Source organism: Python bivittatus, unplaced genomic scaffold, assembly GCF_059951505.1.
Source record: "Python bivittatus isolate LINGU-HERP-01145 unplaced genomic scaffold, Pbiv_v1 ctg000330_np1212, whole genome shotgun sequence".
NCBI lineage: Eukaryota > Metazoa > Chordata > Lepidosauria > Squamata > Pythonidae > Python > Python bivittatus.
Window position 1 is genome coordinate 5,636,637 of NW_028277058.1, and position 144,179 is coordinate 5,780,815.

Sequence of the window (144,179 nt, forward strand, 5' to 3'; positions counted from 1 at the left end):
CCGAGAAAAGCTCCTAAAACCAGGAATGGGCGGCTCTACACACCGAATTCAACGAATAACTAAACTTGCAGCTCGCAGGAGGCATCCCTGCCCCTGCAGAAACCCTCCCACGGAGAAGCTCCAACGCGTAAACGGACCAGCCTCCGCACCGACGGCCACAGCACATGCGCCTCGCTCTGCACCTCGGGAGTTGTAGTCGGCCGTCCTCTTCTCCGCCCTTTGCCGTGCCGGGGAGAGGAGCAGGAAGCAAGGCTGAACTACAGCTACCAGAATGCAGCGCGGCGCACTTCACCCCCCCCTCCACCTCCCCATATGAATGACTAATACAACGTGTTGTCAGACTGATCTGCCGCGAGTTCCTGGAGGACTCGTTTTCCCTTTGGGGATTTTTTCTTCTCTAAGTTTGGTCCCGGAACCTCTTTGAGTTTCAGCTGGTGGTTCCTACGCACAAGGCTTCTCCCTTGTCGGGGAGCGGCATAGCTTGGAAAGTAAGTAATGGGCGAGGTAGTTAGTATTTCCTGCTTAATTTTTGCTTGGAGTAGCCCGGAGTTGGCCGAGTCGCTCCTGGTATGTCCACTGCATGTCGTCGGTAAGGCTTTTGGCTGTGCAGTAGGGACCAAATCGGTTTAATTTTCAGGCACCCCCCCCCTCTCCCGTCCTTTCTCCAAAATGGCCAGATGCCAGATAGGGAGAAGAAAGAGTGGGAGCTGTGAAATTAACCTTTTTATTCTTTTTATCCGGGTGGGAGTTTCTGAGCAAACGGGCTTTGCTTTATTTTGCGTTATTTTTGATGATGGGATGTCTACTTTGTTCTACTTCTAAACTTTTTTTTTTTTTCCTTTCCAGCATCTCCCAACTTATCTAGGTAAAAGTCTCCGAAGGGGTTTTCCCACGAGGCAGCGTAATTGGAAAGTTGTGCAAAGGAATATGGCAGTGGCATATGGCGCTGGGAAGTCTAAATTGTAGAAAACTTTTCTGGGCCTCTTCCCCCCCCCCCCCCCAGGGAAGATAGAAAATGACAATATTACAGGATAAGCCTGACAATGTAAAGGGATCTTATCTGCCTATTCTTCTCTCTCCCTAAATATTTGTTATTTTGCAGAAACTGCGAAAGCAGTTTAGATTGCTTGCTGGAGATAGAGCGCAGCACACTTTTTCACTTTTCGTTGGTGGAACAATGTGTGTAATTCCCTTTGCCCTGTAGTAGTAGCATTTTTAGTGAAGAAAGTCACGATTCGGCCATATGTGTAAATTGTCAGTGACACAGCTTGTGGAAGGAGTTGAGCTGGAACTAAATTCAGATTGTAACACAACAATATGCATTTAATTTCATGTTACTACTGATGTCATGTTCTAAAAAAATATAAGGTCTCATCCCCTTACCACAATAATTTTTCCATTGTAATAACAGAGGCTTGTTTTGGAGTTATTGGGGTTATTAATGCAGCGGCATGAGAATATTAGGTAAATACTGTATCATGTTTTAACACTCTGGCATTTTATGTGTATGTATGTGTATATAATTTCAAATTGTCTATACATCCATGCTCTATTTCATAAATGTTATACTAAAAGTAATGTACAGTACCTTAAATACTTTTACAATTCAACACGGATAGAAGGTAGTCTCATGTGATCTAATTCCAGGGTTTGACTTTCCTATCCTTTGTTATGCCCAAAATTTATATATTGCAACCTTTGCTTTGTTTGTGGCTATATTAATGCAGTGCAGTGGTTCATGATACAGTGTCCAGTATATTGTCCAGTGTAAATTACTGAACATTAACAGGTCACCATGTAATTGACAATATGTAGAAAGGTTTGAAATGGTGAAACACATTTAACTGCTCAGTTAATCAGAAAATGTTGCTATGGGAAGGATATTTTATGGAAGTACTGGCTAAATATGTTCTAGATTGGTGAAAGTGGCTTTAATGAATTTATTTGTCCTGTCAGTATAAGTTGCTTCCTAAACAGTGTAAAAATTGTGCTTATCCCAAAACTCAATTATTCTTTTCATATCCTCATTGATAAGTATAATTTACTTTGTAGTGTTTCTGCATCAAGATGTTTTCAGATTCTGTGCCAGTTCCAGTAAACTGACCTAGCTATGGTCTGACTTACAAAACACTCTGAAAACACACTTATCCCCTCATTGTTTTAATTCCTGCAGGGATGCAGGTCAACTAAGTCTTGAATGAAAATGGGTCAACTGTAACCATTGGAAATTCACCTGGAAGTGGGTAGTCTGCAGGTTGGCCTGTTTAATCAAATAATATATGACATTTGGAAAAGGTTTCAGATTTATAGAAGAGGTACCAAACTTTTTGGATTAATAATTGGGAAAAAAGGTGTTTATTTTATCAGTCTGTTACCACCTCCTGGAAATCCATGTGTGTTATATATGGTATATTACAACCTGCTTTCTCCAATCTTGTGTTCTCCAGATGTGTGAGAACTACAACTCCTATCATTTCTGGCCAGTATGTACCTTGGCATTAATGGGACATGTAGTCCAACATGCCTGGGTAGTATCAGGTTGGGAGAAGACGGCTTTAACACATCAAAGAGATACACATGTGTGTTTCCTGCATTTAAGGATCCAGAGTTGACCCTTGTGACTAAATCAGCATTATCAAGATGAAGTATTTAGTTCCCTCTTGCACATTGTGAAGTACAACAAGGTCATCTGGTCAGCTTACTCTATCTGTACTTTATGAAGTAACATTTAGTTCTTTCCTTAAATACAATCTTAAGTTGAAGAATTGTAGTCTAACTGGTTTCACAGTGACTGGAAAGATGATTGCATCAAATCCTGGGAAGATGAGCTAGTTTGATAGGGTGCTAATTCTAGCATCCAATTATTTCTTGACTCCTGGAAGTGAACATTGGGCTCTTGACTACTCACTGTGTTGAATCCAGAATGAATGGTGCAGTGGTCAAGTCTTTTTTATGGCTTGGGATGACTTAATGCCTCAGAAAACTGATTTAAAAGCTGAATATTCCTGTCAATGAAGTGGGAAGTGCACTGAGATCTATCCATTGGCTCTACAGTAAAATAAGGGAAAATGGAAGAGGTTAGTATTTTTCAGCCTTTAATAACAAAAGGGTATATTACTACTGCTTTCCTTGACCAAAAAATACCGGCAGATGATCTGCTTCTGTTTTCTCTTATTTGATTTAGCTCAATCAATTCCGAGGTCACATGGGGAATTTTTTATACAAAAGCTGAAAATAGTAGATTGCAAAGTTTATTTTAAAAAATGATCTATTTGGGAGAGTATTTTACTTCTTTTGTTTTGAAAACCCTTGTAGTACAGTCATCTATTTCAGTGGTGGTAAGAGAGAGTGGGTAGAACCTCAAGTACCAAATTGATTTGGGAATATGAGATCTTTACAGAAATGTGTTAAGCTAGTTATTGTCACTGTTACTTATCATTTGTTTACTCATTCATTTATTAGGCATATATTTCATATTTCCTCTCGGAGCTCAAGGCAGTCTACAAAACACTGTCATCTCCATTTTACCCCACAATAACAAGTGAAAGAGTGTAACTGTCCCAAAATGAGTTTCAGTAACTGAGGGTGGACTTGAATTATGTTCCTAGACCAGTGCCTTTACCCCTACACTAGACTGCTTCTTGAAGCAATTATATTTTTAACATTTAAAAAATGATCCTTTTCTAGGTAAATCAGTGTGGTGACTTAGAAAAAATTAAATGTCATATCACCATGGTTCAAAAATTTTCAAACTCAACTGAATATGTTAAAACACATATTTAATTAATTTAATTAAGCTGTAATGGCCTAGGCCAGACTCTGACAAAGTAATAATAAAAGGAATCATTTGTTTAGATTGTCTTAAAATACAAAACAGAATCTGAATAAAGATCAGTTTAAGTAGGTTCAGATATTTCTCTGGAGACAAGGGAAAATTGGGATTTCATTATATGAATTTTCTCTGGTTTCATATATTCAGAAGAAATAGAAGGTGATTCAGAACTTGGTTAGACCCTAAAATTATAAATAAGTAAGATGAATGAGAACTATTCTGGAAATGTCAGTATCAAGTGAGAAACTTTCGTCTGCTGACAAAGAAATACTGGGAGATAATTAACAATTGGAAAGAATCCAGTTTCAAAAAGAGCAAACATATGGTAACTGTAGTGTGGATATTTTATACAAAGAGAATTGGCGCTAAAGCCAAACTTGTAGATTGGTGTTTCTCAACCTTGGCAACTTTAAGATGAGTGGACTTCAATTCCCAGAATCCCCCAGCCAGCCATGCTGGCTGGGGAATTCTGGGAGTTGAAGTCCACTCATCTTAAAGTTGATAAGGTTGAGAAACGCTGTTGTAGATAAACAATTAGATCATGTGAGATTATGGTGTTAAAATAGAAATAGCATATTGTATTAGAATGGCATATGTATAAATGATAGGATGAATTTATGGAAAACGTATCAAGTTTAACTGAATTTTGCAGTAGTTTCCTGCTTTTCAGTAATATGATTTAACGATTCATAAAGATTATCCTGTTATTGTATTTCTTTTTCTACTGAAGAGACATGAGTTTGTTAAGTTTGATTTTACGACAAAGTTTCTTAGGGACTATGTACGTTTAGGGAGTTAGAATATATTGTTTATAAATAAACAGAACAGCAGATTTCAAAGATGTCCAGGCTTAGGAAACCACCTGTGGATGGCCACATATTGACTGATTCTCTATAGTTGCAAAGGAGCACAGTTGAAGGTCACGGTGGAAGTGTGAATTATTTAGCTAAAATTATACTTCAACCTGTCAGACTTCCAAGCCACAGGACCTAACCTGATCCATCAAGTACTGACTAAATACTACTTTGGAGTTCCATAAAGGCCAGAAAGAAGAAAACAGTGGGTGTACCCAAACAGGAACAAAGTGAAATTCAGAGCGCTCAAATTTGTAGTGAAAATTGAGGCTTTTTTCCCTAGCAGGTGCGAAGTCACGCTTAGGTCCCACTGATGCAAATCATTGTTTGCAATTTCAGGATTATTGGGTTTCTTTATACAGATTTATCCAGTACATTCTGGGATATTAGAAATTAACTTAATCCTTAGAGCAGAGCAGATCTAAAAATAATATTATTCATAATGTTATGCCTTTCAGCACAGGGACATTCAGTAACATTTCTGATTTTAAGTATGAGTATGAATGTTAAGTCAGTATTTAAATGAGAAAATTACCATTTGTATCTGTAAAAAAAAAAAAAGCTGTGTCCATTTCTTCTATAATGTTAATTTCTACTGCATGGCGCATCATCTTACAAATGGGTTTGGACACTTGATGTGCTGTCAGTGATGCTGTTTAGACACATTGTATGCAATTAGTACTAGAGGTAAATTTGATAGTTTTTTTTTTTTTTTTAATCTTGGAAAAGGTTTCTTCCTGGTGCAACTTTCATACAGAATCTTTAAACGTATAATTATTCTTGAAGGAGACATTTCCCCTAGTGTTCTAAAATCCATTATATTGCAGCTGTTTGGGATTCAATCAGATTCAAACTTTTTGGCCCATGTGCCAAAAAGGCTAGAAGGAGTGTGTATAACTAGTGTTTGCTACACTACCTCTCCTCAACTCCTGGTGTATTGTTGTGTTAAATCACCTAAACAAAGGAACTGGAAGTAGCATTGCATTGCATACCGTGGGAGTTGGAATCGTGGATTTGCTGTCATAGTGATGCCCATTCTCTTTCTTCTGTACAGGAATGTCACTTTCCCCCCCATGTCATTTGCAGGATGGCTCCAAGCTATCTGGTCTCCTATGATATATTATTTGGTTTTAGAGGACTTGCTGAAATGAATACATAGTTAATTTCTCTGAGCACTTTGCGTGTTTTAAATAGAAATAGCCATGTTGGCTGGCAGCAGAAACAGCAAATATTTTTGCAGCATCTGAAGGCTAACACATTTAAGGTGACATAGGTTTTTGTAGACTACAGCCACTTCAGCAGATGCATTTTTGGTTTTGGTTTTGCACATTTTTGCAAGAAAATGCGCTTCTGTTTGGGGTAAGACTCTGTTGTTCCTATCCTGTGTTTTGAGAGTGTGATTTTGAGAAGAAGGCAGGTGTCAGCCCCACTAGCTAGGCCAGACCATGAAATCAACTTCACAGGAAGGCTAAAATGATAATGATAATACAGTAAGAGATTGGCCATAATAGCAGAATCTTCCAGATCTGATTGTGCTTACCTCCTCCCCTTCTTATACTTCAGTGAATTAGGGAGGTGTCTCTCCGAGCCCCTTCCAAACATTATCAGGCTGTTCTGGACTTTAAAAATGCTTCAATCCCTTTTGGTTAGGCAACAGCTTCTGCATATGTCCATCAAGATAATCTATCATACTCTCTGCAGTGGTGAGGGGAATAGTTGAAAACTGGTTTCTGTATACAGTATTTGATTAAGCTTAATATGTCTTCTAATTGTTGCTAGGTAAATGTTCAACTGCAGACTGCCTTTTTTTTTCCTTTCACATTTTGGATAAACTAATAAACATTATTATTTTGAGAGCCAGATTGGTGTAGTGGTTAAGGCATCAGGCTAGAAACCTGGAGACCGTGACTTCTAGTCTCATCTTAGGCACAAAGCCAGCTGGATGACTTTGAGCCAGTCACTCTCTCTCAGCCCAAGGAAGGAGGCAAGGACAAACCACTTCCAAAATCTTGCAGTCGCCAAGAATCAACACTAACTAGAAGGCACCAAAAAAACCCCAAAAAACAAATAGAAATAGAAATCAAGCCAGAGTCACAGGCCGTTTGTCATGGTTCTTAAATCCCTTTTGCAGCAGGATTTATATACTCTTGGTTTAAGCAGACATTTAAGAGTGAAGCTTCTTGGAACACACACACACAGCTCTGATCAGTGGCTTGAACTGATATTTTTTAATTACATATTTTAAACTTTGTCAGTACGGTGTCCTGAGAACTTCTCTTTTCTCTTCCCTTCTCTTTCATAGATCTTACTGGAGTGGTGAAACGTAAGGTACATTCCAGCGATGGAGGGGGAGCAACAGCAAGAGGTAAATCTGCAGATTACATTATGGTGTATAGCTGGGAGAAGTACTTCTGCTGGTATATTTAGCAGAGTGTTGTACACAGAAAATGGAAATACCCTAGCAGCATTCCCTAACCCAGCGTTTCTCAACCTTGGCAACTTTATGATAGGTGGACTTCAAGCTGTGCTGGCTGGGGAATTCTGGGAGTTGAAGTCCACCTAACCTGATAAGCTCCAAATGTGTTGAACTAAAGCTTTCATAAGACCCAGCAGGCAGGGTCAAAGTCACTAAGTTGAGGAAGGCTAAGTTAGAAAGATTGACTGTTCTAAAGATAAAGTTATCCATCTACCAGGCCTTGCAAATCAGGTATCAGAGGCTACACTCTTGTATATAGCTGCCCTGCCAGGAACTATAAATTACCAAATCACACATCGTGACAGTGAAATCCCCAAAGGCTCTTCCTTCCACCTTGAGAGCTGTAGCATTATATACTACCGCTCTGCGTTTGTTATTAAACCTTGAGGCATTCATCTGAATAAAAAGATGGTATAAATCTTAGCACTTTTTTAAATAGAACACACTGAATACGGTTACTTTATTTATCACCGACTTGCCTTAAGGAAATAGGATTGTACCCTTGCTTGTCATTTCACATGGAGAAGGCAGGGTGCACTTGATTTCCATCCCGCGAAACTTTAGGGGGCAAACAGCACAATACTGTATTTACATGGAAGGTTGAGAACCATCCATTTAAGGCCATTCACCTCTCAAAGGAAGAAAAAACTCACCTGCCTGCATTGCCATATTCTCGGTGAATTTACAGCTAAAATGTTAATTAAAATGTTATTGTTTCTTTTGGGTCAGCACAGTACACATTTGGAATTGTCTGTGTTCTTCCATTACAGCCTGTTTCCGAACTGTAAAATAATTGTGGTTGTAAGTTAACTTGTTTGGTAGCCTACAACCAATACTAATTGTGAATGAATTTGAGTGGTGTGAACAGAAGTGTAAAAATAATAATTAAAAAACTTTCTCCTTCTGCATTCTTTATTTTTATTCCATATAGATGGCTGCAGAACCAGCACGCTTGCCTAACGCAGAAGGCGATGGGCCAGAAGATGCTTCAGACATTGCACCAAATATTTGTATGTTTTATCCTATTGGAAAGCCAGTTTGCTTCATGAATAGGTCGCCCTTCAAAGCCATTAGCAGTTTTTGTTAGGGCTTCTTGAAGAAAGTTAAGTCTTGCTTACAACTGCTGTAGCATAAAGTGGCTGAGTTTGATGTGTTAGGAAGACTATCAGTTTGGATTAATATGCACATGTATCAGAATAGGAGGCGCATTAGAGAAGGTAGAATAAACCACATCATTTTGTTCTATGTAGAACTGTGATAGATGTGTTCTGAAAGTCTCTGTGTGCAGAACATACTGTCGATAAATTTTTATAACCTCCTTCACCTAAAAACAAACAACCTTATTGCAGGCTTGGCTGGGACCTTTGTTATATATTATTTACTTAAAATAATTTAAAGGTAGAGGCATTTAGAATAATTTTATGTTAGCAGAAAGCTGGTCGGAAGATAGGATTTGATGAGCAATAGCTCCCGTTAGTTTTGCTCTGTCTTTTGAGCTGTTGCCTTCAGTAATCTGGGTTTCGGACCTATTTTGATGGAATAGAATATTTTTATCTAAAAAAACCCAGATAAAATAATGACAGTTTCATCAGTTTAAGATTTCTCAAACTGGCTATAGATAGCTGCTATAAAGGATAATTCCAGAATTGTGGTACTGATGAAGCATTGCTGATTCTGGGCATTTAAGAGCTATGTAGCTCATAGGATGATGAGTCAGCCATCATTTGCAAAGTTTTTGCATTGTAGAGGAAAACGGATGTAAATAAGACTTTATAGTTATAATGTCCTCCTGAACAGAGACCGTGTATTACAGATAATTCTGGTATTCTGCATCTTGATTTAAAGGCTAGGACAGTAAAACAAGATAATTCCTATGGACAGGTAGCTTAGCTTGTTTGATGGTGCTTAAAATTGTAAGTGTTTTATGAAAAATTGCCTGTGCAAACAACAACTCTCCCCAATTTAGTGACTTGGAATAGAGAATGACAAATGTGATGAAGATACATCACCTTGTCTTTGATACTTTTTATTGTTGACACGCAACAAAATTGGGTTACATAGAACCATTTTACATCTGTGAACTGCCTGTGCCTTCAAATGATCAACTGGAATCCCCTTAACGCAAAATCCCAGCTTTTTTGGATGGCACTGAAGCTACAGGAGAGGATGATATGGCTTCTGCAAACTGATCCAAAATGGGGCGCAAAAAGAGTGAACGGATGGAAAGGTTTTAGGTATACGTTCTGGAGCCTTCCTTTTTTATGTCCCCAAAGTTGATGACCCCAAATGGAGCTTAGTCTAGTAAACGTTCTAGTCCAGTCACATCCATTGTATAGATGGAAGAATTGTGAAAGGTAGCCGTTGAATATTTGGAATGAATGTTACTGTTTTCATACACAAAGCTGATGCAGATGCATTAAAAATACTTCTGGAGATGAAGATGAAGAAGAGACAGAAGAAACCTAACCTTCCAAGCACCGTGACAGAATTTGTGACCGAAGATGGCTCCAAAGTTTATGTCGTTGGCACTGCCCACTTCAGCGATAGCAGCAAAAAAGATGTAGTAAAGGTAATTATTGATATTTGGAGAGGGGTTTTAATGGATGATCTTCTGTGAAATCTTGAATATTTGTGTAAAATGCAAAGGAAGGTATTTCTTCATGGCTGAAGAGAATGTAGCTTTGTTTCATGTTTCTATCAAACCACTTTACATAGAGTATATAATCTATGCTTATATCTTTGTGGCTTTAATAAAACTTTGAAGATTAAAAGGAAGAATAGAGTGTGGAAACCTTCTGAGGACAAAAGTTCTGATACAGAAAAAATAGAATTCCTTCCTTTATATAAAGAGAAGGGTTGTTTCCTCCCTCTTTTGAAGACTTCTATAAGAACTCCAGAAAAGCTAGGGAGAAAGTTTAAAAAGGGGGGGTTGTTTAAATTATTTAAATCATTTTAATAATTTAATTATGCTCAGATATTTTAAAATTGTAAGATGCCAATATTTATATTTTTATTGCATTTTTAAAGATGTCTCTGCTGAGGTTATTCGGCACTCTAGGTATAGAACGTTGCAGGTTGGTTCTTTTTAATTTTGTCTGTAGGTTTGAGACTGAATCCATGTCTTGCAGACAATACAAGAGGTGCAGCCTGATGTGGTCGTGGTCGAGCTGTGCCAATATAGAGTTTCTATGTTAAAAATGGATGAAAGGACTTTGCTAAAGGAAGCCAAAGAGATCAATCTGGAGAAGCTTCAGCAAGCTATAAAGCAGGTATGTGTTCCTCTGTGATCAAACCCACTTATTTTGGGTGTATGAGATAATTCATTACAAACAGATACAAATCATTTCTCTAGCTTTTATCATCTGCTGCATCTGAGGCTGGTGTCGACCGCACAGTGTGATACCGACTATAGAACTCCTTTTTTAGCTTTTTTGATAGGTGTCAAAAACGTAAGTAGGTTACGTTTTTGATAGGTGTTAAAAAAGTAAGTATACGTAGCATCAGAGCACAGCTATGAATACAAGCATAAACATCCAGTTTCTTCTGGAAAGGATTGGTTGAGGTCCCATCGCTTCCAGGACCTTTTTCACACCCCCAGTCAGAACTACTTCCTTTATCTAGGTGTTTCTAACCTTAAGTCTGGGGTCAACAGAAGAGCAGTTGTCTAGCAATCACTTCACTTCTTTTTCTGTTTTCATTGCTTTTCAGAGGGGGTATGGAGGTGAATTACAGTGTTGTGCGAACAGCTAATATGGTTTGGTCCCAGTTCATCTGCTCAGACATGCTTTGAACCTTGTGCCCGTTTTTATTGTTTAAAGTTGAAATGTAGGTTGGAAATGAAACAAGGAGCAGAGAGAAGAAAGACCTGTTTCTAGTGGTAGAGAAGGAAATAGTCTCCAGAGCATGCAGGGATATGAACAAGGCTCCTTTTCCCAGAATTGCATAGCAGTCATTTGATCCTGGGAGAAAAAATGCTGCTGTTTTAATGAGTTGCATGCAGAAGCTATGTTTGTACCCTCAAACTGCCTGAAACACCTCTTCCCTTTGACCCAAAAAGTTTACATAGCCCTAAAATATATAGCCTAAATAGTTTGGGGGACAGAGACCCAAATGCAGCTCAAGTAAATTTTAAAAATGCTAATTTCAATTGTGCCAACACATCCTTTTGGCAAGACAATCTAATAAATTGACACTTTGAATTGTGACTGTGTGGTGCAACTTCCAACAACAGACAGATACAGAACTAAGATATTTCTCACAACTTTGGTATAATAAATTTTATATAATATTCTTGACAGCCAAGATTTCCATATTCTAAACATTTCTTCTTGTTCCTGATTAAGTATGGACAGAGAGTGGGTGATAAGTAACTTGTGACTCAACCCTAAAGAAATAGTTTGTTTCCTGTTGCATATTATAAAACATTGCAACATTTAGAAGTTCTACAATGAATGCCTACAAAATGATGTGCCTAAAACAGGATGATTTTCTAGTCTACATTTGAAAACAGGAAATGTAATCCTTTTTTCTTTTCCTTTTTTTTCTTTTTTCTTTTTGGTGGGGTTCCTCTGTTAATAAAGAGCTCTGTTTGGTTAAAAAAACTGATTAAATATATAATAATGAAATGACTTTAGGGGAAGCTGTTTGAAGGGTTAGGATGGTCTGCTGATGCTGTTCTTTGAATATTTTAGTAATTTTCAAACTGGCAACACAGAACTTTGTTCAGTTTTTGCATATGTATGCTAACATGCATCAATGGCATTTAAAAATTCTGTCTTTAAGTACGAGTATGGTCTGATGACAAAGGAAATCAGCTGAAACCATAACATCACTAGCAAAGGAGCAACATGCTACATAGCTGTTGGAATGCTTTTTAAGTAGAAAATCAGAATTTTTAAAAAACAGATAAACCTCTTTTTGTCTTAAGTAGCAAGAAAATGAGCTGTGTGTTGTGTTTGATCTTTTAATTGCTGATTACTTTAGGAATTCTTCTTGCTGTTCTCTGACAGGGAGGTTGAAACAATAAACATTATTATGCCAGAGTGAGGCAGATAATTTTAGAACAATTTTCTTCCCTTTTGGTCCTCAAGGAAACAAATTAACAGATGACTAAAAGGCTTTTGGTAACTAATGGATTACATGTATATGTAAATGTATTATTATCATCAGCCTGAATCAAGCCACTGAAGGATGAAGGGCTCTTCACTGAATGTTATGATTCATAATCTGCCATTTTGGTCCCATGCTGGTTGGTACATAGATGGTTTTTGACTTCCTGGTCAATGGCTGAAAGAGAGTGACTGACTCAAGTCACCTAGCCAGCTGCTATGCCTAAGGGAGGACTAGACTCTGCCCCTGTGCTTCTAGTTCACCATCTTAACCACCACACTGGCTTTGTATGTTTGTGTGTATACACACACACTTTATATGTGTGTATGAAACTGTATTTCGCAGTAAGCCAGTTCCAAATGGTAGAATAGTTTTTTTCCCCCCTTTCCCGGCATAATGGATGTTTCACATGACTGTTAATGGAACTATATTTGTCTTTTCTACTATTCAATTCAAGATTAACTCATTCTTTTTTATTGGTGTCTCTTCCTCCCTCATGTTAGAATGGGCTCATGTCTGGATTGATGCAAATGCTGTTGCTGAAAGTCTCTGCACATATCACGGAACAACTAGGAATGGCTCCTGGAGGAGAATTCAGGGAAGCTTTCAAAGAGGTGCGTTTAAATAAAAATAACAATACTTTTCTCCCTGGGACAATATTGTGAATTGTGAAAGATGGGTAGCTAAAAAAAAAAAAAATGGAGATGCCAGTTTATTTCATCAGATTCTCCTGGGCCAGTTTCTAGTTTTTAAAAATGGAAAGAAATTCTGAAAAACAACAAGTGTTTTTTTAAAAAGTATCCCTCAACGTTTATGCTTCTCTTCTATAGCTTTCAATCCCAGCAGCTAGTGTCAGTGCTTCATAAGGATGATGGTTTGGTACATAGCCGAGGAATTTTACAGAGATTTCAAAATATTCTGGCATATATTATCATGTAACTGTGGCACTAAATCAGTGTTTCTCAATCTCAGCAACGTTAAGATGTATGGGCTTCAACTCCCAGGATTCTGGGAGTTGAAGTCCATATATCTTAACATTGCTGAGATTGAGAAACACTGTGCTAGATGATTACATTTAGATGGTTAGATTGCATCACAGTTGGGCCCAAACCTATCACCTTGTTTGCTCTGAAGACATGCTACTGTTCATGTTAACGTTACTTCTGTGTACTTGCTTTTAAGCCTTCCTGGAACATGAAAGCTTAGGGGAAATTGATGTAAAATGTTGGTGAAAATGGCACCCTTGAACCTATTCCAGTAATAACTGTCTAATGGATGATGACTAAAATGAGAGGCAAATGTAGGCAGCATTCAGTTTGTTTAGCCTGGACAGTGGTGTTCCCTTATAAAATTTTCAGGAATACTATTGGCATCTTGAATCCAAAGAACGTTCCAGATTCCCTGGGCTACCTGTGTCCTGATTTTGCCTCATCTTGGCAACTGAATATTGTAGTGAGATGAAGTGATCAATCCTCCCGGTGTTATTGATCCCAAATATTTAAGTTCCCAGTCTAGTAGCTTCTTCAGATCATGTAGTACAAAAACAAAATATATGTTATTTTTCTTTAGTTGCCTTCTGCTGTCTGAAATCTAAAACTTTTTGGCAATTTTGAAAGTCAGAAATTATTTTAATTGCAAAAAGGAGTTATTAATTGCAAAAAATCTCAGCTCACTTCAAGACACATTCAGTGTTTTCACTTTGCCCTGGGGCTTAAGCCCCCCCAAAATTATGTTAATTTTATATCGTATAAAATCTGGCTGTTATTTGGCTGTCAGGAAGCCACATTTACAAAAAGCTTTCTCTTGAACCTGGGTTGTGGTTGGCTTGGGTGTCCTGTAGAACCAAAAATACAAACTTTTTTTTAATTATTATTATCGAACCGTGACAGGATTTTCCAGTGAGCAGCTCGTCTTTACTATAATAGAAGATAAAAACGAACAAAGATATTCACGTCAGTATTATCATACCTCCTTGCTGTATGGAAACTTATGCAGTGGCTAATCTGACTACTCTGTTGTAGGCGAGTAAAGTGCCTTTCTGCAAGTTTCATCTTGGGGATAGACCAATCCCGGTCACGTTCAAGAGAGCCATTGCTGCACTTTCTCTCTGGCAAAAAGTAAAGCTTGCTTGGGGCCTCTGTTTCCTGTCTGACCCAATCAGGTAGGCATAAGTGTGGCGATTAGTGAACAGATTGCATAGTGCTCAAGAGATGCTTGTGCAAGCATTTCTGAACTTAGTGAAAGGTTGGCTGAAGATAGCACGTCTTTAGTGCCAGTTCGGTAGCAAAACAAGGGCAAGTGTTGAGGTAGGCAGGGAAAGGTTTGCAAAACAGCTCCTTTGTAGGAATATAAATCTATTGTTTAGAATACAATATTTTATAACAGCTGCCAGAAAAAAAAAATAATGGTCCAGAGGCAGGAACAGGCACTGCATGAAAAAGGGCATATACAAAATCTTTATTCCAGCAGGAAGAGCAAAGTTCACCCGGTAAGCAGAACTTTAGAATATAAATAAAGGATTGCTATGCTGGATGACAGTGTTGTTAAGAAATCAGCATGTGAGAGAACGTTACATTCAGAGAATTTTTTTTTTTTAGAAAGGCTGTCTGAGGATTAATGTTCTACCACAAGATTAAGGAAAATTGAAATAGTAGAATGCTGCTAGCGAGCCAAATAGAAGCTATGTCTGAATTATCTTTTAACAAATTGTGGAAACCGCTGCAGAGGTTAACAAGTTGCCCTTCTTGTTTTTACTTCTGGAAAAAGAGAGTCTGTATTTAAAAAGAATTTTAACTAAAAATTAACTTAAAGCAGTACAATGTAATTAAGCATTTAAAAATATTTTGCACTAAAAGGCACAAATGGCCACTTTGTGTGATCTAATTATGTAAAGTATATTTGATAAAGCCAGCAATTTCAGCCAAAATTTCAGATTAATAAAATTTAGTTTATGGATGAAAATACCTCTATATTTTTATGTGTGCATCTATTTAGTTGAATAGGACCTTGGGCTTGTATCAATCTGAATTATATCAATCCGTCTCAAGCATCAGAATGGCTGGAGTTTTGGACTGAGGCTGATGCCTTTTAACCAATAACGCTCTTACAATTGTTTTAATTATCTGTACAGTGGTGTCTCTCAACCTTGGCCACTTTAAGATGGGTGGACTTCAACTCCCAGAAGTCCTTGCTGGCTGGGAAATTCTGGGAGTTGAGGTCCACCCATCTTAAAGTGGCCAAGGTTGAGAAACACTGCTGTACAGTATCAGCTATGTTAAAAGGGAAGCGGTGTTAAATGATGGGGAAAAAAAATCTCTAAGCACTTGCAGGGTCACCATTCATGCTCACTGAGCAATGTTCAGTGTTCTAACCTGGACAGAGTTGAGGTGGGATTTGACACAATGCAGTATCTAAACTGCTTTGAGAGCAAAGGGGAAGTCTGGTGTTTGAGCAGCCTCCGCAGGAAACTCAAAAACGATGGCAGGGACACGCTGGGCCCTGATCTGAATTGCAGCCATACGTATTTGCATGCTGACATCTGATGCAGTATTTGCAGTATTTGTGTCCCAGTGCATCTTTTTTCAGCTGCTGCCCTGTGGATGCCTCTGGCTGTTATCAACCCAAAACTTCATCTCATTTCTTGCTGTGCTTGTGTAACTCTGAATCTGACAGTCGAGAAATTCTTCCGTCACAAGGAGCTTAAATAGCAAACCAGCCCCAGTGGAACCCTATCTTGGCTGTGTGCTGATATTGGAATAATTGTGAAATAAAGTCTAATTGCTAAGGAATTGTGGCTGGTGTGCCCCTTCTTGGCGTCCCAGCAGCGTCAAGTCTTCAGTTGTATCACGTGCGACACAAAACTAACAGCCGAGCAAGGCTAAATTTCTCTCCAAAGGAACGATATCTTATAATTAGAATGTGTTTTGTATCCTTTTACTTATCTACACCTCCCACTCGCTCTGTGAGCATAGTAAGATAACAGCCGCTTTATTATTTTTCGGTTGCCCGTTCTTGGCAATAGAGATGCCTCCCAAGTTTGTTTACAACTGTGGTTGCAGCCAGCAATTCTGGCCCAACTTGCTTCAGATTTGAGCCAGATTTCAACTGTATGCAAAGAATGCGCACAACATTTTTCATACAGTTTTTCAAAGGATTTTCTTTTTGTTTTTCTTGCAGGAAGATATTACATAAATTTAGGTTATATTACTACCACCATAGTTAAAGCATATTTTTCCACAGTTGTGATGTCCAGATTGTATTGCACACTATTGAAAGGGGAGGATTCTTGCAAGTTCAAGCATTCAGATGTGAATGGCAAAGCGTTCAATGTTTTCTTCGTAATCTCATCATTGCATTGCAGTTATTACTGCTCAATCTAATAGTGTTTCTCAACCTTGGCAACTTTAAGATAGGTGGACTCCAACTCCCAGAATTCCCCAGCCAGTGTGGCTGGCTGGGGAATTCTGAGAGTTGAAGTCCATCCATCTTAAAGTTGTCAAGGTTGAGAAACACTGATCTAATTGAACAGTTTCTTAAATAATTTGACATTTCTAAACCCTTTTTTTTAAAGTAATGCTCTTAAGAGGTAGCACCAGAAAAATAAACGACATAAATCCACAATTCCAGCATAAAGAGGACATTTAAAAGCAGACTATGTAGAAAACTACAGAAATGATAATTTATAGCAATTAGAATGGTATTTCTGTAGCATTGGTGGAAAGGGGGGGAAGCTTGGGTTATGCTTGATTTTGCTTGAGTTGAGTGTTATAGAAACCATTTGTTGCCTGTTTTACACCCTGTAGCAGATGATGAATGCTTTAATAAAGTGTACATCTGGAATATTTTCGGATTCAGGTTGATATTATACTAATTACAGTTAAAACACCAGACCTTTCCCTCAATATTTTATAAAACATTACTTTATAATTAATATTTTATAAGTCGGAAGTCTCAATCTGAACTTGTTTTTCAGGGAAATAAATAGCTCAGTTGCATCAGCGAGAAAACAGTTATTGGTGCAAAATGGTACCATTTTGGTACCATTTTAGGTAAAATTTAATATATATAAAGCATTGTAGACACCTCCTGGTCAAGCTCTTTAATATTTATACCTGAAATAATTTTAATGATTAATAAACAAAATATTATACTTTTGATCTGAAATAATATTAATCAGTAGTTTTTCATTCAATATAAGTTCCATCTTAAGCCATAGAATTTTTTTTTTCCTCAGAAATCTCTCTAAGTAACATCCAAAGCAGCTTACTCATTTCTTTTTGACATCAGTTATCCAGAATTTTTTACAAAACTACTTTGTAGTAAAAGGAAAACACTGTCATGTGTTCTACTCCAGGTAGTTAATTATTGCTTATTAAATGAATGTCTTCTGTTGTTTAAAGAAAGTGAATTAGCAATGCACTGGGCTGGATAATCTTTAAGAAGATAATGGCTACATCATCCCTACATGTTCTAATGTCTGTGATTAACTCTTAGATGCACACTTATCACCAGTTTCTAAATTAATTATCATTTCATTGTAACTGTTTTAGTCTCCAGTTTCCACTGTCTTTTTTTCCTGAGAACATAATGTAGACATTGAGACATTTTTGTTTCAGTAAAGATGACGTGGAGAAATGTAAACAAAAGGATTTACTAGAGCAAATGATGGCAGAGATGATTGGAGAGTTTCCAGATCTTCACCGAACAATAGTTTCCGAAAGAGATATTTACTTGACCTACATGCTGAAGCAAGCTGCAAAACGAATAGAACTACCTCGTGCTTCTGAAGGTATTCTGAAGTGTTTGAGCCCAAAATATATATTACAGTGAAAGTGGCTTTTCAACTCCGTTGTTTCTCAGAAATCTAAACCAATCTATAGAGATAACAGTTGAGTCCGCTTAAGCAAAGAGGTTAAATTTATGGAGTGCTTTAAAAATAACTTTCTTAGCTAGCAATTTTGCCTTTGTCTAGATTATCAAAGATGATCAAATCAAAATGTAACTTAAGTTTACACTCTTGATCTTAGTCAAAAAGGCCAAGAAGCAGTAAGTTTAAGTTTAAAATCAGCATTAATATGGTTACGCATGTATTTAATAACTTTGTCACATTAAGAATCATAATTAGTCAGATTTGGAGGAACACTGAGGGCATACCCATGTCTACATGTGACCAAGAACCCCAGGCTGCATCTCTCTCTTTTTGTGGATGTGACAATGAATGTTTTTGGGGATCATGCTAAACCATAATTTTCAAACCATATATTGTGGAATAAACCACATGTGCTAAGTCATGAGCCACAGTTTAGAATGGTTGGATTCACACATTGCACTTAGCAATTCACATTCTAGCTTAGCCCAGTGAATCAACCCAGTTACTATGGTTTACATACCATGTTTTAGCTTAGTGTTTTGTATATTTAGCTTATTTAAGAAGCCTTGAACAAACTATGACTTAGGACAATAGATTAACCCAGTGATCCAAATGTTTGCCACCCAGTTACTGTCATACTTTTTCAAGCAAGATCATAATAGGATAAATTAATTGGGTTTTTTTCCCCTTGTGATCAAGAAAGTTGGCAGCCATATTCCTCCATCTCCTCTTCCTCCTCCTTTTTTCCTCTTTTTACTTTGGAATGTTTATCCTGTGACATCTATCATAGACAGGGGAAAAGAGTGGAAGCTGAATGCTAGAGCTTGTGTTTTGGAGGCAGGTGACCTAAGCTTGAAACCTGGCATCAGGGAGAATTGCTTTCAGTTTCAGTAGATTAGGATTGGAGATCCTCTGGCTCTCCAGATGCTCAACTACAACTCCCAAGATCCTTCACTATTGGCCATGCTGACTTGGGCTAAATGATGCATTGGTTTGAATCCCCCCTGTTATTAATACAATAATGTAAATCATTTAACACTGATATTGCCATTGGTTGTTTTTTTTTGCTCTCCATCCTAGCTGAACCTAGAAGATGTGTCCCTTCTGTTGTAGTTGGGGTGGTCGGTATGGGTCATGTACCCGGGATTGAAAAGAACTGGAACACTGATTTGAATATCCAGGAAATAATGAGGTAATTCTCTCTCGGGTAGGTTTAGTCATTTTTCTTATAAGTTATAATGTCTGCAGTTACCTTGAGGCAAGAACAAACAAACAAAAAGCATAGGTGCAAATTATAATATTACAGATCACCCTAGTTGTGCTAAAATGGTTTTAGCTAGGTAGGAAATATATCTCAAAAATCAGTATTTGGCGGACTGCCTATTATACAATTTCTTACATGAAACAAATGGCTGCAAACAGCAATAGGAGTGAGACATCAACATCTAATCAGAAAAGCTTCTCATTGACAAAAAATATATGTTACCTATAAACACAGATATGTAAATACAAGTAGTCCTCGTTTAGCGACTGCCTCATTTAGTGACCGTTTGCAGTTATTACGGTGATGGAAAAGTAACTTTGTGATCAACCCTTACGTTTATGACCTTTGTAGGTTTGTAAAGCAAAGGAAAGCTGAAGTAAGATCATAAGCACAGTTGCGGTTTCACTTAGCAACCACTTCACCAGTCCCAGTTGTGGTTGCTAAATGAGGACTACCTGTAATGGATTAATCCCTGGTTAATTGGAGTGGAACCCATGGAAATTTAACTCAAGCCCTGCTGATTTTCATGGGTCTACATATAATATGACCAGATTAGGAGTCAATCCAGTGATTCAGTGAAGCAGTTTAACTGATGATGAATTAAGTTGAGGTCCCAGAATTCCTGATAAGGGATTCTCTGAATTTGTCAGAAGGATCCATCCTTTAGACCTGCAGCTCTATGTCAGTCTTGGCACTGTTATAGAATAATTCCTCCCCATTGCAATCAATGGGAGTGAAATTGGGGAAAAAACAAAGAGAACCAAATAATTGTTGCCCTTTCTTCTACTCTGAACTTCAGACAGCTCTGGTTTCCATTTTTTCTCTATCCACACTTGTAGGATTGCTGTGGTAGAGAAAGACAAAGTGGGGGGAAAATTCCTTAATAAAACTGGAAGAAATTATTGTTACTGCTCCTTTAAACTTGGAGAATCACTGTAAAAGTGAAAGTGGCATCAGAAATCAAATCATTGTAAATAAGCTACAGATATTGGACCATTTTTCTTATTTTTCCCTTATCACTGGGCATGTTGACTGGGGTTGATGTAAGTTGGAGTTCAGCAAATGTCTGTGTGGTTTCTTATCACTTATCTCTGGAGGGATAATGAATACTATTGTTGATAGCCTAATCTGTACAGGATGGTTTTCGTATGTAGTAACTAAGGCTGCAAATTATCTTAAGCTCAAGGGCACTTCTTAGTATACAGACATGGAAGAGTTTGAAGTTCATTTTATTTGCTGCTATCCAACATACGTTAATAGTGGGCAAAATAATCCTTTCTGCTATAATCTTATTAGCTGTTACCTGGGTAACTTTGAAATAATTGCACAGCTATTGATTGAATTAAAAAGGCAATATATAGAGGATTCAGTACATTGCCTGAGGTATGAAATTAATGGCAGCTATGATAATATTTGGTGTAAATGGTAATTGGTCACTTTTCTGATAACTTAATTTGGATGGTAAGTTTGTTTTCTCCCTTTCTCCTTGTTTCAGTGTGCCTCCTCCATCCACCTCCAGTAAAATCCTAAAGTTTGTTATAAAGGCTACAGTATTTGGACTGGTGGGCTACGGCTGCTATCGGATGGGACACAGGACAGTTCGGTTTATTCTTTCTGTGCCCATTGCACAGAACTATCTTCAGAAACTGATAGACGTAAAATCTCAGCATTGAGTTGGGAGACTCTGCATCTGGTTGGGACAAAATGGAATGCACGTAAAACTGGAAAACAAGGAGAGAGAGTTTTTGTCCCAAAGTCTGTTCCGATGCTGAGTTACCGCATAATCAGTGGATTGGCATTAAGTGCTACACCAGCTGTGATCTAAATAATTAAATGTTTTCCTATCAATCTAATAAAATGTGTGGCATAAACATATATGTCAATATAAGGTACCTAGAGTATGTACACATACATTATATTATTATGTGTATGTAGCATATTTATACAGTAATGACGAAATAATACAATATGCCCAATATTCTTCAACATGATCCACTGGTAACTCCCAGTAAGCACCCTTAAAACGAATGAAGCCTTGCAGCAACACAGTTCTTCTCATCGCTGAGGCTTGCACGGGAGAAATGCTGGGTTTGCTGTGACCCTTGATTTGTCTGTCAAAGGAACCGGAAAACAATACGTGAACTGTGTTCCAATTAGAAAGCACAGTGGCCCATACGGTGTGTGTGTTTTCATTATAAGTAATACTGAGTTATATTTCCTGGAGCCAAGCAACTCAACCTTTAGAAGGATCTCTTCTTACCAGAAACCTTTTATATGTAGTGGCTTTTTTAAAAGACAAAAAAACCTGAACAAACTTTTGGAATATCACAGATATGCTGGCTATTGTTGATAAAACCATTATCTTTTGAAAGCCTTACTCGCTTTAAAAGTTGCCTTTAGCATTACTAAGCGGGCATGATCCAGCCAAAATTAAGCACTTTAAAGTCCAATCCAGATAGGCAGAAGGCTTATACACTTCCCATACAGGAGTGCAGAACCTTGGCTGGGTCATGCTTTTGCTTTTAGGCCTCCACAAAACAATCTTTTTTTCTTTTTCCTTAAATGAAAAATTTAGCTGCAGTCTATCTGCCTTTTTTTCCCCTTTTTGAGTTTCTGTTAGAAAACCTAAGTTTACAGGACTCTCAGTTCCTTTTGGCATGAATGTCAGTGTTTCAAAATTGCTGAGAAAAATATACATTTATGCTGTAAACGTTTTCATTCCTTTCATTCCTCCTTTTTGGAAAAAAATAAATCTGGAACAGCTGTGTATGTTGAATTTATCCTTCATTTCTTGAATACTATGTGAGCTATTATCACAATTCCATGTGAATGTAATAAAATACCAATTAAAAGAATAAGTGGAATGTTATTTTAACAGAGACTAGTGTTTTTAAACTGTCTGGATTTTGCTAACATTGCATTATGGGTACTTTTCAACTAATTGAACTTTTTAACATCACATTTTTTTTTAAAAAAACTGTCATGTATGTTTATATGCCATTAGGATTACTTAGGAATGTGTATTTCTGTCCTCCTATTTCTGTCCTCCCCACAGATCATAAAAATCATAATAATTAATCAGCCCACTGAAAACATGTTGTTAGGACTACAACTTGTGTTGAATTGGCCGAAAAAGTTTATAACCTTACTTCTTCTTCTCCTCAACTTTTGGGAAGATGGGTGGAAGTGAACAATTAGTGGTTGAAATTACAGGTAGGCCTCGTTTAGCAACCGTTTGCAGTTATGACTGTGATGAAAAAGTAACTTTGTGATGAATCCTCACATTTACAACTTTCACAGGTCTGTAAAGCAAAGGAGAGCTGAAGTAAGATCGTAAGCACAGTTGCGGTTTCACTTAGCAACCGCTTTGCTTAACAACTAAGTTGCCAGTCCCAATTGTGGTCGCTAAATGAGGACTACCTGTAGTAACATCCACACTCTGCATATTTAACATAGCAAACATGGGAGTCAGAACTTTCTGTTGAGGGTTGTTGGAAGCCTGCTTTTGAAAGGTTCTTGTGCCTATCTCCTATTCACTCAGCATAATCTGGAACAGGGAAGTGTGCTTAGGTCCCACTGAAGGACTTGAGCACCGCTGACTATAAGGATCAGGCCTATGCTTAGTGCTTGCCTTAAGGGGGCAATGGCCTTAGTTTTCTTGCTGCTGATCTTGCAATAGAGAAATGCCATCTCATCATTCATAGGTCAGGATAGCCTTTAAGACAGTTTTCTTGAAATTAATAGTAGTGGTACACCAACCAAAGTCCAATGGGCTGTGTTCTCCAGCAGCAGGGGAAACATATCACTAATTGAAGCTTAATTTCTTTTTTTTTTTTTTAATGGCACTGTGCACTGCTGTTATACCTGAAAAACAGCAACCTGATCTTGCCAGTTAATTGCATTAGAAACTGTTTGCTCTGGGATTGTGCCAATCAGTTGTACTGCAGTATCTAGAGCAGTTTTCTGAACTGGTATACTTGAGATGCATGGGACTTCTCTTAACATTCCGAGCCAGCAAGGTTGGAGAAGATGGATCCGTAATATGGGATCTTCTGAGTTCAAAAATCAAGTAGTTATACAGTGGGGGAAGAAACAGCCTTAACTATGTATATTCCCCTCATGATAAACCTGTCAGAACAAGAATAGGGTCTGATTCATGAAATGATGGGGGATTGGTTTTTAAAGGTACAAATTAACACAAGATGCAAAGATTATGTCACTATTCTTCATACTGCTTTTTGAGATGGTTGGATGAAGAAGGAAATTCAGCTTAAAGGTATCATGTATAAGCAGTGTTTAATAAACCTGACTAGAGTAATTGTGTTAATTCTACAGTCTCCTTCAATTTTTAACACTTAAGCTGAATCAAATGTTTACAAGGACATTCTGTGAAAATTATTCTACTATTTGGGGAATTAGGGTTGGAGTGGAGGAGCTATCAGAGTATTATCATTTACATCTTAGTTCACTGAACAGGTTTGTGGCACTTTTAGTTTTCAACCACAGTCCTCTATTTACTGGGGAATAACTCCCATTGAGTTTAGTCGGAATTAGTTCTCAGTAAACATGGATAGGACTCAGTCTGTGTTTTCCTCATCCTGTAGATTAAATATGTTTACTTTGAAGTATTTGTAATTGGGTAATTAATTACATGAGATTTAAAACAAGGTACATGGCATATACAAACCTTAACTTGAATGGATTAATGCTTAACGACAGACATGAGGCACGCTGTGCTATATGTATTTCCACTTGCCAAAAGTAAATAAAAATTACCTGTATCCAGGTATCTCATCTTTACCAATAAATTGTGTGTGTTTTATTTAAAAAAAAAATGTATTGGCTATTGATGTAGATCCGGGAATTCTACTCCATGCAGTGAATAGATACGGTGGGGTAGTCTCTGTCTTGAATTTTTCATTCTAATGTAGCTGTTTCAGTATGGGTTGAATATATCCTATGCATCCAGGGTAAGGGAAATGGATAGAAATGTTGCTTCTATAAGTTGTAAAATAATGTAAAAGAAATGTGTAAAAAAATAAGGGGATGGGGAAATAACTGATGTATAAAAACAATAGATTTTTCCAGTTTTCCACTGTGGTGTGAACTAATACATAGTGCAAGTAGAGAGTGATAAGACACTACAAGTCAGGGTCCTTCAGCTTTTGTGTTGCAACATTTAATACTCCCTTTAGACACAGTTGCTGTTATATAATAAATTCTGGAAGCAACAGATTCTCCATCTCTGCATTGAATCAAGATTTTTTCCCCCCTAAAATCACCTTTCAGAGTTGGCTTAAATGATTTTGGCATCCCACAAAACATTAAAATGGCTATTCTGAGATGGAGAGAGCAGTTGCCCACAAATCCCATGCCTCTGCAACTGTGTAATTACTGGAGAGAGGTTTGTTCATAGTTCACAACAGCTTCTTCCTTTGCTGGTATTTACTAGAGGTATCTCTAAGGTGGTGCGTAATTCAGATTTGAATACTTGCAGCTCAGTATGTAAATGAACTCAAGCCTTTTTAATGGAGCAACTTTCTGGAAGATCATATCCTTTAGGCGTATTTCAGAATTGAGTCACAGTCATCTTGCTGTAAAACACAATAAAATAAAAAGGCCATCCACAGCAGTGATAATGGTATGGTGATATCACACATGTGAACAGGCTTTATATAACCTCAGTGATGGCTAGAAGATGCTATCAATCACTTGTATGGATATTCTAAATAAGCAATAAATATACCTTTGATTACAATTAGTGAGAGGCTGTTTCTGGTTAGATTTCAGAGGTATAATGGGTTAAACTGTTGTAGCAAAAACAAGGAAGCTTGGAATACTTTAAGACTAAGGTATCAACAAATTGTCTTTTGCAGATCCTCTTAGCAGCCAATGTGAATTCTAATCTGCTATGGTAACAGCAGTGTCTCTGCTAAAATTCAGGGAAAGTAGGGAAAGAAGAAAAGTGCTTTTGCTATCGAAGGAAAATAAAGGTTGGCTTCAGGAGGAGAACACTAGGAAATGATTGTGGCAGATTTTTTCTTTTTTTTTTTTAATAATAGCCTTTGTTAAATGTTTAAGCTAAAAGCTAACAGAAATTAATATTTAAGATAAGGGAAAACGGAAGGGAGGGAGGAAGGAAGGAAGGGCCGGCCAGCCGAAAGTGCAGAAAAAAAATAAATGACTTCCAATTTTCTTTTACAGTGGTTATAGAGAGAAAATTAAACTGAACTCCTACTCTATGGTTACAATGTAACTTTCAGCAGCAGATTTTTCTAGTGTAGAACTAATCAAGCAGCTGCAGCAGCCACAGGATCTGATGCTTCCATGACAATGACAACAGTAGTGTTGCATCATTGTTGCGCAAGCTCCACCTCTCATACCCACATGCAATGTCGTGACACGCCCACAAAAGGGTCAGAGCTTGCATTCTGACAGTGCAGCGCCGCCTTCATCATTCGACCCACTCCCGCAGATCCCTCTGGAAGGCAGTTGCCATTTGATATTTCTGAACTATCACCCCACGTTTCCTTACTACTGGCAAGCGGTGATGCTAATGGGATGGGACTGAGGATTGCTGGAGCTGAAAAGCCTAGGGGGCGTTCTGTTGTCTAGCTTTGCAATAGTTTCTATGGGTTGCCCTTAAGCCACATCCTAATTAGTGATTGATGAGGGCATAACTGGATGGCCACACTGAAGGGCAATCCATCAGCATGTGAGCTGAGAGAAAAAGAACGCCAGCATAACATTTGCCAAGCATGACAGCTAAGTTCTCTTCGGCCTCCGTAATAAGGCTGGTGAGCGAGGGGGTCCTTACAGCTTTAAGGCAGAGGTTAAGGAAAACACCAGATGGATTCCTGCAGCGTATTTTAATTTTTGTATTCATGATGGAAATTGGTTTTTCATCTATTTTAAGATTGTTCAATGCCCAGAGTCACTTGCTGAGATGGGCAGCCATACAAATTGAATTAAATAAATAAATTCCCCTAGTTTCATTTCCCCTCCTGTTTCCCATCACCTGCCAGTGGGGAAAAGCAACCCCACTTAGAGACAGGATCAAGATGGCAGGCACAGCTGTACAATTGAAGCTCCACCCCTTTGTCCATGCCTGCAATCTCTACATGCGAACAAAGGGATGGCGCTTCCATTACAAGTGACACTTTGCTTACAAGTTACACCTGCCATCTTGGGTTTTTGCCCCGCCCTGCAAACACCCATACTGGCTTGTGAGAAGGCAGGGAGAAGTGAGGGCCTCAAACGAACCATGTTTGCTAGGGGAGAGCGCTGTGCACCATGGGGCAGCCTTGGGGGGACAGCAGGAGGGAGGATGGGCAGAAGGCACACTCGCACCAGAGTGGAGAGGGACGGCAGGAGGGAGGAAAGACTGCAGGCAAGAGGCACGTTCGCTCCAGAGTGAAGAGAAACGGCAGGGGGCGGCTGTCGGGTCAAGTGGGGATTGGAATGTGTATTGCGCTGATTGGATTCGGAAAGTGGAATGTCTGCGGTTTTGCGGTTAATTAGCAGCGCTCCGGGGCGGTAAAAAAGGTGAGATTGTGAGCCAAGCCCTCGTAGGAGGGGAGGACAGATAGGGGGTATAAAAACCTGTCAGACCTTGCTTCGGGGTTCCTCCATTGCTGCGGGAGGGACCCACCTTTGCAAACGTGCCCAATAAAAACTTCTGTCTACTGGATAACCGAACCCGTGTCTGTCGTTTTCTGACAAAATTGGCGAGCCAGGCAGGAGTCCTCGACGTGGACCGGACTGTGGGGAACCGGTGAGTAATCGGCCGTAACACCCCGTTGAGGTGTCTCCCGTTTTCCCCGGAGTCGGGTCCAGGACGGGACTCCAATCGCCAGTCAGACAGAAGTAAAGAGGAAGTCGGCCGACGAGGAGACCTCCGGGAGGTCTGGTGAGTACAGCCTACCCATAATCTCGGGGAGATTAGCGTGGTTACGAGGCGTTGGACGCCGCAAGGGGACAGAAGAGTCCGGGACCTTCTGTAAGGTGGGAAACGTAGTCAGGAAGGATGGGTAAGGCGCAGAGTAAGAGTGTAAGGCCAGGGGCCAGTGGGAAAAATGCAGTAGGGGGAATCCCCACGGATTCTCCATTAGGACAATTGTTGCAACAATGGGAGACACCCTGGTTGTGTCCATTCACCAGGGGTCTGGAAAAACCAACCATGATAACTTTGTGCACTAAAGAATGGCCAAAATATCCACTAGTGGACCCCGAATTCCCCTACCATTGGGATACTCTTGGAATCCCCAGTAATTACTGGGTGACCCAACTAAAAAACTACATTGTGGAGCATAAAATGTTAACACAGGAACCCTATGTGGAAGTCTGGTTCCATGTTCATTGGGAGGGGCCTCGACCCAAGTTAGCCAAAATTTTTGTCCAAAAAGAACAGGAGGATGAGGAGGAGGACCTCTGGCTGACTAGACCTCAATGGGGGCCGCCACCTCCTCCTCCTCCTCCTCTTCCTACCGCTCCCCCTCCGGCGCCCCCACCCTATCCCGGGCTGCGGAAAGAGCTGGACCAGCTGAACCAAGACATTCAGAACTTGCCCTTTAGTCTAAGGTCGGCCAGTGCCTTCCCCGTCCGGGAAGTCCCGAACGGAACGAACGCACAGGGGGTGACCGTCACCAGTTACGTAACAGTTCCCATCAAACCCAGTGAGTTGAGGGAATTAAAAAAGACCCTCCCTCGTATGCAAGAGAATGCCCATACCGCCGCCGAACAATTGGAACTTTTTCTCGGCCCGGTGGAATACTCCTGGGGGGAACTGAATTACATTTTAGCCCACCTCTATACGCCAGAAGAGAGGGGCCAGATTCGGCGAGCTGCGCTCGGGGCTTGGGAGCGAAGGAATGCAAATGTCCCAAATGCCCCGGCCGCAGATACTAAATTCCCTCTGGCAGACCCAAATTGGGATCCCAATAATGCCGCACACCGGCAGAACATGAGAGACATGAAAGAGATGATTTTGGAGGGCATCCGAACAGCAGTGCCCCAGGGGAAGAATTTGACCAAGGCTTTTGAGGTAACCCAGGGGAAGGATGAATCGCCCGGAGATTTTTGTGAGAGGATCCGAGTTGGCCTGACCAAATTCTCGGGCGTGACTCCGGACACCCCAGCCTTTGAGACCTTGTTAAAAATGCAGTTCGTCACCAAAGCATGGCCAGACATTCAGAAGAAGATACAAAAACGGGAGGGTTGGACTGAACAGGGGATAGGGGAACTCCTAAGGATTGCTCAACAGACCTATGTGGGGAGGGAGGAGGCGAAGACCAGGCAGAAAACTCAAATGATGATGGCAGCCGTTCAGGCGGCAGCCAAGAATGAGACGAAGGGGGAGGGACTGAGGGAGGCGCGACCTTCTCCCCATCTGGTCCGGGGACCTTGGCCCCGGAGAGGTGGCGTCGACCCCAGAAGGGAGAGGTGGACTGGGGATAGGCAAGGTTGTTTCCGCTGCGGGCGAGTAGGACACTTTGCTCGGGACTGCCAGGTGGATCGCCCCACGGGTGAGAGGAGTTTCCCACTGTACAACTAGGGGGGTCATGGTTCCCCAACCGGGACCCACGGGGAACCCTTGGTAAACATCACGGTGGGTCCCACCGGCGAGGAACGGCAGTTCCTCGTGGATACCGGAGCCTCTCGAACATCGTTGTGCCAACCGATCCCAGGGATTGCGAAATCCCGGGGCGCGTCGGTATCGGTGATGGGGGTGGGAGGTTCTCCGGTCAAGGCAGACGTACTGGAGGGAGTGAGACTGGAGTGGAATGGGAAGGAGGTAACTGCAGATGTGTTACTGATCCCACAGGCAGGGGTGAACTTGCTGGGAAGGGATCTAATGGGTAGTCTAGGAGTGGAGTTGTGGAATGTGGAACAGGCAGAAAGGATGTGTTTGTTGCGGGAGGCGGACGTGGAGGTTGTGAACCCTGAGGTATGGGCAGGAGAAGGGGGGGCGGGTCGGTTCCGCATTGCCCCAATTAGCATCCCCTTGAAACCAGGGGTGACTGGTTTGCGGCAAGCCCAATACCCGCTGTCCCGGGATGGGAGGCGTGGGCTGAAGCCCATCATAGATGGGCTGAGGCGGCAAGGGTTGTTGGAACCGGCTATGTCCCCCTTCAACTCCCCTATCTTAGCTGTGAAGAAGAAGGACAATAGTTACAGGCTGGTGCAGGATCTGAGGAGGGTCAACGATTTGGTCTTGGCCCGGACCCCGGTAGTGCCTGACCCCTACACTTTGATGGGGAAGATCCCTCCCGGGGATCGGTGGTTCACGGTGATAGACTTGAAGGATGCTTTTTGGTCATGCCCTCTGGCAGAAGAAAGTAGGGATCTGTTCGCTTTTGAGTGGGAAGATCCGGAGACTGGGAGGAAGCAACAACTGAGATGGACGGTGCTGCCCCAGGGGTACACCGAGAGCCCCCCTCTTGTTTGGACAGGCATTGGAAGAGAAACTCCAGGGGTTCCGGGCCCCTGGGGGTTCTCGGGTGCTGCAGTATGTGGATGATTTGTTGGTGTCTGGAGAGAAGGAAGTAAAGGTGAGAGAAGATTCAGTGGCTTTATTGAACTGGTTGGCTGAAGAAGGATTGAAGGTGTCAAAAGGGAAGGTCCAATTTGTGGAAAGGGAGGTCAAGTATTTAGGACATGTACTCCGGAAGGGCGAGAAGTTGATTGATCCTTCTCGGATACAGGGGATAATGCAGTTGAAGCCCCCTCATACTAAAACGGAGGTGCAGCGGTTTCTGGGTCTAGTAGGATATTGCAGGCTATGGATAGATGAGTACATGAGCAAGGCTCAGTTTCTGTATGAGAAGTTGAAAGGATCATCTGACAGGGTAGAATGGACAGACAGGGACACAGAGAAGTGGGGGAATTACGAAGGAGCCTGGTGATGGCCCCGGCTCTGGCTCTACCGAACTTGGCCCTCCCCTTTCACCTATACGTTACAGCCCATGGGGGAACTGCCATTGGAGTACTGACTCAGAGACGGGCTGGGAAATATCAACCAGTGGCCTTCCTGAGCAAAGCCCTAGAACCAGTGGTGAGGGGATGGCCGACTTGTGTGCAGGCAGTGGCTGCCGCTGCTGTGCTAGTGACAGAAGGGAAAACTCACTTTTGGGAGCCCCGTGATTGTCCATTCACCCCATCAGATCTTAAGTGTGCTTAGTCAGCAGGCGGCTGCTTGGATGACAGAAGGGAGGATGTTGAAATATGAGACAGTTCTCCGGATAAGTCCTGATGTGGTGGTAGGAACAGACAGGAATTTGAACCCAGCGGAGTTTCTTGCGGGGGAGCGGAAAGAATGGGAGCCGGCGGAGCACGAGTGCTCCACCCTGTTGCAGCTGCAAACAAAGACCCGGGAGGACCTGCAGGAGGTCCCGCTGGAGGAGGGTGAGGTCTGGTTTGTGGATGGGTCTAGCCGAGTAGAGCAGGGACAAAGGAAGTCAGGATATGCGATAGTGACGGCGGAGGGAGAGACAATAGAGAAGGGGGCACTACCAGCGGACTGGTCGGCTCAGCTGTGTGAAGTGCACGCTTTGAAACGGGCACTAGAGTTGGGAAAGGGAGTGTCCCTCACCGTCTACACAGACTCGCGATATGCCTGGGGAGTAGTGCACACTTTCGGGAAAATTTGGCTGGAACGGGGTTTACTCACAACTGCTGGGAAGGAGGTGAAAGCTCGGCAACTGATAGAGGGGATGATGGAAGCTCTTCAAGAACCCGACAGGATTGCAGTGGTGCATATAATGGGACATCAGAAGGGGGACTCGATGGAGGCAAGAGGGAACCGACTTGCTGATCGAGTAGCAAAGGAGGCAGCGGAGGGTGTCCCCATTGCCATCATGATTGCAATCCCCCAGATAGAAGAACCTCCGGCTTGGACGCCGGGGAAGTTGGATGAGGTGCTGCTAGAAAGGGAAGGTTGCAGGGAGGAAGCAGGTCGTTGGGTTACAATTGAGGGGACCCCAGTAGTGAGCCGTGCTGACATGAGGGGGATGTTGGAGAAACTGCACGAAGGGTCTCACTGGGGGTGCAGGCTTTGATAGATACTGTAAAGCCGTGGTACTGGAGCCTGGGGATGTGGACAGAGGCGCAGGCTGTGTGCTGGAAATGCCTGATTTGTCAGAAAACCAATTGCAAAGCCATGAGGAGAAGGGAGAGGGGAGGAAGGCCCTTGGCAATATGGCCCTTTCAGCGAGTCCAGGTGGACTTTACGGAACTCCCTCCTGTGGCTGGGTTGAAGTACCTGTTGGTACTCAAAGATCACCTCACTGGCTGGGTGGAAGCGGTGCCCAGCCGGAGGGCGACTGCACAGGTAGTAGCAAAAGTTCTCCTGGAACAGATCGTCCCCCGGTATGGGATAGTAGAGAGTCTGGATTCTGACAGGGGGACCCACTTCACCCACAAGGTGCTGCAGGAGGTCATGCAAAGCCTGGGGGTTCGATGGGAACTCCACACCCCTTGGCATCCTGAATCCAGTGGGAAAGTGGAAAGAGCTAACGGGGTATTGAAGCAACATCTCACCAAACTGGGATTGGAAACAGGGCTACCTTGGACAAAGACACTTCCGGTTGCCCTGCTTCGAATGCGGACAGCCCCTCGCAAGGATGTGGGGGTCTCCCCATTCGAGCTGATGATGGGAAGACCTTTCCTGGCTCCAATGGGAGAGCCTATCCCCGAGCTAAAAGATGCCTTCCTGAGAAAGTATCTCCTGGTACTGTCACAATCTCTCTTATCTTTAAGAAAACAGGGACTCCTCGCTCAGCGGCCCCCCTTGCTGGAAGACCAACACCCCCACAAGCCAGGGGATTGGGTCCTGATAAAGACGTGGAAGGATGAGAAACTGAAGCCGTCTTGGGAGGGACCATACCAAGTTCTCCTGACAACTGAATCGGCGGTTCGAACCCGACAGGGGGGTTGGACCCACTACCATCGGGTTAAGTGAGCTCCCGACCCCCGACCGTGGACTGCCCAACCAGGAGACGGACTCAAAGTAAAACTTAAAAGGAACTGAACTAAGGCAGGGGAGGAGATGAACAACATGAAGGCTTGCATCCAGGTTATTCTATTATGTCACTGCTTAGATGCTCTACAGCACAGCTCTAACAACAATTTTTTTGTAGAATTGGCACAGACAGCTTTGAACAGCACAACTTTTTGTGTGGGGCAACTCTTGACTGTGAAGGGTGTCACCTCCACCTGTTTCTTTGGAATGCCCATCAGTTTGGAAGCATTGAAGAATGTTACTCAGATAGCGAATATTGATATCACTGGGGATGATCCCCCGTGGGGGGGGATGTTCTATCATTTTGGGTCTTCTCCCACTCCAAGACCCTGGACTAATCAAAGGCAAATAGCTCTAAATCTCTTGGGGATAACCAATGCAACTCAATGTGTATATTTCAACAATACCCATAACCGTACCCACCCACTGCCCTCAAAAGGTCCTGCTTTCACTTGTGGAGGGATCTATAATATCCCTTACGCCTCAACCCCTCTATACCTACCTAAAGGTTTCTTTTTGTTATGTGGACATGAAGCTTACACCTATGTTCCAGCCTATAGTTCAGGGGGCCCTTGTGCCATAGGGCGCCTGACCTCTCTATATGCCCTACCTCCAATGCAAGCGCACCCATCAAAAGAAAAAAGAAAAAGGGAGCTGCCATCTGATTGTGAGAGTGATGTGACACTCTTGTCTGAAACAGAAGCCATGGCTCTGGCCCTCTCCTTAGTAGGGGTTCCTGCACTAAGTGGAAGGGCTTACCTGGACCTAAGGAAGGTGGCCTGCCTCCTGGCTAAAAGTGTCAACCTTACATCCTCTCTCATTGCAGCCCTCACTGAAGAAGTCACTGAGATCAGGAGGGCGGTCATTCAAAATCGGATAGCTATAGACTATCTCCTATTAAGGGCAGGACAAGGCTGTGAATCTTTTCAAGGTCTTTGTTGCTTTAACCTAACCAACAATAAGAATTATGTTGAAGCAAAACTAGCCAAGTTGAAGACCTTAGCCTCTCGCATATCCGAGGATCCAGAGGGATGGAATTGGTCGTGGCTCACTAGTTGGTTACCTAACTTTGCTTGGTTAAAACAACTTTCTGTACTAGCCATTGGTTTCATTGCCTTACTGGTCCTAGTATGTTGCTTAATGCAATGTCTCCCTGCTTGTGGGAATTACCTGTCCCAGTGTGTGAAGCCCCGGGTCCGGGACGAGGGAGCAATCCTGTTAGCCAGGTTTGAGGCCCAACAGAGGCGTGAAAAGAAAAAGGGGGATTGTGAGAAGGCAGGGAGAAGTGAGGGCCTCAAACGAACCATGTTTGCTAGGGGAGAGCGCTGTGCACCATGGGGCAGCCTTGGGGGGACGGCAGGAGGGAGGATGGGCAGAAGGCACACTCGCACCAGAGTGGAGAGGGACGGCAGGAGGGAGGAAAGACTGCAGGCAAGAGGCACGTTCGCACCAGAGTGAAGAGAAACGGCAGGGGGCGGCTGTCGGGTCAAGTGGGGATTGGAATGTGTATTGCGCTGATTGGATTCGGAAAGTGGAATGTCTGCGGTTTTGCGGTTAATTAGCGGCGCTCCGGGGCGGTAAAAAAGGTGAGATTGTGAGCCAAGCCCTCGTAGGAGGGGGAGGACAGATAGGGGGTATAAAAACCTGTCAGACCTTGCTTCGGGGTTCCTCCATTGCTGCGGGAGGGACCCACCTTTGCAAACGTGCCCAATAAAAACTTTTGTCTACTGGATAACCGAACCCGTGTCTGTCGTTTTCTGACAGGCTGGATGCTTTGAAAAGTACATTTAGCCATCTGTCTGCTTCTCAGACTAGAGAAAACTCTAGCTCTTTTTGGAAAGATCTAGCACTCGTTCAAAAGGGCACCCAGCTGGCTATCTTTGCAATAGTTACTAGGGATTGCCGTATTTCTAAGGAGTCTAGGGAAGGCTTCACCAACACTCTGCAAGGCTGTGGTCAGACATTATGCAAGGAGATGCATCTGGGGAAGCCAGGGGTCCAGTCCCTCCTGCAGTCCAAGCCAAAATGGCCGTGGAAGACCTTTCCTGGGGAAGCGTCTTCTGCAGCAGCCAAGGGGAGCTGCGCAGATCTCAACCTCTGCCTGCGTCCACATCCACAACCCTCGGAAGCATCCTGGTTTGTGTCCAGGGCACAAATGGTGTTGGGAGAGGAGGATAAAGCATGACTTTAAGAGTGTAAGCTGCTCAGCTATGGACATACCAGATAAAAAAAGGCTGCGAGGCACGCTTATGCTGCAGCTAGGAAGACATGACCAGGACCCCATAGTTTTTACCCAGTGTTTCTCAAACCTGGCAACGTTAAGAAGTGTTGGCTAGGGAATTCTGGGAGTTAAAGTCCACACATCTTAAAGTTGCCCAGTTGGAGAAACACTGGGTTAATCAGCCACTATTGCAGCACTATTAAGCCTCTCTGCATTACTGGCATCTTGGCGCAGCTCTGCCGCGTTGATGGCAGAACTCATTAGTGAGGACTCGGAAATGCCCTCAACTGACAGCTAAATCGAAGACGAGTCTCTATCCTTTTTGTTGTTGTTGTTGTTCCTATCTCTATGTTCATGTACCCCGTCCTCAGATTGGCTAAGACTCCCTGTGCCATGATAGGATGAAAAACGGGGGCGTGTGGCTGTGGACTAATTTGGATAGGCTGAATGGAGAAGCCGCGGGCGGGACTAAGAGCGGTGACAGGCGATCTGTCGGGACGGCGGCCGAGAGGGCAGGGACGGTGGATGGCCGCCGCTGTGCGCGGTAACTGTCGCCACTTCGGTCGCTGGGGGTCGTTGCCCAGCTGGTTCGCGGCCGCCTCGGACGCGCGTCCCCTCGTCAGCATGGAGGCCGCCGCCGCTGCCGCCGCGTCCTCCTCAGCCCCGGCCCCGCGGTGGCTGGGCGCTCTGCGGTTCGATAACCGGGCTCTGCGGGCTCTGCCGCTGGATCCGAGTGAGGAGAACGTCCCTCGGCCCGTGTCGGGCGCCTGTTTCTCGCGGGTGCGGCCCACGCCAGTGGAGTCCCCGCGGCTGGTGGCCGTCTCCGCGCCGGCGCTGGCTCTGCTGGGCCTGAAGGAGCCGCGGACGCCGGAGGAGGAATCGGAGGCCGCGCTCTGCTTCAGCGGGAACCAGCCGCCGCCGGGAGCGGAGCCGGCCGCCCACTGCTACTGCGGCCACCAGTTCGGCAGCTTTGCGGGGCAGCTTGGCGACGGCGCGGCCATTTACCTGGGGGAGGTGTTGAACCCGCGAGGGGAGCGCTGGGAGATCCAGCTCAAGGGCGCCGGACTCACCCCTTTCTCCCGGTAAGCACGGGAGAGGGATCAGCTCCTTGGGTTTCGTGAGACGCAGCGGCCCCTGCAGCACGCACGCGCGGGGTTGGCTGGGCGGCCTCGGAGGCCCCTTCCAGCTGTGTGATTCTGCAGAGCAGGGTTCCTCAACCGGGGCGACTTGAAGACGTGTGGACTTCAACTCCCAGAATTCCCCAGCCAGCCATGCTGGGGGTTGAAGTCCACACGTCTTCAAGTCGCCCCAGTTGAGGAACCCTGCTGTAGAGGGCTTGGTTCCTTTTCTCTGCCAGGACCTTTGCCATGTGCAGTCACCTCTACTGAACTACTCCAAATAAATAGGCGTGGAAGCTAATTACGGGCTGACGCAGTTATCTGTCAGGGATGCTTTAATTTAGATTCTTGAACAAAAAGAAGTCGGACTTAGTGGCCCTAAGGTCTCTTTTCACTCCTTGATTTGTTCTCACTTCCCTGACTGGTTTGGGATCTCCACTACACGTATTCTTTTTCTAGCAAGGTCTGGTTTGCATGCATTTGTATTTGTCACTTCTACTCTTCCCCCCCCCCCCCGCCTCCCTTTTGGTGCTTTTGAGTCAGCACTGACTCCTGGCAACCGCCTGGAGAAGTCCCTGCAGTTTTCTTGGCAAGATTTTGGAAGTGGGTTGCCATTGCCTCCTTCCCAGGGCTGAGAGAGAGGGACTGGCCCAAGATTACTCAAGCTGGCTTTGTGCTGAAGGCATAACTAGAACTCATGGTCTTCTGGTTTCTGGCTTGGTGCTTTTAACCACTACACCAGACGTGCTGTCTGTTAGCACTCATTGTCTATTTTCGTGTTCCTAAAAGAATGTCAGAAATGATCATTCTACAGTTGTACACTACTACTGTTTCAAACGGGGATTACTAAAGCCATACATTCATGCTTATTAGGTTGGAAATACTTGAGCTGAAAATACTTAAAGTAACAAATTCAGTTTGGCGACATGAGCCATACAAAATTCTTTAATATGTAAGATGATTTCTCGCCCTGTCTGCTACATTCAGTTTTGAGGTTATATTATATATATACAATTTTTTTATTATTATTTTCAGACAAGCGGATGGTCGTAAAGTTCTACGATCAAGCATAAGAGAATTCCTTTGCAGTGAAGCTATGTTTCATCTAGGAATACCAACAACCAGAGCAGGGACATGTGTAACATCGGATTCAGAAGTGATTCGGGATATATTTTATGATGGGAATCCCAAAAAAGAGAAGTGTACAGTTGTACTAAGAATAGCACCAACGTTTATTAGGTAATTGTTGTGGTTGGATATAATATTAAGCTTGGTGTTCTATATAACTGAATGTGATATGGAAAAATTGCTATTAGGATAGCAGTTAATCAGGTACACAAGATTTTTGCATACTGTCATGATAAATTGTAAATGTTCAGTTTCATTGTTTTCTGGGATCACAAAGCTGGGATAACTAGTTTTTCTTTGTTAGTCTAATATGTGGAAGATGCTTTTTTTGTTTGTTTTTTGTAACCCAATGACTGGTTTCATTTCTGAATCATTATTTAGCTATCTCTTTATATGTGCAATTGATTTAGAAATTATTATTATTATATCAGAAAACAGTTTATTTTCATTTTATACTTAAATATATTTTAAAAAAATAGTTACAGAGAAAGAAACCTTACTGAAATAACTAAATAACCTGTGAATGGATGCGAGTAATTGACAATCCCTTATTTTAAACAGGTTTGGATCATTTGAAATTTTTAAACCTGCTGATGAATATACAGGACGTAAAGGTCCCAGTGTTGATAGAAATGATATTAGAATACAAATGCTTGATTATGTGATCAGCACTTTCTATCCAGAGATTCTACAAACACACCCAGACAATAATATTCAGAGGAATGTTGCTTTCTTTCGAGAGGTAAGATGAGAACTATCTGACAATTTAAAGCATTCACTAAGTTAATCTGCACTTTTCCTTCAAAGGCATTCAGAGTGGCTTATTAGTATACAGTTATTAGCACCATAGTTAATTTAGGCTAATTCCTCTTAGTTGTTCTTTATCACTGAGTAGGAATTTGAAAGGAAGATTCCTGTTCACAAACTTGTTTAAATAGCAGTGTGCCATCTCTCAATCTCTAAATTTAGGTATTGCGTTATTTTATAAAGATTTCAGTTTATTTTCTTTTTTTACAGAACATTCCTGAGAGTCACATTTCATTTCAAGTCTATCTTATGCTAATTGTATAATTTCAGATTTTGGAAAGTACTTTTGAAGGTTGTTGACCTGCAAAACGAACAAAACATTATTTATGTCCCAGTGAAATTAAATATCCGTACACAGGAAAAATTACGATCCCACTGCACCAATTTCTTCTCTGATATGCAGGGTATCTTCCGAAATTAAAAGGTCTATTAGATACTGAAATCTAAAACCCTATGAATACTAGAATAGAAAATGCTCAATATGCACATGTGTTTACCATGTTATTATCAACACAGCTCTTCTAAAATACAATTCATAGATTAAAAGAACTTGAAAACTAATTGGTGTATATTTTAAGGTATCAAGACGGACGGCCAGGATGGTTGCTGAATGGCAGTGTGTTGGATTTTGTCATGGTGTGCTCAACACAGATAATATGAGTATACTTGGACTTACAATTGACTATGGACCTTTTGGATTTATGGACAGGTTAGTGTAGCTCAGGTACATAAAATGTATCAATGCTATCTTCATAGTGCAATTTTGGTCAGTAATTTCTTTCCAGAATTTTTTTTAATAGTAATCTTTAGTGGACATAGTGGAAGAAACTGAAGCATGTTGAATTATTATTTAAGATAAATTGTATTCTTGCCATGCAGTATGTTTATTTAAGTATTTGTGGAGTCAGTCCAAAGTGATTAATTCTGTATATAGAAATCCCACTCAGACAACCTCCTACAAGATGAAGAGCCTGACTATAAAAAGATCCTGTCTCTAACTAGTAGACCATAGACTGAATGTCATATAAGTATCTGTCAAAGTTGTTGCTTTGGATAATAATGCTATCTAGATTAATATGATGATAAAGTGATAAAATGAATGTAATGATAATTTTAATACTCTGAAATTTCTTCCATCTGTACCTGTCATTTGCAACTTTGTGTTTTGTACCTGTCTTATATTTGATTAACTAATCTTGGAAAGCGATGCATACAATCTTTATATAATCCGAGTGCTTCCTGCAGTATTTAATGATATTATGGAATTTATCCATATCAGTTAAATATTGTCCTGTATCATTTTATATCTTTTATAGATATGATCCTGAACATATTTGCAATGGATCTGATAACACAGGACGATATGCTTATAATAAGCAACCAGAGATTTGTAAGTGGAATCTAACCAAATTTGCTGAAGCCTTAGTCCCAGAACTTCCACTGGAAATGAGCATACCCATTCTGGAGGAGGAATACGATGCAGAATTTGAGAAGCATTATTTGCAAATCATGAGAAGGAAACTAGGTTTAATCCAACTCCAGCTAGATGATGATAATAAGCTGATCCTCGACCTTTTGGAGACTATGCACATCACGGGTTAGTATGCATTATATTCATATTCAGAATACTAAAAAACAAAATCATCCATTTGGTCACGTACATCTGGATAATTTTGATACGTTAAAAATATTACAATTCTAAAAACACTTGGAACTCAATTATAGAAAGTTGAAATAAAAAGCTGAGGCTCTCTTATATGGCTGAACTTAACATTCTTGTTTAATCTGTTCTGCAGGTGCAGATTTTACAAATACTTTCCGCTTGCTAAACTCTTTCCTTGTGGATTCTGATCCTTTAAAGCTAGAAGAGTTTCTAGATCAGATTTCAAAGCAGTGTGCATCTTTGGAGGAACTGAAAGTTGCTTACAAGCCTCAGATGGATCCCAGGTATATTGAGCTATGAGACAGCGCTGTGAGAGCATTGATGCTGTGTCTGTATTTCTGGGAATGAAGACTAATTTAATAATTGTTGACAAATCAAATTTTATCTATATAAAAATATAGCTGTGGAATAGATAAACATGAAGGTTGACTGCTAAAGATCAGCATTGCTGTTACAATGTTCTTATAGTTCTGGCCAGGGGACTGAAATAACATTTTCTTCTATATATCAATTCAGCTGGAGATTTTAAGCTATTACCTGCTAGAAGCCATTGTGAGTTGAAATGAGCAGACATTAGAGTTTGCCTACTAACCACCCATCTTACAGTAATAAGTCTCAACGTATCATTTTAACTCCAAGCATCCTTGAGCCTAAAAATTACACATTTATAATATTATAAATTATAAAATATTATACAATTACAAATTTATAATAGGACATGCTCTTTCATAAGTATGTACAGGGATGTGATGGAGTGCCCCCCCCCGCAAGGTCTCCACTTTTTGTTATGCATATCAGGATTAAGAAATTAGTGTAAGTGAAAGACAGAGGAAAGGAGAAGGGAAAAGAAAAAGATGAATTGGGCAACTAATTCAGAGATGTCCTCTGGAACAGTATCTCCCCAAAGATCCATACAGCTCCCTTCTAATGGTATTCTGGAAGTTTTTGAAAAGCTGGTGGTTCTTCTAGACCTTGGAGCAAGGTGGTTGCTGAACTTGACCAGTTCTCCTTTGATGTGTTCTGCATACTTTTTCTGGACATATATGACTTTTTTCTCAATTGTAATTGTTCTTAATTTTTAAAGTGCAAGCCATCAGAGTCACTGGAAAGCAGGAAGCCTCTAAATTTAATAAAATCCCCCCCCCCCCTTTCTGGCTGGAATATACATGTGGCTCAAGGGGAGAAGGGAATAGGGTGGAATAACTAATACAAGGAAAGCAAGCAAAACCTGCTTTGTAGTTCCATTCTTGGTGAAAACTGCCCTTTTGCATTTGCATTTGGGGGAAGAGACGGAAATGATACAGCCTGTCATGTTGCAGAGCTGAAAGCACAGATAAAACATGAAAAGATAAGTCTGCCCACTTTTATGTAAACATGCCTTTAGACAATGTTTCTCAAACTTGGCAAATTAGTGTAAGTGAAAGACAGAAGGAGAAGGAGAAAGATGAATTGGGCAGCTAATTCAGAGATGTCCTCCACAGTATCTCCATGCTGGCTGGAGAATTCTGGGAGTTGAAGTCCACATGTCTTAAAGTTGCCAAGTTTGAGAAACACTGTTTTAGAAGAATAAAAAAGCAGTCTTGACCAGTATAATGCCTGATGATAGGTTATCATATGAAACTGATAGTATTTATTTTTTCTGTTTCCCCCTTTTCTTTTTCTAGACAACTTTCCATGATGCTGATGTTAGCACAGTCTAACCCACAACTCTTTGCTTTAATTGGAACAAAGTCCAATATCAATAAGGAATTGGAACGAATAGAACAGTTCTCTAAACTGCAGCAGTTAACAGCATCTGATTTAGTCAGTAGAAATAAAAGAAACTGGAAAAACTGGCTGCAGAATTACAGGTGAGGTTAATTACATTCTCTTTGCTTTAGTAATATTAGTGGAGGTTTTTTTTTCTTTTGTTGAAATATGTTTAGAAATTACCTAATACCAATTCCATCTTTGCCCTGTGAAATGCAGATAAATGTTTGTGTCTGATACTATTATCTGGAGGTTGAGTCATGGCAACTGGACTTCTTTTCTTTTGGTTTGATACGTTTCACTGCTTGTCCAAGCAGCTTCTGTAGTCTAGAAAGTTGGTTAGTGGGACCTCATAAATGGCTACCAGGATGGCTGCATTCCTCACTAACATGATGGGCTCATTGAAGGGACAGTAGGAGATTCCCCCCCCCCCAACTTTCTAGACTGAAGAAGCTGCTTGGACAAGCAGCGAAACGTATCAAACCAAAAGAAAAGAAGTCCAGTTGCCATGACTCAACCTCCAGACAATTCCACCTGGATAACTGAGAATCTTCATCAACATATCTAACACTATTCCATAATTTCTTGTTTTTCATTTGTTAATATTACATATTTAGCTAAGCACTATGAGATTTATCTTGTATTACATACTTTTAGAATATATTCAAATTAAGGTCATTTTTTTAACAGTCCCTTTTAAAGGAATCATTTCAGATGTGTTGATCTGGGCACTTGCTTTTATGTGCTTTCAGAGTTAGGCTAGAAAAAGAAATGGAGCACATTAGTAATATTGACACCTGGAATGATGAGCGTCTGAAAATTATGAATGCCAACAATCCCAAGTATATCCTGAGAAACTATATTGCTCAAAATGCTATTGAAGCAGCAGAAAATGGTGACTTCCTAGAGGTAAACAGTTTTTTTCCATATTTATATGTTTCTTTGCCCACCCATCTCATAGCAGGGATTCTGAGTGGCATACTAAAACTTATAAGCAAACAACAATAAAATTGAACAACCAGTAATCCATATCACTCAAAGTCCAGGATCAAGAAAAATCATTCCAGATTTGCTGCCAAAAGCAATAAAACCAATCAGCCAAATTCGTGTGAGATGTGCAGGGGGTGGCCCCACATCCAAAGGGCGCTATTAAGAACGTTCCTGGGTTGCTGTCTGGTATCCTTTCTTTTCTCTACAGGTGAGAAAAGTCTTGAAACTCCTAGAAAGGCCATACGAAGATTCAGAAGGCTTCGGGGAGGTATCTGAGGATAGGGATGAGGAAGAAGGTGTGACGGCGGCGGCGGCAGCTGTTGCTACATGCAGCTCAGGAACCCAGGAGAGAATTCCATACAGCAGTAAGCCTCCACTTTGGGCTTCTGAGCTCTGCGTGACATGATCTTCGTAACTGCCTTGCTAGAGTTTTCCACAAAGAGATTGCAAAGCTCTCAGGGGTGGAAAGGCAGCAAGGCGCAACAGAAGTGCTGTTAGGTCTGAAACAGACCGTTTGGATGTTTTCCTGTCTCATCTGAGCCACGTTTCTTTTATCAGATGTGACAATCAATTGTCTGGGCACCCGCTTCATGTGCTGGGAGACCAAGCAGATGAAAGTTTATCTTCTCTCTTGAGCATGAAGCGCTATTATATTTTTTATGCATACTGGCCGGCGAACATCCAAATGAAATCTGTGTTTGTGAAGACAAAAATATGAAACCAGACGCTGGGTGTATTTTTGTCTGAGAATGAGCTACTAGTACTTCAGAGCTGTGTTTTTAATTTTTACTTATGCAGGGGTATTTTGATTCCGTCTCATTGGGGGGCGAGGTTAAGCGCGCTATTACTTTTATTTTGAAGCTGTGTTCCACTTAAGTGGGTTGTTCATGTATTGTGAACCTTTGTGACTCAATCATGATTGTTGAAAAATTATCACTGGGCTTTAGGGAAATAGCAATACTGTGCACTGTAAAAAAGCAAGTGCAATTCAGGCAAATAGTTTCAACAACTCCATCACATATGGATGAGGATAATCTACATACACATGGATGTGCATCCAGAAACCTGAATCACTATATCTCCTGTGGATTAGGACGCATACAGCAAATTCTTCTTTGCTTTTGGTTCAGGGCTGCATCCTGTTTTCTGGGTCTCTGCATGCAGTTCCTTTCACTGAATGAAGAATACATAACACCTTATTCCCCCAAAAATAGATTTTCAAAGTTAATGGCACCAGTTACTTGTTGGATAGATGAACAAACTGAATTTAACTTTGCTACTCTGGTCCTCAAGGGGTGATTCATTAGCCCCCTGACTAAAGGTATATAGCCTCAGAGTGGCACCTTTAAGCTACATTACTGTAGTAGGTGAAAATATAAATTGCTGATTTTAAACAAGCCTTCCGCATTCCAGTGTTGCACTTTGTATAGGTCGTGTATTTTTTGTGTTCCAAATTTGCTACCTCAGGAGAGTCTTCCGTTTTTCCACTTTTTGCTATTTGGGGTTATTGCCCAATTATATTTTAATTACATTTGACCATAGCATTCAGCGTATATTTTAGCTGAAGATTGTTCAGCAAAGTAACTGGATGAAAACATATCTTTTCTTATTGAAGAATACCACTACAATAAGTGTCTCAGTGGGTGAGTGGCAATGGCTGCAGTTAGAGGACATTTTGTCATGTTTTTATTGATTAGAGCTGTGATGTATCTCGAAGGAGATGTGTTTTTTCTGCCTTAATAATGAATTCCTTGATTATATTGATGAGAAGTTGACAAATAGTAGATAGAAAAGAAATTCTGAAAAATAACAATCTGGACTATTCTTTTCCATTAAGTTGTACTATTAGAAGGTTTTATTTTATGGCTTTAATTGTTTTCGGTACTTGTTTGAATAAAACATAATAGAACAAAAGATGTGGATGAAATTAGTCAAGTAATTTTATTGGGTTTGGGTTTCAATTTTTTGGCAATAAAAATGCATCATGTGAATGTTTTTACTTTGCTTTAAGTATTGCACTTTTAAATGAGTGGTGTTGGTTTCATCATAGTGCATAAAATCTGAAAGCTATCACCATGATCTATATTAATTGAAAATAAATGAATTTGATCATGTTTATAGCAAAGATTGTCTATTTTTTATGGTAAGGAAATCAGGAGATGAAATGTTTGAAATTATTACGTGCAACAATTTTCTAGTTTTTGGAATGGCACTGTAGTAAATTGATCCTATGTTGAGAGGCCTGAATGGATGGAATTCATCTTATTTCCCAAAGAGAAGGGGTTGCTGTTAGACTGCACACTCTTTGAAGACTACTTGTGTAAATGCAGCAGAGTTAGAATGATAATGCAGAACATGATTTGGGAAACCTGTTAGGAGATTGGTCATTGGGGCTGCACTGCTCTGGGCAGGACTGGGAATTCTGGGAGGTGCAATCCACACATCTTAAAAGTTGCTGAGGTTGAAAAACTGCCATGTAGAGCATCATCAGTAACTCCTCACCTTCCCTTATCTACCCAAGCATTACACCATAAAAGAGAGAAAAAGATGAGAAAGATTGAAAAGGGAAGAATGTCTAGTTTAGAAAAAAGCCACTGTAGTACTATAATGGCTTTCTATTGACTATTTTCTCTTTTTGATTATTTCTTAAATATTCCCATAATATTGTGTAAAATTTCAAATTTATCAGGGTTGTGCAGTCAAACTCAACTTCTGGTGGCTTCACCAACACATCCATGCAGCCTCTTGGCAACAGTACAGAAGTGATTTATCATTGCTTTCTTCTGGTTTTGTTTTAGCTTTTGACTTTCCATTCTGGTCTGTAGACCTGAAATTCCATGGAGATCTCTCATCCAAATATTAATCAGGCCTAACTCTGCTTAGTTTCAAGGTCAGCCAAATGTTGCTATTTCCTGAGATTGCACTTTCTATCTGTCCATTTTCATCCTGGGCAATAATGCAAATTCATGTTGCCAAGCTGATCCTCCACCCAAATAATTTGTTACTAGAAACACTGTCATGGTCTACTGCTACATAACTATAATTTGTTCAATCAGATGAACACCAACCAAAAATGGGATAATCTCAGAAGAGCTGAAATGCCACTTGCAATCTATGTGACCTCCATTAGATTTTGCACAATGCATTTTACTCTATTAATCTAAGCCTTAGATCCAAAGTTTATAAATTATGATTGTAATAATATAAAAATGCTTTGAGGAACGTATAATTGGATTTCTAAATTTGTTTACTTTCTCAATCCTTTCAAACTGCATATGCCACTCCATTATTTAACACTGACTCAATTAGACCAGAACACTGTCATTACAATTCTATATGCATAATTTATTAGAAGTTGCTATTCCAAGCATCATGTACACTGAAAACAAGGAAAAATCAGATTTAGTGTACTCTAATATATTAAACAGATGGCTAAAGTACATAAACTTATGTTAGCTTGAGGGATTTTTGGCTGGTAATTTAGTGCTAAAATAAACAGTAACAGTCCAGTACTCACCTACATAAAATAGATAATACTATATGTTAGTTATTCACTACTAACTCCAAATCTCTGACTCACAAAAAAGTTTGCTTGATTATGTTTAGTAGGGAACAGGGATTCAGTTCCCAGTTTATTCTTGCTGACACATTGCATTAATTGCACACATTCATAAAAGTAAAGATTTTATTGCTACGGACTGTGCATTATGTTAACACAGGATTTGGGAGGTTTTTTAGAGTGTAGTCCTGGGAACTGAGATACTTTTGACTTCACTTGAAGACAAGCAGTTCCACCTTCTTGGTGTCCATGAACACATTCAGAAATTTATGTCCTGTTATGAGCACAAAGTGAGTTTGCAAAGAATCTCAATGCAACACAGACTGAATCTACATATGTGAGCCTACAAAGCACAACAGAATAATCACTTCACAGAAGATACACTTAAAAGCTTTGGTAATGTGCTAGTCAACTTTCTTATCCAGCACTACCCCACAATCTCTCATTTCCCTCCTTCCTTCCTTCCTCCCTCCCTCCCATTCCAAAACAATAATAATAGTAAAATTTATATACCGCCCAATTCCCAGTGACACTAGATGGTCCTCTGGTGTGCCTTGAGGGTAATTAAAAAATAATAAACAGTACTATGTGAACACCAAGGGAAATGTGAGAGGCATAGGAGCTGTACTGGGGAATTAATAATTAAATCTATAAAAATCTTCACAGCATCTACAGTTATAGGCCATTACAGCATAGTTAAATAAACAGATTCTGGATTTTTGCATACGTATAATTATTAAATCTATCCACAAAGAGGTAACTGTCAGGAATTCAATTTTTTTTACTCTGAACATCTGCATATCCATTACAAAATAATACGCTTTTGCTATGCTCTTTATTACACATTTACATGAGAAACTTTCACAATGCTAAAGGAAGAATTTACACATTAACAAATTTACATCAATGCACACTTTGATCATCACACCAACATGGGAAACATGCTTCCCTGAACTGAGAAGACAGTATGCTATGTGGGGAAAATGGAGTATCTTGCAGTATCAGTGGAGTCGGTTCCACTCCATCAGTATTTTCAGTGGAAAATCTTTTTTCAAAGCTTCTGAGGTTATCAGCTTTCAAATGACCTGGGTTCTTTGTAATACACAGAGCAGTTAGTCTGTTGTCAAAGTTCAACTATCTTTGTAATAGTTATTAAAGTTAATTCGCAATAAGAAATCTTCCAGGTGAGGCTGGTACCCTCTGTTGACAAGCTTTGTTACTACTGCAGGGAAAGGGGGGAAAAAAGGAAAGCTTAGAAAATCCATCAATCCATTAATTGAATCTGCATCTTCACAGTCTGTCTGAAACAGCTTGTGGCAAGAGAGATGCTATTGAGTCTCTTCTGAATGTTCTTACTGGAAAAGCAAAGTAGCCCCTGGAATCCTTGCAATAGTGTGCATCAACTGGATGATGTACACCAAATCCTGCACTCTCTATTATTTGTCCCAGCAAAGTTTCATTTAATTGTAGAGAACCTTGTCCAGCATCCTGCTCTGGCAAATGAGTTTTAGGTGTCTACTATGAAGGAGATGCTAGCAAATGCATTGGTAAACATGGCAGTAATCAGCAGATTTTGCTTATAACGGTTGTAAGGTCTACCAACTACAGTGGGACTTGATTCTGAATAAAGAGGGCAAGGATTGGACATAAGGCTCAGAACAAGAGGATGGAAGTGGGGCTCAAGGAAAAAGTGCATGCTGTCCATAAAGAAGGTTCTTAATTTGGGGCAGGGGGCAGGGTGAACCTGCTGCATATTTACAGTAAGGAACCAAACAACTGTGAACAGGGTGGAGGAAAGTGAAATACTGTTGTTGCCTCTTGCCCTCCTTTATGCAAACTGTTGCAAAGTGAGGAGTTGGGTAGCAGGGCAAGGTGGATGGGACACTGCAGACTGCAGAAGCAGGGCAGAGGCATTTGCAGGTTTGACCAACTCAGTACTAAATGATGCTTTAACTGAACAGGAAATGAAGTGCAAGTCTAGATCCAGGTTTGTCTTCTATGCACGCACTTCACCTTAAATACAGGTCATTGTTTCCTTGAAGGTTTGCTCTAAGAAAACTGATAATAAATTATCTTAACTAGTCTTAAGTTAACATAGACCTTAATATAATCTTAAACAAAATTACTCCACTATGCAATACATAAGTTTCCTTTTGATTTCCAGACTAACATTTCAGACAAACTACACAAGTCTTACCGTTGAACAGAAAATGAGAGTAATATTTGAACGTATTATAGGACTGCTGCATTAATCCAAAGTTGGGATGAACAGCCACTTGTTTGCTGCTATCAAAATTCCACGACTGAGAGATTAACTGGCTACGGAACTTTAAAATGAGGCTAAAGATGCTGTGGATTATATTCATGACAGGGGCTGCCTTTTCTGTCAATAATCCCCTGTCAAGAGAAAAGCAAAGATGCATTTTAAACAGATACCAATGTGAAATTAACTGACAGGTAGCAACGCAATTCCTGTAACTTTGTGGTAGATATTTAAAATACAACTTTAACTACTCTGCCTTCCTTTTCCCCCCATTACATAACTCAGCTAAATCAATGTTCATCTACTGACAGTTCCTTAAATCTGGCGTTTGCTTACAAATTTCATTTTTGTAAAATTCTACACAGTCAGAATATGAAGCTGTGTTAAAAAAAAGATCAACCAACGTAGAGAGCCCTTGGAGATACTATGCAGCAACAATTACAAAAAATATGCTTTAAGCCTGCAAACAAAATATTAAAAAGAAACTCAAACTGGTTCTACCCTGACCTCTGGAGTATAAGAGGGAGGGAAGGGGAAATGCAGTCATGCTTTCCAGATTTTGTTCCTATAGCCGTGTTTCTTAAACTTTTTGCTCTCAGGACCCCTTCCCACTTTTAAAAATTACAGAGGACCCCAAAAGAGCTTTTGTGTGTAGGGGTTATATTTATCCATATTTACCATATTAAGAATTAAATTTGATGCACTCATAGAATATTTATGTATTAAATCAGGTAAAAATAATATTAAACCCTTTAGATATTAATATAAATAATTTTTTTCATGAAAAAAAATATGTTTAACAAATAAAAAATGAGAAGAGTATCATTGTTTCAAATTTTTGCAAGTATTTTCAATATCTAGCAAATAATTTTGATTTCGAGGACCCCAGAGAGGGGCCATCACCACCTGTGCAAAGGATCCTAGCAATATTTATTTGATTTTTATTTATCATTGACTATAAGCCATTTTGGGAGACCTATTATTATCCTGGAAGTCAGGATATAAATTATTGCAATCAATCAATCAATCAATCAATCATCTGACAGGCTCTAGGATTCAAACCAAAATAATAATAGACTAGGGGTCAATCTCCTTTTCTTAAAACCAGGAGTGTTGTAGACTATTTACAAAATTTTCCAGGAGAAACCACAAGTTGTTCTGCAAACCACGGTGACTACAGTTCAGTTTGTTCCTCACTTCCTGACTTTTTAATGTTAAAGGAATCCTCTTCTGGCAGTGCAATTGCAAATTTGAATGAATGTTTTTGAACTATAAGATTCTCTTCATTCCCGCAGCTACATTCTGTGTTCCCCCAATGTACAGTGCATCCATTCTGCTTTATTATAGCGGCAGTAAAACCAAACCAAAAGGCCAATATAATGGAGATCCATGTTTACCCAACCTTTTAATTACATGAATACTATTGATCAATATAAGCAGACAAATTCCCTTAAATATGTTGTACACCTTCCTTACCGGAAGATTGCTTTGTTGAGGTATTCTGCATGTGTTCTGTAAATTTCTTCCAAATTCCCCACAGAAGACAACTTATTTCCAAATTCACACCAGGTTACATGCAAGATCTGATTGGCAATATAGCCTTGAATAACTTTAACAAAGTGCTGCATTTCATGCTTATAAAGCTGGAGTTGTCGAAATTGGACTGAGTTCGATGCATGTGTTACTAATGCTGAAAAATAAACATTTATTTATTTAGTTATTTAATCAATCACAGGGGCTGAAAACATATGGTTACTTGTTTAAAAATGGGAAACAATATTTAACAGGACAGGCCAAATTTAAAAGAAAAAGATAAATGTAATGTTTATACGTTACTTCTAAAATATAATAATGTTGAATAAAATAAAATAATATATGATCAGCAGCATACATACAAAAACACTCCAATGGAATGAAAATATTTGGCAGAAGTATGCAAATTAATCTTACCAGTTCGCTTTAAATGGAACCAGACATCTTTAAGAGTCCACACCATATGCTTCAGCTGTAGTAGGAAGGAGAATATCTTATTATATTTATTCATACAGTTCTCAGTAATTACAATATTTAAAGGCCAGTCAACCTAAAAAGAAAAAGAAAAAGAAAATAATTATCACTGCACACCCATCTATATTTTGCAACCTTTTAAGACAAAGGTTCGAAAACAACACAAAAATGCCTTTATAAATAGTATCAGAGAATATTCCAGTAAATCAATCATGGTTTAGAACACAAGTAGAAAAGTTCTGTGGGCATCTCACCTTGTATCGTAGGTCTAAGCAGGTTAGGGCGTCAGGAGCATTGGGTTTGAACCTCTCTGGGAGGTACTTCAGTGCAAAAGAGAGGTTAGAAGCCAAGTGACTGTCTCCATGAAGGCTATACTGAAGTGCCTTATTCAAGATGGAATTGAGGACTAATGGATTCAGAAGTTCACCAGGTGTCTGTCCTGTTCCCAGCTTGAATTAGAAAATACCATGTTAGAGGCTGAGAACTCACTGGGCAAGATATCTCTTGCAAGCAGAAGTTAATCGTGCTGTTTATGTATCAGAAAATCTCCCTATGCCAGAGTTTCTTATAATGCGAAGTTCCAAGAGTGGCTGTTTGCTCTTGATCATCATGGGAAACATTATCAATGAAATGGTTACAGGTAGTCCTCATTTAGCGACTGCCTCGTTTAGTGAATGTTTTAAGTTACAACAATGATGAAAAGTAACTTTGTGACCAAGCCTTGCATTTACAACCTTTGCAGGTCTGTAAAGCAAAGGAAAGCTGAAGGAAGATCATAAACACAGACGTGGTTTCATTTAGCAACCACTTCACTTAACGGCCGAGTTGCTGGTCCCAATTGTGCACTAAACGAGGACTACATGTACTTTCTGACCTATAATTGGTTCATATTTTGGCAAATAGAATATTTAATACCTTTTCAAAAAGCAAATCGCTGAGTGACTGAGCAAATTCTCCATCTTCCATTAACAAAAAATGCCTCAGTGCTTCAAAATGTTTCTCAACATTCAGTTCCACAAAATAGTAATCCACAATGGCTTTATTCACAAGGGAAACACTAGAAAAAAGAAACAGATGAGCCTGTTTTTAAAATGTAGACTAACTAAAACTCATTGCTTATTGTAAAAGGGAAGAAACAAAACCATGATATGCTAGACTAAGGTAAAATGAACTGAATCATAAATCAAGCTGTGAAGTACATTAAAAATGGCCAACCTTTTGATCCTGTATCCAGAATTAATGGTTAGTTTTTACCAAACTAGCTAGAATGGCTCAACATCCTTTGGCTGCTTTTTAAATAATGATGCACCATGTGTGTTGAAAATAAAAAAAGTTCCTTTCAAATAAGTTTGGCTTTCCACCCTAACCCTTCATCATATCTGTATGCAATTCCTTCTGCACATTGATGCCGTATCTGGAAGCGTGTTTGCAGAATAAACAGATTGAAGAGTAATTTTGGCCTGATGAAGAAAAGACTGAAGAGAATACAGGTTATGGAGCTTACAGATCTAATAAAAGTTATAATGATAGCATGGCATGGCATGGCATGGCACAACATAATATATGGGTAGTCCTCGACTTATGATAATAGGGAACAGAAAATTTGTTGTTAAGCGGTGTGGTCATTAAGTGAGGCATTATGTGAGTGCACCTGATTTTACCACCTTTTTTGCCGTGGCTGTTAAGCAAGGCATCATGTGACTGTGACTTGTGACCTTCCCTGCCAGCTTCCTCATTGACTTTGCTTATCAGAAGCCAGCTGGGAAAGTTGCAAATGGCGATCACATGACCGCAGGATGCTATGCTGTCATAAATGCACAACAGTTGCCAAGCACCCAAATCACAATCATGTGACCACGGGGACGCTGTGACAATCGTAAGTGTGAGGACTGGTGGTAAGTCACTTTTTTCAGTGCTGATGTAACTTCAAATGGTTGCTAAATGAATGGTCGTAAGTCAAGGACTACCTGTAATATAATATATTAGAATATAATATAATATGATTTAATATATAGAGACCCAAATGCCTGACAGGTATTCCAAGACATCTTGGAAGACATTTGGTTCACAGAGGAGATGCCTGACGACTTCCGCAATGCCCTCATTGTGGCTCTCTACAAAAATAAGGGAAGCAAATCAGACTGCAGAAACTACAGGGGTATCTCACTGCTGTCCATTACAGGCAAAATCTATTCTCCTGAACAAACTTGTCGCTGTATCAGAAAGGAACCTCCCAGAGGTGCAGTGTGGCTTTTGGCCAGAACAGGGTACAGCAGACATAATATTTGCTGTGAGACTAGTCCAGGAGAAATGCATCAAGCAGAACAAGCCACTTTACTCTGTCTTCATTGACCTGACAAAGGCATTTGACACTGTAAACAGGGAGGTTCTCTGGATCATCCTGAGACACTATGGATGCCTGAAGAAATTTGTGAAGTTGATTCAGCTACTCCACAATGGAAATGACAGGACAGGTTCTTTAAAATGGTGATACATCAGCTGCATTTGCCATTTCCAGTGGGTTAAAACAGGGTTGCGTGCTAGCCCGAATCCTGTTCAATCTGTTCTTCACTTACATGTTGTCACATGCTGTCCAGGGTTTGAGGGAGGGAGTGTACATCAGGTACCGACTGAATGGCTCTCTCTTTGACCTTCACTGCTTGAATATATGGACAAAGTGCCTCCATACACTCATCCAAGAAACCCTCTTTGCTGATGATTGTGCACTCCTGGTGCACAAAGTCAGCGATCTACAGTTGATGCTGCACAAATTCTCAGACATTGCTATGCTCTTCAGCCTATCAGCCTGAACAAGACTGAAGTACTTTACCAGCCCGTGCCAAATACCAACCTCATAGAACCAAAAATCACTGTTGATGACACCCAGCTGACAAATGTAAACAGCTTCAAATACTTGGGAAGCATCATCTTGAGCAACGAGTCTTTGGACAAAGAAACTGAATCCAGCAAGGCCAGCCAGAGTGCTCATCAACACAACATCCATATCTCCGCAAAGTTGAAAGTCTACAGAGCTGTGGTTTTCCCTTCTCTCCTATATGGATGTGAATCTTGGACTCTGTATTAAAGGCACATCAAACAACTGGAGAAATTTCACATGCACACTCTCCACTCCATCCTTGACATTCATTGGCAAGACCGTGTCTCCAACCTGGAGGTCTTGGACCACGCGGAATCCACCAGCAGTGAGTCCCTGATCATCAGGACCCAGATGCAGTTGGTAGGACATGACATCAGAATGGACGACCACCGTATGCCTTGCCAGTTGCTCTATGGTGAACTGGAGACCAGAAAGAAGCCTCAAGTTGTTCATGCAAGTGCTACAAAGATGCTGTGAAGAAAACCCTACACCACTATGACATCCAGCCAAGGGAATTAGAAGCCGTGGCTGCTGACAGAACCTGCTGTGAGCCCTGTGCTATGAAGCCTCCATCGGTTTTGAAGAAAGGCACCACCAAAAACTGATAGAAAACAGTGAGCAGCATCACAGAATAACACCCAGTTACTACAACAGTGGACTTCCAGTGCCCCCCTTGTGTTAGACTCTGCACTTCCAGACTGGGACTGCAGAGCCACCTCCATGTCCACAGATAACTGCAGAACAGCATGTCTTTTTTGAACCCAAAGGACTACAATATAATAATATAATAAATATAATATAATATAATAAATATAATATAATATAATATAATATAATATAATATAATATAATATAATATATTCGTTTCTGCAGTAGTCACTAAATTGCCTATACTACTGACTTGAACAAAAGGGGTGGTGGTGATAATTTGCTTGTCTTTAACAAAAAGATGTGAATAGCACAACAAACTCCTCTTACATGTTGACTTACCATTTCCAAATACTACTTACTGAGAAACTAAGGGGGTAGTGATTGAACGTTTCATCAGCACTGGAAGCGATAAGAGCTCACTTAGTTGTACAGCTGTTTCATCTGTTGCTGACTGGATTGATGGATCCACGGGGAAAGTGTAGGATCTGGGGATCATGTGATGTAACAGATGGGAAACTGGAAGCTCTGCTGCAATGCAGATACAAGATTTTTTTAAGGCTAAATGTTATTATTTTTAAACACTATCAAAAGGTAAAATATAATGAATCGAATAACCAATTAGTAACAACCTGTAGTTGCAATCTACACCTACTTAGTAAATACATAGCAAACCATAGAACAATGGAAGTACTTATAAAATGTTGTTCAAAAAGTTGAAAAGTGAATGGAATCTCAAATGCCAAGGAGTAGAGCAGCTTTTTTTTAATTCGTTCAATTGTGTCCGATTCTCGGAGACTGCCTGGACAAGTCCCTGCAGTTTTTAAAAGCCAGCTGGGTAACCTTGGGCCAGTCACTCTCTCAGCCCTAGGAAGGAGGCAATGGCAAACCACTTCTGAAAAACCTTGCCAAGAAAACTGCAAGGACTTGTCCAGGCAGTTTAAAGTTCAAAAAAGAGCTGTTTAGGGTAATTCAAGATTATTAACTATGGGAAGAAAAAAGGGGTGCACAAACATAATTTAGCATATTGCCACTAATAAAGAAAACAGCATTACCTAAATACATGTATAACTTTGCCTAGGAATTCTGGTAACAATTTCTAGTGCCTGAACTATGAAACTCAAACGAGCCCATGAAGCTACAAGAGTAATGGAAAGAGAAGTATTTTTATTTAGAGTTCAAAATTACTGAGAAAAATAATTAAATCCCAGAGAGATGGTAAAGATGACAACTTGTGATTTTCCATACGTTGTTGGATATCTTAGTATGAGACAGTCAGACAGTCAGACAGGGATGTTCTAAACCAAATTTTCAAGGACTGTCCCATTTCTCTTTTGGACCATTCCTGGAAGTTAAACCTAAAACCAGAAGCAGTTTATAATATTTCAGGCAAAATTTGGGGCTGGACCGTGTCTGGAGCACTACACACAGCTTCCAGAGTGGAGAATCAGCTTCCAGGAAACCATCCAGAACAGCCACCTTTCTCATAACATTCAGTTCTGCGCATCCTTAGTCAGAGATTATGAGAGTTGTATGACTTCTCATTTTGCAGGCCCTAAAACACTTACTGAAGTTTTGTGTATTGTGGTGAGAGTTCCCCAATTAAGAGTTCCCCATGTTAAATCTCCACAAGGCTTATTACTGGGCCTCTCTTTTCTCACAGCCTGTAGCATTTTAAAAAATTCAGCCCCCCATTCCCGGCTAAAAAATTTAGCAGTCACTGATGTAGAACATCTAAAGAATCATAAACTCCCCACCCTTGAACTGTCGAGTTTTAGGTTAGCAACAATCTGAATTATCTTCTTTGAAAGATTAGATCATATCAAGTAGTATCAAGCATATCTCAGAATCAGACTACTCACACATAAATTCATATTGGTCCTGATATTTCTCCAGGCAATATTGATCAGATAAGGCCTGCATGTAATCTTCTTCTTTCTTCCATATGGCAACACCGGTGTCTCCTCCTTCCTGGTTTTCAGACGGGATGACTTCAGAGACAGAGATTTGTTGAGTCACGAGACTCAATGAGGTTGATTTTTCAGGTTCTTCTATCTGATGAAGAGGAAACTTTGGTATTATATTGTTCCTTCTATCAATACATTTCTATGATATCATTCATTTTTCTAAATTCTAGAAAGTTCAAATCTACATAAAAATATAGTGGAATAAAAACAAAAATGCAGAAATCTCCCCAGTTTCCATGATGCAAAAAGTTAGTCTGTTCCCATATAAACCAGCAATTAATTTCAAGCACTAACATCACTAATAAGGTCTCAGGCTATTTATTTGAATCATTCCTTACAATCGCTAACTCCCGTAGCTGGTTGTCAAGTTAGAAAATCCAGTTTTAATGCTACAAGAGACAGTGGAAAATAATTAATATCCTCACCTCCCTCTTTCCTTCTGTTTGTCAACTGCTCCTTGTGGAGATATCAGACTCCACATCTACACACTTATGCTGGCTTTGCTAAGCAGATCCAGCTCAGTGTAGTAACTCATGTCAAGCAGCAATAGTCAGAATACTATTACTAAGTAGTGACTCTATAATTGTTACCTTGCTGGCTGAGCCTTGAACACCTTTGCCAAAGTGGTTATTGGAAAAACACACACTATGCCTATCCTTTGAAACAGTACAAAGTGATGTATGATTCATATACTGATTTCTCACCAGGAAATGCTGAAGATCTTCAATATCATCTCTCATGACCACTACATCTGCCCCTATGAAAGAAGAAAAAATGTTATGTGGGGGACAGAAGAAATATATAAAATTCATATACATAAATTGAATGTTTTTTCTTTTGTATTTAGTTAATATTTTTTTATATTTTAGGCATATACAACTTCACTTCCCCCAATAATCAAAGAGAAGAAACACCAGAATAAATATATTTCTGGAGCAATATGAAATTGTTTTTCTGTTTCATAAATAGATTTCTGCTATGCTATTCATCTTCCATTTATTTTTATTTAAGGAAGGCATTCTTAAGACCTATTTTAAGTATCAATTCAGACCAGTTTTAATTATTTTAATGTAATCGATAAATCTTTTATTTTGCTACAGTAATTTCCCCAAACAAGTGACCTCCTGACATTTTGTACTACAGCTCCCATCATCAGTTATAAAAGATGATGGGGATTGTAGCCCAGCACATCTAAAGAGCAACAAGTAGAGTACTAGAGAACTCAGATGATTTCCACCTAGCTGTTTCATCTATCTGAATTTAACAAATTTATTTAGAAGCTGTAACACTATATATTTGTGTATGTCACTCACCCTGTTCCTCTTCATCCAAGCTTTCTTTCTGCTTTTTATCCAAGTTAACCAACACAAGGTCAGATGATCTTGTTTCATGTTCTTTCTCTTTCACATCAGAGTATCCTCCATTGTATAGAAATGTCTGTACTGTACAACTTGATGCAGCACCAGAACCTGCTTTAAGATGAGGTATTGGATCACTGTCAGTTGAAGGAGTCCATTCCCCCAGTTGAATACTTGATTGTGACACATGACCAAAGGAGCTCCATCGAGGCTTTGAACTCTCAGAATCAGAAACCAGCTCTCCAATTTTAATGTGTGACTCAGAGACATGCCCATGAATATTCCATCGAGGTCGAGAAGATACAGCTTCAGAAACATTTTCCCCAATACAGATATTGGCGTCCAATGTGTCCCTATGAGTGTTCCATCGAGTTCTCGTGGTTTCTAGCTTTGGCACATATTCACCAATCTTTATATTGGCATCTGAAGCATGACCATGAATATTCCACCGGGGTCTCAAGAGCTCTACCTCAGAGGCATACTCTCCAATAGGAATATGACCTACAGAAACATGCCCATGGATATTCCAGCGAGGCCGGTGAGGCCGTTCCTCAGAAGCATATTCTCCGACCTTGATGTGTGCATCTGAGGAATGCCCATGTGGATTTGAATGTGGTTGGGAGAGTTCAGTATGAGGTGTGTAGCCCCCTATTTTAATGTTTGCATCAGATATGTGGCCATGAATGTTCCACCGAGGTCTCCTGCTTTCAACACTGAAAACATTTTCACCAACCTGAATATGGCTTTGTGAAACTGAAGGCCTGAGAACAGTATTAAAGTCATATTCATTATGCACAGAAGCTTGGAAAATTGTTTCTCCTTCTGTAGCCTCTTTTGGCACAGAATTTCTTTCCTTTCTTTGATCACTTACGGAAAGATCTGAATCGATATTTTCCAAAGCTTTATCCAACAGGTTTGTCTCCTGCATTGTTTGGACAGAAAGTATTTCTTCCTGAGGTTTTGGCAAAAAATCTTCAAAATTCAGACCAAGCTCAGACACACCCTTTGAAAGAGTTGCCATCTGCTCACTACAGGCAGTTTGAGAAGCAATTTCTGCTTCCTCAGACTCAGAACAGTCACTAGGCTGTATATTTGGGGCCTGTGTTAATTCCAATGATTGAACATTTGAAATGTAATTTGCCAGTTCAGATTTTGTATCTCTGCCCATGTCCACAATGTTTGGATAGTCAGGATCTACAGAAGTTACCTTAAGTGCAAAAGTTGAAAATAATCACAACAATATATATGTAATTCAGTTACATAGCTGACTTATCTTCAACCCATTTCGTTCACTTGTAGCTTCTGAAATTACTATATACAATTTTATTCTACTATTTTATTTACTAGTTCTTCTTACTGTCTTCACTGAGTTTCTCTAAGGCCTCAACTGCTATTTCATTTACCATGGAAATCATTTGGTGCTTGCTTATGCCAAACGTATAAGCACTATTCAAAGGGCACATTCATCTTTAAACCAATAATCAATTTAATGCTAGGCCACATACATGAAAAAAGTCCCAGGTTCCAGTTTAAAACATCAATCAGGAGGGCTGCTGCAAATCTGAACAGAATAAACCTGGCTAGAAGGAGAAATGGTCTGAAGTAAGATAATTCCCTGAATTCATTTTTAAATTGCACCAGCCATGATTGGCCAACATGCTTAAAAAAAAATAAACATAGCTTTCATGAATTCCAGGAAATGGTGTAGATACATGACATTCTATTACACACTTTATATTCACATAGCACATGAAACAATCCTAATTGTTAGAGCTAGAACAAAGCATTGAAATGGGCACATTGTAATATGCACTGGTATAACAACGTATCATCCTGAAAGCATTATGTTTTTCTATACCAAACTAATCTAAAATTTGTAGTATTAAAAATTTATCCCATTTTGGTTCTTTTGAACGCTTCCTTTGAACAGGAAAAGTTATAAAGGCTTTTTAATAACACAGAGCAAAGTGAATGCACTTTTATAATTGTAAAGATTGCTACTTTGCTTTCATGTAGCTGGTCTATGATAAAATGTCTCTTTCTACTAATAGCTTTTAAATTCTGGCCCCAAGCAATATTTTATTTATTTATCACATTTATATATGTAAGAAGTACAAACCTGAAGATTAGCATCTCTCCCTTGCCCTACTGCCAGAGTAACCTGTTGACTTTGATGTTCTGGAATTATATTTAATTTTTTTCTGTACTTTCCACCAGGAAGTTTTTCAAGCATGTCCTAATCATAAAATAGAAATATTAACGTTTTAAGTAAGACCAATGTGCTTTTAAGAAAAGAAAAGAAAAAAGAAGAGAACCAAAGAGAAGAGACTATCAGTACCTCAATATTTTTTTGATCTTTCAACAGAAAATTGAGACGGGCTGTTTCCAGTTTATGCCTCTGAATTTTCCATAAAGCTTTTTTTTCCCGACGAGCTGCATCTTCAGACAGCTTAGTATAATGGTCAATTAATTCTTGTCTAAATGAAAGGAAAGGAAAAAAAATAACACTGACATTTTTCATACAATACCAAAACAGAGCAAAACTAACCAAGTTGATTAATACAAACTGCATTACTTCCAAACTAAATGCAGCCCAAAAGGTCAAAATCAATGAGCAAGAAAGATGCTCATGGAATTCAATTTAATGAAGTTACCTGTAATATAATTACAATGATCAAAGCTTACAAAACAATTAATTACTGAGAAAAGACTAGTCTAACTATATGCCAATTTACAGAATGAAAAACATAAATGCAATCTGTTGCTGTGTCTCCAGAGGAAACAATGTATCCTCCTGTGCAACCAGATGACAAGATTAATATTACTTTATCACAATTCTACACTATAAGGAAAAAACACCTTTCAATTGTGTGCTTTTGTGACTGCCTGTGGTGAGTACACTGCGTTCTTGTAATTACTTACTCTGATTAGCAGTATATGCACAATCCATTAGATTGGCTGAATTCATGTCTGCATTTGACAACTCCACAGAGAACAATATTGCATACCAGGACCATGCAATGCTTCAGATTTGATTTGGAAGAGATGCTTCAGAACATGCTAGAGCAGGAATGCAGCTTCTCTCTACCAACTCATTAAAGCAACTACTTCCTTTTCCAGGAACCAGCTGTGCCTGCTTTAATGAGCTGCAGAGAGGTGCTGCATTTGTGCTTCTGCATACTGTATTCCAAAGCATCTTTTTTAATCATATCCAAAGCTAGCGCATACATGGTTTAGAGACTTTTAGCATTAGCATAAAAACTAAGCATTCTTACCAATACTAAGCTTAGTAGTCTGCTTTTGATCATCAAAAAATTTGAACATGAAATACTATGATTTGTTTACCTTGCCCTTTTCTCTAAATCTTCTTCTAAAGCTTTCAGTCTCTTCTCCCGCTCTCTGAGTTCCCGAGCATAACTAAAATCATCATCCATTTCTTCCTGTTTCAGAGCACGTCGACGCTACCAAAATATTCAGAAAGATTTTCAGAATAATTTTCCTGTATAAACTGAGCTGTATATTTTTTTCAGGCAAATTCAATATAAATATAAACTTTGCTATGAGCAGAAAATGTGCATTTCACATGAATAAAACATACCTCTTGATCTTTTGCAAATTGTTCTTTCAACTTCTGAAACTGCTCACGTTTTTTTGCATCCAGTGCCATTTTTTCTGATATCTGTTCATCTAAAAATAAAGTTAAAATGCATAATTTTATATAAGAAGAAAAAACAACATGGAAAAAACTCATTTAGACTGCAAAGACAGATATAAGTTACCAGTAATGGCTTTGAGAGCTTTGCTAGCTGTTTCTCGAGCATGAACAATTAACTCCTGTTTCTCAATTTCCATGCGCAAAACCTAGATGAAAATCCACAAGATTTATTGTAATTTCCAAATGTTATACCACAAAAGGATATTTATATTAAATAGACTGGAAAATCTGAAATCCAAAACGTAATTACTCAGAAACCAAAATCTTGCCTACGAACACTCCCTTCTGAAATTGTTAAATGTATTTACCTTTTCTTCCTTGCTGATGGCACTATAACGAGCAATTCTTTCCATTCGACCTACATAGACTGCACAATCTTTCTCAATCTCTTTTAGCTCATCAAGGGAGAAAGTTACAGAAATCCGAGGAACAGGAATATCAGACCAACATATGTAGTGCTGCAAAAATAAGATTAAAATCAAATTTGAAAATTATAAACCTACTTTTCATAAACTACCTACATTGCTTAAAGGCCACAATCTTATACTTTCTGAATTTGGAGGGCTTTATTCCTACTGCAGCCTTAGACTTTTAGTAATAGTGTTTATATTACAAAGGAGGTAAGAAAAATAACCAGAAGTAAGAGCTCTTCTATGATATTCTGTCCATTTGTTCTTATAAATAGTTTTTAGGGCCCTGCAAATGAAAAAAGCTTTGGGGTTTCATGGAAATCACGAGACACAGCAGAAAAGGAGACAGGACAGTGAATCCCTAAAACACAGAGACGATGCAACTGGGCCCTGTAAGATGACAAACAGTACAGACATGCTAGCTGATAATTCATTATTATAAGAGCATGAAACAAAAGAATCCTGACTGGATCCTTTGGTTCTTAGTCCGCCGGCAGCAAAGATAAAGGACAAGACAGAACATCTTCCAAGACTTATCAAGTGCAAGGCGAATTATAACCTCTTCCTGATACATATGGGAATAAATAATGCAAAAACCAGCCACAACCATATCTCCACAAACTTTGAAAATGACTGTTCATGCAAAATGGTGTAAATGGGAGATATTTAGTTTCTGGGACTGCAGTCTGTTATATAGATGATGGACTGTTGGCACCTAATGGTTGCTAGGTTCCAGCTAATAATATAAGCAAGTCTCTTAGAGAATTTCAGTATTGCAGAAAAACAATGGCTCTCCTCCATGGATTCAGAGAATGAATATCATACTTGATGTTAGAGACTGCCAGCATAAGCAGTCTCTAGAATTATATAAATAACCCTAGAGTTAGGATTTCAAATATAGTTATAAACAAAATAATCAGTTATCTTCTAATACTTACCCTGGGACAACACAACTTCAGTAAGTTTATGGTTTTCCCACAAATATATACATCATTAGCAATATGTTTCAAGAATACAGGAACACAATCTTCTACTTCTTTAGAAATCAAAACATATCCATGGGTCCAGTAATGCTTGTCTAAGTATCGAAAAAGTAAGACATATCAAAAGGAGTTTTAAAATTTATCATTTTGGCACAGTTTTAAAGCAATAGAATAAAATAAAATGCAATAAGAGCACAAATATTATCTATTTGTTGTTTATAAGCCAGGCAATTTCCTTTGAATGGTATTAGTATTGCAAATATTTTTCATACATGTTACACTCATTATGTTTTGTATCTTTGTCAGTCGGACCTACCTGACAAAAATAATAGTTGTTGGGGAGAACAATGAGAGGAGGAGCCTTACGTGGGTCGCTTGGAGTGCCTGAACAAAAGGCAGGATATAAATCTAACGAATTAGATTTCAAAGAAAGCTTACCTCTAAAGCCAAGATAGTCTTCATTCACCTGAATCATGAATTCACCATACACATCTCTGAATACACCACTATACACCCAGTCATGGATAAACCTAAAACATGAAACATTAAACACCCTTTTTTAAAAAGATATTCTACAATGCCTGTTTTATGTAAGATCAATCTGACATCACATCAGAATATTACTAAGATGGTTCAATTACAATAACTGGGAAAACCTGTGTGCCCCACTTTCAGAAATGGCCCCCAAACTGATGCCTCAACTGAGTACTATAAGAAATTCATTTCATCATTTTTGCCATATCACTATGGCAATGCACAGCTCCTACCTTGTGTATGGCTCACAGCTTGTTTTCAATAGCGACAGAAGAACTGGGTAATGTTCACTGCTGCAGTTATTAAGAGTCTCTTGGTACAGATAAGAAAGAAGTTTAACTCCCTGAAATACATACAAGCAAGTTTGTACAAAAATCATAAAACTCATACATATTTTTCAGTTCAGAATCATTTACCGAGCTTTATCCAAGAATTTTATTTTCACTAGTAGGTGTCTGTTGACAGCTGCTTTCTTGCTTAGGTAAAGGCTGGTTTAGCTGGTTACTTACTCGGCCTCCCAATAGATGAGGAAATAAAGAATAGTATTTTATGCTCAGTTATACTCTTTCAAATACTGATGAATAAAGAGATAAAAGTTGAATAGTATAGAAGTCACTTATACAAAAGCATTTAAAATGCATGGTCCCTAAGTATATTGAGACCACGTGTTTATTTCAACCAAGCCATACATAAAAACATACACATTTTTTTGCTGTGATTTAGGAAGAGAAACAAAACCATATACTCACAGTTGGAAAGGAAGCACTGGTGCCTCCGCCAGCTCCCACAGCAGTTGCTCCAATGCCACAGAGTTCAGCTAAATACCTTAACAAAAAGACAAACCAGTTACACTTACATAACCTTTTATAGAGCATAAAAACTGTCTAAGGAAGTTCACAGACAAAATAAGCTCCTATCTATACCCTTATGCTTGGCCCAGCAAATGATAATTAGTAGTCTAGCATCCTTAATGGAGCTTCTATATAGTTATTACGGCAAAAAACTGATGAAAGATCTTGCCTTTTTGAATCTAACCCAAGGATTCTCAAACAACATATGTTAAAAAGTATAACTAAACTTTCAAGAAGACTAGAAAAGATAATATAAATATAGCTTTTCAATTAAATTCAATTTAAATTAACATTTTAAGTTACCTCATATAGTTAAATTAATATTTTAATGTACCTCATATCTCCAAAGACCACAATCAAGAAAAACAATTCATAGCAAATTATATCTAATTATGTTAATTATATATTATATAGATATAGATGCAATATATACAATATATTATATAGATACAATATATATTACTATATAATAAAATATATTTTAATTCTTTGGGGGCAACGGTAGTCTATTAATAATATCTTGGTGTGCCACATTGTCTTGCCTACCCTAAGTCTGAGCCTGGAAAGCTAGGCAGGGCCAGATTTCCTTAGTACTTGGGTAGGAGATCACAAGGAATCCAGTGGCCCTAGGCTAGTCTGGGGAGTTGAAGAGATCTCAGAAGAAAGGTAAACCATTCTACCTAGTTCCAAGAAAACAACATCAATGCGTCCACTGATGTGACATTACTTTCATAAATAAGTTTATCTGCATCACACTGAGCCAGCGGCCTTTTTATGGAGCTTTATTAGAAACAAGGGGTCAGTTTCTACATTTTTCATTCCCTAATGCTCTTCTAACTTAAGTGCTGTAGATTCTTTTACAGGAAACGTATCTTATTAGTCACAATAAATTATATGTTTAATTTAGGAACACAGTGTCACAGGTGACCCATTAAAAATGATTTATGCTCGTTTCTATGAACAGGAGGTATAAAGATCCCATGATTAATTCAACCCTGAATTAAGCTAAGGTAGTTCAGTATTCAGTCAATCATTTATTTTAGTTACAGACCTACAGTAACAGTACAGAACATACAAATTCTAAATCTAGCTTTCTAGACTTGTTTTAGCAGCTATAACTAAATTACAGCAAGCTGCTAAAATAAAGGCAGCATCTTTCGTTCTACTATCTTTGGGACACAGTTGATAAGTCCTTAATCTTCCCTTTCTGTTCCATTACATTAATCCTGTAATGTTACCTTAGCTGACGTCCTAGTTTTTGGAAAAGAAAGCTGATTGTTAGGAGAGTTAAAGTCGGGGGAGTGGACAAAACACATGCTCGGTAGTACTGTAGGTATTTCCTCAGTCCACTTGTGAATGCCTAGCAACAGCAAAGAGAAAGTTTTTTTTTAATTAACAAGTATTGTAGATAACATATCTCATAATTTGCTAAACTGGAAAATGGGTTAGGATGCATTAATCTTTTTTAGAAGATAAGGGTCCTTTGCACAGCATATGCACACACTACAGCTACTTATCCACCAACCTCTTGAAATATAAAACCATTAGTAGTACACATACGCTGCATGAGTAGTACACATATTCTATTTGTATATCACGCTAAGTTATGGCTTGCTTAATAACGGTTGAAAAATGAGCCACAATTGGGTCACTGCCAATTCCGAAGGCATAAACCATGATGGCTACATTATGTGAGTCAAAACCAAATAAATAATATGACTTAGCTAACAAATCTCACTTTAATCTATACCCCCTTACAAAGATAAAGCAGCAGGCAGTGAGAAAGATTTCTACCCAAGATATTGAAAAATATATCCTGTGCTAGTATTCTTCACATACCTACTACTTGGTGGGATGTGGGCAACAGTATGTTGAATTGTAAGGCTTTTGTCACTGCCCAGAGACACTCTGTAGTGAGATGGGCAGTGACAAATTTAAAATATAAACAAACAACAAACTCCAGCCTTGGAGACCCTAGAATGCATAGAATAGCATAAGCATGAATGGAGTGGAACTGGGCTTTAGTTATACTTGTGACATACCAACCAAAATGTGCCAGAATTGACCATGACTAGCCTTATTTTTTATGTTTAGTTATGGAATGTTTGGCACAAATATGGATTTGAAGGTTGGTTGCTGAATATGTCAAGAACAGCATATAATAGAAGGCATTTGTGAGAATAAATGGAATGCTTAACAAATGGTACAACACTTGAGCAGGGAATAAGAGAAAGACACACGATGCTCCCTTGGCTATTTCATGCCTTTATGTGTAGATGTATAAGGAATATTTGTGTCAATGATTAGGTGTTTGGATCAAAGACATGAATCTGCATGTATTTCCATATGCAGAGACAAGGCTGCACTGTGTGGTTGCTTGAGAACAGTAATTACAGGTGAAACTCGAAAAATTAGAATATCGTGCAAATGTTCATTTATGTCAGTATGGCAACTCAAAAGGTGAAACCAATATATGAGATAGACGCATTACATGCAAAGCAAGATATGTCAAGCCTTACTTTGGTATAATTGTGATGATTATGGCGTACAGCTTATGAAAACCCCAAATTCACAATCTCAGAAAATTAGAATAGTGTGAAAAGGTTCGATATTCTAGGCTCAAAGTGTCCCACTCTAATCAGCTAATGAATCCATAACACCCGCAAAGGGTTCCTGAGCCTTTAAATGGTCTCTCAGGCTGGTTCAGTAGGAATCACAATCATGGGAAAGACTGCTGACCTGACAGTTGTGCAGAAAACCATCATTGACACCCTCCATAAAGAGGGAAAGCCCCAAAAGATAATTGCAAAAGAAGTTGGATGTTCCCAAAGTGCTGTATCAAAGCACATCAATAGAAGGTTATGTGGAAGGGAAAAGTGTGGAAGAAAAAGGTGCCCAAGCAGCAGGGATGACCACAGCCTGGAGAGGATTGTCAGGAAAAGGCCATTCAAAAGTGTTGGGGACTTTCACAAGGAGTGGACTGAGGCTGGAGTTAGTGCATCAAGAGCCACCACACACAGACGGATCCTGGACATGGGCTTCAAATGTCATATTCCTCTTGTCAAGCCGCTCCTGAACAACAAACAATGTCAGAAGCGTCTTACCTGGGCTACAGAAAAAAAGAACTGGTCTGTTGCCCAGTGGTCCAAAGTCCTCTTTTCTGATGAGAGCAATTTTTGCATGTCATTTGGGAACCAAGGACCCAGAGTCTGGAGGAAGAATGGAGAGGCACACAATGCACGATGCTTGAAGTCCAGTGTGAAGTTTCCACAGTCTGTGTTGATTTGGGGAGCCATGTCATCTGCTGGTGTTGGTCCACTGTGCTTCATTAAGTCCAAGGTCAACGCAGCCGTCTACCAGGAGATTTTGGAGCACTTCATGCTTCCTTCCGCAGACGAGCTTCATGGGGATGCTGACTTTATTTTCCAGCAGGACGTGGCACCTGCCCACACTGCCAAAAGTACCAAAACCTGGCTCAATGACCATGGGATTACTGTGCTTGATTGGCCAGCAAACTCGCCTGACCTGAACCCCATAGAGAATCTATGGGGCACTGCCAAGACAAAGATGAGGGACATGAGACTGAACAATGCAGCGGAGCTGAAGGCCGCTATTGAAGCATCCTGGTCTTCCATAACACCTCAGCAGTGCCACAGGCTGATAGCATCCATGCCACGCCGCATTGCGGGAGTCATTGCTGCAAAAGGGGCCCAAACCAAGTACTGAGTACATATGCATGCCTATACTTTGCAGAGGTCCGATATTGTTCTATTTCCAATCCTTGTGTTATTGATGTCATGTAATATTATAATTTTCTGAGATTGTGAATTTGGGGTTTTCATAAGCTGTATGCCATAATCATCACAATTATACCAAAGTAAGGCTTGACATATCTCGCTTTGCATGTAATGCGTCTATCTCATATATTGGTTTCACCTTTTGAGTTGCCATACTGACATAAATGAACATTTGCACGATATTCTAATTTTTCGAGTTTCACCTGTATCTGCAATATAGGAAATCAAAGGCCAAGATAGTTGTGTTTGACAGGGAGACTGAACAATTGCACGTTATATATAAACAGTGAAAAACTAAGTAAATAAATTGGTGTAACTTGGTAGAATCTCATCTTTTATGAAAGATGGGAAAATTAATAGGGAAATTTTAAGCATGCAAATGTTGGAAGAAAGGTATAGATACACAGTTTATGCAAGGAATGGGTCTTTGTTATAAAAACTTGAAGACACAACTTATAGGAGTGTGCTTCTGCCTACTTTGGTATATGAACGCAAAAGATGGCTACGTTAAGTAAAATATAAAAGCTGAATGTAGTGGAAAGGGAATACTTGAGAAGTATATGCAGTAAAATAAGAAGAGATGGAAGTCAAGAATGAATGGGTTACACATGAACATAAACTGAATATAGAAGTGTAATCTATACAATAGATGTGGTTTGATCACACAGAGAGAATGAATGAGAGTCAAACTGCAAAACAAATATATGAAGAATGGACTGAAAAGAAGGGGAAGATGAAGAAAGTTGTGGTCAAGTGAAACTGATGAGATCTTCAAAAAAGAGAGATTTAAAAGACAAAAGGCAGTGTATAAATGTGCTAAAAACGATAGTTTGCAGAGACAGAAGGTCTGTAAAGACAGAAACAACAGGGTTGGTATAAGCTAGATTTAGCTATATTTCTATTGTTTTGTTTCTTTTGCTTAATAATTCTTCTTGCTGCACATGACGCTGCTTAGCCCAAAAAGGAATAGTGTGATGGGTATGTATGCATGATGTATCTCTACCTACTCCAACAGTAATGCTCAGAAAGTATTCTCCTGCCATCCAAGTTCAAGCAATTTAATTTAATTTCATTGGTGTTCTTTTCATACACATTGAATCCACTTGATTTCTAAGGTTCAAGAAATGCAAAGATATTTGCTTACCTCATTCACCATCACAAAAAAATCAGTTAAACAGACCCCTCTCCTGAGAGGCAGAAATGGAGTTGTGGTCCCAAATCCCAACACTGAATGTAGTAGATCTCACTGGCTTACATATAAGCATTTATATATGGCTTTCAGGCAGTTGGGTAACACATTTTGTTCAAACAATAGCGACTATAGGTTTATTTTTTCCCCACCTCTCAAAAAACCCATTTATTTATTTAATTTATTTACATAGTTTTTAAATCCCACCCAAAATACATGAACTCTGGGTGCTTGCAAAGATTATACCATAAAATTGCCATTTAAAAGAACACAATAAAAACCATAATTAAAAGAGCACAGGCTTAAAGGAAGAGCAAGATCTTTATCACTTTTCTCAATACTAAAAATGTGGGGGCCACCCAGAGCTCAGGCGATATTGTGTTACTGAGGGATAGAGCTGCCAAAGAGAAGTCCTGTTTCTGGGTTCCCATCCCTCTAACATCCCAAAGGAAAGGGACCGAGAGCATCTCTTCCTAAGCTAGTCACACAGGGTGGACACATTCTATTCAGAGAGGATAGTGCCTAAGATAACTTAGCCTCATGCCTTATAGGGTTTTGGGTTTTTTTAAAGTCAAATTCAATATACTGAGGATCTCTAAGGATAATGGTAACCAAGATTCATTGTACACATCTTTTTTGGAATTTTCTGAGTTTAGGGTGATAGGCACCAAAGTGTAGATTAGTTTTTTTCCCCCCCAGACATTGCACCTTGCACTGTAGCAGGACTACCTCAGTGAAATGGTTCAGAAGTGCAGATTGCCTTGGTATATTCATAGCACTATTACAGTCCAGGTTCTGGTGCAAGTTGTCTGTTAGGGTGATCAACACATCTTCTGTCTCATATCCAGGGCTGAATCCCAAGTCAAATATAACATTTAGGTTGGAACTGGTGATGAACAGAGTTCTGCTTGCCCTCAGCCCCTCTCTCTCCCTGCCTGTTGTGAAAAAGTGTTTTGTAGAACTGGAGATCTAAGTGAAAAGCATAAGAGAAAGAGCAAAAGGCCATGTTTTCTTCCAAAAAGGAGGACACACCAGATCTTGCAGGACTATAATAGTCTTGTATAATAGAGTTACGTTGTGTGAGATGGGCGGCTATATAAATATGATAGATAGATAGACAGACAGACAGACAGACAACTGCATACTCAACCAAATTAATGATAAAAATGCAGGTACATTACCTGAAACACAAGTCCTTTTTTGTACGATGAGTCCAAGACTGGTTGAACAGAGAAGAGGCTAAGCCGTGTGTAATGAGTTCCATATTCAGCCACTTCTGACAGTAGACAATTCATGCTTTCAGGTGAAGTACCAGATACATATATGCCTTGCTTGACTACAAATATCTGAATTGCCTATAAAGTTGGGGAAAAAAATAGGAAATTACTGAAATGCACAGCACATAATATATTTACTAAACAACTGCATGTGCTCATAAACCCAATTGTGAATACTTAAATAAGTGCTATTTTTAATATAAAAATATTTTTATAAAAAATCCACTGAATAATAGTTTCAAGCAGCTTAAATATTACCTCAACGCTAAGTATTAATTTGGTATTTTAAGAATATATAAGCTTCTAGTAAAATTAAGTGTAATATTTTAAGAAAAATCTATTTAAATTCAACAGGAAAGTTTTACTATCTAGGGTATTGATAATTAATCAGTAAATATATGGCAAATTAATTTTTTTATAACAACAAAAAGTTAATTTTACAGAATACACATTTAATGCCTTGCAGTTAAATCAAAATAATGATCATTATTTGATAATATATTTTTAATCCATTCAAAAATAAAAGGCTCTGGACACTTTATGAAATTACTTAAAATAGTTAAAAACTAGAGCAATTTAAAACATTAGTAAGTAGCAAGTTATAACATAAAAGTAATTAACTTAATAAGTGGGCATTTAAAATCAGCAGCTAATATGTTTTTTTCACAGTACAAGATTGGATACATACATGATTTCAATCTTACAAGGTTTTTGCTCTACTCAGCAGTTTTTTATAAACATGTCTTCAAGAGCATGCAAAATGTAGGAGCAATCCAATGCCCATTTCCATTTATGGAAACATCGTCCCTGAGAAGAACAATTCCCCTTCCACTATATGTCCCCACCAACAACAATCACAATCTATTCCAGTGGGATGGAGGACTCTTTTGAGTCTCTTTAGTTTTTTTGGGGGGGAGGGGGGACATCAGGTATTGCAAGAGAGAGGGAGGAAAATAAGAAAGGTCCATTTTGTGAGCCAGTCTTTGTGCTCACAATGTGGCATTTGTTCCTAAATTAGTGGCATTAAATAATATCCTTGATAGATTTTGCAAAATTGAGAAATGTGCACTTTTCTCAGGCTATTTTGTCCAGCACAATAAAATGTGCACATCTAGATTTTTTTCTATTAAAAACAAAACTATTATACACAGTATGGAAATGTTATACCTGATTAAATGAGAAAGAAGTAGATACAACCCCAATAAGAACATTCAACACATCTTTAACAATTTCTGATTCTTTTACTAGCACACGTTGTGGAAACTGAAATTTGGTACTGCTGAAAAGTTGCAATTCTTGTTCTCGAAGTCTGCAAACTTTGTCAAAGGCTTCTCTTCCAGCTTCTGAAAGATATGGCTCCTCTCTTTTCCCAGGTGGACTGTGTCAGGAAAAAATCACAAAAAATGTTAAAATGAGTCTGAAGTATCTTTTAAAATGAGATCCCAGTTTGTCCCAAAAAAACTATTACTGACAAAATCACATATCTCATATATGATTTTCCTCTTCTGTTTTACCTTTAGTATAGCTAAACTATGAATCATGCACATATCCACCATGTTATAGAGATGTAGATTAGAAGCCAGCTGTCTCCAACTTGCTGGCATCTAAACCTTATGGCCCACAATTGCTTTTGAAATAGCAAAGACCTTTTTATAATTGCTGTATTAAAAATATTTTAAGAAAAAAGAACAAAGAAACTAATTTTAATTTGTTTAGAAAATTACTATTATTTTGTCAACTTGTAGGCTTTTGGGGGGGGTTGAAAGATGACTAATCATATATAAAATAAATAACTTTTAGAGGACTTGGATTCAAATGTTCTGTATATTTATAAGGTATGCATAATTTTCTTCAGAACTGCACTAGTAACCATGATAATCAAACAACTGGTGTTCAGTTTAACAATTCCTCTAGACTTTTTAAAGCCATACTTTTAGAAAATGCCAGATAAGAGACATTATAGTTCTGAATCCTGTTACTGTGCATTCCTTTTCATCTATAATTATGTACCATCCAAAGGAACGTCTAATGTACAGTTTTTGCCAGTTTACCCTTACTACTATAGCCTTCACACTATTTTATGTACAACTCCAAGAATTTCTTGCCCCTTGTCCCCCACCAAGGTGTAAAGAGGAAGGAGGAAGGACTGAACAACTTAGGTACGGATGTGTTATTTGGGATCCAAAGGCTGCCATTTTCCAGTCCTCCTTTCATTGCAAACAAATGGATTCTAGTTGTATATCAGCAAGATAATTCTGGCAATTGAACTGTAGTCTGAAATCTAATGAAAACCTTGGACTGATGCTGTACTAATCATGGCACCTTCCTGCTCAAAGACATCTCATTACAGCAAGCATCTTTTAAAAATGCAAAGCCAAATACTCACAATCCAATTCTTTCCCAGCATCTTCGTTTACTAGGTCCATAAGTAAGTGCTGCCTCCCAGAGATCAATATCTGGTGTCACACTGGGTTCTGATTGAGAGTCTGGAGTGAGATTGGATGCTGACTGGAATCCTTCATCTTCAGAAGGATCAATACTTTGGGGAACCTGCAAACATAAACATACTCACTCATGGTCCCTATATTATTAGTTTTCATTAATAATTCTGCTTTGGGATTGTTATAATAAATGTACGGTTTATAAATTGTTTAAATTAAATTAAATTAAAAATAGTTGTTAGACTATTCTGTTTGTATCCCATTTTCTATAAAAATATCTCACATGAATAACAATATTATAACAGTCAAACAGGAATAAATAATATCAATAAATGAAACCAATAAAACAGCATTTCTTAAAAGGATATTATTTTAGACCCCTAGATTGCTGTGAAATATTGGCTGATGTGTCACAAACATTTTACTGGCCAAGAAACATATGGCAGTGTTGAGACAGGGGAAAGATATACTGATCTTCTTGAGTACGTTTATGTGAAACACATTATACTCCATAATGGCCACATACAGCATCACATCAGAGGGATGCATGAAGGTGCAAATTTCCATTTTTATCTTTGTTTATCCTTCCAATGAGCTAATAATTGTGGAATTGCAGAGGCAGAGTGAATTGTAGGCAGTAGTGCTCCTTATTCAGTGTCATCTGTGTTCTGTGGAGGAAGTATGAATAGATATGACTGGCAACCTACATGTCAGTGAAGAAGATAACCAGGCAGGTTCAACAGAGAGAGGGAGACAGGATGCATAGTGTGACTTGGCAGGGTCAGCTTTTGCAGGGCCAAGGGTATGGTGGGATTTTTAAGAGGAAGCAAATAAGAGGTCTATAGCCAAATCCTGTTCATGCTTTGAATAAGCCTGTCTCAAACCAGTGAAGTTATATCCAACTAAGTGTATCAAACTGAAATTCTTCACTCTGAAGAAGCCAATGAAAATAAGCCCTATCCATTTTAAGTTGGATTAACTCCAGAAGAATATCACTTAAGGGTACAGCTATGCAACCTTTTTTTTAATGCATGCAAAAATCACAGATTGCAATGAATCTTGCTTCTAAGCAATTACAGGATTGCTGCCTTAACAGCTGCAAAGACAGTTAAGAAAGACTTGTGAGGGGCTGAAAAGGAACAAATGGAATGGAGGTCAATCTGCCATCCTCATTTGAGCCCTTCTTCTAGGAAAACCTCATGCCAGGCTCAAAAAGAAATGAGACTTGAGGGATGGCACCAAGGCAACATGGTGATGGGTAAAAGGAGAGGATATGTTAGGAGAAGCAAGTTAAAAAAAAATAGTTATTTCTCCTGCTTTACAATTATTGCTAGTCCATCTACAAAACATGAACTACTTCCTGTTCTGGAAGATTTACTTCAGAGTACCCACAGAATGGCATTAAGACAAATATATATATAAGTCTCTATATATAAATATTATATCTATATAAATAAAATAAAATAAAATAAAATAAAATAAAATAAAAATATTAAGACAAATATTGCCACAGACAAAAAAACAAAACAAAACCCTATACCTTAATGGCAAGTCCAGACAGATCTGCATTGTCAGGCACTGGTGGCAAATCCAACTTGATATCCATATCATATGTACGACTGTGAATGAGAGCACCAAAGAGGGAGACACGAGTTTCTCTCTCATACCTGTCCCCCACTGGACAATTTTGTGAAAACAGTTCCACCATAGGAAGACCTGTACCAGGTGCTGCCTCCATAATTTGCAATGTCTTTTGAATTGTATCATTAAACTGAAGTTCTTCATTTGCAATAAAAGCCTGCATATCTGCTTCAAATATACTAACATCATAATAATCATAACCTTGGTATTTAGTGTTTCTTCCTACATATTTGTTATTCACAAAATAATCTTTTTTGAGGGGTGAACAACGAGGAGGACCAGTTCCTGCAAGCTGTACCAGAAAATCCAAAACAGAAGTAATTTCAATAAATGGTAAGCAAGTAGACCTTTCTAACTCCTCAACAAGCTGCTCCAGCCTGTCTGCTTCTAGGCCCATTCCGGCAACTCTCAAATTGAAAGACAGCATTAAAATTTTGTTTTTCACAGGGAGCCTAGAGAAATTTGATTGAGAAACTTTCTGGGTTTCATCCACGAAAAGATTAGCAAACAAAGTATTATATGCAATCTTTTTGAGACTTTTGCTTGAGATTTTTTTGCTGTTCTTCCCTTTGCTTAAATGGACTTTTTTTGACCCAGATACTATGTGGGCCTCACACAAGTCACCAAATAGCTTTGTAATACTCTCCATGGTCCCATCAGTTATGGATATCCACAATCAACTGAGTATGAATCCAGCACTAATAGACAAGCAACCGTCGATTTCTGTTCCTGAAAAAGTAAAAGAAAGCAAAATCATTAAAATAAACGTTAATGTTGTCTCGACTGATTTCCTCTGCAAGCATCACAAAATTAAAAGCCAAGACTTTGGCCATGTCTCACTCCTAGCAGCAAGTAGCAAGAATGCTGCAAACAGTGAGAACACTCCCATATAGCTCAGGGAACTATTAAGGGTTTTTCAGACAGCCCATCAGAGCAGTAACTTGTTTTAGGTCTTTTAGTCTGCAATCCTGTGTACACCCCATTAAGCAAACATGTACGGTCTCTAATCTGAATCGTCTTTATTTGAGAGTAAAATCTAACTGAACATAGCAAAGATTTGCTTCCCAGTAAACATGCATGGGATTGGCATATGTTGGAAGTTGTTTTATTCAGTCTCACTGTTGTTTCATTTAACTGCATTTATCATACCTTGGCCTTTCAGGGTTATAGATATGAGTCATATCAACCTTACACAGAGCTATCAGAGACTGAAGCTGAGACCACTGCACACAAAGAATGTGTTCTACAAATAGCTATTGCCCTTCCCATGCCAAACATATGTTGTTTTTGTACATTTCTACAAGGCTAATTGATATACAAAAGAGCTCTTGTCAGAACTTGCTATTTTTCAGAAGACCTTAACAATATTTTGTGTGTGTGTATGTGTGCGTGCACACATGCCTGCAAGTCAGTTTTTGATTCCTGGCAACTGCCTGGACTAGTCCCTGCTTATTTTAATTAGGCAATGACATTACTATTTTCTGTAATTCCTGTCAAGCCTCCACCTTATTTACATCTCTTAGCAAAACATTAACTATGAAAGCAATGCAAGAGAAAAAAAGGTGAGTGTGACACTAAAGAATCCTGTGTAAACCAAAAGGCTGCATACCCTAACAAGAAAGAACCAACACTGTATATAGAATCAACTGTCAGACTTACAGCCAACACTGCATAGGGCAGATAGGGTGCCAACTACAGTACACCAAAAAATTAAAGAACACATAACTGCAATGAAGAACCAAGATCAGAAGTACCTAACAGTTACCCATGCCCTCAGAATGATCCACACATTCAACTGGGAAAACACAGAAATAATTGACCATGCAAACAGCAGAAGAACCAGAGAATTCCTGGAAGCCAGGCACTCAAATAAAGAAGCCACCAACAGATAATTATGAATGAAAATGCTAAAGTGTATGACAGATATGAATATCTGAGAGCATGAACCAACGGCATCTATGAAAGTAGAAACCCAAAGGTTGATAATAATTGCATGTTATATTCCACAGAAGAATCAGAGATTTATGCAACGTTATGAATGAATGCAATCCAGAGGAACAATTATTCTGTTAAGAGATATGAATGGATGGGTGGGAAAAAGACAAAGGGATGTCAAAAAAGGGGTTGAGTCATTTCAGAACCTCAAAAATGAGTGAGACAGGTTTGAAAGTTTGGTGAATATCTGCTTAGATAAAGGCCTGTTTATTTCAAATACATGGTTTAAGCATGAATCAATTCTATCACTTGGCAGAGGAATGAATACAAACCTAAAAGAATGATTTGATTGTACAGGATATGATGAAGGCTGAAAGAACAAGTGAAGGATACAAAAATGATGAGAGGTTCTGAATATGGGACAGACTTGACAGTGTCAAGAATTAATCTTGGGGGGAAATGGACATGGAAAAGAAATAAGTGAACAAAACTAGAGTGAAAATAAACCTGCAGGAATAAAAAGTATTAGATGAAAGTTTAATATTCCAGCACAAATGGAAATTAGATGACTTGGTGGAATGATGAAGTGAAAGAAATTGTGGAAAAGAAATAAAAGAACTGCAGCAAAAAATGAAATACATTGTATTAGGATATAGACTGAACCCTGCAAAGAATGTAGTCAAAGAGAGCAAGGAATGGTTAATTTTTTTTAAAAAAGCATAAAAGCCACAGAAGCATTTTTGATGGAAATTAAAAATGTTTTATAAGTGGATGGAGAGGATTAAACATGGAGCCTCCAGCAGTATCAAGGGAATTAAAACTAAAAATGACAAAATGATTTGGGATGAAACTATAGTAGAGGGAATTGCTTGAAGGAATATTTCAGAGATTTGCATAGGAATGATGATACAACCAAGAGTGATACTGAAACAAATGCTCTAAAAGTTAGTGTCCAAATAATGAAAAGGAACTCATAAATATTATAAGAATTTTCACAAATGGAAAGGATACAGGTGCACATGATGAACCTGGAAAATGTTTAATTACAGATGCGGTTTGCTTACAGTGACGTTGTGAATTGTCTGATGCGCTGAAAAGGCTGCATCGGTGCCTGACGTTTGGAAGAAGGAATTAATTTAATAAATGTATACAGCTGCTCTCTCGCAGATCACGGTTCCCCTGTGGAAAGGGAACACTGTAGCGTGGCGACAGGTCGAGCTGCCTAGATAAGTAGGAATGAATAGCAATGCCTCCTCTCCGCCATCAGCACGCCCTATGTTGGCTGGGGATGATGGATATTATAGTTCAATATCCTAGAAACCATCAGGTTGGGAAAGTCGAGTCGAAGACAAAAAACGGGGGAATGATGTGATGACGAAACTCCCAGTTGGCGGACCGGGCCCAGGCCCAGGCCCAGCGAGCGTGACCGTCTGGGCACCGTGCCACTTCTGGTAGATTCATTAACCAACCGCACTGGCCGCCCGACCTGACTGAAAGCTCACACCGGTAAGCAAGTCGGACTTCCCAACTGGGCAACCGCCGGGGAGCCCGCGCTTGGCGAGCCTGGAGCAGCTGACCCGAGAAGGCGCCATTTCCCCCCAAAATAAAACTAACCCCCCCCCCAACACACACACACCCAATATCGCCTGTCAGGGAAGAACGACCTCCCTGAACCAACGCCTAAAATTCAAAGGAAGGTCTAACCTACCGCGGGGAACGGAGAAATCATGAGCAAGTAGGCGGAGCCACCGCAGGAGGGCGGAGTCGGGCAGGCGCAGAATCGCATAGGTGCCACGTGGGAGGAATGGAGGCACGTAATAGGCGGATGGCTGGGCCAGTGGCGTCACTCGGCCAGCGAGAGAGAGGATCCGGAGGAGTCGAACGCCGGCACTGAGAGGCGGAGCGTGAAGGCGGAGGGAGGCGATTGGTGGGCTGGCGTGTGGCGCGCGGAGCCTTTTGGTTTGCATACAAGGCGCGCGCAGGAAGAAGCAACTTAACCTGTGCTGTGGTGTGCTATATTATATTATACTTTTATTCAGCTCCCAGCACATCTGCTAAGTCGTTATAGAAACGGTTTACAAAAATTGAGTATGAGTCCATGTACTGTAATTGCATGAACACATCCATGTAGTGTTCTTGGAAACAATGTAGAAGCTTTCTCTGGGGACGTTTTTAGACTTCGCAGTCCAACCTACAGCTTCTCCAAGTACAACGAGGCTTAACTTTCAATGCAGGTCAACCTACTAAGAAAACAGACTGCTTTTTCCCCACTTATGGCTCCTTGTCCCAACTATTGGTCAGTGATGAAATATTTAAAACTTCATTAACATCCCAAGGATGTTAGTAACCTTATTGAACAAGTTATTTCTTACAGAAGGCAATCAGTCTCATCAGAGTTAGTAAGATAATCAAGTTTACTTTATATTGTGAAAATCATACATGAGAAATATAAGATTTAACTTACAAGCATACATGTCAGCAGGAAACTACTGCAGAAGCACAATCCCATTTGTGATCCCCACATCTTCTTTTCCTCAGCTTGAGCTTAAGATATTAAGCTTAACCTATTTTTCTCATATTAAAAAAGTGGAGCTGTACAGAGTTAATTGGCTGTCTCTTGTGTCTTCCCTCTTAGAGCAGGGCCGCACAAAGCCCTTGTAATCAGTCACAACTCTCCTTTCTTGTCACAGCCGTTTGTAAAGGTCAAGAGGAGGCAGCTAAAAAAAACAAATATTTAGGTATGTATGAAATTTTAAAAAGTCTTTATAGCAAAGACAATAGCATTTCTGAGGTAAAGAGCTGGACGATAATCCTCAAGGTAAAGATTATATAAAAAATCAGTTCAGGAACATTTTATGCCCTTGTATTCATAAAGCATATCTTGTTCTGATGGTTTGTTTTGTTTTGTTTTCATGTGGGACAAAAGAGACCATTGAAATAAAGTTATTTTAGTTTTCATCTTTGGAGTTCTTTGCTACAGAAAACAAAAAGAAAAAAAATAGTCAGATTTTGCAACAAAAATGCATCTTTTTCCTCTCAAGAATCTCTAACCACAGGCAATTCAAAGCTTTGCAATAAGATATTTAATGCAGATTTGCATTTTGTTTTCATTCATCTCTGATTGCTTACCTGAACACTGAAGCAATTTCCATTCCTGTTGAAATTGCTCTCTTAATTCTTTTATCATTTGCACATTCTCCTTTAAATCTGGTGCATAGGTCCCAAAGTTAGGTATAAAGCCACCTGTCAAGATGTTGGTTATATCCTGCATTATTTTCTCTTCAGTATCCTTTAAAAACAAAGTAAAACACTTACAGAAATGTGTACTGATCATGTCCAAAAAATGAAAGACAGTATTTTATTGCTGGCAGTGTCATTTCTGAGAATTTGTACTCTTTATTGAATGGCTGTGAAAACACACTGGGCTAAGCCATAGTGTGGCTTGCTTGGTTCTGGTTTAATGAATTGTATTGAAGGGCATTATTTTAATACACAATTTTATATATATATATATATATATATATATATATATATATATATATATTTCACATAATGTATAAACATATATGTAACAGTGCACTCTATCTTATTTCTAAAGGGTTAACTTGCTTTTGCCTCCTAAAGAGAACAGTGGTTTCTCCCCCCACCTTATCTCTTTGTTGAATGCCTGATAGTCTTTGAATGAATAAACAATTAGTTTGGTAAGAGTTGCAAAGAAAGAGGCCCTCTGAATTCTACAAGAGATAAGGAGGTATTGACTATAGTATTTCCTTGGTAACAGGAGAAGAGAGTTGAGCTGACTTTCTCTTTCTGGGATCCACCTTCCCCCCCCCCCCCTCCTTAGACCATCCCTGCATTTCCTTGTATGGGTATGAGGGGATGTACTATCTGATTAAAAGTTTGATACATTTGTAAATGCCTATAAATTTCTGATGTTTGCTTTGCAAGGTGTGGTTCTGGGCAACACTCCTGCCATGGTGTTGAATGAGCCATCCAGAATGTTTCTTGGCCAATAAAACTTCTGTTAGCTAATGAAGTCTCGTCTCAAGTTCTATTCGGTTCTTGGAACTTGGGTAAACAAATAAACAAAGGCGAGTGCCTAACAGTATAACTAGATCTCTGCGGTTTGTAAACCTTGGTTTATAACTTGGAGTGTTCCGCAAGCCCAGCCAAACTGGATTTATTTAGTAAAAACATAATTAAACAAACCATGCTTAGTGCAATTTGGGAACATATCCATTAAGGAGTCAGTTGTCCCAAATACTGTAAATCAGGCTTTCTCAAACTGTGTGGTAGAACTCCTGACAAGTCTCTGAGCAATTTGTGAGGTGGGAATGTGTGTGTGTGTGTGTATATCAGGGTAGAGCAGCAAAGTAGAAGCACTCGCAAATTGTGTTCTGAGCTTTTTTCTCTCCCTTTACCTGGGCATGATGGCTACAAGCTTGCCCAGACAAAGTGGAACAGTTTTTGACAATGGTTCCCCATCAAAATTTGCTCTGAGTTTTGTTCCTTGCTTTGCCTGTGTCAGCTTGCAGTGGAGAGTTGTGATTTTACAAAGTTTGAGAACCCCTGGTGATATGTAGATTAACACTGAGTTATTAATAGTAAGCTTTATATTTATTTATTGCCAAGCTCTAACCCCAATGAAGTCATTAGTTGTATGGTGGGGGCTGTTGTTTCACATAAGTTCATTTATCATTTTAAATGAACAATTGGCTGGACTTATTTGGATTTTGCCAGTATCTGGGCAGAGAAACTTAGAGAAACAGAGAAACACAGCTGTGTTCAGGTTGAATTCCAAAAAGGTGCTTTGGCACACAAACATGAAGCATCTGACTGAAACTCTTTAAAGCCAACACATCTTTTCTTTGGATTTTCACAGTCACCCTCCGCTCCTTTTCAGAACTGAAATCAAAATGCTGCAGTGCCCTATTAGATTCCTCATGTATTTGCTTCAGGAAAACAGAATCTGAAACCATACAGGAGTTCTGGAAGGAAGTAAAGACTCATTTCCTCTGAATTCTTTATTCTAATACGCAATAAGCTATTTTATTGTAAAACCACTAATACTTCTTACCTGAATTAGAGCAAGAATCTGAGATTGTGCTAACCCTTGCAATAAACTAATAAGCAAGGAAATTCTATTTTTGCCAAGGTTCTGGTTTGGTCCAACAATTACAATGGTTAAATTAGGCTGATAGCTGTATGCTACTGGAAGAATAAATCCAAAGGTAGCAGAGAAGAAGTTGTTTGTTTCAGGATCCTTCCAAAAATAAACAAAAAATTAAGAATATTTTAGTATTATTTAGTAATATTTTTGTATATTAACTCAAACCTAAATTTCTTAATTTCTCAATATAGAAACCCTATTTACATATTACTTGTGTGAAGGGATAAAGCAGGTAGAAAGGTTCTATAGGGCCATAATAACAACATGTTGTCTTTCCAGCCCAATAATCAAGTATGTGAATGCACAGAAGTTTGATGTTTACTTTCATGTATGTAGGGTGAGCTGTGTTGAAGGAGTAGGGGGCTGTTCACCTCCTGTTGACACTGACTTCACCAGAAGAGATGTGGCTGCATTTCTGCCCTGTTTTGGAGTGGGTTTTTGTTTTTTTTTTTGTTTTTTTTTGGCTTCTTGGGGGAATTTAAGGGTGGGAAGCTTCCTAGATTCAAGTTATTTGCATTCACACTGTCAAAATTTCCCCAAACTTTTATAAACAAGCCAAAATTATGCTGCTGAAATTTGGCCATTTTGCTGCTGAACTTCATTGATAAAATTTTGGGTGTGGGGTTGCCCATCCCTGGTCTGCATGAACAAACTTCTGTTGTTCTTGAAATCTAGAGTGATTAAGGTTCCAAAACTAAGTAACTCTCTTCATGTGATGATTAATATATTCGGCTTCCCTGGCTCAGATGTCCATAAAAATGTGTGGATGACAGTGGTGGGAAAAACCATCTGTATGTTTTACAATCATGCTTGTTCTCAGTCCCTTTCTATATATGCAGGGAAGATAAGGGTTAAATTTTGTGCAAAGCCTTCAAGGTTTCTAAACATTTTGTGCCAATTTCTACAGAAGATCTTCAGTTTATCCTGAATCTATTTATAGCATTTCCTACAGGACTGATTGATTGTTAAATTTATAGCCCACCCAACTCCATCATGACTCTAGTAGCAAATTGCACATGTCCAGCAGGCTGAATTCTCAGTTGGACCAGAATGTTCAAATATTTGTAGGTCATCCATGCTTTAAAGTCAGTGGAAGTTGCTGAATATATAGTTCAACTCAAAATTTATGTCCTTGCATTCTCAATAAATCATACTTGGGTGAGAAAAAAGACCATAAAATTCCACACGTACTTCTTTCCAGTTGAGAGAGATATTGTGTTTGGTGTTAACTTGTTCAGACTGTTTAGCACAAATATTGATCAAGAGGACTTTGCTGTAAAATATTGAAGAAAGTAGATTCTATAAATATTATCTCTATAAAATAGTTGCCACCCTGGTAATAATAAAACAAAGCAAATAACCACATCTGGGAAAAAGACATTATAAACAAGCTGTAAATAACTGCTATAACCAAATGTGTATTTTTATATGTAAAATGTAATTATCCTGATAATCAAAAAACAGATTCAACGTTTCATGTTTTTTTAAGAAGCCCCACTGATTTTAGCAGGATTTCATTTTTAGAACCAGCTGCACAAATTTAAATAAACTGCATGAAACACTAGGACTTACCCATCCTCCAACTCAATTTTCATGTCCATGTCACCAACAAATACACACAGGATTCTGCAAAACAAAATATTTCAAGAGTTACAATTTGTTATGCATATTAGAATATATATGGTAAGTAGCATATTTTAGATAATCTGCTAATGGACCACATAAAAAACAGTGGCATGACTGACAGGCCAAGAAAATTAACCAAGTATAGCTAGCTATCAAAATTGCAGTATAAATAACAAACCCTGAAGATTTAGTGAAGGAACTGCTAATCTAAACCCTAAATTAAAGAGCTCTTTTATAAATCTATGTGTATAATTCTGACAATACCCTAGCTACAAAACACAATTTAAGGATTACAGCATCTAGGGCAAAACCTTTCCTAGACTACAAGTTAATATTGTACATCATGAACAAGGTAAGCGCCATCTTATTTATTTCTATCTAAGTAATATACGGAACTCTTCTATATTCATTAAGTAGTAGCAAACTTCTGCTTTTCACCATGTCCCATTCATCCCCTGGGTATACCTATCCAGTCCCTTTTGACTTCCCCAACTCTGTAGCCCGTTGCATCTTTGTCATCATATACGTTTGCAGTACTCAAAGAGGATTGAACTTTTGCAGTTCACAGTACAATTCTGTATAAACTACTCAGAATAAATCTCGCTGGGTTAAATGGGTTATCCCAAGTCCCCAAATAATAGACAATTATCCCAAGTCCCCAAATAATAGACAATGTTGAGAAGGACAACTGAAAGCATTAGCCAAAAAAAAAAAAAGCTATATATAGGGTTGTGCATGCTTTGAAAAGGTGTGCCTGGTTTGCAGGAGATGGCTAATTAAACTTAATATGACTCCTAAAAACATTAGTAGTTTTTTTCAGGATCATGCAGAAGCCTAAAAAAAGTCAGCTACTTCAATGAATAGTAGAGAGGTGCTGCCTTTATATGAAGTTCAAAACGTGTCTTAAATCATTTCTGAATAGTAATTTATTACATTATCCTTTAAATACACAACTGTGCAAGAAATTTTTATACCTACTTTTGTACCTTCAGTTTTCTGCAATGTGCTGCTGCAATGGCAGAAGAAAGTGAAGGTGTAGATGAAACTGCAAGTCCATTGATCACCTAAATAATAAACATGATAATAACTACAATGTTACTCTTTATTTATTATTACTTACAAGATTATATATCTGTATTGCATTATATGTATGAATTATATATAGCTCATGAATGTCTAGATTGATATAAGAACAAGTAAGGCCTCTTTGCAAATACTGTAAAATTTATATCAAAATAAAACATTTGGACCTTTAAAAGCATGTATGTTATCAAGGCAGGCTATGTTCCTTTCTATTATTCTGCCACATAAGGATTACTTCAACTATTATTACATCCAGTTATAGTCCAAGTCAGTAAATCAGAGAATGATCTCTATTTGAGGGGCTACCAGCAAACACCAGTGTCTGGATGAAATAGCTTCCCTAAATTTAACAGTGAGTGAATCTTAGTAATCAACCAAATAGGAATGTACATAGTCTATTTCCATGATACATTTGTGTTCTGGTTTCTGGTTTCAATCAACCTACAGTAAGAAAACGTTTTGATATGGGAGAATTAGAAAAAAAACCTTAAGCTTCCCCAAGTATGTGTCTCATTATAAAAGGAAGGACTCCTATTCTAAAAAGCATGTTGCTAGCACAAAGAAATTTAATTAACCTGGCTAAGCATACCAAGAATTTGGCAGCACTTCTCTACTATTCATTTGGAGCATATGAACTGTACAAAGAGGGAATCAATATCATTCAATTTCCAAAAGTATTAGGATTGACTTAGGTGGCTTGAAGTTCTTTTCTACTCTGTAATTCTTATCCTAGCAAAGATTAGGCATGAATGAATTGCCTGCTTTGGCATGGAGGTGGACTGCACACTCCCTGGGCCCCTTCAAACTCTTACATGATTTTTTACAAGCAAGTACAGGTAGTCCTTGACTTATGACCATTCATTTAATGACTGTTCAAAGTTATGACAATGCTGAAAAAAGTGACTTATGACTGGTCCTCGCACTTACGACTGTTGCAGCACCCCGCGATCATGTGATCAAAATTTGGGCACTTGGCAACCAGTATGTATTTATGGCAGTTGCAGTGTCCCGGAGTCACATGATCTCCATCTGCGACCTTCCCAGCTGGCTTCTGACAAGCAAAGTCAATGGGGAAAGCTGGATTCGCTTAACTACCTCATTATTTGCTTAATGACCACAGTGATTCGCTTAATGACTGAGGCAAAAAAGGTCATAAAATCAGGTGCAACTCACTTAACGATCACAGTGCTTAACAATGGAAGTTCCAGTCCCAATTATGGTTGTAAGTCGAGGACTACCTCTGTACAGGTCATACAGCCACAGGTGTGTACGGGGGATGGAGGCAAATGATGAAATACACATCAGGATGCCACAATTCAAACTCTGGGACTTATATCCAACATTGGAACTTAACTACAAAAGGCCAAGATCTGCATTGTGACATCATCATTTCTTTGTCATTGTGGTTACCCTGAGGACATCTTTGCACACAGCCTGGCTTGACACCAAATAAGCTTTTTCAGCTCTAGCAAAAATGTTTAATATTTATTCATAAGATGTGATTCACTGGTTTAAGAGAATTATTCTCATCCCTGCAACCCAGGTTGGCCTCCTCTCCATGCAGTTCTCTAGTTCACTGAGTTAATTGGGATGCATTATTATTAGCATTAGCATTTATATTGCAGCATGATGCCCAAGATGGGAATATATGCAATCAGCTTTTAGCTTAGCAGTATAGAGAAAAATGCAGCAATTGCGAGTCTGAACAATCAGAAAACAAAGCGTTATGATTAGGGTAATGGGATAATAGTGCATTGTTCTAGGCGAATGTAAAGAGTTAACCAGCCATACAATAATTGGGTAGTTAAGCATGCAGATGGAGCTTTGTTGATGTACCTCTTTAAAAAGAATGAACTTATGTCCTAGTTGTATATGAAAGACATAATGTGATATCCCCCAGCCTACATCTAAGAAGCTGCGCTACCCTGAAAAGTGCCAAAGAAAAGAAAAGAAAAGAAAAGAAAAGAAAGGGCATAGCCTCAGTTTAAGAACAACTCTCCTACAGGGGTGGCCGTGAGATTTTAAAATGCACGTAGTTTTCTTCAAAACCAAATTAGAAGAAATTATGTCAACCCAGTTTTGCCAAGTGATTAACATTACCTCCTTTTTAATGATTTTGTTAAGGACAGCCAGCATGTTCAAGAGTGAGCTTAAGGCCTCTTCTTTCATAAGTTTAACATCAAATGCACTGTGAAATACAGATTTTTGAATGGTGGTTACACACTGAAACATTTGGAACAATTGTACAGCTTGAGCAACATGTTGAGATTTGAACTCATGACTTCTTAGTGGACATCTAAAGATTACCCCGATTATAAATTACTTTGTATGCCATACACTAAAAATGATGTCCTTATTATTCAGGAGGAATCTTATGTTAACTGCAAGATTAATTAACCCATTTTACAAAATCAGGGCTGGAAATCTTAAGTAAGTGGAATATGTCTCCCTGAAAGTAGAAGACAAGCACGGTAAGGAAGAAAAGATCTAACCCACCAATTCCTTCTTGCAACATATATAAAAGGAGACTGAACTTGAGGGTGGACACAGCATCACAGACCACTTCTGCTTCACCTCCTGAATGTTACACATACAAGCGTTTGCTACCAATCCTTTTAACTGGAGAGGCTGAACATCTTTTTTCATTGAAAGCTGACTACTAAATGTTGGCTGTATCATGATACACCCAGGTGTGAGCTGGTGAAAGGTATGGCTAACCTGATAGTAGTTTTGAACTCTTTCACATCCAGTCCCTTTGGAATGTGAACAGCTGGTGGGAGCAGGTGTGTGTCACTCTCATCAACAGCTGCTGCTGTTTTAATAGGAGGTTTCAAAGAGACAATAATGCTTTTCATATGCATCTCCAAAAACCTATCTGTTTTGATGACCTCACTGATGTTTCCCTTTCCAACTTCTTGAGGAGTTAGGAGTTCCGCATTACTCTGTGTAGACTCAGCTTCCTCTGCCTGACAGGATCTAGTACTGAGGTCTTGCAGTGGAGTCACATCTGGGAACAACAACACAGAAGAGGGCTTATCTCTTCAGAGAAGACAAATTATGCTTGTTTTCCTCAAGCCAGTAGGAACTGATCTGTTGGGATTACAACTCTCAGAACTCTAGCCAAGTTATGGAAGGTTGTTTATGCTATAACCCCCTAGTTATACTTGGGCTTGGGCATTACCACATTTTCAAAGCTACCAAAATTGAAGATTTTTGAAAACAAGCATTTAGCTCAGAGGTGATTCATTTAGTTCACAAACTAACATTATTCTTTCTAGAAGAAAAGATCATATTAAAAATTAGATACATTCTTCACATTTTTGTTGCCTATTGCATAATATTTAACAATTTGCTGATTGTTGGAGCTATGTACTGCAATCTACAAGCCAGATGAAAGGGTTGTGCCTACTCTGAAAATGATTTGGAAGAGATGCATCAGGAGAGTGAGCACAGCACTTGATTAAAGCAGCCATGCCTTTTCCGACTGCTACAAGAATGAAAAAGATGTAATTGCTTTAATGAGTCAGCTCATTAAGGCAGCCATGTCCTTATTGCAACTCATTGTGCTTGTGCTCCCACATTTTGAAATACCTCTTCTGGATGATTTTTGAAGAATGCACAGCCCTAAATTCCTATGCTTTTAAATTAATTCAGCTCCAGTTACTTCAACCAGGTATACTGGCTCAATTATCCAAGCTAAATTTGCCATTGACTTCCTTTGTATTTTCAATCTTTCATTTGACAATTCAGAAAGGAGAAAAAAAAACACTTGAGGACAACTTGTTAATTTAATCAGTCATATTGCCAATTTATGTGGCTTTATCACCTAGTGACATTAAAATCTATCCAAAGTTTCTAACACTGCTTCTAAAATGGCACAGGAATTTGATAACTTGTTCTAGTTGAAAATCTGCTTTGGAATATTTAAACTTGATAAGATTTCTGTGAATTAAGAAACAAAAGGATAGACAGCAGGCTAAATCCAGAAACAGTTTTAATATTTTTTCCATGATCTGCTGCAGTATATCAGAAAAGAAAAAAAAAATCCTGCCATTACCTTCATATGTCAAACACTTCCAGTATGGCTTATGTGCAGCTCTCACATTCTGGATTGATTCCCTTGCGCTAAAAAAGACCAAGTGGAATACACATTATCTTTAAATATTTTTAAAATCTCTATATTTTTAATACTAAGAATCTGCAAATTGTTATTTGCAGTGATAAAAACTTGAGGCCATCTCAAATCAACTTGTATGTGTGTAATAAAATTATTAAAGCATAGGAAGCTGGGTATATCAATATTCAACATCGCCATCTGGCTTTATATGGATTTTTATTACTTTTCTTCTCTGTAATTCCCAGGGTTTTGCAGTGACGCAAACTCCATTGTACAGACATTTAAAAGAAGAACTCAAATCTGCCTATTTTGTTGAAGCAAATTCTTTCTTTGGTACAAGCACTGGAGATTCTTTTGTGTGTACAGACTGGCATGTTTCTAGGCAATTAATTAAGCAAGCCTGCAGAGGTGCTTGAAATATTGGAATAGAACAACGGTAATTCTACACTTTTGGTTTAACTCAATTAAATTACTTACAACCTCCAAACAGTGAAGAGGAACCCACTATGTAACTAAGATGGAGTTCCATGTGGATGGGTGCTTCCTGCACCAGTTTCTGAGGTCTCATCAAATACTGCCTATATTTCTATGCCATTTATCAGGGGAGACATTGAAGGTCACTAGAAGTTCTCATTCTCATTCAACATTTGCCTTTTAAATGAGTTTCTGTCTTTGTGATCCAAAGTCTAAAGATATGGGGAACATGCAAAATCCTCAGATTGAAAAGATTATAACCTATCCATGTCACAATTGTACACCATCCTACAATTAAGGAGAACAGATTAACAACTTATCAACCTCACTGAGCAATGGCTTTATGATGGAATAGCGCATCATAAAGCCTAACACCAAAAGAGTAGCTTGTGTCCAATCTCTTCTCTGTAAAATCTTCATAGGTTTGTCTACTACAATTCAGCACACATAAAGTTGCTAGAAGGTGCATTTAAATGCAGAATGGCATGGCTTGTGTAGACTACTAAAAACCTAGTACACGCTGGAGTTTGCACTGTTGCCCGACCCAAAAGATCTAAATGGTTGGACCCTATGTACAGTTGGGTCCACAGAGGAATCAGAAAAATCCAGATGGTGGTCTCAATTGTATGACCACCATGTTGGCTTTTTTAAGAATCCCTTAATGGAAATAATTGTGTCTCACCCAGATCCTTGATTAGGACTGGCCTTTTTGTCTCTATCTATGACGACTTGTCGGTGCAGATCTTTTTTGTTATTACATGCATGCAAGTACACCCATGCATACACGCATGAACATGCACATACATATACCTTAAGCATGGCATCATTTCACCAGACAAAGGAGGTAAAGGATCCCCAAGCAAAGTTTTTAGAGTCATGCAAACTGATTCAGAGAGTGACCTTAAGTGATATCCACCCTAAGTGAAAACAAACAGATGTAAAACATAAAGGAGCATACTGAAACTTCAAATATTAAGCAAACAACAACATCCAGATGTTAAATTATTAAGAAATAAAACAACTGGTGTTCACAAGGCACCAACATACAATAGTCTCCAAGCCCCTGATACAGTCACCTATTGAAAAAAGAGGTGGTCCTCACTTAACAACCACTCATTCAGTGACCGTTTGAACTTGTAACGGCACTGAACAAGTGATCCTTATGACCAGTCCTCAAACTTCCAGCTGTCACAGTGTCTCCATGGTCATGTGATTGCGATTTGCGACCTTCACTGCCAGCTTCTGACAAACGAAGTTAATGGGGAAGGCGGCAGGAGGTCACAAATGGTGACCACGTGACACTGCGTTTAACGATGGTGCGGGATTTGCTTAATGACGGCAACCAGAAGTGCTGGAACTAAGCAGTGCAGTCACATGACGTCACACTTTATGACTCCATCACTTAGCAATGGAAATTCCAGTCCCAGTTACCAGCATTAACCAAGGACTACCTGTAAGTCAACCTGAATCTCTCCAAGTACCAAAAAAATAAGAAACCTACAAGTTCTCCTGTATCACACCATGGTTCCATAAAGGAAGAAAGAAATGATATAAAAGTAAGAAGCAATGGTACTATCTCGACATCTCAAAACCTCCCATATTTTTATGATCTCTTCAATGGCCTAAACAAATTGTGTTGCCCTAAAATTATTACAAAATTTCTTATGGCCGATAAGGTTTCCTTTGCTTTTTGCAGCAACAGCAGCAGCAGTAGCATTAAGATCTCCCTCTGACATAGAATTTTATCACAGACCTAAAGGAACCCTAACCCTAAATTCACCTTCTGCCAAACCAGCATTGCCCTTTCCATGAACATGTGAACATATGAACATGTGAAAAAAACCTACATTTTCCCCAACATTAAATTTTATCATAGAGTTCAAGAATGCCTAATCATAATATTTATTTATTTATTTATTTATTTATTTATTTATTTTATTGGATTTCTCCGCTGCCCATCTCCCCCACAATAGGGGACTCTGGGCGAAATTATATTCCACCAATACCAATATTTGCCCTTCTGCAAACACTAGCACTCCCTCTCAACTGAAGCATAACTGTAGGACTTCCACTAATCATAAGAACACATCCTAAGCATAACATTTCTTTCAAACTATCAGGGACTATAACATCTTATCCACATGTGATACTTGATCACAGACCTCAAGGAAGCCAGAAGAAATGCAAGAATGTAATAGGAATGTATGGTTAGGATTTAGTTTATTTATAGACCAGTGAACATCTGAGGTTTGCTTTGTGTCAACATGTGAACATTGATAATCCTAGAAACATTTGAACAGTGCCTCTGATGGAATGGTGATTTTAGGATTAATTTGAAGAAGGCAGCAGAAACATTATGTACTGCTCAGAACTGACCTTCACTAGCTGCTGGGAACAGAGCACATAATTAAGTTGCAAACCCCTCCAAAACCCCTTCTCTTTGAATACAGTGTTTCTTATCAGTTAGAGCTGAGAAGTTCCCACCAGGAGGAACCCCTGCACTAACCAGCAGAGACATAAGAAGCCATCTAGCTCATTATTTCCCTTGGCGACAACAAGCGCCCATCTTTGGGCAGTGGTGCCACCTTTTGGGAGTGTTTTGCCCACCCAAAGGTGTGAATAATTACTGTCTGCCAATGATCATGTAGTTTTTTGTTTCAAGAATGTACAAAAGTCGTGTTGATTGACAAATAGGGGTGCCTGCTCTGGAAATTATTCCCGGGCACCTTACTCTGCACTGAATAAATACTTTATTATCTCCACCCTGGTGTGTTTATTGGGCAAAATTACATGCCAGGCTAGAACCCCCAGAGTTCCTGGGACAACACCTCCAACATTAAGTCAAAAAGTTGATAGCATTGACTAAGTTGGTAATCAGACTGTAGTAAAATCGGTACCTCTAAAACTGCACACAACTTTCCTTTAGCTAAATTCATTAGAAAATGGGTAAGATGGGAAAAGCATTCTGGAGTTGCATTCATCTGCCCCTAAAAACAAAACAAAGAGAAACAAAGATTTTTTTTTTTTAATTGCCTGTTTTCAAGGGAAAAGATAGAGAAAAACTATCTAGAAAAGGGCTTACCTCTGGATCACCTATTCCAGAATCATATCCAGCAGAAATCAAAACAAGTTCTGGATCAAACTACAGTTGGAAAAAAAATAAACCATAAACAGAGTTTATATTATAATATAATGCAGCATAGTATAAAGATGCTGTGAGTTGTAGTTCACCAAGATCTGGAAGGTCACTGGTTCTCCATTCCTCCAATAAGCATTTCAGGGCATGTCCAGCCACCTACTATTCTTAAATTAATTACGTTTTGATTTCTGCCCTACTGTTCACTTTCCAAACTTTCACAAAGCCTTTCAGAGCAGCGTTTCTCAACCTCGGCCACTTTAAGATGTGTGGACTCCAACTCCCAGAATTCCCCAGACAGTTGAGAAACACAGATTCAGAGCAAGCCACAAGGGTTTGCATTGCTTCTTCTTTTGCTAGGAAGAATCTGCATACAAATACTCCCTCCGGTTGACCAATGTGGGATATGGAGGACCAACATTGTCTTTCACACCCCCCATTGTCATCCTCAGTTCCTTGCTCATTTGTTTTCTTGCCCAATTCAATCCTAATCCAGCCAGTTTGAGCTGGATTTTCTATTCATTTTAAGACAATGGACCTCAAACAGATGGGGAAAAGCAAGGAGTCAAGGTGGGCGTTCTTATTAGCATCTCTGGAGCTATTCCTTTCACGCCACTACAGAGATGTAAGAGAATTGGCTCTATTGCACAATAGTACAACAACATGTGTCTATGCAGGAGATACGCCATTTGTGAAGGGGCTCATAGTCCCTTGCTCTTTTTTAAAAATCTAGCAGGTCTCAATATTCAGAGATAACTCTAGCACAGTGTTTTTCAACCTTAGCCACTTTCAGATGTCTGGACTTCAATTCCCAGAATTCCCCAGCCAGCATGGCTGGCTGAGGAATTCTGGGAGTTGGTCCAGATATCATAAAGTAGCCAAGGTTGAGAAACACTGCTTTAGCACAATAGCATAACTGGGGAGCCTCTGGTGGGGGGCAAAAAAGTCAAGAATGCGGCACAGTTGCCATCTTGATTTTTTTTGGCCTCCCTCCTGCAGATACTCCTGAGTGTAATTTTTTAAAAAAGTAATCATTGCTTTTAAATAGCTGAAGATTAATTTTGATACTAACACAAAAATATTTTACAATTGCTTTTCTATACAGTACTTTTAAATAACATGTGTGCAATTCGGGGGAGGGGGGGAGGGGAAAGGCCCAGAATTTAACAGTTACCTCAAAAGCCATTGGAAGCAAGACATGAAGAAATGCAGCCAGGTAGTCTGAATTTCCCAATCCAACCTGCAAAGACGAGTATAACATAAATAATGGTTCTTTAAAAAAAAAAAAACCCAAACGGCTATCTAGGCCTATAATTCCACAAATATCTCAGTGGAAATCATCTCAGGGTACCATTGTGCTGCTCCTACTACTTCCAAATTGTATTCAGCATACAATTTCCTAAATCCCCAAGAAGGAAAACTATACAGACATTTTAAATATTGGATTGGGTTCCCGCTGACAATTTTCCTTTTATTTTCTTTGGCCCCAAATTTAGCCATCAGTAATATTACCAAAGTGATAAAACTTTGTCATTGTTTAAAAAAAAGACCTTCCTACAAATAAAACTCAGTTCTGAGTGTACAAACAGTAGAATAGGAAGAGGAAGAAGCCTTTTCATTTGTTTGTGTTCAATTACAGTATTTCAGTGGAAACCATGCTTCTCTGTGCATAATTTATCAGCTATATGTGAGAAGCACAAATCTGTGCTAATTACAAAATGAGTTCTCAGCTGACCACCAAATGTGTGCATAATGTATGTGTGTGTAATTACAAACAAAACTACATCAAATGCACAACTGCTAGAGCTTAAAATCTATCTGTATTATGGTGCTCTTAAACAACATTTACCTGATTCCAAGGTATATTTATGGTGAATCCTCTTCCCTTCCCCTGACCAACCGCATCATAATTAGACTCCCTGAGCGAAGGCCAGAATTTCTGGTGTTCAAACCGATGCCATGAAAAATAGAGAATACTAACAAGAACAAAGTGGGTGTTAATGAAGTCATCGTTACATCAAACAAGCAGACTGCTCTCAGCAGTGGTTATTCCAGGAGAGAATAGCTGAATTAAGACTGGAATCCAGGAATTTTCACAATCCAGCTTTCTGTTAACTGATCTAAATATCGGGTAGTCTCAAAAAGAGTTTAATTTTGCAGAGTTATAGACTCAGAGTAGTTTTTAAGATGGCGCTGAACTAAAACTTTCCGCAGAACCGTGGGTGTCGGTGGGAGCCCCTTCCATTTTGCATGTGAGTCTGACATGGACCCACAAAGGGCAACTCAACTATACTTTTGATTAGTTGTTTTTGTCTTTTTACACTGTATTTATTACTGTTGTTGTTCTGTTAGCCATCCAGAGATATTTGCTTAAAATGGACAGCCATTTCATTTGTTTCATAATTAAATCATAAATAAATAAAAGGGGCAGGGCTTCAGTTGCGATACTGCATCTGCCATCTTGCAGATTTTGACACACACACACACACACCCATGGATGCCACTGAGAATAAGCAAGCCAGCCCGGTCAAAAACCAGGGAGGCTTGGAGCCCTCATTCAGCAAAATCTGGATAAAACAGAAGACTGAACTGACACAATAAAAAAAATCAGGAATTTCATTAATGGGAGTCAGGCATCCAAATGCAAGATACTTTATTTTTTATTAATTTATTTATCCTTGGATTTATACCCCATATTTCTCTTTACTCCAACACTGAAGGGACAACAATGTTAAAAAATACAGAGTATAAAATATAGATTATAGCAGAATTAATACAATTTGCCTAAAAACCAAAATAATGATAAATAACTGTGTAGTGAAAGCTATCAAAATGTCTTGAGGCCTGCTGTTTTGTTACTGAAGTTCTTTGGTAATTCACTTCCAAAAGCACTAAGAACATGTTGAAAATCATATTCAGGTTTGCTGCAAAATCTCCAAGAACAAGTAAATGACCAACCTTGGGTCATCATCAAATGTATATTGAATTCCTTGTCCATGATGCACATCCCAGTCAACAATGAGAATTCTGCATGAACCAACAAAAACATTCATTAAAAGGTAAGACTGTTTCAAGAAAATGCAATTTTAAATAGATATACTCAACCTCTGCAGGTTGTATTTTCTTTGAGCATATTTTGCTGCAATAGCAACATTATTGAAGATGCAAAATCCATTGGCTGCATTTCTTTGGCTATGATGACCTGGAGGCCTGCAACCAAGCATGATGGGGTCAGTTAACCATAAACTGTATCAGAGAACATTCACCTAGAGAACATTTCAATTCTGTTACCTTACTAGAGCCATCCCATTGCGGGTCTTTCCTGACATCACAGCATCCACCAATTGCAATGTTGCTCCCACAGCCAATTTTGCACAACGATACGTTGTCTGAAGAACAGTACATATTTGTGATTCAAAGACACTACTGCAGTTTCTGAGAAGAATGAACAAGTGGGAGCACATGCACACCCATAAAGACAAATGGGACCTGTAGCAAAGGGACTCCACTGTGGAATGTTCCAGGCTATGGCTGGTGAGGACCTAGTCCTGTTCCAGGTATCCCATTCCATTCTCCCTTTCTTTTGGCTTTCCATCCCTTTTCAACAGCATCCCAAGACCACTGGTCATGCTCTGGTTTCATTGGGTTATGGTTTGGGTATGGAATGCCAGCTGGGGATTTGGAGAGCTGAAAACCAACACATTGTAAGAAAGGCAAATGATGACAAATCCCCCAAATTCTCCTTCTCCATCTGACATTGCTCAAACACATGAACTGGGAAAACATTCCAACAGTCACAGGCATGGAGATGAGACAGGGAGGATAGGAGGTGGTTACATACACAGCCTCACTTGTTTCAAAACTCCATATGGTCAGGCAGGAAGTGTGGAGGTAAACTCTACCTATGTTTGCTCTCCAGGTGATTCAGGAAGACCCAAATGAAGTAGGAATATGAATCATATTGAGAGCTGTTCTTGTGATCAAGCAGTATAGACTCCTTCTTGAACAGGACAGCACTGTACAACCCTGTCTTTCCCCACTCATTCAGGCATTGGATATTAGAACTGCCACTCAAAAAACTATTCAACAGTCACCTCCACCCAATTTATATTCCAGAGAGCGGGAGAACTGAGAAAAGAGGGATTTGGGGGAGGTGGGTGGAAGGATGGGTCTGGAGGAAGCTTGGAGTCTTGGCCATAAGAAAACCTCCATCTGTCAGGGGGACAAGTTTATGAACATATATTTAGTAGCAGGGAAGGTAAGAAGCCCTTGGAAACATTTTAATATTAAGGGAGACCATTTACAACCCATTTTAAGTTATTTAATAAGTGCTAATTTGGTTCCTTCTTTAAACGTTAACAATATGACTGTGCTGTTCTACATTTTCCCCTAATTACATTAATTTGGAGAGAGATTTTAAAAAATAGAGAAGAAAAAAAGAATCTCTAAATCAGGAAAGGGTTCAGTGGTGGCAGCAACATCAATAGATCCTTTCAGACCTTCCACAGGCAGGGTAAAAAAGTCAAGATGACAGCTGCAACCATGTAATCAAAGGTGCCCCACCCCTGCAGGATGCCCCTGGATCCTTTAGAAATATTCATGGTTAAGGGCAATACACTTTAGTTTTGAAGAAGAACAGCCCCACAACATTGAGGGTGGGCAACAGGGTTTAGAGAAAAAGGTTTATGACTAAGGAACATTATATCTAGGAAGAGTTCATGATCACGCCCCCGTACTGGATGAAAGTAAACAGCATCGTAACCAGCGGAGACTTTTTGGAGTTCTTCCTCCTCCATCTTCTCAGTGCCCTTCACAGTTTCCAAGTAATCCATACTGAAAAAGAAAAAGAAACCTGCAGTCACCCATAGACACAACAGAGGGTATGAGCTGGCTTCAAATGCAACCCTGCTAATCAGGAATCTGGCTGCAGATGGACTGACAAGGCAGCTATCTATGGAAAGCCAACTCAGATCTGAGACAACATGCTGAACCAATATATAAAACTGGGCTGCATTACTGATTTTGCCCCCAAGCCAAAACAATATAGATGGGACCATTTCTCTTATCAGGAACAGCCATATAAAATGCAATCACATTTCTTTGGGATGGATTTTTTTTTTTTTTTTAGTTGAGAACACTAAATCTAGGAGGCATTGAACTTAGTAATCCAATAGAGCATAAGAACAACTCTTACTGATACTTCATTCCTTACTGTGGCTCAGCCCAGGGCAACAATAAATCTCCTAAGAGTAAGAGACAGAGAATGAATACCAGCCTTGAACTCATCCCCTTTTCTGTTCAAACACATACTCCCTTTTTCTTTTTCTTTGTGGATTAATGTGAGTGCGTAGTTATATTTACATCAGTGTTGATGCTAAGAAACGGTGGGGAGTTGAAAAGCTGGGAGCAGTTGGAGATGGGGAGGGGGTGATGGCATGGGGCCACAGCTAAAGGAAGCAGGGGAGAGGTCCCAGAAGCCAAGAGAAATCTCATCAGAAGGGTAATTTAAGCATACAGAAATCAAGGGTTAGCTGAACCAGAGAGAATCCACTTCTGAACCTCTTTACGACTTGCCCAGAAAATGACCTTTTCTAGTTATCATGGTGGATAATGAGCTTAATGAACCGTATGATGAATTCTCAGTCTAATAAAGAACATACAGTCCATCTGGACCACAACAACATATGAGGGTGGATTAAAACAATGATCCGTGAAAGACCAGATCAAATAAAAATACTAAGATTCTAGACATGAACTTCCATGATCAAGAATCGCTCAACAGCAGGAGCCTTCTCCCCCTCAAATTGTCTTCTAAATTGTAACAATGTTCCACATCAAGATTGATGAAAAACAGAGTCCAAGACTTCCAGGTTATAAAGCAAGAGATAAAGAGGGGCTCTTCGTGCATAAGCTGGGAAAAGTGTATGAAGTGTATAAGAGTAGGCCTGTAGAGTGTAAAAGCGTCTTTATTTATAACCTGATATTTTGTTCGCAGCTTTTTGCCCGATTCTTCTCCCGCAATCTATTCTACACTGGGAAATCTTTCTGGAATTAAAACACTACAAGGCAACTTTTGATAACTATCTAATTGCTAATTCAGATAACTTCTCTGCTTACATTAATTGGGAAGATCTTGTTGATCAGCAATTAGTACCTCTAATTAGTTGTGCTGGGACCAAAAAATGTAATTAAAGGGACAACTGTATTCAAGTTTTGATTCAATAAACATTATTCAAACTTTGATTCAATTGTCATATTGTTGCTTTCTGGGGTAATTGTGCCCACTGGCGATAAAGATGCTGAGAGAGAAGGAAATAAGTTCTTTATGTTTTCTCTCTTCCAAGGAGCCTTTTCAATGAAAAACTCTACACTGTAAATTGTAATACTCAAAACTCTCTTTGCAATGTTTTTGGGGGCAGCATCTGAGCCAATGGGCCATTTATCATCTCCTGACCATCCAGTGAACTGCCAAATGCCTTCCAATGGTGTGGACTAGAAAAGATTCTCCCTGTTTTTTATTTATATGGAGTGAGTTTACAGGTGGGAATGCTTTGCGCACTTGTTCCTATGGGTGTCCTCGAGCAGTGCAACTGATGTCATGATGGCACCACAAAAATGGCACAATTATTGGAATGTGCCATTTGGACAATGACATCAGTATATACATGACACCACAGGTGCTAAAAATCATATCATTTAACATAGGCTATTTTGTCACCAGACTTTAGTGATACACTTTTAGGGTATTTCAGAGAGTGCAATTGGGGATTTCCCCATGTAGGGGGTTAGGTATTAACTTGGACTTTATGAAAACAAAATATATCTGTAAAGTGTAAAAGAAACATGACACTTAATTTTTTCCCCATTATTTCTCTAACATAGGGTGGGGTGGAAAGACAATGCCAGAGGAGCATACCTATGAATCAGCATGATTTCACTGTCAGTTCCTTCTCTGGCAGAGACAGAAATGCATCGTTCAACCAGGTTATAGTGCTGAAGGCGGTCATAGCAGGAAGAAAGCCGTTCAGGGACTTCTATATCACAGACTGGGCTAAAAATGAGACCAACATTTAGTTTTCCAGTGAAATCATCAAGAAACCATTTGTGTTACAGCTGAGAAAGAAGAATTTTTTTCTTTACTAGAAAGAGAAAATAAACAATATTCATTGGAATGTGTTCTTTACTGTTGATAATGAACTGCCTCAGATATTAACTAAAACAAACCCTTTAAAACTGAGGGTTTGAATGATGCCCAAGTATAAAGAGGCCCCCATTAAGAGCCCTACCTTGGTTGTTAAGGGCAAGGCAATTAATTCTGCCATGCTACAATGGACTAAGACAGGATCAAGGCCAGATTTCCTTTCATTTCTGCAGCATGCAGTAGTATCCACAGCAGGGGTGCGTGTGTCAACATTTGCAAGATGGCAGGAGGAGTGTTGCGATCAAAGCCCACCCCTTTTCCACATGCAGCAACAATGCACAACCATACAAAAGGGGCAGGGTTTTCATCATGAAAACCATTTAGCAAATTTTGAAAAAACAAAAGCACAGACACCCATGGAGTACCACTGTCAAGGTATGTCCCTCAAACAGCAGTTTTGCTGATTAGTACATTTAATACATGTATAAAATCTGCACATGTGCCATAGCACATTGGCACCATCTAGCCAACCTGGCTGACCTCCAAAAAAGCTAATCAGGGACCTAGCCACTACTTTTTTGGGTGAGCAGAAAATCCCAGGGTTGCAGGGAAGTCAACATCCTGCAAGGATTAAACATCCTTGTAATAACCAGGATGACACACCAGGTGGCAGCACCTAACTGATATTGAAGAAAGCTAAGCAGAGTCAGTTCTGGGTGGAATTAAGAATTCATTTGTTAATGTTTACTACAGTCATAGACCAGCTTCATAAAATGAATAAGCATATTCAGTAGGAGCATGTACATCAACAACATGCATCATAAAAGGAGTAAAACCTTACAAATAAACACTGAATAAATAAAATTTTCCGATGGTACAATAAACTTAAATCATGTAACCACACCAATCAGTAACAGGATAACACAAGAACAGATTGTAATCAGTTAAGCAATGTTCCCATATTGCCTTCTGATCTCATCTTACAGGCTGCGGCGCAGAATTTGGCCACCTGGTAAGTAATAACTGGGTAGCTAGCAGCAAAGGCTAGGAAGAGTCTCTGGGTCTATTTATAAAAAGAATTCTAGTCTGCGTAGATAAAAAATGTGAGAGTGTCTCCACCTCCCAGAACCACATATATATTGTTAACTTTTTCCTGGAGCACAGCTGTAGGGACCACATTGAGATGTGTTAATAAGAAAGTTCTATGGAACTTTGGAATCGATACATCAGATAAATATTTAACTGACTGATCAATGTTTCTAAAAAAAAAACATTGGGGAGAAATTGTCTGCCAATCACAAAACATTATTCTTTGCCTAACAGCAGAAAGGGTGTCATTGTGCTCCCCCAAAGAGAAAAAAAGTGGGAGGCAGACCATCAGATGTTAGATTCTCTTCAACTTCCTCCAACCATGTTACATCCTGGTTACTTACAGGGACTAAGGAAAGAAATATAATTTGTATTTGGATGGGAAACCACCAGGAAATCCTAGGCTAGACTGAGATGTTAAAAAGACACCCCAGAAGGAGGCGGTGAGAAGCCACTTCTGTATTCCTGCCAAGAAGATCACATGACTGGGTCCATGTAGCTCAAGTCAAGGAAATCTTTGTCAAAGACAGGCAGTCAATGCAACAGCCACATCCCAAAGCATCTTATTTTGAGTGTAGGTGAAATAGGCTGTGTTCAAATCATCACATGCGTTTAACCACCAAGAGTAACATAGGCTCTACTTGCTGTACTTTATTTTGTTTCTCTTTCAAATCCTTTAAAGGAATGCAAAAGCCTCCTCTCTTTTTTCCATCTTCACCTAACTGCAGCAAAGGTATCAGTCCTGGGAAAGTAGAAAGTGTGAGAAAGAAACACAGAACAATTTCAGGTTAATTGGGTTAGATAAAAATTGAAGTAGAGAGGATCTTTGACAGGCTTGCAAGATTGATGTTAGCCCATCAAGGTCGGCAAGGTCAGGAAACAGGAACTGCTAGGAGTCTTGGAATGTGGTTAGGGCAGTGATGGCAAACCTTTTGGGCTCGGCGTGTCTAAAATTTGGAAAATACCTAACCTGACTCTGCTGGTGTGTCACACCTCCCCCCCAAACTAAAGGGAAACAATTATTTACATATTTATTTATTTTAAAAAAATACAGTCTGATGATGTGTGGTGCTATGTATTATATAAAGAAGCGTCAAATAATTACAAAAATGAAATACAAATAAAACAAACTCAGTTTCTGTGATAACTCAAACAGGGAGAATAATTGTTGTTAGGTGGCATGTCACCCAAAATGTTGTGGCATGGCACCTTTAACACACGTGTCATAGGTTTGCGATCACTGGGTTAGGTTATTACAACAGAATCTTGAAAGCCTGACAGGGCTCTCTCCACTTCAACTTACAGTATACCTAACAGAATCAAGGTGGAATTGTTTTGACTTTCTTTCTATTTTCCCAGGACTCAAGTATCTTTTCTGTAATAGTTTGGCATTCTTCTCTCTCTTCTCTGAATTAAACCCACATACAGGTAGTCCTCACTTACCAACCACTCATTCAGTGACCGTTCAAAGTTGTGATGGTGCTGAATGAGGGGTACTTAGAACTAATCCTCAAAGTTCCAGCCGTTGAAATGCCCCCACGGTCATGTGATCGCGATTCGGGCACTTGGCAACTGGCTCTCACTTAGAACAGTTGCAGCATCCTGCAGTCACGTGATCACCATTTATAGCCTTCCCTGCTGGCTTCCCACAAGCAAAGCCAATGGGGAAGCTGGCAGGGAAGGTTGCAAGTCACTCTGGTATGCCCCCCCTTGCCTTCCTGCACATCACACATGCTCTCCTTCCCTGGGCCTCCCTGTGCTCGCACGCACACACCTGTGCCCACAGCACCCCCCTCCACCAACTTGCGCATGGCCTGTCCAGGCCTCCTCCACCCCCCTGCGGCAACCCCACACTTCTTACCTGGGACTCCCGCCACTTTCTGCTTAACAACCTGTGTGTCTTGGGGTTATGACAGCAACCGGGACTGCCTGGATTGCCGTCGCTAAGCAACGCAATCACATGACATTGCGCTTTACGATCGCATCACTTAGCGATGGCAATCCCAGTCCCAACTGCCACCATAACTCAAAGACTACCTGTATCTGCAATTCCCTTTTATCATGAAATTTTATCTTCTAAAATTAAACAAGAAAAAAGAAAGAAAGTTGTACTTACTCTTCCCAAAGTAGTTTATGGCTGCTCATTTCACCATCATAAACCAAGGCTGTTCCAGCCGCCATCACTCTTTGTTTGAAACACAACACAAATATTTTGTACATAGTTCATAAAGAGGCAGAACATGCATCAAGAAGAGAAGTAGCAGAATCAAGACATCAATTGTCATTCTACTTCGTACAGTCTGAAGTGATGCTATAGCTTACAAAGTTAGTAGAGCAATCATCAACTTGGTTCAGTTTAAGTGCAACATTAAACTGTAGCTTAGCACAATGTGAACACGCCTGCTGAAGCTTCAGACACGAGCACATCTTCTTCCCCTCTCCAGCCCATTCCACTAAAAGCATCTTCTTTCAAATCCAAACTACCCATCATTGTTAGTTTTGACAAGGACAAACTGTGTTTCATCTTTGCTTTACCAAAGCAAGGCAAGATCAAACCACAGTTTCCAATTCTAATTTGTTTTGCTATAGATCATTTGGTTAAACCAACCATATTTCCCAATAACTGTATAAGTTGCTGAACTGTAACTAACTAAAGAAAGTCATACACCGCACAGGAAGAGGAGGAGGTTTTCTACGTCAAGGCCCAAACAGTCTCATTCATCTTGGTTTTTTCCCCACCCCGGGGTCCTCTAAATGGCAGCTATGAAGGGGCCTGGGGGGGTCAGAGTGATGAAAGCAGTATTGTGGCACTGTGATGCAAGCCCCACCCTCTTTTCTACATGTTTTGTGATCTCACTTGCAACCTCAAATGGGATAGAGCTTAAGATGCAGCGCTTCTGTCCTTAATTCTGACAAAGCAAAAAAATCCTGCAGACCCCCTACATCTAAACCATACGGTGCTACTGAGATGATGGCAGCTGCAGCTCCAAGTTGTAAAGCCCCAAGTTGGGGAGGCTGCTCTAAAATATTTATTTTTTATTTTATTTATTTAAGCAATTTATATTGCTGCCCAACTCACTCACAGTGACTCCAGGTGGCTTACAGAAATAAAAACCCCAAATACAAAACCCAATACACCCCTAAAATATGGTTTAGGGTGTTGCTTTAACTGAGCAATAGCAACTGAATTGCAACATGGTTGCAAGAGAGCCCCTCAATGTGCCAGTTCTTCAGGACATGTCCTCCCACCCCTAATTCAAAGAGGGCAGATGGTTGCACATGAAATTTCCCATTAGCTTATCTCTACAGTGGAAACAACTTTGTTAGGTAGGATGGGCTAAGACAGTGTTTCTCAGCCTCAGCAACTTTAAGATGTGTGGACTTCAACTCCCAGAATTCCCCAGCCAGCCATGTCAACATCTTAAAGTTGCAGAGGCTGAGAAACACTGGGCTAAGAGATAGCAATTGGTCCAAAGTCTTCAAATGACCTCTGGGATCAGAGTCTGGAACCTGGGTCTCAACAGTTGGAATCTTTAATTGCATCACCCCACTCCGACTCTCCTTCCTATGGCAAACAATAGTTAGAACGCAGCCAGAGATAACTGAAGCTACAGCAATTTGCCAGGGCACTTTAATAATGGAAGGACTTAATTTCAGTTCATATTGCAAGCAAAATAGCAGGAACTAAATACAAAGAGTGACTACCACATAGCAGCAAAAGGATCTATCTCTGTGGCCATCTAGCAGTCATCTGGAGTTTTACACATCAGATCTGACTGTACATCAGATCAGGTAGTCCCCCCCCCCCCGTTTTATCCTTGAATGAGCACAGAAGAATCATTTTCTCAACCCCTTGAAATACCCCCCAGCGTTGCTGACTCTTAATAGCACTCTTAATTACACTGAGGGTTCTCTTAACTGTTAGGTGCAATCCAGAAAGTCCTGCCCCAGAAACTAATTTCAGGATCACAGACCAGATTCAAGGATCTAGCAAAACTCTGAGCACACTCAAAGGACTTTCAGCCTCCTCCTGAGAAATTAGAGCAGTGTTCTTCAAACTTGGCAACTTCAAGATGTGTGGACTTCAACTCCCAGAATTCCCCAGCCAGCATGACCATCTTGAAGTTGCCAAGTTTGAAAAATCACTGAATTAGATCATGTTCCTATCCAGCTGGAAGACACTTAGGAGTCATTCTCATGCTGGCTGGGGAATTCTGGGAGTTGAAGTCCACACACCTTAGAGTTGCCAAGTTTGAAAAATACTGGTCCAAATAAAGCAATTTAAAATGAGAAGTGCTGCAACCCTGCATACTATTCCTATTTTTCTTAAGGAATGGAGCATAAAAAAAAAAGGGGGGGGGAGACATGTCTCAAGTAAGATGGAGTTCGGAATATACAAAAGAAACCAAAAAATATGTTCCTCTGACCATGTGCAGAGAGCATTTTCTCCCTATTCCCCCAAAGGAAGCACGACCAGCCGCTTCAAAACATCTGGAATTAGGTGATCGGAGTTAGCAAAGTAAGCGCTCAAAAGAATCTCTTCTTTGCACAGCTATTCCAAATTTAATTTTAACCTAACAGAAGCAACACTTCTAGAATTAGCCACCCCAGCCCCACATTATTGGAAAAAAAAGAAAAAAAGTCAAACGGTATTTAAGATAAGAACTTTCCTACCCAAAATATAGCCCCTGCTAAACTCTTCCGAACGCCGCAGGGAAAGGGAGATCAAAGTGCTTGGAGGGAGGAGCGGACAATCTCCAATGCCTTATTGGCTTGAATGTGTACACAGAATGCTTAGTCGGACCAATCAGAAACAGCAGAGCAAAGAAGGCGGGGACATCAACCTGCCAAACAAAGGGTTCAATTCCCGCCCCTTTCTAACCGTTTCCATCTCTGATTGGACCACCCGACTGTTTGTTCTTTGCCAAGAGTAGCCCATAGAAGAGGTTAGGAAAAAGGGTTGGATGTGGAGCCCATTCTGATCTTTGACTCCAATCGACGTAAGGTTTGGGCTGCTGCTGAATCAGGAAATCAGAATATTATGCTGCAACATAATATTCTTTACTTACGTTAACTCCATAGGCGGAAGTGGCTCGAGATTAATGTTGCACTGCAGTTGATTCGTTACTAAATAACGTTTATGTGGACGAGACATTACGAATAATGCAACCGGAAAAAAACCGCTTAAGCCATTTTCTTTCCTTTTCTTTGGCGCATTCCAACCTCTTGTAGAATCCACCCCGGGTTTTCGGTATAGCTCATGCTTCGCTGACATTGTTTTCCATAGAACCTGGTTGTGTCAATGTTCGTTGTCAGGTTCCATCATCTTCTGTTCAGAAATAGGTTCAACATTATATTCAGAAATGACCCCTTGTTTCCTTCGGACGTTGCTGTTTATTTTAAAACATCCTTTATTTAAATCAGAGTTCCTCGACCTTGGCAACTTTAAGATGGGTGGACTTCAACTCCCAGAATTCCCCAGCCAGCAAGGCTGGCTGGGGAATTCTGGGAGTTGAAGTCCACCCATCTTAAAGTTGCCAAGGTCGAGGAACCCTGATTTAAAAGATTTGCATATCATTTCTCAGCTAATTATCCCAATCACTGAGTATCATTTAAGCATGTTCTCATTAGGAGGCTACTTTCAAGGGACTGGTATTTTCCACCCACACACTAGTACTGTTACTGTATTCACACCCTGGGCATCCTTAGGCAAACCAATACTCGTGTATGGAGAAGAAGCCACAAGGATGCCCCGGTGATAAAAACCTCTGGCCCCATTTTAACCATGCAAAAACCCTGCAAGAAAGGTTAGCTTTAGGGCTCAAAGTCATCCAGATGAGTAGGATATGTAAACCTGCGTCTTCATGATCCTAGCATGATGCTTCAATTATATTTATATTTAATATTTGTATGGGAATCTAAACAAGTATGTGATGATTTGATAAAGATGGCTTAGGTTCTGATTTAATCAATCCTTTATTGTTGTTGTTTAGTCGTTAAGTCGTGTCCGACTCTTCGTGACCCCATGAACCATATTGCGCCAGGCCTTCCTGTCCTTCACTGCCTCCCTGAGTTTGCTCAGTTTCATGCTCATTGCTTCAGTGATGCTATCTAACCATCTCATCCTCTGCCGTCCTCTTCTCCTTTTGCCTTCAATCTTTCCCAGCATCAGGGTCTTCTCCAAAGAGATCTCTCTTCGCATTAGGTGGCCAAAATATCTGAGCTTGAGCTTCATTATCGATCCTTCCAATGAGCAATCAGGGTTGATTTCCTTTAAGATTGACTGGTTTGACCTCCTAGCAGTCCAGGGAACTCTTAAGAGTCTTCTCCAGCACCACAGTTCAAAGGCATCAATTCTTCGGCGCTCGGCCTTTTTTATGGTCCAGCTCTCACAGCCATACATTACTACTGGAAAAACCATAGCTTTGACTATGCGGATCTTTGTCGGCAAGGTGACGTCTCTGCTTTTTAATATGCTATCTAGGCTTGCCATAGCTTTCCTCCCAAGGAGCAAGCGTCTTTTAATTTCATGGCTGCAGTCTCCGTCTGCGGTGATCTTGGAGCCCAAATAAATGAAGTCTGTTACTGCTTCCATTTCTACCCCTTCTATTTGCCAGGAATTGATGGGTCCAGATGCCATGATCTTAGTTTTTTTAATGTTGAGTTTCAAGCCAGCTTTTGCACTCTCCTCTTTCACCCTCATCAAGAGGCTCTTTAGTTCTTCTTCACTTTCTGCCATTAGGGTGGTATCGTCCGCATATCTGAGGTTGTTGATGATTCTCCCTGCAATCTTAATTCCGGCTTGTGATTCTTCCAGCCTGGCATTTCTCATGATGTACTCTGCATATAGGTTAAATAAGCAGGGTGACAGTATACAGCCTTGTCGTACACCTTTCCCTATTTTGAACCAATCGGTTGTTCCATGACCGGTTCTAACTGTTGCTTCTTGGCCCGCATACAGATTTCTCAGGAGACAGGTAAGGTGGTCTGGTATTCCCATCTCTTTAAGAATTTGCCACAGTTTGTTGTGATCCACACAATCAAAGGCTTTTGCATAGTCAATGAAGCAGAAGTAGATATTTTTCTGGAACTCTCGTGCTTTCTCCATGATCCAGCGAATGTTGGAGATTTGATCTCTAGTTCCTCTGCCTCTTCGAAACCCAGCTTGTACATCCGGTAGTTCTCGGTTCATATATTGCTGAAGCCTAGCTTGTAGGATTTTGAGCATAACCTTGCTAGCATGTGAAATGAGTGCAATTGTGCGATAGTTTGAGCATTCTTTGGCGTTGCCCTTCTTTGGAATTGGAACGTAAACTGACCTTTTCCAATCCCGTGGCCACTGTTGCGTTTTCCAAACTTGCTGGCATATTGAGTGCAGCACTTTAACACCATCATCTTTTAGTATTTTAAATAACTCAGCTGGAATCCTGTCATCTCCACTAGCTTTGTTGTTAGCAATGCTTCCTAAGGCCCACTTGACTTCACTCTCTAGGATGTCTGGCTCAAGGTCAGTGATCACACCAGCGTGGACATCAGGGACATTAAGATCTTTCTTGTATAGTTCTTCTGTGTATTCTTGCCACCTCTTCTTAATCTCTTCTGCTTCTGTTAGGTCCCTGCCTTTTTTGTCCTTTATCATGCCCATCTTTGCACTAAACGTTCCTTTCATATCTCCAATTTTCTTGAAGAGATCTCTAGTCTTCCCCATTCTATTGTTTTCCTCAATTTCTTTGCATTGTTCATTTAAGAAGGCCTTCTTATCTCTCCTGGCTATTCTCTGGAAATCTGCATTCAGCTGCTTATATCTTTCCCTTTCACCCTTGCTTTTCGCATTCCTTCTTTCCACAGCTATTTGTAAAGCCTCATCAGACAGCCATTTTGCTTTCTTGCATTTCTTTTTCTTTGGGATGGTTTTAGTTGCTGCCTCCTGTACAATGTTACGGACCTCCGTCCATAGTTCTTCAGGCACTCTGTCTACCAAATCTAATCCTCTAAATCTATTCATCACCTTCACTGTGTACTCACAAGGAATATGATCTAAGTCATACCTGAGTGGTCTAGTGGTTTTCCCTACATTCTTCAATTTAAGCCTAAATTTTGCAGTAAGAAGCTCATGATCTGAGCCACAGTCAGCTCCTGGTCTTGTTTTTGCTGTCTGTATAGAGCTTCTCCATCTTTGGCTGCAAAGTATATAATCAATCTGGTTTCGGTATTGACCATCTGGTGATGTCCATGTGTAGAGTCGTCTCTTGTGTTGTTGGAAAAGAGTGTTTGCTATGACTAGCTTGTTCTCTTGACAGAACTCTATTAGCCTTTGCCCTGCTTCATTTTGTACTCCAAGGCCAAATTTGCCTGTTATTCCGATTACTCCTTGACTCCCTACTTTAGCATTCCAATCCCCTATGATGAAAAGGACATCTTTTTTTGGTGCTAGTTCTAGAAGGTGTTGTAGGTCTTCATAGAAGCGGTCAACTTCAGCTTCTTCAGCATCAGTGGTTGGGGCATAGACTTGGATGACTGTGATATTGAATGGTTTGCCTTGGATACGCACTGAGATCATTCTGTCGTTTTTGAGGTTGTACCCCATTACTGCCTTTCCCACTCTCTTATTCACTATGAGTGCAACTCCATTTCTTCTAAGGGTTTCTTGCCCACAGTAGTAGATATAATGGTCACCCGAATTAAATTCACCCATTCCCGTCCATTTCAGTTCGCTGATTCCCAAGATGTCGACGTTCAATCTTGTCATCTCATGTTTGACCACATCCAGCTTGCCTTGGTTCATAGATCTTACATTCCAGGTACCTATACAATATTGTTCTTTACAGCATCAGACCTTCTTTTCGCTTCCAGATACATCCACAGCTGAACGTCCTTTCGGCTTTGGCCCAGCCGCTTCACTCTTTCTGGAGCTACTTGGAAATGCCCTCCGCTCTTCCCCAGTAGCATATTGGACACCTTCCGACCTGAGGGGCTCATCTTCCGGCGTCATATCTTTTAGCCTTTTAACATTGTCCATGGGGTTTTCTTGGCAAGGATACTGGAGTGGGTTGCCATTTCCTTCTCCAGTGGACCACATTTTGTCAGAACTCTCTGTCATGACCTGTCCGTCTTGGGTGGCCCTGCACGGTATAGCTCATGGCTTCACTGAGTTACGCAAGCCCCTTCGCCACGACAAGGCAGTGATCCATGAAGGGGAATCCTTTATTACATTTATAAAAATGGAACCAGCATTAATGGTTTATTTCTGTTATACTCACACAATTGCAACAGTGGTCAGTGGTTAAAATATTGCTGGTTATGGTAAGTATGCACAGAAGTTTTGTGCTTCACTATGTTTCAGAGTCACTTTCCTCTCCTAGATTTATATGAATTCACAAATTCACTATTGGCATTACCACCACCACCACCACCCCCTTTCTTTATCGAAGGGAAAAAAGCAGCTCCTTTAAGGTACTTGCTTCATATTCAAGATGGTTCAGAGATGACTAACACTAAGAGGCTTCATGGTCAAATGTTGAAGCAGGATCATTGAATTGTAATGGTGCAGTTTACCTGCAAAGGGAGGGGAGTGTTGGTTCGCTTGTTTTATTGGAGAGTTTGCCTCAAATGGAGCTCACATCCTGGTGACCACTTGGACATGTCCATGTAGATTTCTTGGCTACAATTCCCTGGTGCTTTGCCACTAGCTTCTCCTAGCATGTTGCTTTGAATTCCCAGATTAGCCTTCAGTTCTGGAATTTCCTGGTTCCCCACCCAAGATTTGTCAATCCTAAGCTTTTTTCTGAGATCAGCCAAGGTTGGCTAGGTGCTATGTGTGCATAAAGAACAAAAGATACCCAACTTGGAAAAGTTTTTAAAAGATAAAAGTATACACACAATTTTTAATACATGAGAAGGACTTCAGAAAAAGAACTCCACAAGAATGCCATTATTCACCAAAAGCATGCTTACTATTGTGATTATCTATCTTTCTATCTTTTTATCTTTCATTTTCCTGGGCTATTCTAGTTGTCACACATGCAATATACAAGTGTCGTGTGTGTGTGTGTGTGTGTGTGTGTGTATGCATGCTTGTATATTGCATATGTGACAACTAGAATAGCCCAGGAAAATGAAAGATAACTTACTGGGCCAAAAGGAAAGGAAATAACTAAGTACATTAGCAGTTTGTTGGCTGGAAAGCAAAATAGAGAGTTGATGCTGTTTTCCACACATATCTTACACATTGGAGGAACATGTTAATCCTATAGAGCCCATATCCTATTCTCAGCCTCTGTATATGAACAAATAAAGCCTGTTTCGCAAAAATGCCATCAGTTTTAGGGACTTACTTCTATGGAAACTAACCCTGAATAAGCACTGTGACTCAGAAGTGGGGTACACCCAGGGTGTCCACATGGTATGGTCAAAAGAGTCAAGATGATGGCCACATTGGTGAGCTTGAAAATCCACCCATTTTTTTGTAGATCACAGAGCTCTGATCGCACCATCATGGCACCATCTTGACCCCTGGGTGCACCCATAATTCCAAAGCAAAAGTGAATGAAGCTATAATAATCTCTAACTGGTAATTGACAATTGGTTGAGTTAGCTGGATCTGGGAAATAAATCCACATCTATATTGCAGGAATACTGTCATTGTCCTGAGAGAGTTCTTGTAATTCAGACCTAAATCAGCCCTAGAGTTCACTTTAAGGCAAACATTTAAAAGCAGGACACTGAGGGCAGGTTCTGTTTTTTTATTATTATTATTATTATTTTAGAACACTGTGATATTGCTTCCTCTGATTTTCAATCCAAGCACTGTATACAGATCACATCCATTTAGCTTCAACGGTGCCAAAGCCCAGGTTCCTTCAAGTTTTACAAGGCTACATGGTAAAGCTGTAAAAATTATTAAGCTTCATTTCAGGCAAAAATATGAATTCTGATGATTCCACTAGAGCAATGGGTGAATGAAAACAGTCACACATTTTACATCAAGACCCATCAGGGCTTTGTGGGATCAGATCCCTTATGTTTCTTTCCTAAGTCCCAACTATTCTGTATCTAAAGCCCATGACATTCAGGTTAAAGCTTTTGCCTGAGTGTTAGCAAAGAACAGGTAATATGTGAAGTAGAACTGAAAACCATTATTAATTATTGTCACCATCTATCAGACGACGCATTGATCAAAGGTTTAAAAAGAGGTGGTAAAGTACATGCAGAAGAAATAAAATCTTCCTCCAAGCTTAAGAAAGAAAGAAATCAATGTCCTGTGTTTTGTTTCTTTCATTGATTTTACTCTTTAATGAATTTTTAAAAAACCCTGGTTAGAAGCCAAATTCAATCAAACATTTAATCAAATGGTTGTCCTAGTTTAATGTCAATTACTATACATATTCATTCCTTACAATAAGCAGGGGGAAATGATGGAGAGGCGGTTTTGTGGCTTAGTGTCAATAGCCATAAAACCACCTCACCTTCTAGCAACTCAAATCTATCCAAAATCCACATTTGCCACAGAGGAAAAGATTCTATCAACTAGTATTGGTGTGAAAGGGGAAACGCTTGATACTAATTCTGAGCTAAAATCTGTCCTTCCCTTGAAAAAAAGGCATCTGTTTTTCTATCACATTCTCAGATTCTTTCAGTTTCTTCCACAAGTGAACCACCATCGGACTCAGTTTAGTGCACCCCTTCATTCTTATGATGTCAAAGGCTTGGAAAGCTGAACTTTCACCTCAGCTCCTGCTCCAGTCGAAATACTGCAAGGACAGTAGCAAAGCAGAGAACTTCTCTTTGGTGGGAACTCCTGTCTCATCTCACCTCACTTCCTTCTCTTGAAATATTCCACTGCCATCTGTGGAATAGTGAAGGTCCTCAGATTCCTTGGTTTATTTTCCTTCTTCCCTGAGTACTTCAGGAGTACCCAGAGGGGTCACTATTTTCCCCCATCACCGTGGAAGACAATGCAGTAAAGAAGCAAAAAAGATGAAGGGAAGAAACTGGAGTGCCAATTTCCCTGTTCCTCCATCAGTCAGCCAGATTGCCCTTCCTTCCTCTCCCTTCCTCATCCACTGAAACTCTAGGGCAGCTAATATTGTGAAAGAACAGCAGCAGTGGGACCAGCGGCAGTGGGGAAAAGCCCTTAGAAGAATCTTTGAGGCGACTGACTATCTTTAAGCACCCCTGCTTTCTGGCCTGAAAATGGCTCTGGAGAGTTATTCGTTATATTACATCTTCCCCTGGGATTTCACTGAGGGCTTGGAAGCTGCAGACTGCTGGGGAGATCATCATACCATACAGAATGGGACTGTCTCAACCAGCTGGGAATTAAGATAAGACTGAGGATTCCAATTTTTCAACCCACCTTGAAAAAATGGCCAAACATTTTTTCCCACACCCTTTCTTTTCCATCAAACTGAATGAGAAGGATAAAATGCCATTTCAAACATAACTCCAAGAGATGAACAATGGGTTCAGTCTTTGACCAATACATCAATATGACACCAACCTCTATGACCATGATAAAATTGTGATTGCAATCAATTCAAATCAGAACAGATGGTTAACTAACCTCTTTCCTTAATGTACACTGTAGACATTAAACAACCAGAATGATAATGGGTTAGGCCTTAATCAAACAGCTAATGCTCAGCTCATTCAGAATTTCTCCACCTATGATACCAGAGAACCAAATGTTAGCATCTTTGGCTTAACATCTCCATCATTTGCTCATAAACACAGTTGGCTAGTTAGGATCTGAGCTGCAGTGTCAGGAAGCCCATCATGACTAAAAGGAAGAGTCCCATTGGTCCAGGAGAGCTGCTGGCCATGCTGCTGGCTGGGGTGCATTCAAGGCTTGTGATTGCCGAACTGGCCTGACTAAATGTTGCCGCACCTCCAATGGTAGCATCACAGACAGCCTGGGTAGTGCAGCCCTTCATGGCAACTTCTGTAGATGTTTCTTCTGGTGTTCAAAAAGACAGAAAAGAAGAGTAACCACATGGGGGCAACAGATACTCATCAATCCATTTCTTCAAAGCTAAAGAAATAGTCTACCACCCACTTCTCCCAGATGTCTTTCCTTCTCAGAAAGAACCAATTTGCTGCATTAGTTGCTTGTATTTTGATATGATGATTGATATCCTGCCTTTAATTTAAAGATAGTCAACAATATAATCCTGTGCAACCTAAACAGAAAGTGGTGTAATAAAGGAGGATAATAAAACAAAGCTTTTTACAGACAGCAAAATCAATAAAATGGACTGACTAGGACCCAGTATCAACCGTGTTGCCTTGGCTAATTCATTTTGCTTCTTAAAACTCAGAACTTTTCTCATAAAGTAGCTGAATGGTGCAGTGGGCCTAAAACCTATTTGGAAACTTGCCAGCCATTTCTTCTATTTGCCTGTAGAGTAAGAATTCTTTGTTCCTCCTTTGCTCCCACAGATTTTGGACCTCTTTTGATGGGCACTGACATACTTTTTAGGTAGATAGCAACAGTGTCTAGAGTAGGTGCAGAAAATTGGGTTTAGTGGCCTTTTTCTTTCACATCTAATATTGAAGTGTCATGGGAAATAGAAAGGGCGATCAGAAGGACACTGCTGAGTGCCAAGTCAGGAGAACTCAAAACTGGCTGGGCAATTTGTCTACTACAACTTATCTTGCCTTTCCCCAAGGGCCTCAAGGTGGAGCAGATACTCTTCCCTTTCCCATCTTATCCTTACAACCAAATCAGGTAAGTTAGGCTGGGATGTGGTGTTTGGTTAAAATCAGCAAGTGAACTTTAAGGCTGAGTAGAGATATGAATTAAGGTCTCCACCGTTCTAATCCACCATGCTAACTTCTACACTTAGCTACTCTAAGAAACAGATTCTTTGCCCTCCATTTGAAATGCAGCCCTGGTATATTCAATGAACGTTCTATCTACTGCAGCAAGTCAAAAGCAACATTTCTTTCAAGTTAAGCATGACTTCAGGGGAATGTCTATGTCATTTTCCCAGCAACATCATGGAAGCGGTTTGCCATTGCCTTCTTCTGAGATTGTTTTGACCCCTCTGCCATGTATTTTATAACCCTGGGATATTCTGAAGGTATCCAATCTAGATACTATCCATGTGTGATCCTGCTCAGCTTGTCAAGACAAGCCAAAGCTAGCTAGGTGCTGTCAAGTTTCTACTTGAAAAATTGAGAGATTGAGAGAGAAAGAGAGAGAGAGAGAAATTTCAAAGAGACAAAATACTTTATAAATATTGCACTAGAAAGAAATGTCCCAATTGTTTAAGGACCTAAGACCTCTGCTATATAAATGTACATTCTATGTACCTGCTGAAAGCTTTCTCATCTATTTTACTGGTGACATTTGACTGGCAGCAACATTCCTTTGTTCACATGTATTGGATCCTAATGCAAGAAAAAGAAAAAGCCATACCCCCCCCAACACACATGCGGCATAAGATCTGAATGCATCTGTATCTCTGAATCAGCACAACAAACATTCATTTCTGCCCATTATGTTCCTATAAGTACCTTGCAAATTTGTTCATAGTTCAGATTCCAGATAAATAGCTTAAAGAATGAATTCTAGCTTAAGATTGCAGATGCCTGCACAATGTTGTGAGCTACTGATGTGGTTCTTCACATCTAGCTTTGCTAGATTTGTGCTGGGCTCCATGCTCCTTTGGGAAATACACTTAAAAAAAAAAACCTAAGGTGTTTCATGCATCTTCTAATTATATGTCTCCAAACAAGTTTTACTGCTAATCTTTCAAGGAAACTGACAATGCCTGAATCAGTCCACACCATTATTTGCCTGTTGGATCTCTCCTTGGCTTGGCATATAAGGGCCTTCAAGGACTATGTCTTGCCAATGATTCCTGAGATTAACACTGTGACAGCCAGAGTTCCCTGCTTCATAACCATCCCTGGATCTGATGAGTTTAAAAAATATTGGCTGGTATTTATTATCATATGTATAGTCAAGCTGATGGAGAAGGCAGTGATGCAGCAGCCCCAGGAATTCTCATTGGAAATTGATTATCTAAATAATTTCCAGTCTGGGTTCAGACATGGATTTTGCTCAGAGACAGCCTCATTGCCCTGATAGATGCTCTGTGTCAAGAGAGAGACAGGGAATATAACTAGATCTCTTGGTGACTTTTAATACTGTTGACCGCAGCAGCCAACTGGAGTAGCTAAGATAGCAGGAGGCAATTTAGTGAAATTCAGCAAACTCTTTAATTACTTGAAAACTTTTTGCCTGAAATGGCTGTAGCATAGGTATTTGGATAAGTTTCACAAGATACAACAGCCACTGTTTGATATCTTCCGTGCCTTGCATAAAGTTCTCTGTATACTTTTCATTTAAAAGAAATTGATGTTTTCTGATATGAAGTCCATTATCAAACCCCATAAGAACCCAAATAAAATGCTGAATGAATAATTGAATAGATTACCAAAGTGTATGTATCCGGCCAAATCAATGCACTGAGACTCAGATCCAACGCAGTCAACACTATCATCCTTACAAGAATCAGGAAATGAAGCATAGCAGGCCGGGCACCGAAGACCATTCACCTTGGTATCTAACTCTGGCACTGGATAAATAGAAAATTTTTGGAAACTATACCAAACAGCATAATTAAATAAGACAGTGGCATATCTATGGGCTAAATATTCTTGGAGGGGGAGGGAAATTACCCTGTTTTGAGCTCCAAATGAGTTGTTCCAATTAGTCAGTCAGTTCATGGGACATTACAGAAGATAAAACAATTTTGCACCTTGTTCTATCTTTACCAGGGTTTTTTTTTTTCCACTCACAATAGAGGTAAACACAGGCTAAGCATTTAAAAAACATTCATGTTCCTCATCAATAATAATTCTTGTGTTTATTGCAGCAACTTTCTTGTCCCTGAGAATTGAGCTCAATGAATGAATGTAAGAATGTTTTTTTTATAAAGAATCTGTTTGACTGCTTAAATTGATAACTTTAGGCTATTTTATTTTAGACTGTTCACTGAATTATTTTAAATGTGCACAAGGCAAATTACTCATTTTTAAAAAATATATTGTTATCTGTATCTTGGGAGTTATTTTAATGTCCTTTTTATGCTGTTTCTGCTTTCACCATAATCCTGAAAAAGAAATAGGTTTTCTGAAACTTTTTTAACGGTTCTTGGAATTCCTGCCTCTCTTTTGTTTACTTCACTGTTAGCACTTCTCCTCCATTGTTCCAACCTTGCCAGAAGGGCACTGAGCCCCAAAGGCGGGTTTCCATCTCAGAACAGTGTTGTCAGAACACTTCCAAAGAGATTGGAATAGCTATTTCCAGATTAAAACATTTTGCACCTCATTTATCTGCTTCACCTGCTAAGATGGAGATGGAAGGACATGGCACCTTGAGAATGACGACGTCACTTTTTACATTAAGTACAGATTTTAGATTGAACAATGATCCTACCAAAAATGTACAATTAAGTTTAGATTATAAACACAAGCCAACAACATGTGTCTGGGTGAGCTGATCACCTGGGGTTAAAATGGATAATATGGAAATGATGTGTCGTCCTTTATTTTTTGAATTTATTTAATCAGAAGTACACCTGCTCCGATTTGGATCAGGGCCATTCCTTGTGGAGCGTGGGAGGACTAAATCTTCACCTCTGACTTCTTCCTTCTTACCTGGCTGGGTTTTTTTTTTTTAACTCACCCTATTTTTTTTTAGCCTGGACTTAACTTGGTCATTCTGCTTTTAATAAAAGCTCACTGAGTGAAATCATTTGTACAAAAGCACAAGACAGTAAAGCTCAGAATGAATACCTACATTTGACTGGAAAATCTGTATTGCAGGCATCGTCCTTACAGCAAAAAACACTGGTCCTTGATCTTCCTTTTTTACCCAGATTAATATGAGCAGAGCCCCCTTCACAGACGCTTGATGGAACACAGTTCTTAACAATCCCCTGAGCCTGAAGTTCTTCTGCAGGGAGGAAAATAAATGGACATTTCTTGCAGATAGTGAGGACATGCTGCCATGAAAAGTGGCAAAACCTATTTAAAATTACAGTAAATAGAAAGAGTAGCACCTGTTCCCATAACTTGCTTAACCTTGACAACCACTAACCAGGTAACAGATCTTTACTGGTGACTGTGGCATCCCACAACCATTAACTAGTTCAATGGTCATAATCTGGGGATACAGAGTCTCCACCACCCATGACTCATTGCATCAGTAGTGGCACAACTTCACAACATCCCTAGCCTGTTCGCCATTGGCCATGTGGGCAGGGATGCAGCAGTGGGCAGAGCTTGGTTGCTGCAGCCACCCCATGTTCGGGATGAGTGTTTTGTCATTGGCTGCTCACATTCTCCGCTGTTCTTTCTCCCCAGGAATTTTTCTTGGAGAACTAAAGCCGTGAGCATCCTCAGGAACATGCTGCTTTCCTCAAAAGCAACATTGTGGCATTGTTGCCACAAGGTCCACCCGTTTTGTACATGTGTGACCCCCATGATGCACATACCAAAGGGGCTGGGCTTGAATCATGAGGATGCAATGCTGATTTGATCATTCTGTCCCCTCTTGACCTCCTGCAAATGCCTCTGGTAAGGTATGCAATAGAAGTGAACTACTGGGTTTACATGTTCCAACAACCATGACTGAGTGGGTGGAGTTAGTTTAATCCTATGTATGAGTGGGGTTTGTTTAAGGCTAGATATAGTTTCCTAGTGTTGGAGTCCCCACAACACATTACTCCCCTCCTGTACCCAGTTCACCAGGTGAGCTAGGAATTCTCACTGGTGGAATTCACACTGCTAACAATGTAAATGTTAAAACATCATTATAAATTATTTCTACTGCTGCTACAACTATTACTGTTATTCTTCACTTTCCAGCCAATTATACCGATAAAACAGATTGTAGAATAACAATAACAAACTCAAGCATGCAAAACTGCCCAGAGTCACTGGGAATCAGGTGGCATATAAATTGAAATAATAATAATAATAATAATAATAATAATAATAATAATAATAATAATAATAATAATACAAGTGAAACAGGTGAACAAATAAAGTAATAAATGCCTTTACAAAAGAACCTTTATCCTCCTGGATACCTGACTCTCTCCAGGCAAAGCGCATAATAGAAAATACGTCTCAACCTAGAAGTCCCATTGTAGTTTCATAGAATCATAGTTGGACGGGGCCACGTAGTACGACTACCAGAACAGGGCTGCAAAACTCTAGATGGCCCCTAGATGATGGGAATATGGCTAAAGTTTTATTGCCTGAGTGGCTAGCTGGATTTCTGCAGCTCAATTCTGGTAGACCTATACAGTATTTATGTCACTGAGTCCAACTCCCTTCCCCATGCAGGAATCTGAATTAAAGTATCCATGGCAGGTTGCTGTATGACTTCTGTCTGAAGGGTCACCCATAATCTCTCTCTAGTTGTTTTTCATTTTCAAACTGGTTCCATTTTCAAACAATTTTTATCGTTAGGAGTTTTTTTTTCTAACATGCAATCAGTATTTGTCTTGCTATTATTAGACAGCCACGTGCAATTTTCCCATTGGTGAAAAAACTTAATAAGGGGCCTCCAATCTTCAAAGGAGCAGAACTCAAAAGATTTGAACACTCTGAAATGCACACTTCAGTTATAAAGGAAAACCCACTTTCCAATGTTACTTACCCAATTCACTCTCGAATGCAGTGATACCACAAAAATCATGTCCTGGAGGACATACTTTTATATTACCGGAACAGTTGTGACCCTGACCTATGCAAACTTCACATTTCAGAGCAATACCTGGAGAACAGACAAAGAGAGAAAACGTGTGGTCATTTTTATCTACCTGTTTAATTTTTGGAAGAGAAATTATTAAACTTCCATAGTTCTAAGGTCTGAAATGTCCCCTTAGGCTTCATAACCAAAAATACAACTTGCCTATAACAACTCAAAGATAATTCCCAGTGCTAACTCAGATGAGTTATGGGTCTGTATATAGCCATTTGTTTATATGAATTGTGAAAAAAAGCGGAGTGCAATAAGTCTGTAGTATTTGGGGCAATATTAAATGAGCCTCACGTACTTCATACAGATGGACTAATTATCTTGCAATGCTACTCTGGATTTTTGCCAGAGATCAGGGATAACTGGAAGCACATGACTGCTAAGATGCATAACTCGTTCATAAACCTGTTCACGAACCAGCTCAGCCTCATTTAGCAAAACATTTATCTGGTTTTGATCAAGGAATTATCAGTATGCTTATGCCACTTCACAGACTTGTTGCATTATATATACTCTTTCCTAAAATAATACAAATTTGCAAGAGAGTGGAATCCTGAGAACAGCTACCTTATATAGATCAGACACATTTGCACAAATAAATCTGTCATTCAGTGAGATGCCAGAAGGAGATTTCATAAAATGGGCACACAATTATCTTATTTGTTAATGATGTAGCTACAGAAATGCCTATATCTGAGCCTTTTAATACTAATGCAGTCTTTGGGGCAGCTAGATAACTGAAAACAAGTATGAGCTGCAAACAGAACTAATATTTGAAATAATAAAAATTGAGAGGGGTACAGCAGATAAAACAAAGCATTAGATTAAAACTTAGCCATTCAATTTAAAAAATGCCTGACCAAACAGGAAATTTTTGAGAGCCAGCAAAACACTGTAACAACAGAGTGCCATATAGCCTAGTGAAAACTGATTTATCAGATCCTGATGCAATGGAATTTGCATGCATAGAAAATCCATTCTGATCATTTGCACAGTGAAATCCTTATATGAGTGGCCCAAGTCATGTGATTCGTGTCTACTTACATCATCTGCGTAATGATGTCATTGCCCAGATTGTTTAAGTGACTTCAGTCGCATAATTTGTGCTGTTACAATTATGTGCCTTTCAATTTACTGGGTTTTGAGGAATGATGAACATCCCCTCCATTCAATTAGTCCATTAAAATGAGGTTTCACTGTATTCTAAACCTAGGAACATGAATCCTGTTGGGAATTCTCTTGTCCAATCCAAAAAGTCAGATCTTTATAGAAAAAGAAATCAACAACTCTTATTGTGTCAATCTTTCCAAGCATCTGCATGTGTGTACACACAGCACCCATAGAAAGGACACTGGACACTGGAAAGGCACCACAACTCTTCTCCCCCCACCATTTTATACTGCCATCACCGAAGAATGAGCTACTCACCGCTGGCTATCAGTGCTGAGAGTAGGCTAAAACTGAGGAAGGCCTGCATTGTTGCTGGAGGAGAACTGGGCTGAACTTCTAATGTGGCCAGCTTTTCAGCTGGGAGGTATACCTTCAATTACTACAAATGAAGGAGGAGTATCCCAAAGCATCCTTTCTCCTCAAGGCCACAATGGAGAGGAAGTTGTGCAACAAGGACATACCTCCTTACCAGCACAAGCCAGATCACTTCCAGTGCAAAAGCTGCTTTGGCTTCTGATAGGTGTTAAGGCATTGGTTTTAACTAAGAAAGTCCTAAAGGAGAAGGGCTCAAGAGATGTATGGGGCAGTTTCCTCCAGTCCTTGATTCGGTTAGACCTGTGAGTTCTACTCATGAGAGGATACTCCAGGTAGAAAAAGGAAGGTAAAAAAGTCAAGAGGGTCACCACAATTGCACAGTTGCACCCACCATTCTGACGTTTTTCAACCACCCCCTTGTAACACTCCTGCCAGATACTCTCAGTCCAGGAGCTGGGAGCTTGGAAGCAGGGCTTCTCCTCCATTGCTGCCCTCCAGAGTAAGCACCCCCCTCCCCCAATCCAGTTGGTTTCTATTATGCTTGTCTTCCAGAAAGCTGCTCAAACATGCTGTTAATATCTCTGCTTCGCCTGCCATCTGTTTGGCAGGATGCTGTTTGAATCCTATTATATCCTTAATTAGAATTAGGATGTGTTTTTATGGTTTTACTGTTTTGAGATGTGTGCTTGCAGCCATAGAAAAGTAATGAAAAATAAGCGAAAGAGAGAGCGAGCAATGATAGATTAGTTGTATTTTAACCCTGTCCAAAGGTGCCCTTCCCAGAGTATCTACCCAAGAAGCCTTTCAGGTAGGTGGACCTCACTTAACATGACTTAACAGGAACTTGGAGCTTGTTCTCATGAATCTCCATACCTTGAAAATGTCAGTGCCAGATCCATGAGTCTTTCTTCAGAGGAAACCTAGAGTGTTTCATAAAGTAAACTGTAAGGATACCAAGATCTGGTATGCACACTGCAGTAATCCATGGTTTGTTGGATAAATCACATTGGGCTGGGATTACACAGCATACTAAGCTAGGAATAATTGTTTAGAAAACCACAATGCAGGGTTCAACAGCAGTCTAAAATGTTTCTGATTCTGTTTTATTAATTGCAGTGTGATGTCACATTTGAATCCTACCGTTATGGCTGTTCTTTACACTCTTTTATTCAAACTAGTCAGATTCATAAACCATGGCTTAAATTAGTTTAAGTCAACCATAGTCAAGACCATAGTCAGTTTGTCTGGATTTAGACATAATGCTAAGCCACAGTTAGCCTGAAACAGAAGTTAAAAATGTATTTCTCAACATGAAATCCCATTCCAGTTTTGTCCTCCAGCATCCAAATATTGAGTGCAATTGTCTACAAAAGGAACACCTACATGTGAAGAGCTGCCGCTGCAGGGATGTCCATGGGAGGTGAATGTCAAAAAAGTCAAAATGGTGATCATGTGCTCAAAGCACCACTCCTTTTTTACCCCTGTATAAGTACAGGTAGTCCTTGGTTAACAACAACAATTGGGACTGTTGCTAAGCAACTTGGTCATTAAGTGAGACATCACATAACCACGATGGACTTACGACCTCATTTCCACCGCAGTCGTTAATTGAATCACCTGCAGTTGTGAAGTGAGACATCACATGACCACTACTTGCAATTTTATGCTGGCTGCTCCATTGACTCTGCTTGTCAGAAGCTGGCTGTGAAGCATGCAAATGGTGATCACGTGACCACAGGAGGCTGATGGTGGTAAACACTCACTGGTTGCAAAGTGCCTGAATCTTGGTCATACGACCATGGGGGCACTACAACAGTCATAAGCACAAGGACTGGTCATAAAGTTACTTTTTCAGTGTTGTCATAACTTCATTCAAAGCTCCTGTCATTCATCCCTAGCTCCTGCCCACCTAGCAGTTCAAAAGCATGCCATCTGCAAGTAGATAAATAGGTACTCCCATTTTGGTGGGAGGAAATGCTGGTGGTACTTTGCGTTGGGGACAGGAACCAGTTGCTGACCTGCCTAGATGCGATCATCAGGAAGATGCGATGCGACTAACAGAAGATCGGCAGAGGAAGAAAAAGCCCGGATGATCCGACTCCCCTGTGACTGCTGCTGGCCAAGTTTAGAAATTGTAGTAATTATTGTAATGTAGTAATGTAACTGTTAATATGTAATGTTGTACATCACCCAGAGTCACTCTGCTGTGTGAGATGGGCGGCTATATAAATATGAAAAATAAAAATAAATAAATAAACTTCAAATGGTCACTAAACAAGGCAGTCGTGAAGTGAGGACTACCTGTATAGGAACTCTATTCTTTGATATTGGCATTGTGGCTATCTTACCATAGATATGTCAGTACAAATGTGAAAATCTGGGTGTAAAGAACAATGAGTCACTCTAGCTTCCTTTCAAACTGACAGGCCCATGTAAACAATTTTTCCAAGCGTATGTCTCCACTGCCTCCCACATATCTCCTCTTTTCCTCAGTAGGAAATCTTGTCATCACCCGACATTCCAGCTTGGGCTCTTGCTCCAACACCATAACTTGTCCTTCCTCCCACAATGGCATTTTCTTCACTTCCTTTGCCCGTGGTCAAGATTTCAGGCTTCCGGGCAGGTGAACCTCTCAATTAAACACCATCCATAGTCTTTCATCAGAGTTGGGCTACACCTTTTTCACGTCACTGTGTTTGACTGCCTATCTGGAACTTTCAAAATCAAGATTGTGTTTACTTATTTTAATATGTTTGTTCAAAGCCAGGGCCAGACCAAGCAATGTTACTCCCTGAGGTGACACAGCAAAGGCTACCTAAATTATTCTGGCATTGGAGGCAAAAAATTCCACAAGCATCTCTCCTGAAGTCTGGCAGTAAAAATCCAACAAAAATAAGTGAATGACTAATAACACTAGTCATTAATAAACTCTGTTCCATCTCTCTGTGATGTCTCAGGTGTGAAGTACAGCTGGCTCAACTCTAGCATTGTAGGACATGGTTGGGTTTGCTTTCTTCTCTTACCTCTAGAGTTGAGTTTCTAAAATTGGATGTACTGGATCTTCAACAGTATGGGAATTGCATCCCCATCTAAACTTGGTACTTGGACAATCAGTTTCACAACAAATGTGGGGATATGAACTGCTTGAACAGAAATTACACAGAGATATTTGGTAGTTTGCTTGCTGGCATGTAACTTTTCCTGTTTGCAGCAGTATTAAGACAATATTTTTATTTTACATATAAATCTGTCCTCTTTTTTCTCCTAAAGTATTCTGTTTTTTCTCTCTCCCTTTTTCGTCTGCTCTTAAGAAACTATAAGCCAATTTCAATATGCATCCAACAAGCTAAAAATGAAAACAAACATTCATTCCCATTTGTTGCAGACCTGCCTAGACCTACAAAGAATCTCTCTTTGTAGCAGCCTTATTTGTTTATTACTTATAAATTAAAAGTATATTTCATCTTTCTGTTCAAACAATGTTCAAGGGATCTTAGACCAATAACAAAATACAAGTTGTAAAACATACTAAAACACACAGTTAAAATCAAATTAAAATCATTATTATTAAAATCAGTTTGGTTAACTCTCCGCCATGTAGCAAGTTTACTGTCACTGCCGCCAGATATCTAGCACAGCTTGAGCTCCCCAGTCAGCGGAAAGCATTCTCCTTAGCTCGTTGCCATGTTCTTCCTTCAGCAGTGCTGGATGGCAAATATAAAAAAATTCCACTAGCTGGAAGACTTTGCCCTTGTGATGCCAAGGAAGTAGAAGACATGGGCCATGTTCTCCTCCGCTGTATCTTTTACCAAGTCCCACAGAGTAAATTGCTTGCACCCCTGATCAGCAAGCAGCCTGGCCGTCAAGAATCAGATTATCTTCAAATGCTTCTCATGGATGACCGGCCTTACATTACAGTGCAGGTAGCCAGGTTCTGTGCGGTGGTAATAAAGATCCGTCATCATGGGATAGGAAGCTGCTGAAAGGTTTTCCAGTAATGGATTATAGCCAACTAGTATTTTAGTCTGCATTAACAGTTCCCAAAGAGTCCTGAAAATACTACTTCGAGAGTCTGGGGGCCTTGCTGAGTGGAATCGATTTTGGTAGGGGTGGACTAAGTAGGTGACCATGAAAAAACAGACAGAAGTATCACCAACACACTTCAATTTTAGATATTATCATTTTATTATCACCTTTATTTTAGTTAACGATCAATAATTGTAGGATATCATAATTTAAGGAGTAATAATTACACTACAGGATAGGCCGCTTGACCTCATGTATAAATGACATTTAGGTGGCCAAATTATAATTATGATATAGATTTTACTTGATATTATTATATCTAAGATTTTTAATTAGACATGTGCATTGTTAGTTGTACTGGTCTATGACTGTAATAAACTGATTGATTGATAGTTTGGTTAACAACTCAAACTTGATAAAGGAGATGGGAATTTATAAATTTCCTGATTACTGAGAGATCAGAGACAATCACACCACCTTGGGAAATGCATTCCGTATCCTGAAAGCCAGATAAGAGAAGGTCCTCTCTTGCACAGCAGATAGATGAGTTTCTGGCAATGAGAGGGATCTTCAAAGGATCTACTGCTGATCTATTTAACTGGCAGGTTCAGAGTAGGAAAGGTGGTCCCTCAGATATTTAGGCTGTTTGACTTTAAAGGAAAAACAAACACTAACACCTGAAATTCTACCCCATAAACAATTGGCAACTACTGCAAATTGAGGACAGGCATGATATGGTTAATGACTTGGCTGCTGCATTTTTCACCAATGGCAATATCAGAACAGTCTTCAAGGGCAGCTCCAGGCACAGCATCTCTTAATTAATTAATTAATTAATTTGTTTATTTATTTATTTATCAAATCTGTCACCGCCCATCTCGTGAAATGACTCTGGGCGGTTTACAACAAGATAAACATTCATTAAAATAAAACATAAAAACAACCCTAAAAATAATCTTGCAATAGTCAAAATAAGATTGAACTAAGACACAGATAACCATCACTAGATCCACCTGGCTTTTGAAGAGCTGCAGCTGGCACACTAGCCATAGTTGTGCAGATATACTTCTCAGCACAGCTGTGGCCACTGATGTCAGTAAGGATCAAATGATAGAATGTGTGGTATGATGCCATCATACGTTGCCAATAATGCAAATAATTTGCATGATGACATCATGACTGAGACTGCATTTTTGGATTTACTTTTCAGCATATGCTACAGAACTGCCATGCTGAGCTCAAAACCTATCATCATATCACTGGTTAAACCTTTGGATGTTTACTGATTAAATAAGTGTTAATTTACCATAGCCACAATGGAGATGTGAAAGAGAAAACATACTGAAGTAATAGTACTGCTCTACTCCAAGTTGGAAAGTCCTGCTTTCATAATGGTTTTGTTGCTGGGGTACGAGAGGAAGATGCTGGTATGATGACATAGCACAGTACCATAACATGAGGGAAAGTCGGAAAGTCAATCTACCGCTGTACAACATCTACAGATGTCACTTCTTTGAAGGGTTTATTTGGCATGATACTATAATTGGTCTTTCCTTTCCTTTCCTTTCCTTTCCTTTCCTTTCCTTTCCTTTCCTTTCCTTTCCTTTCCTTTCCTTTCCTTTCCTTTCCTTTCCTTTCCTTTCCTTTCCTTTCCTTTCCTTTCCTTCCCTTCCCTTCCCTTCTCTCTTTCTTCCATCAGTGTTGACTCCTGGTGACTGCTTGGACAACTCCCTGCAGTTCTTTTGGCAAGATTTTGGAAGTGGTTTGACATTTCCTCCTTCCTAGGGCTGAGAGAGAGTGACTGGCCCAATGTCATCCAACTGGCTTTGTGCCTAAGGCAGGACTAGAACTCATGGTCTCCCAGTTTCTAGGCTGGTGCTTTAATCATTACACCAAACCGCATCCCCATTACTAATTCCACAAAAAAAACTTCCCTTGTTGGTATTCCCAGGTTCATAGGTTTTTAATGGGCATTGATTTTTTACACACCCATTGTCTATCTTAGTGTTGGATCTAGGGAACACAATTGGGCCCTGCCACACGAAATATATATATATATTAGTAAGAATTCAACTTATTCTCATCTATCTTCAGTTTTCCATGGCATTGACTCTCCTTAGTCCTCATTCACCAGTTAGTTTTTAAAAATGTATTCTATTATATAAAAGTTTGAGGATTAAATGAGTAAAGCAACATTTCAAGATTTAAAACCAAAAACAAACAAACAAAAAACCCACCAAAAACAAAATGCAAAACTACTTGATCAAAAGCACAAGGACGATTTAAGACATGAATACAATTTGCTCTAGAATTGCTAAGGTTTATCAGAAATGGGTTGGTTTAAGATGCAGTACACTGTCTTGCAGGGATCTTTGGGGGTTGAAAAGGCCAAGATGGCCGCTATAACCATGAGATGGAAGCTCCACCCCTTTTTAAAATGCACGGTGCATTTAATACATATTAGAAAGGGGCAGGGCTTTCCTTGCATAGTTGCAGCCACTATTTTAATTTCTTTTTACCCCCCCCCCCTTGCAGACATCCATGTCCTGCCAAGTTTAGTAAAATTCCTAATAGCAAAACACAATATGAACTTGTGGGAACTGCCACCTTTATTTAAAGCATTTGTATCCTATAGCTCCCCAAATGGTTTATAGTGTCAGTGACATGAACAGCAAAGGATGCACAAAAGTAACTCCTAGAAATTGTGTTACGCAAGTGTTTTTTTGTTTATACCTATATAAACATTGCAACATTTGCGTATCATTTCAACATATATCTACCTCCCTCCCTCCCTAAGCCCCAAGAAGGCACCATATAAGTTTTATAAATCTTTTAAGAAAGTTTAATTATATGTTATAAAATATTATACAGCATAATACGGTAGTATTTTTACATGTGCTAAAGATATAGCACATTTTTATAGCCAAACAGTGCTAAAGCGTCTCAAGGAAATATTTGCACTTTGATTATGTGAACTGCAGAAATAGAATGTTATGTATTTTATTACACTTGAGAAGGCATTTTTGCGTTCCTTTCAGAATACATGATGCTTTTGCCCTCATTCATTGGTATGGGCTAGACATGTTCTGTTTTTTTCCCCATTAATATCCAAAACAAACCTTAGAATTGATCCGTCCTTTCTACTTTTAGTACAGTAAGACAACTCTTGCAAGGGGTCAGGGGTGGGGTGTGTGACTAAATCCCAGAGCAAGAGTAATAGCTGTTCCCTTGAGGTTACTGTAAATAGTAAGGGAGGAGTTTGCTGGAAACTTGGTTTTTTTCTGTTGAATTTTCCCTTGGAGCAGCAGCTGGCAATGGGGAAGGAAAGAATGGAATCTAAGCCTCCCCACCCCACAAGAGTTGTGGGGTGAAATCTTCTAGGACACAAGAAGAAATCTAGCCCATCCAGATCTCAAGGGGCAGTAACTTGAGTGGTATCATAGTTTGGTTTTATTCTGCATGGCTCAAATCAAGCCTCCCTCAGTTTCCTTCAACCTAGTTTTCTCTGAGACCTAATTGACTTTGTTCACTCTTCCTCTCTCAAAGATTAATCCTTTTATTTGCCAGATTCTCATGTGGTTTTTGCTTTGCTTTGTTTTGCTTTGCCTTCAAGTCAGTCGTGGCTCCTGGTGACTGCTTGGACAAGTCCCTGCAGGTTTCCTGGCAAGATTTTGGAAGTGGCTTGACATTGTCCCCTTCCTAGGACTGAGAGAGAGTGACTGCCCCAAGGTCGCCCAGCTGGCTTTGTGCCTAAGGCAGGGCTAGAACTCACGTTTTCCCAGTTTCTAGCCTGGTGCTTTTAAGCACTAAACCTTTGTGTTCTTAATAAACTCTATTATTTTTAAAAAATATTTTTGTGGCCTTATTTATTTAATTTGTATGGCCGCCCATCTTAACAAGTAACTCTGGGTGGTAAACAATCATACAATAAATTAAAACAAATTTCCATCATAGTACAAAAATTGAAATGCACACAGCAGCCGAGGAGAATGTTATAATCCATGGTTGTTAGCACAACCAGGAGACGGGACCCTTCACACACTGGGTGGTTCTGATCTTGTGACATTTGTTGGAGGCCTAAGCTTTACCAGCTTGACATCTAAGTGTGGGCTTAGTCTGGTGAAATCTCCTTTGTCTTCCTCTCTTCCCACAAAACTTCACCACCCACATTCACTTTAATGTGGGATGGGAATGAGGCTGGAGGAGGAGGAAAGTTTTGACAGATGGTTAGACCAGCAGGTTTAGCCATCTGTGAAAACTCAATCTGATTTGGTGCAAGTTTTTGTGGGTGCATTCAAAGGGAGCCAGTATCAGATGATGCTCAGGCTCCCTTTGAATGCATCTGTGCAAAACATTTGTATCAAACCAGAGCTGATCATCGGTGTCCATTCAGACATGGGCTTAGAACTGTTCTAGAAGGGAGCTAAACCCATGTTCAAAAACAGCCCAAACAGCAGCTCACATGCACCAAACCAGAGTTGCACCATGAAGCAGCAGAGAGCACTCTTTTTTTCTTCCTACTTCACTGTGCAATCCTTGAGCAGCCACTAATTTTTATTCAGGCTGATCTAGGTCACCAAATCAGTGCAGAGACTTGGTAGACACGAGGGAGAGGTCAGTTTGAAAGAACTGGTCTCTCCCATTGTCCAAAGTAGAATGGATCTGCAAGTTTCCCAGAAGTGATGAGGAGGGGTCATGCCCACACTTCTATAGGGGCTGAATTGACCCCACCCCTAGGAATCACCTGACTGTGACAGTGACCAAATGACTAGTGAAACGTATCAGATCACACCCACAGCAAAACTTTTGGGGCTTGTTGCCTGCTTTAAGAGGAAAAGCATTATCCCAAACAGCTAAGGATAAGTTCAAACTGCCTTAAGTATAAATTAAAGATGAAATGGAAGCAAAATTATGAGGATGTGGCAGAAAGAAAAGGTTGCCAAGGAATGTTTACCAAGGTTTTTCCCATGGTTAGTTGCAAATTGGGAAAGGCTTTAAATGAGCTATAAAACACCTGATATGGGAGTATTACAGGTGTTGATAAAAACATAGTAATTTGCTGCATTATTTTGATGTTTATCCACAGAAAGTAAATTACTGTCAGCTCCACTAGGTAGGCCAGATGAGGAAATCAACACCACAGGAAGACTTGAATTACCTTTATTGAGATAGACTGTAATAACAGTCTTGCAAGTCTGATTTGCTGTACTTCCTCCCATCCCCTTCTTATACCCCAGTGAATCAGGGAGGTGTCTGTCTCAGCTGGCTCCAAATGTTATCTGGTTGTTCTGAACTTTAAAAAATGCTTCAGACCCTTTTGGCTAGGCAACACCTTCTACATATGCCCATCAAGGTTATTTTCCTTACTCTCTACAATTACTCACCTAAAATCAGTCTTGTGACCAGTACAATGTTAAGTGACCAACCTAAACTAGTGTCATTTCAGTAGGCTATGAAGAGGATCAGCTTCAAATTACAGATCATGTATACTGGAATCCAGGTTCAAAAAAACAGATAGCAAAGAGATGAACATTAATCCATGTAATGCCTTATTATTATGTCTGTCAATAGAACTCACCAAAATGTCTGGCATAAAAACTGTAGCACTTTCTTGTAGGCCAGGAAAGGCTCAATGACTGGACAAGTCTGACAGGCAGGCTTTGTAAAATCTGGCGATGAGAGAAGAACAATGTGTTTTGTCTTGCATGATGCCTTGAATGACCATCAAGGTCTGGCATGAAAACAGTTGGCACCCAATTAGATCTCTGGGATTAACTAGATATTATGTGCAAACATACATTTAACAGCTCTGACACCTCTTCCTTCCTCTGGAAAAGCAGCTGGCTTTTAAGGCCTAACGCTGCTTCAGTGCTACAGCTGATGGACTGCAAATCAAATTTTGTAAATAATATCTTTTTTAACATTAAAAATTAAAATATCTTCCTCTCAAAGCTACAGATTTCTGCATAAATGATTGCCAGAACAGGCAGGATAGCAAACAAATTATTCTCAACCTACATATTTTCTACCTATGTGTCACTGGATTAAATTGTGCTTTTAATTAACAGCTTTATATGTATTGCCTCCTGCTCTCCCATAAGCTACAGAAGGTACAGGTTTGTATCCTTTGCTGAGAGAAGCAAGACACAAATTGTCATCATCTTGTAATTGATCACAGTCAAAAGTGCTTAACCAAGAGTGTCCCTGGCATTCCAGAACAGGAGAACATCAATCCCAAATCACAGCACACACTGTTGTGCAAGGTTGGGTGTAGCTGTTTGAAAAGCAGGTTGGATCTTCTCAACAAACCTGGTTTGGGATAGGGTCTTCTCTATGAAGTGCCCTAATTTTACGATTTAAAAAAAAAACAGGTTTTCACAATTGGGAAAAAAAGCACTCACTTCTTTAAAAATAGACATTTCTTTCCATTTTTCAGACCCCACCTCATGATTTCAGCACGTACACAGCTTTTCCCTATGATGCTCTTTCATAAAAGCTTTCTATATGTATTCCAAGTTTAAAGCATTTTGAGGACTTCAGTCTGTGGGTTCGTATGTTTGTCCTCAGCAGGTGGCAGCAACTCGCTTATCTTGGTTGATCTCAAAAGCTAAGCCAGGTTGGCTCAGGTTAATACCTGGATTAGGATCACCTGGAAATTTCTGGGCTAATGGCTAAACCGGGAAGTTGAGAAAAATATCTTGGAAGACCAAGGGTGGTGCTTCTTCATGACTACCAAGAAAAGGGCAGGAAAGCTATCATCATGCATCCAGCTGAATTAGAGTGTGCCTTTACCTTTTCATATCTATTTATACACATGTACACATTAAGAGATCTCTGTCTGCTTAATCTTTTCCTGTATTCTATTTGCTGATAATCATTTGCCTTATCTGGCTCTTCCATCCTACCTTTTTCTTTCACTGTTTCTATTTTAGCTTTCCTATTTTATCCTATCCCTGGAAACCTAGCTATTCTAGCATCAAATCTTGCCTTTTTAAATTACTTCTTCCCTGTTCCTATCCCCTACAGATTCACATTCTAACTTATTCATGTCTCTGGCAAGTGCAGCCTTCCCATTAATCAATAAATTGGCTAATTAAGTTCCTATTAATTTGTATGAGAGGGCTCAGCATATCTGATAGGAAAGCACTTGAGGGCTAGTTGTGCTCCAGATCTGCAGAAAGGTATTCTCATCCCAGCATAAATTGCTACCATATATTACATAGAACAAAATGTGCCAGAGGTTGCATGGAGTAATAATGTAACAGAAATAGCTTGCAGGAAATTGGCCATCTCATTTCTAGATTCTGAACAAAGCCTAGCGCAGTGCCAAAGGTATATAATACAAAAATGTCTCCAGTCATAATAGAATAGAATCACAGAGTTAGAAGCGGGGATTGAGGTCACTAAGTCTAGCCTTCTGCTCAGCTCATGAATCCAAATTAATACATCTCAGACAGATGGTCACATGGCCTCCACTTGAAGGACCCTAGACCACCATTAGCACCAGTGTTTCATTCGCTGTTAAGCATGTTGCAATCAATACATTGAGAACCATCTGTGGAACTTTATAAATGAAAATGGTTTTAAGCTGAGTTAGGCACTAATAAAGATTAATTCTTATCTTTGAAAATCAAATAAAAAGTTGGTGCTAATAGAACGTGACTTTAAAAGAAACAGTAAGCAGTATGTTCTTAGTACAGTCCAGTTGTCCAACTAGAATTCATTGATATAATATATATTTTAATTGATCAATAATGATTAAAGAGAGCTAGGCATGATCAACTTTAGATATATGTGCCTTTTTAAAGGATTATTGAAAGGAATCTGAGATCACTTCACTTTGGCATAAAATATGACTATTGTATACAACAAAATCCATTCTTGCTATTTTCTTGTTTATTTTACAGTAATGATAACTAAGGTAATTAAGGAAATTTCCATTTCAATCAAGAACATCAGTTAGAATTTGCTATCTCCAACTAATCTATCAATCTTATTGGTTCAGGTTTGCTTTCCCACCCCGACCCCCCATGCACTTCTGGGATGGGTTGAACTCAGCTTCCCATCAATAGTCATACTGCCTGGGGATAATGGAAATTGTGGTCTGAAAGATCTATAGAGCACCACAGCCAGTTCTGAGCATAATTTTTTTTAATATTATGCTTTTTGTTTTAATGATAAACAAGGCAGAATCAGAAATAAATTCACCTCTAGCCATTGTCAATGCTCCTTGGAGATTATGGGGATGGTACTCCAAAACACCTGGAGGCACCAGAATGAAGAATGCTACTTCAAACTTTCAACTCTCAGCAATGGATTTTGTTTTAATAATTCATAGCAAACTTTTAGCAGAAGAGGAGGAGCTTGAACTGAGAATACTGTAATAACTTTGGTAAGATACAAGGCAGGCCTAAGGGGAACTCCTCTGAAAAATAGAAAGCATATGGATCTAACCTCAAGACAAGCATTTAATCTGCTTGAAGACCAAATCTTAATGTTTCCAGCTTCCTTCCCATCACCTTTCTCTGTAAGGCACATATTTTGAATAGAAATTATCCATGACTTACATGTCCAAACAAACTGGTGCAAATAGGGTAAAAAAAGCCTTGTGAAAGGGTGGCAGCCAATCCCTATGAGATGTTCCCACCCAGCAGATTTCAGAATAACCTTGGCCAAGGTGGTGTGCCCCTTTAGGTTGGACAGTCTCATTTCTGCATAGGTGATGTCCCGGCATAGGTTCATTTCCTTAGGGATAGTTACACATTTGGTAGTCAATCCTATGTCCAAACTCACAGCTGGCCTCAGAGCAAGCACAAAAAGGAATGCAGCAGGAAACATTTTGTGTTGCTTCAAGTAGCAAAGACTTCTTGCAGGGCTGCCAAACCTTCACAGGCTGTTTATAAAAACTCCTTAGGGCCCACTATTGTCAATTACTTATGGAAGTGCTCAAGGCAAGTTGTATTTTACCTATTTCAGTGGCTGATGCAATGGATATAAAATACAGACTATGTTCTATAAACCAATAAGCCATGTGAGATTCAGAGGTTTGTGCTTTCAGGGGGCAGCTATCAGGAGTCAGTGTTCCACATATGATTGAAATGAGGATCACCATAAATGAGTTTTACTCCATGTGTGTGAATGTAAATTGAGACAGACTCCTGGAAGAGGGGAAGAGCAGACAAGCTGTCTCCTGGGGCTGGGCTTCTCTCTTTGGTTTCAGCCTTGGCTGGTTTAGCTGAAAATGCAGACAAGATGGATTGTTGAGAGAAAATGTTTTCTTTCTCCTAATTGCTTTGTGTCTTTTGCTTGAATTCCAAGACTTTTCTTGACAGGGTTAAGTGCTTCAAAAGAGACAGCTTTCTGGCAAAGGCATTCCTAATTTCATTTTTTTCCCATCATCATTCATTAGTTGTCAGAACAGTAGCGATCCTTGCTACAGCTATAGAAGATGCCAACAGCTTTTAATTTGTATTGAAGTTGTGGATATATGTGGAGCTTTATTGTCAAGGCATTCATGGATACATTTCCAGAATGTGTCCAGAAATGTGTATTCCAAAATATTGAATTGAAATTTAGGAACTTATTAACATTACATAGAAGTCTACTTCAAAAAGAATGAAAGCAAAATATAAATGAATGGTGAAATCCTTAAGGGTCTAAGATACTGTGCCAGTATTCCTGGAAATTCCCTTAAGATATCTTCTCCTATTACCTTTCACACTGGCTCTTTTTAAAGTTGGAATAAAATAATACCCAGGTAATGGGAAATGGATGAGAATGAGAAGTCTTCAGAACTTGAAGATTCATAACACACACACACACAACACACACTCCTCTCACCTTTCTCTGTGCTTCCAGTCCAAAGAAATTATATTAGCTGTTTCAGCCTTCTTACTCCTACTGCCTTAATTCCAAGCCAATGTTCTACAGAATATCAAGAACACACCACCCTAGACAGAAGGTTAGGTATGGGTTGTTTTAGTTATAATGGTTTTAAACTTCTGATCACTGCCTAGAAGGAAAGATGCTTGGCATTTACAACTACCCCAGTGGCACCTTCCAATCACATAATCATTAAAGCTATAAGAATGGGGTGACCACATTTCCAAAGATAAAAACCTGGACATATTATTATGCATAATGCATATATTTACTGTATTAATGTTACTTTCCAGGAGTTGTGGGGGCAAAAAAAACAGAGGGAAAAGAAGCACTGGAAGTTAATGTTTGGAAAGACTACTCTATAACAAAGCAGCCTTTAGTATTTCCTAACATTTGCTGTCCCTTACTGGGCTGTTACGAGGGGTGTGCACAATGTTTTCCCAATCAAACCAAAATAGTGGATAACCAACCTTCTCTGTCAGTGAAGAAATGGCAAATAGGACAGATCTTGTCTTCCATCTCCATCTCCCATTCCACCATGAGGTCCCCCCAACTTTGGTGAATAAAGGGAACGGAGGCACTATCAAGTGAGTCTAACTACCTGAGGCCACTTCTATGAAAATGGCTTCCCATGCTGCTTATTCTATCTCAAGTTGCAAATGCAGAAATAGTTTCCCAGTGCTGCTGCTCATTCAGGGCAAGCTCCTCTTGTTTTTGCTAGCCTCAGCGGGCTTCTGGAAACTGGACATTTTCCTGGTTTACAGGACTTAGGCTGACATCTCCACCTCCTGGCAAAGAGTGACTGACTCAAAGTCCTCAAGAGCTTCATGGTCAATAGGGCTTTGAACCTGAGTCTTCTTGAACCTGGTCTAAGACTTAACCATTAAATTACAGTATTCCTTGCTCTCAGCATTTTAGAAAGAAATTCAAAAGGCATCTTGAGTAATAACTTTACAGTTCTTTTGCTGTTTTCATATGCCTTCTATGAATAACTAATAATTTATTAGTTGTTGTAAACAAACATATGAAACAATTAGGCAATACTGATGTTCATTATCTTGGTATTGTTCATGGAAAGGCAAATAAATGTTATTTAATTGAATGAAATAATTGAGATTATTCCTCGAATGAGAGGCCTCATTTCCACTTCCAAGAACAAGTAGAGAATAGTTAGGCCCGTCTCTCCCCTCCAATCCTGCATTTCTCTTTCTAACTTTTATAAAAGGACTCAATCAGAATTCTTCCTATTCCATATCTGAACTCAAAAATTGTCATAAACAACTACAAAAATAGTCCTTTATTAATTGATAGCATGATTGACAAGGTAGTCATGAAATATCCCTTAGAGTCCTCTGTTCTGACAGCAGAAGTTTGAAGCCCTAGGAAAATGTTATTGCAAGGAATATGAAGGAATGTATACATATGAACTCCAAGGCTGACCTAAACATTACCCAGGTCTTGATATGACACAACAGGGCCACCTAAAGCAACTGGCAAAGTTGCCCTTGTGATACTTTTGTGTTTCTTCCCACAAAAGCCTCTCCCACATTATCCTTTTTCTGCAAAGCCACAACAGGTAAAATTTTGCCTAGGCTTTTATCGTGCAACTACAGGGCTGTTAGGAATGTGGCTTCAGCAACTAGCTAATTTTCTGATTAGCCAGACTCAGGACATTAAAATCCAAACACGAACACCCCAGAGCATAAAAAAATCACACCTGAAGATCCCCATGTAGGAAAAACGTACAAAGGAAAGAAGAGTTGAAGTCCTATCCTGGGCTTTGAATGATGACGTGGATGCACCACATCAGGAGAAGCTGAAAAAGCTAGGACACAAATGACATTTCCTTTTTCTTTTATTTGCATTTAAATTGAGATTAAATTTGTATGATCTTGATATAATTCCTCCTTATGTATTCAGTAATTTTACTTTGTAGCACAATATGTATTATATTATAATTCATACTGTAAGGTGTACATTGTAATAATTATAACCACCTTTGGAAGGTTTCAGGATATCTGGGGCCTGAAGTTGTTTATCTTTAATATAAAGCCATATATTTCCGAAACACATGGATCTCCAGAGAATAGGAGCACCTCTCTTTCCGGGACATGACTGACTGTATCTGATCACACCCTTTTCCTCCAACGTGTTTGACCTGACCTCTGATTTTTCACCGTGAAGATATACAGGCTGAGCAGCCACCGCTTCATCCATGTACAAGTGGGTTGGCACTGGGTGGTTTTTTTTTTTTTTACATTAAAGCTATTGAAACATATTGTTTGGATTTGGATTTCCTTTCCTCACACCTCTAATGCCAAATTTAAATTAGGGCATATAAACTTGTTCAAGGAAATGACATGTAAATTGCTACAGCCCTCTGATGGATGACAGCAGTATGCGTTTGTAAAATAAAAAGAAAACGTAAGGGTCTGTCAAATCCCAGGCAGGCTGGGTGCAAGAGGAGAGAATTAAGAAATTGCAACATTAAAAAAAGGAACCCTGTGTGTGTGTGTGTGTGTGTGTGTGTGTGTGAGAGAGAGAGTCAAGAAACTACAAGAGTGTTTCCACACTGTCATTACAATAACATGCATTATCTCTTTTTCCACTCCTGACAGCCGTTAGCTGAGGCAAATGTGCAGTTTATTCAGGAGTTATTTCTACTGATTTTCATAAACATGCCCTCAAGCTTGCATCTTCCTTCTCCTTTAAATAATCTGTGTCCCATTGATGGTTGTATTTCTATTTTTTATTACCTGAATGGTAGCCCTACTCTGTCACATTTTCTCTGTGCACCTCTTACTATAAAAAAGTTGCTGGGAACAGTTTTTCATTAGCGATAAACAGTTAATGGCTAGAACAGAGCCACTGCACAAAGACCATAATAAAGACACGCTTACTTATCAAAAGTTGTTGTGGAGGCATAATTGGTGAAGGATTCCCCGCAATGCTATCTTGAGCTGTCAAAGTCAGGACAGACACAAATTAATACATTCAATCCTGAAAACTGGTTGTGAAGTCTTTCTATAACCACTAGGTGGGTATCTATAATTCTTAACCAGGCCTCATCTACTATAATGGAGCAACATCAAAATACAATTTTCACAAACTCACAGCTACCATCAGCCACAGAAACGGATGTGTGTTTCAGTCTTCCAATCCAACCCACCAGGAGTTACATGTTTTGTTAGCAGTGTACATGGATATAAGCAAATCACTGCTCCTACGGCTTAGGGGCATCAACAAACCCCTCCCATGATTCTTCTAAAGCAGTTAATGCAACAATCAGGAATTCCAAGCCAATACTGAGAATCCATTAGGGCTGTGCTTGCTTCAAAAAGGATGGGAAGGAGTGTTTGAGACCTTGTGCAAACATATCACCTCTCTGCTATTCCATAATGCAACCTGGCTTTTTTCAGTATATTGCATACACTTGAATTTGAATGAATTTCTTAAAACATTGGCATCTTTTTTTTTTGCAGGCTTAAATGGAAGACTGGAAGAACAGTAGAAGCCCAAAGGAGGTCAGGCTATTTTAATGAAAAAACACAAAGATGTTGCCCCCTTGCAAATTGCAAAGCATTTCCTCTCAATCATTTTAAATGTGCCCAGCTCTGAAAGGCACGCTTTTAATGTCTGAGAAAAGGCCCTCCTTGTAACCATAAATGACAAGATTTCAACTAAGACAAATACCCAGAACAAAGTTGCGAAAAAACCTTCATATAGCTCACAATACAGTATTATATACAAGTATCTATTTTTATGCACAAGGTACAAGTGGAGACTTGTATCATCATTTATGGATACCTGTGTTTGATCTGCAAAATGTATTGAGCGGTTTTCAAATTGCACTAAAGGGAAGACCAAGAGTGAAGAGTATTTGATTATTACAGCAGCTCTGGGGCGGACATGGATTTAATAATATGCTATATGTACAAAACTTCAAGATGCATATCAAAATGACTGAAAAATAGTAAATCCCAAAAAGGCCAAGAGAGATAGGAGCAATTGGATCAATTATTCTGCATCAGGCCAGATCAAGAGTACAAACTTACTTTGTTTCTCAATTTCATTTGCTTTGTCCCTGAAAGGACCCAGTGACAATAATATGGTTTCCAGGCCTGGAAATTAAGTACATTAGTGGCTAATTGGGAGGACCACTTCATGTGCTAATAAACTAGCACTTAGCCATTTATGCACCAGAATGGTTACCTGGCAACAGTCCGAAAACATGTATGCCTATATGAAAGTGTCCTTCATCAAAAGTAACTCATTTCTAGCACATCATCCTTCAATATTTGCTTCCACAAATAAATTGTGGGTTTTATAAGATGTTTTGGGAGAAAGTGCATAAACTATGTCTGAAATATTTGCCAGAGTTAAGACAAAGAGGTAACTAGATTGGATACAAAGGATAGATGGTTGCCTAAGGGAAGGCAAGCAAAACATCTGGCAGGTCTTTGATCTTCCATCTTCTCTCAATCTTCAAAGGACTGTTAGGAATGAAAATTATTTCGAGGGAAAAAAAAAACTTTTCTCCCTTGCTGTTAAAAGGACTAAGTTTTCTTCAGACAGCATACCTTCCTGCTGGCGATTAAGTTACTGGAAGCGCATGCAGCGTGCCCATTCTCTTCACACCTAAAAACAGACAACTTGGATACAACATATATAAAAGCTGGCACTTCCTTACTCTGTGTCTCTGACAGGTGAGTTCTCCTTAGACAGACACCTGCCTAACCTGAGAGATCTTAGGGCTGCGCAAATCCTGACAACTAGAGGTCAGTACAGAGATCCAGAAAACCCCAACTTGGTGCTTCCATTTAGTCACCGTTCCCTAAATGAAACACCAGACATCTCCTTCCAGCCTGAACTACGGGTGGTACCCTAATAGGACTGTGCTGCACTTTGGAATTTTTTTTGCAGAAAGATGCAGCCACTCTTTGAAGAAGCTGCCTCTTTTCCAGGGATCATATCACATCACATGGTTGCAGTGTTTAAACTGGAAAAAAAAAAAAGATTTTTGTACTCTCGCAGGTGTTTTCAGCTGATTTTAATTGCAACTATTTGCCTTTTTTTAAAAAAAGCATCTAGCTTTACGAAAAACTGTCTAGAACACAGAGTACAAGAAAAAAACACTGTATTATCTACTGTTATTTATTAGAGTTAGATACAGACAAAAAAAAAGCATTGCAAACAATTTAATTTTTACAATACATTTAATCTACAACATGGTCATATTTACATTTAATTTTAAAAGGAAACAGATATTGTTTTTTTATTCCTGAGTTTCTCAGCACCGTCTGAATTGGTAAATAAAAGGAATGGCATGCTATTTTTTCCAAGTCAATAGTCATATCTTATGAAGTCTTATTTTCACCAGAGAGATGGATTATTTCAGCAATTATTACATTTTTCGTTAACCATTTTTCATACTTTTTTTTTAAAAAAAGAAGCATATTCAGAATTACAGAAGGTCAAGTTTTGGATTCTAGATTTTTTTCACTGAAAGAGCCCCGTGTAGAAAAACAAATATGCAAAAAGAGCAGGGAATTTAGATAAAATTCAGCACACAGGCATGACAGGAAACAAGGAGATTGTGTATTTTGCGTGTAAAAAGTCCCTGTTTTAATTACTGGCAGTTTTATTAGATTTCAGGCAACACAGCTAGGAAGTATTACTAGGTTAGGCCCTTGGATTACCATTGCCAGTGACAACAGGAAGTACTGAACTAGAGAGTGTGACTCAATCGAAGTGTCATCTCCTCTGATTTTCAGTGTTTATGTATGGTTATAAACACACCAACACCCCCCTCTACACTCTCATTTCAACGTAAGAATGCTAAAGGAAACATTTTTATGCCTTTTGTCACTTGTCATATACTTCTCTTTAGAACTGATTAAATAAAACTGACCACCATGTTTTTCACTGAAATTAAGTATGTAAAGTCCTATTGTGGAAAAATAAAAATCTCTAGAATAAGATGTTCAATAGTTGTCTGGCAAATAGATTATAATGCTTCAGATCACCTCTGTACAAAGAGCTGGTTGAGGAACTTTGGTCCATCTCATACACAGGAACTCTTGACCATAAAGTTCCCACGTTCATAGGATCTACATTCTAAGCTGTGACTCTAAGAAACTGATGCTCCGTATGTGCATTATGAGTATTTTCTGATTTCGCATGAGCACACAACACAGAAGATTGGTGTCTTTTTTGAATGGAAATTAAAAAAAACAACACAGTACCAGAAATTATGAACACATAGGAAACCTATAAACTACAGGAAATCTTGTGCATCTGGAAGAAGAGAAGGGACTGCAGAATTGTTCCCAGAGATGGTCATGGGGCAGAATGAAATAGCCACACAGTCATACAATCTCATTTATAAAGGCACTAGCTTCCAAGCAAATATTCAAAATACAAGTAACAGTGGTTCTCAACCAGTGTGCATGGACTCAGTGTATGTTAACTAATTGAAACATACCATGAAAAATATCACAATAGAATGCCAGTAAACATATGAATATCCTTCTTTGGGAAAAAGAATGTTTTGTTTCTATTCTAATGAGACTCAGGTTCCTTCACAGAGGGACTGCTGCAATTTATGATATAAAAGGTTGAGCTCAACAGCCTCAAAATTCGTATTAAAACAGATCACATCTAGTTTATTTATAAAAGATTTGTACAATTATATACATATACATATATACACACATACATAAATAAAACACTGGCACTCTCTTTTCTTCACTCAGTTTTTAAGCAAACATACAATTGGAGTTATACTACCGTTTCTTTTGACTCAGGCAATTGCAGAGGCTTAAAGTTTAGAACTTCTTTATATGTGATACCTGGAAAAGTTAAAAAGACACAAAAAGAAAAAATCAGCAGCCTTAATGAGCCTGAGTGTCTGATTAAAACCTGTTGGGACAGGGGAAAAACCCCAAACCAAATAATTCCTGTAATGCAAAATTTTCAAAATACTGTCAGCAAAGAATTTTTTTTCCCTTCACAATAAGAACTTTTAAAATAATTACGATTACATTTATTCCATGCCATTTCTGCTTATAGAAGCATTCACAGCAGTTTACATTTCTCTTTGCTGTTCATTCCTTTCTTGCCTACTTATATACACTCAAGATTATTGTCGGACCCAGCCTAGGAAAGACTTCCAAGACCTCGGGAAGTCAACTGGAAGAGAAGGAATAAAATAGGTCAAAGAGAGAGAATGGAATAGCAAGGAGAAAGAAACATTTCTACATGTCTAGTTTAATGCACCAGATTCCTAGGTTCTCCTAAATTATATTTTAATTAAAATGTATAAACATCTATTTTCAGAATGTAGACAAGGTTTCCTACACCAATCTAGCCTTTGTATGAAGATTGCCTTTCAGAACAATCATACCAAACATACATTTCCATTGATCCAGGGGCAGATCCATGTTGTCAAAAGTGTCGTCATATTTCTCTGCTTCGTTTTCCTCTTCAGGATCATGAATGGTTTCAAAATAAGGGTGTGCCAAAGCTTCACTTGCTGCTATTCTCTTCTCTGGATCTAACACCAGCATCTTTTCCAAAAGGTTTACAGCTGAATCAACAAGAGAAAGATGTTTAAGGACAAACACTCTGGAAACAGATCAAGCATGTGCTTAAATATTTTGTTGAAGTTCATTTAGATTCTGCATCTCCTAGTGATCATGTAGTTGTTCAGAGAACAGAAGCTCAAAGGATTACAATTTATAATAAAGTATATCTAGCAGGAAAAGCTTACCTTTACTAGCCAGGTAATCTGACCATTATGATGAAGAAATTATTGAGAAAATAATTCCACAATGAAATCTTCAGATGGCACAAAATATCTTGAAAGTTTTTTTTACGTAAGAGGATAGAAGAGATCTCAACCTGTTTACTATCCTAATATTATATAATTTCCTAATATATTACATCCCTCTATATTTAACTTACCTAAAGGATTTGCATTTTTCAAAATGGCAGCAAAATCTTTTTTCTGTACTTGTGGAAGGCTTTTGATATAATTTTTTGCCTTAAAATAGACAGACACAGAGATTACTGGATATGAATACGTTATTAATTCAGGAAATGAAACAGAGAAATAAATTAGATGCCATCAAACTAGTTCAACTCCTGGTGAATATATGGCAAAATGCACATGTGGGATATATTGACAAATTGCATATGACTTCATTTTGGATCTGAAGGCCCTAAATTAATTCATATGCAATTTGTATACTTTCTATAGTTTAAGATAATTTGATTTTGTTTTCTCAGAGCAAATAAGGAAGCAACTCTCACAAATGTGTAATAAAAACTATCTTGGAAATGTATATATGTAGAAACCCAATGTGTTATGCATGACTTCCACATAAAGTAATGCCATTTAAATTGCAATCAGCTCCTCTGCTATGTTCTGAGCTGGCTATAATAAATGGGTTAAAATTGGGCAGAAATGGTTGAACTTTAACCCCCACTGTCAAGCTTCTCTTGGCAAACAGGACTGGAAACAGATAAACTGCCTTTCAAGGATGTAAGAGTTTCTGATGTGACTTACTGCAGAAAAGCTAATAAGACCACTAAGGAAGGGCTGTGTATAGAATGCAAGTCCAATTCATAGTGAAATCAAGATTTACATTCTTGTCTCTTACTCCTGCCTGCGTGATGTCAGAGGCCTCTCTCTATTGGACAGGATAAACAGTTTCCGCCTATCTGTTTCTTTGATTTCAGGTCATTTTCTTGCAATCATGTGACAACTTGTTCTCACACCAAGCATACCTAACATGGAAAGCTGTCGTTCAACAGCATCTGAAGGATAAAAGGATCCTAATATCTGGTTTAAAGTTTTAAACAGGAATTGCTTGAATTATTTCTTTTTGAAAATTAGGACCACGCAAAATTTCATATCATGTATAGCTTTTAAGATAGCAATCTGCTTCTATTAATGGGATATTGATGACCGTGAGCATTTCAGTGTATCAAAAAAACCCAACTGAAAAGGTTTCTAATAGTTTCTAGCCAGATTTCCTTGGTTTGCTGCTTTCTATGCTGGGTTAAAAAAAATCTCAAAATTGAACTAGTACATGTAAGGAAAGTAGCACAGAACCACATAGTATTTCTGAACCTGCTCTTATAAATTAGGCAAAAGCACAACTTACATCTTGGCTTTGTAGTTTCTGAACAAAATCCTGAGTTGGTGTGCCTGTAACTTTCATAATTTCTGTGAGCTGGTCCAGATCTGAATGTCAAAGTCAGGAATCAAATCTTCAGTCAGCATGTCATTAAAATATGATACAATTGATCTGATTTTCTTACTGTTGAAATCAAAGCATATAACACACATAGTTCATATATTTTTTCACAACTACTGGCAGTTGGCTAGGAATTAATAACTAAAAGGATACTTCTACAAATATTCATTGATGGGTCATCTTCATTTTTGTTTTCTACCACACTTTTAGTCATCTCATTGAGTGTTTTCAGAGTAACAATTTGTACAAGCTTTCATACCTATATTAAAACTTCAGATTTTTTTCTTAAGCTAGCTTCAATGACCTCATCTTCCAAATTTCTGAGGATAGAAAGCTGTGCTCGTTTTTAAACATTACTGATTTTTCATAACACTTCTTGAGTCTCTAAAAAGGCCCACAACAGTGAAAAAAAGAAATAAAGAAACTCAAAAGCTTAGCTGCATCAACGCATATAAAATAAACTAAAATGCAGTCCTATATGCCAAAAGTAGGAGCCAAAAATGTGACTGTTTGCACTTAATTATGAGAAGCAGCTGTGACAAACCATTAATTTTGCAATTTTCTGGCAAAGCTACAGACTTCCAAAGCTGGCTTGATGTTTCTAAGTAAATAGCTCAACTGATCATTTTTCACTTGAAGTGATTATGAACTGACTTACTTTGATACCTGAATTCTGGCATATTTCTCCAACTTAATGCGAGGCATTTCATCAAGAAAGGATACGATCATTGCCCTTGAAAAGGGGCCTTCCTGTTACCATTTCAGCCATTATACACCCCACTGACCAAATGTCCACTGAAATACAGAAACACGCCCATTAAATTGCTTGTGCAAAATATCTAAATTCAGCTCATCAATCGACAACAAAGTCTTTAAAAAGAAAGCCACAACACAAAAGTCAATGTTTTGTGTTTTGTAACTGAAAACGTGTGTTCTATTTCTGCAATTTCAATAGCTCAATGAATGCTTTTTATAACACTGATGGTCTGGGCTACAGGAATCTTCTTTCCTTCCAACTCTTTGCAGATTTTGTTCAAACCTCTGCAATTTTGTTCAATGTCTCTGCAACAAGCACAACAGAGACTTTTTCAGTTGGTCTACCAAGAGATCACAGGGTGGTTTTTGTAAAGATGTCACTCTTTTGCAACTGAAGTGATGAAATTATATAATCAGTGGTTACAAAAACCTCAGTGTGGAAAACTAGTTTTCTAGTAAACAAAAAAAATTACCTGTTTGTGTATAATGCATCCAATTAAGTATAACTTCTGGGGCTCGATACCACCTAGTAACCACATAGCCTGTCATCTCACTATCTGTGTGTCTTGCCAGCCCAAAATCTAGAATCTGTTTTAGAG

The 144,179-nt window shown here is 39.4% G+C and overlaps 6 protein-coding genes across 15 annotated transcripts in view; 2 read left to right on the plus strand and 4 right to left on the minus strand.

Annotated features, from left to right (window-relative positions):
* Positions 1-318: 318 nt before the first annotated feature.
* Positions 319-24,219, plus strand: TRABD (TraB domain containing). Of its 4 annotated transcripts, none has more exons than XM_007444023.4 (10): positions 319-488; positions 6,989-7,051; positions 8,094-8,172; positions 9,565-9,731; positions 10,291-10,431; positions 12,775-12,885; positions 14,293-14,432; positions 17,887-18,059; positions 19,221-19,332; positions 20,900-24,218. In XM_007444023.4, exons 2-10 carry the CDS (start codon positions 7,028-7,030, stop codon positions 21,075-21,077), a joined length of 1,125 nt encoding a protein of 374 aa, XP_007444085.1. In that variant the 5' UTR covers positions 319-488; positions 6,989-7,027; the 3' UTR covers positions 21,078-24,218. The 4 variants fall into 4 exon arrangements, with proteins under 4 accessions (XP_007444085.1, XP_025032571.1, XP_025032569.1 ...); XM_025176803.2 differs by having other exon boundaries at positions 19,221-19,347; positions 20,900-21,039; XM_025176801.2 differs by lacking the exon at positions 319-488 and adding an exon at positions 503-589 and having other exon boundaries at positions 20,900-24,219.
* A 10,887-nt stretch (positions 24,220-35,106) lies between these two features.
* SELENOO (selenoprotein O) lies at positions 35,107-44,212 on the plus strand. The gene is made up of 9 exons (XM_015890436.3): positions 35,107-35,725; positions 36,797-37,000; positions 37,451-37,631; positions 38,275-38,405; positions 39,013-39,293; positions 39,493-39,643; positions 41,024-41,209; positions 41,861-42,017; positions 42,307-44,212. The coding sequence occupies exons 1-9, from the start codon at positions 35,169-35,171 to the stop codon at positions 42,511-42,513; spliced, it is 2,055 nt and encodes a 684-aa protein (XP_015745922.2). The 5' UTR covers positions 35,107-35,168; the 3' UTR covers positions 42,514-44,212.
* Positions 44,213-45,405: 1,193 nt separating this feature from the next.
* On the minus strand, positions 45,406-78,151 carry TUBGCP6 (tubulin gamma complex component 6). 4 transcript variants are annotated; one of them, XM_088141656.1, is made up of 26 exons: positions 78,016-78,151; positions 73,516-74,345; positions 71,921-72,084; positions 70,702-70,912; positions 69,439-69,612; positions 64,510-64,631; positions 63,170-63,245; positions 62,654-62,763; positions 62,325-62,416; positions 61,842-61,981; positions 60,802-60,951; positions 60,558-60,639; positions 60,377-60,465; positions 60,124-60,239; positions 59,117-59,255; positions 58,898-59,014; positions 56,734-57,985; positions 56,125-56,177; positions 55,316-55,508; positions 53,816-53,984; positions 50,843-50,984; positions 50,182-50,376; positions 49,871-50,003; positions 49,397-49,610; positions 47,855-48,054; positions 45,406-46,879 (listed from the first exon to the last, which is right to left on the minus strand). In XM_088141656.1, exons 2-26 carry the CDS (start codon positions 74,263-74,265, stop codon positions 46,788-46,790), a joined length of 5,175 nt encoding a protein of 1,724 aa, XP_087997782.1. In that variant the 5' UTR covers positions 74,266-74,345; positions 78,016-78,151; the 3' UTR covers positions 45,406-46,787. The 4 variants fall into 4 exon arrangements, with proteins under 4 accessions (XP_087997782.1, XP_007441274.2, XP_007441275.2 ...); XM_007441212.3 differs by lacking the exon at positions 78,016-78,151 and adding an exon at positions 77,260-77,320; XM_007441213.3 differs by lacking the exon at positions 78,016-78,151 and adding an exon at positions 76,616-77,055.
* On the minus strand, positions 77,947-104,132 carry HDAC10 (histone deacetylase 10). Of its 4 annotated transcripts, none has more exons than XM_025175032.2 (21): positions 104,062-104,132; positions 101,504-101,572; positions 98,074-98,208; positions 95,894-95,990; positions 94,449-94,546; positions 94,263-94,367; positions 94,116-94,184; positions 93,007-93,133; positions 92,332-92,397; positions 91,104-91,163; positions 90,919-91,008; positions 88,832-88,938; positions 87,488-87,555; positions 86,149-86,437; positions 85,531-85,618; positions 83,326-83,411; positions 82,294-82,347; positions 81,913-81,994; positions 80,629-80,814; positions 78,681-78,840; positions 77,947-78,268 (listed from the first exon to the last, which is right to left on the minus strand). In XM_025175032.2, exons 2-21 carry the CDS (start codon positions 101,566-101,568, stop codon positions 78,255-78,257), a joined length of 2,046 nt encoding a protein of 681 aa, XP_025030800.1. In that variant the 5' UTR covers positions 101,569-101,572; positions 104,062-104,132; the 3' UTR covers positions 77,947-78,254. The 4 variants fall into 4 exon arrangements, with proteins under 4 accessions (XP_025030800.1, XP_007441277.1, XP_025030801.1 ...); XM_007441215.4 differs by having other exon boundaries at positions 77,947-78,525; XM_025175033.1 differs by lacking the exon at positions 104,062-104,132 and adding an exon at positions 100,038-100,129 and having other exon boundaries at positions 77,947-78,525.
* Positions 104,133-112,127: 7,995 nt separating this feature from the next.
* Positions 112,128-119,645, minus strand: LOC103062945 (phospholipase A2 inhibitor and Ly6/PLAUR domain-containing protein-like). Its single transcript, XM_007431123.2, has 5 exons — positions 119,597-119,645; positions 118,067-118,183; positions 116,198-116,353; positions 114,831-114,971; positions 112,128-112,342 (listed from the first exon to the last, which is right to left on the minus strand). The coding sequence occupies exons 1-5, from the start codon at positions 119,643-119,645 to the stop codon at positions 112,128-112,130; spliced, it is 678 nt and encodes a 225-aa protein (XP_007431185.1).
* Positions 119,646-138,710: 19,065 nt separating this feature from the next.
* MAPK12 (mitogen-activated protein kinase 12) overlaps positions 138,711-144,179 on the minus strand; it is a 22,519-nt gene continuing 17,050 nt past the window's right edge. Inside the window, exons 7-12 of the mRNA XM_007431124.4 lie at positions 144,054-144,168; positions 143,548-143,619; positions 142,732-142,811; positions 141,527-141,605; positions 140,976-141,149; positions 138,711-140,412 (exon numbers count right to left, since the gene is read on the minus strand). Of these exons, the coding sequence (XP_007431186.1) occupies positions 140,342-140,412; positions 140,976-141,149; positions 141,527-141,605; positions 142,732-142,811; positions 143,548-143,619; positions 144,054-144,168 (591 nt within the window). The 3' untranslated portion in view covers positions 138,711-140,341. The remainder of the gene's footprint in view (positions 140,413-140,975; positions 141,150-141,526; positions 141,606-142,731; positions 142,812-143,547; positions 143,620-144,053; positions 144,169-144,179) is intronic.

What these genes read in the sequence shown, in the direction of transcription:
- TRABD (XM_007444023.4), top strand. Translation starts at nt 7,028, where the DNA reads ATGGAGGGGGAGCAACAGCAAGAG. An exon ending in TTCAGCAAGCTATAAAGCAG is followed by an intron (nt 10,432 to 12,774) that starts GTATGTGTTCCT and finishes CCCTCATGTTAG; the next exon opens with AATGGGCTCATGTCTGGATT. An exon ending in TCAGGGAAGCTTTCAAAGAG is followed by an intron (nt 12,886 to 14,292) that starts GTGCGTTTAAAT and finishes ACTCTGTTGTAG; the next exon opens with GCGAGTAAAGTGCCTTTCTG.
- TUBGCP6 (XM_088141656.1), bottom strand. Translation starts at nt 74,265, where the DNA reads ATGGAGAGTATTACAAAGCTATTTGGTGACTTGTGTGAGGCCCACATA. An exon ending in GGAGAGATGCTAATCTTCAG is followed by an intron (nt 57,986 to 58,897) that starts GTTTGTACTTCT and finishes TTTGCACTTAAG; the next exon opens with GTAACTTCTGTAGATCCTGA. An exon ending in CTCTCATTTTCTGTTCAACG is followed by an intron (nt 46,880 to 47,854) that starts GTAAGACTTGTG and finishes CTTTCCCTGCAG; the next exon opens with TAGTAACAAAGCTTGTCAAC.
- HDAC10 (XM_007441215.4), bottom strand. Translation starts at nt 101,568, where the DNA reads ATGGCGGCTGGAACAGCCTTGGTTTATGATGGTGAAATGAGCAGCCAT. An exon ending in CATAAACTACTTTGGGAAGA is followed by an intron (nt 98,209 to 101,503) that starts GTAAGTACAACT and finishes TCTCATTTTTAG; the next exon opens with CCCAGTCTGTGATATAGAAG. An exon ending in ACATTTGATGATGACCCAAG is followed by an intron (nt 93,134 to 94,115) that starts GTTGGTCATTTA and finishes TGTTCTTGTTAG; the next exon opens with TATTCTCTATTTTTCATGGC.
- LOC103062945 (XM_007431123.2), bottom strand. Translation starts at nt 119,645, where the DNA reads ATGCAGGCCTTCCTCAGTTTTAGCCTACTCTCAGCACTGATAGCCAGC. An exon ending in TACAGATTTTCCAGTCAAAT is followed by an intron (nt 114,972 to 116,197) that starts GTAGGTATTCAT and finishes CTATTTATCCAG; the next exon opens with TGCCAGAGTTAGATACCAAG. An exon ending in GGCCGGATACATACACTTTG is followed by an intron (nt 112,343 to 114,830) that starts GTAATCTATTCA and finishes TTTGAACACCAG; the next exon opens with AAGAAACATCTACAGAAGTT.